General features: G+C 34.6%; 4 protein-coding genes across 11 annotated transcripts; 1 reads left to right on the top strand and 3 right to left on the bottom strand.

Annotated features, from left to right (window-relative positions):
• Nucleotides 1-203: 203 nt before the first annotated feature.
• Nucleotides 204-5376, bottom strand: LOC129260776 (neurogenic locus notch homolog protein 2-like). 2 transcript variants are annotated; one of them, XM_054898743.2, is made up of 5 exons: nucleotides 5066-5376; nucleotides 4099-4265; nucleotides 3501-3626; nucleotides 2608-2703; nucleotides 204-2333 (listed from the first exon to the last, which is right to left on the bottom strand). In XM_054898743.2, exons 2-5 carry the CDS (start codon nucleotides 4250-4252, stop codon nucleotides 2317-2319), a joined length of 393 nt encoding a protein of 130 aa, XP_054754718.1. In that variant the 5' UTR covers nucleotides 4253-4265; nucleotides 5066-5376; the 3' UTR covers nucleotides 204-2316. The 2 variants fall into 2 exon arrangements, with proteins under 2 accessions (XP_054754718.1, XP_063970395.1); XM_064114325.1 differs by having other exon boundaries at nucleotides 4099-4266; nucleotides 5072-5159.
• A 26088-nt stretch (nucleotides 5377-31464) lies between these two features.
• Nucleotides 31465-60224, top strand: LOC129260312 (tyrosine-protein kinase TXK-like). Its single transcript, XM_054898315.2, has 17 exons — nucleotides 31465-32342; nucleotides 32979-33077; nucleotides 34839-34932; nucleotides 35788-35960; nucleotides 36467-36571; nucleotides 37013-37140; nucleotides 46164-46235; nucleotides 46859-46993; nucleotides 47836-47966; nucleotides 49029-49094; nucleotides 49601-49775; nucleotides 51339-51427; nucleotides 51885-52018; nucleotides 53135-53315; nucleotides 54313-54473; nucleotides 55252-55368; nucleotides 55756-60224. Exons 1-16 carry the CDS (start codon nucleotides 31605-31607, stop codon nucleotides 55333-55335), a joined length of 2565 nt encoding a protein of 854 aa, XP_054754290.2. The 5' UTR covers nucleotides 31465-31604; the 3' UTR covers nucleotides 55336-55368; nucleotides 55756-60224.
• Nucleotides 60225-61210: 986 nt separating this feature from the next.
• Nucleotides 61211-88810, bottom strand: LOC129260777 (sodium/glucose cotransporter 4-like). Its single transcript, XM_054898745.2, has 14 exons — nucleotides 88459-88810; nucleotides 84126-84197; nucleotides 82833-82937; nucleotides 80351-80410; nucleotides 76524-76628; nucleotides 75594-75780; nucleotides 73654-73865; nucleotides 71506-71641; nucleotides 70474-70581; nucleotides 69754-69904; nucleotides 66888-67056; nucleotides 66151-66366; nucleotides 65345-65471; nucleotides 61211-64834 (listed from the first exon to the last, which is right to left on the bottom strand). Exons 1-14 carry the CDS (start codon nucleotides 88543-88545, stop codon nucleotides 64617-64619), a joined length of 1953 nt encoding a protein of 650 aa, XP_054754720.2. The 5' UTR covers nucleotides 88546-88810; the 3' UTR covers nucleotides 61211-64616.
• An 8729-nt stretch (nucleotides 88811-97539) lies between these two features.
• Nucleotides 97540-122423, bottom strand: LOC129260778 (ubinuclein-2-like). 7 transcript variants are annotated; one of them, XM_054898746.2, is made up of 14 exons: nucleotides 122134-122423; nucleotides 119100-119207; nucleotides 116191-116295; nucleotides 114650-114778; nucleotides 114014-114147; nucleotides 112972-113485; nucleotides 112445-112512; nucleotides 111401-111570; nucleotides 110487-110556; nucleotides 109973-110059; nucleotides 108295-108438; nucleotides 106088-107715; nucleotides 103991-104089; nucleotides 97540-102369 (listed from the first exon to the last, which is right to left on the bottom strand). In XM_054898746.2, exons 1-14 carry the CDS (start codon nucleotides 122296-122298, stop codon nucleotides 102320-102322), a joined length of 3471 nt encoding a protein of 1156 aa, XP_054754721.2. In that variant the 5' UTR covers nucleotides 122299-122423; the 3' UTR covers nucleotides 97540-102319. The 7 variants fall into 7 exon arrangements, with proteins under 7 accessions (XP_054754721.2, XP_054754723.2, XP_063970601.1 ...); XM_054898748.2 differs by lacking the exon at nucleotides 122134-122423 and adding an exon at nucleotides 121024-121181; XM_064114531.1 differs by lacking the exon at nucleotides 122134-122423 and adding an exon at nucleotides 120894-120989.
• Between the last annotated feature and the right edge of the window lie 21756 nt (nucleotides 122424-144179).

Here is a 144179-nt window from a genome sequence, read left to right as displayed (position 1 = left end):
AAATACAAAAGAACAAGTGGGGATATGACATCATCAAGTTGCTCGTTGAATATTCATGAAGACATGCCTAGATGTTTCACCGGAATAATGCAAATCTTTAAAATGTTATTCCTAGTCCGATTTTGATCAAATTTTATGGGGATGAGTTTGTCCACGAGCCATGGTTTTACCACAATAAAATCATCATATTAAAGACAATACAATGAACAAAGTACACATGTTTTTATTAAATAATGATATAGACCAACAAACCACTTTTTGAAACAGTTATGTTCATAGGCGGCGGAAGCGGGGGGGGGGGGGGACGTGTCCCCCCCCCCATAAATTTGAGGTGGGGGGACGACCCCCCTTCAATTTTTTGGTTGATAACCTCTTTTTTTTTTGCTTGTCAAAAAGTGTGGTGGTCCCCCCTAAAACTTTTGGCTTCCGCCGCCAATGGTTATGTTGCATTCCGTTAAATGAATAACGTCCAAAAATAAAATCCCCAAAGCAATGATAGATTTTTTTAAAATCATTTATATCTCAGTCGCAATTATTCTCTCGATACGCGATACAATTTTCTTTACCAGCTTTCCGATTCATTTTTAAGCCGATATGTCCATCTAAAGTGCTCGAATCATCAATTTAAAGCAAGATACACAGGCATGAATCGAAAATCCCATTAAAAAAAATGAACCAAAATAAATCAAGTAACAATCAAATATCAAACTATTTATACTGATTGTTTTTAGTAGCTTTACTTTTATACTGTTTATTGTGACCTTATAATTGAGGCATACTCGGTACGTGCTGCAAAAAGAATCGAAGCTTCACAATCAGCTTATAACGTAATGGAATGGTCTGCTGGCAAGAACACTTGGTCGGGTTCTGAAAAATAAAAAATCGACCCCCCCCCCTCACTCTAAAATGTGCAACAATCCACATACGCATAAGGTTCAAGGGTGAAAGGAAATATAATTCTTTAAAACATGCATCGCGTCTTCTTTTTTGTAAAATACTGTTTTCAATATCATGGATTCTATTGTCTATGGTATTTCTTCAACTTCCGGATCCCTCATCATGGGGTCTATCCGCTTGCCAAATGAATCACTAGTCATAATAGGAAAATGCTCATAAGGGTCGCTATTCATAATGTCTGAATTGGGTTGCTAGTCAAAACACGGAAAGGGATCTTGAACAATAAAGGTCTCTCTATTCTTGGGGGAAAGGATATACCTCCTATATTGTTTACTGTTCGTTAGGTTGCTAGTCATAAGAGGGTCATGATATGGTCGCTTCTCGCTAGTAATTATCGAATGAATTAATGTTTACCATTAGTAATACATAAATCAACTCATAGACAAATGGGCGACTTCTCACATTGAGACTAATGGTCATATTCTCCGATCAACTATATAATGAAAATCTTTGTCCATTAAGACGTAAAGTGACCCTCTTTCAGTATTGGTACCTATAATTTATGTTTTCTATCATTTACTGACATATATTTTCTGGGTGACCCAACCTTACAAGCATACTGCTTCCATGGGCATCCAATTTTCCTAATGTGTATATATAAAACGAAGTATTTTGCATTTATTTTAAAGTATGATTCGTCATTTGCATAATGTCTCATTTCTATACTTTGTAATGTTTGTATATTCTTGATTTTGCATCTTTTTTAATTGGAAATAAATGAATTCAATTCAATTCAAATTTGATGCAGTGACCCTTCTACAGTTTTATGAATAACGATCCCGATTTCAGATTATGAATAGCGAAACTTATATGAGTATAATGACCCTCGTTGTGAATTTATGAATAGTGATTAATCCCTTTTCGTTCCGACCATCAGCTCTTGCACGTTAAACTTGTGGGCCTTTTGAATAAATCTGAGAACATTAAGGGAAACGGTTTCCTTTTATTGTGGTAATTCGAGACCGGCAGCCAGGGTCGATGATCATGGTACCGTTGGAACGAAGCAAGATCCGGGATCTCTTCATGGTTTCTTCTGTTAATGAATTCAATTCGCAGAGTTGTCTGAGAGTCGTTCATAATCCGGATATAATCAGTGCCATATGGTTATACACAATAAAAAAAATTATACAACGCTGTTTACTATATGAACCTTACAGTAATTGTTTAAACAGTTTAAACAATTGTTTAAATCTTAAGCTACAAAGTTTATTTTTCAATTTCTAATCTTCAATAAATTAAACATGATTGTTTAAACGGTTAAACAAATACTGTAAGATATAGTAAACAGCGTTGTATAAAATCTTAAACAGCGTTTTTACTGTTTATGTATACTGAAGGCATTAACGTTACTTTTCACGGTTAAAAGTCGTATAGATCTGAAACAAAAAATAAGAGAAAGAAAGGGAAATCAGAAATCGGTACTCTCAAGTCAAAATAAAGTATCTATAGGCCTATTAACGAACTGGCTGGTATTCGAGGAAAATAATGTATACTCTTGTTTAGCATGATCGACGACAATTATCAATAAACCTCGAGAAAAATGAGCATATAATATTTAAGTATCTCAAATGATTTTTAACCCATTGGCCATATAAAACTGGAATGATAGAAAAAGAGGGGAAAAAAACACGATATAATTTCAATTTTTACCGTCGTAACATATTCCGTCCTTGTTGAATTTTTTTGCGAAACACGGAATATAACGTCCTGGAAATTGCTGTCTTTCTGGCTTGGGTTTCGTCGAAACTGTATGGAAAGATGAATAAAAAGGAGGTTGTTAAAAGATTGAGACAATGATTTTCAATGCTCAGTCAAGGGTGGGTCGTGTACACTTTCAATCGTCTCGTTTAATAGGCAGTGTTGTTTTTGCCATGTTGTAGGGAAAAGTTTCTCTGGTGAAAATAAAAAAAATCCTGATCTATATTATTATTGCTACACAGCTACATTCACTTACATAATTTCTATATGAAAGCGGGTTTTCACAAAATTCACGTAAAGTGTGGACTAAATAAAAACAATTAACTCTAAAAGATTTTAAATGAAATTTACTGTCGAATATATGCCTCCATAATAGTTAAAACGAAACTGCTAATGGCCATTCCCAATTTCTAGATAATAAGAGTGGTGTGAGGGAATCATATCTTCTAAATTCGCTCCATCAGTAACACAACATTTATCAAATATTCCTTTTCTCAGATGTAAAAATCTAAAGGGAATGATTCCGGTCCTGTATTTTAAAAAGACTTGTGATTGATCCGATCAACTTCAACTATATTGAAATTCATCAATGTTATAATTTTTCATACATTAATTTTGTGCAATATCTATTTGTGATCATTAAGGCAGCGCATGCACTGAACTGTCAAGACAATGATGAGTGTATGAATATATTGATATCTATATAGAAAACATTTCGAACAAAGATGCATTTTAGATGTTGGCGTTGCTGGCTTTCCATGTTCTTGATCGGATCAATTATTGCAACTATGTTAAGACGGGACCCTGATAAGATATAGCTCTTGTAAGTCACCGTTGATACTAACCATTCTCACAATGTCTTCCGATCCAACTTTGAGTACAGTAACATCTGTAATAGGTTAACGCACCGAACTTTTCATAGCAAGTACCACCATTTTGACAAGGGTTCGAATCACATGGATGACCCGGAGCTGCGTGTGGAGAAAGGTCAAAAGTAATTTCATCACACATAATTATTTACTAATAATGCGTATTTATTTAAATGCAGGATAAAAGAGTAGGCCTATTGTCGATTGAATGCCTAGCTCACGGGTATAAGTGCCGCGGCCAGAGGGATCGAACCCCAGACTTTCTATGTATAGTCTCGGCCACGGCACGGCACCTGTTTAGTGGAAAACAGAATCGATCTAATAAGATATTGCTCCTTAAAAAAACTTGGAAGTTCAATTCTTAGGACTGATAATAAAGTCATTGTGACTTATTATGATATGCCCGCTTTATGACCGCAGTAATTTTAACCATGTTAAAGGTTCATAAAAAAAACTGCGTGTACTTCTTTTGGTTTAAATATTCAAATCAAACAATGAAGCCACGAGTTCTCATTTTTCGATTTTATTGAAATCGTTGGACTCAACATAAACTATTATATCATTTCATTCTTACCTTTACACGTTTTCTCTTCTACCTCCTCCTCCTCCTCGAATTCTTCGACGGGACACATACCAGCCATGTCGATGTCGTCTTCGTTGTCATTATCTGCTAGTACTAAAGTTACGAAAGCGAGGGCGATTAGGACGAGTATCCATGTCTTCTGCATGATGAATTGATTCCTACAAAAAAAGGACATGATCAAAATTAAGATCCATTAAATTTTTTTTTTTCATTTTTAATGGGGATTGATAATTCATTAATCATATCAGTTCGAATCACCCCCCCCCCACAATTATCGAACAATCCTACTGAAACCAAACTCTCATGATTTAAGTCAGCTCTTTATTCAACACATGGCGTCTATCAACACAGTGGCGTAATGCAACCATTTTTAGGGGGTCAGATAGTTAGATAAACTATGGCGGATGGAGCAAAAGTTTTAAAAACTGATGAGATGCGAGCGAGCGAGGAAAACTTTTGACTTTTTGATACAAAAATCGAATTTTGGGATAGATTTTGACGTGATATTCAGGAAAAGGGTAACCTTTCACTCTTTATTTTTTCTTTGCTGTGAATGTTTTTTTTTTTGGATGGCCCTCAAGACCCCCACATTTGGTTGTATCTATCCTTGTAGACGTATACCCCCCCCCCTTCTCAACACGACCGTCACATGCAATGACTTATCATTAAATCATCTGTGTAAAGTATTTGATGTTATTGTTGTCTGATCACTAGTCTAGTTCTAGACGATTTTAAACGAATCTATTTGCACCACGATATAATATACGTTCTATTCCGTGCGTACGCCCAGCCGAGTGTGCGCGCAAAACCGAGAACCTGTACTCCGAGTATATCGTGGTGCAAATAGATTCGTTTAAAATCGTCTAGAACTAGACTATCTGATCACCTGCCCTCTCGATGGTCACCCAAAACAACACACTACTTCCGACATAACCAAATAAATTGAACGAGTACATACCACAGCACAGCAAGGACGAAAGTCAGATCAAAACTGTTGAAATCCCGGTGAACCTCTCCTCAAGTCTGTCATCCCCTTTATGGTAGCTAGACTATCTTTATCCGATATTTTGTGAATACAATCTTGTGTCGAAAGAGTATCCTGATACCAGCTGGGCCGAAGCGGCCTATTGATGTTCACTTTGTATATGCAAGCAGTAAAATGCCAGTAAAATTGTGAAATTTATCAGTATATACATGTATAGGTCTATACAGAGAACACATACCCTCATAAGTAAAGGCCGACGACCCTGGATTTACAATACAATGTATACGTGTACGTGTCCTTTTACCAACCGTCTGATATGCTTGGTTGCAGAAAAGACACCCAAAAAGCATGGAAGAATGAATTCTTTAAATGGGTTAACAATCTTAATGGGACAGTTGAATGAATACCCTCGAATCCAAGGGCTTCGATCTCAAACCACGTTGAGCTTGATCAGACACTGCCAGTTTCACTGAATTGAAGTCGACATAAATATGTTCTTTCTGTCCTTAGGCCTAAATTTTGTAAGTATGAGACATGGTTAATAAGAAAAAAATAAGCCAAACTGATGTATTATATTCTGATATTGATATCCACATTTTGACTTTACATTGAAGTTCAAAGAAATCAGAATGCATTTTCTTTTTTCTCGGAGCACGCGCCCCTCTTCCCGAAAACTTGATCATATATCATAAAGAAATCTTTTCGTTTTGATATAGAAACTGACAATAAGGACAATCATTAACCTACACAGAATATGGTCAATGGAAAGTATGCATCTTCATTTCCCCCCTTTTTCAGATATACATGTATAGCCGATGCGTAGGCGGATCCTGGGGACCAAAGCGACCGTCCCTATTGGCGGCACAAAAAGGAACTTGAGAAACAGACAAAAAAGAAAGACGAAGAGGAGAATAATAAGAAAAAAAAAGAAACATGATTGGATCGAGGAAGAAAATTAATGAAATAAAGGGGAGGGCATATTTGGAAAACATTGGAACTTTTAGATCATAAAAATAAAAATTTCGTTCACTTTAATGATAATCTGCTTAAGGTGATTATATGGGGCTGAAAGTATCGCGTTTCCAAGTCAATGTACACAAACTATTCTGCATTTTTGTTATAGTTTATTTTAGCGAGACAAACTTCTTGATCATATAATTGAAAAACAATCATGAACATCATGAAACAAAAATCCACGTTATATGCGAGCGGCGCGGTGAAAAAGTTTCTCGCAACGGCGTAGAGGGTGGGGTCAAATTGAACCCCCTTTAATAAGGGGGGGGGGTCAAATTGAACCCCCTTTAATAAGGGGGGGGGGGTCAAATTGAACCCCCTTTAATATGGGTTAAAGAATAAGAAGAGGAAGAGGAATAAAAAAAAGAAATGGAAAGGAAAAGGGGTAAAATGTTATATTTATTTTAATATCATGGCAAAGTGTATTACAAAATTTTGGTTCGAATGCAAATTTTCAGAAATGTTGTCCCCTACATCCTCATCCCGACCCCCGACCCCCCCCCCCCCTCACAAATTGGGCCTGATCACATTGACTGAAAGGCCTTTGGAAGAAGTATGAATTAGCATATTGACTTTTGGCTGTACTCCTTAAATTTATCATTTTCAAGTTTTTCTTATTTAGAAATTACTTTCTATCGAAATACTAAGCAGCTTTGGTTTCAAGTAAGAGGCCTCACAGGAAAAAAATCAATACGAGTTTAGTCATAACAATAACATTGCCATCTTACGATGTGTGCTTGACTTGTTTTATAGTACTGGGACAGTTTTATCATGGAGCTATTTATAAATCGCTCCATGATGGGCCGATTGCACGAAAGGGTCTTTCCAAGGACCGTTTTTCGTGTCGCCCATCTTTTATGATGCGCTATAAGCGGGGTGTTCCTGAAATTTATGATAAACAAATAAAATCCGTAAGCTTGCTTTTAAATCAAATTTTATACAATTTCATGAGCTATACATCATTTTATAAACAAATATTTTGTTTATTTTAACGGACGAAGGAAATGTGTTTGCAGATAATTTATTTGAAATGCGTTTCACATGGCGCATCATAAAAAATGGGCGACACGAAAGACGGTCCTTGCAAAGACCCTTTCGTGCAATCGGCCCCTGTTTTTTTTTTTACAGCAGTACAGTCTGCACACTGCACACGCAACTAGCATCCCATACACAATCATACTTTTGCGAAGTCAACTCAATCCAAACGCGGAAATGGGTGACACTTTTTGTGATTTTTCTTCAAATATGTCATAGATTTAGGTGAGGAACGTATTTTTCGTTGCGTAAAATTTGCTTTGATATTATGAATGATAAATATCCGTTCTAGCAATCTGTATAAGTAATGATTTTCGTATAAGTTTACAGCTTTCATGTGTTGATTTGACGTTTGTTGATCGAACGGTAGTCGGACTTTTTCCCCGGGGGAGCCCCTCGCGGTCAGGGTGGTGTGTGTGCGGTTGAGATTCGCTGGAGTTGCATTGAGACCGAGTCTAAGGTCGACAGGTACATGCCTACACTACTACACTCTACAGCAGTACAGGTCTGACTCTGAGCACTGTACGACTATTGCACGTTATCCTCAAAGTACGACTAAGTAAGAGTGTTATTATGCTGAACCATGGAGTAGGTCCATGGCTGAACCACTCACACAACATGCGAGGTTAGTATACTAACCTCGCACAACAGTCAACACATGTGATTTCATAGTGCATTTTGACGTTTTCATTCATCACACGAATGTGAGGGACTAAACTACGCCAAACCTTTCAATATTTGTCCACTATATTAATCTTGATCGTATGATCAAGTTTATTTGAAAAAGCAATTATAAATTATTTATTAAAGTGTTTTTATCGCTTACCTCCAAATCTCAACCAGGATACTTCGCTCGGTCCGTCCTTAGTCATCCTTCGTACTGCGGTGGAAATTACGCAAACAACAATCGAAATGCGAAATTTTCCTATCGAACATTCTCGATTCAAGTCGTCGGCGCATAATAGGAAATTGTACCAAAAATCAACATAGTTCTCTATTTATTCAAACAATTTTTTCTGGGGTGCACTTGACCTTTAGTTTAAGAGATTTTCCAATGAAAATATTACATGGAACTTGGAAATACAAATCATAATTTGGTTGAACAAAATGTTTTCTGTTAAAGTATAAAACAGAAGAGGAACATATCCTTCACGTATTTTTATATCCAAAATATGTTGCCTTAGTATGGAATAATCACAATGACTGTGGAATCATTGTTTGATAATTTTCAAAGCTTTAAATAGATGAAAATGTTCATTGAGAAAATATACATATATATGTATGAACAAAATGATAATGTCCCGATTGTTTCGCATTACGTGTGTTAGATTGCGGGCGTTTGTGTGTGTGTGTAGGAAGCAAGATGTTCGTGTTAATGTTTGCACAAAAAAGGAGAGGGAAAGGGAAAGGAAAAGGGAGGGGGAAAGGTAGAGGAGAGAGAGGGAAAAGGAGACCATAAAATAGAAAGAAAACAAAGGAAAGGAAGAGGGGAAGGGAGAGGGAAAGAAAAATGGAAAGAGCGAGAAAAGAGTAGGGGAGGGAGAAAGGAAAGAAAAGAAGGGAAAGGAAAAGCGAAAAAGGGAAGGGAAAGGGAGAGAAGAAAAGAAGGAAGAACGAAAATGGGGAAAGGGAGAAGGAGAGGGGATAATGAAGGGGATAGGAAAATGTCAAGTTTGAAGATCTGAATATTAACACTAAAACAAAATTAGACTCCCATGTTTTATTTATAAAAATACAATCTTTTTCATGATTATAAAGGTTCAACGTCCCTGTTCTAGGTCTAAACTTCAACATAAATCTACTGGCGCTTCGCGCTTGAATTCTGGAGGTCATTCCTCTTTTAAAAGTATAGGTAATCTGTCGGACTTTTCAAATCCCAAATTTAAATCTTAAGCGCAAATGCCCTCGCAGTATTTTTCATTTAGATACAGTCCTGTCATCAATATCAAAAACTCTAAGCGCGAGCTTCGCGCTGGCATCATTTTTGTAAGTGACATTTATGATGTTGTTCACATTTTAAAAATGTCCATTTGTTGAGGTTTAAATGTCCAAAAGTTCAGCGCTCGCATAATTTGTAAGGTAAATAGACCTACCCTTTTAATTGTTATACAAAGGCGCTTATACAACGTCCAGAATGCAGTTCGGAATATTGAAAATAACTATTGGTCCCGCTATTTCTGCCCGTGCGACAAGCATTTATCATTTTGAATCATGAGATTCACCTTTAAAATATGATGAAAAAGTATCGTTAAGACTGAATTAAGAAAAAAAGAAGCTCACGTTTCACGCTCGCATTTTAATTGATCCGTTAGCTTGTGATAATAATGGTGACTTCGTTAATATATCTTAGCGGACATGTCCACCTTTTGGTGCTTCAAGAAAAATAAACACAACACACAAATAATAATAGAAAACGAACAAGAATAGAATAGATAGTTACCTATCCCACTCATGAATTCTTATTTAACAGTCCCCAAAACGTATTTTTTTCGTGTTAGCTTATTTCATATACATATATATATATATAAATATATATATATATATATATATATATATATATAGGCGTAAATAAATCAAGCATTTTATATATATATATATATATATATATATATATATATATATATATATATATATATATAGGTCTCCTCATCATGGTTATAAAAAGTGCTCAGAATGTTTTATTTTCAAGTCCTTGTATCAGAATTTTCAGCTCGGGCAGCTCTATCGCATTTTGATTACTATCCTGTTGATTTATTTACTTGAACAAAATATTTAAAATGTCCAGCTTTTAGAACAGATATCAAAAAAAGGTATTCACCTTTGATCATAGATGAGGAAGAAGAAAAAAGTGAAAAAAAAATAGGAAACAAACTAACGAATTAATGTGACATAATTTTTCTTCATTTCAAGGCGACTCTTTACATTTCATCATCGCTGATGGCGCTACAATAGAAAATACCGCTTGACAGCAAAAAAAAAAACAGAAAGAGGAAAATAATGCTGAGCGTCTAAAATGCAGCTAGCAGTACAAGCTGCAGAACCGTAAACAAACATCTTGTGAATAATATCGCGCGCCCTCTTTAAGCAAAAGTTTACAACCACAATTACCCTGCGGTATCTACGTGAAGATCACGAGAAAATGCATTTTTTTTCTTAAAAACACACCAAAGAGAAGACAAGAAACGATCCATATGGTTCGGTAAGTGTCATAGCACAATTAGAAACATTATTTTAAAAGGAATGGCTTAGTTATTTTAGTAAAAAGGGTGTGAAAAATTCGCGTGCACCATGTGCATATGAATCCTTCGCACGCGAGATGCATTGATCCCATGAGTGTGGCTGAACTAATGTTAGCAATAACTTTTGCTTGTGATCTAACGTTAGAGTCTCTAAGACTTAAGTAACATTTACTTTTTAGTGGATTAAATTAATGCTAGATTTTTTTTTTAATTTGTTTACTTAGTAATTTAGATAAAATGCCTTGACTTTCTTACACTGTCAGTTTCCAATACAGCTATTATTAGAGCATTGGTGGTAGCATTTGTCTCATCCACCAGTGCTAACATCTAGCCAAACTAGCCAACAAAACAATTACCTAGCAGTTTTTCTACCTTTGAGTTCTCAACACCAAGTGTCTACCGAGGAGTAGTGCTGTAGCCGAACTGCCGAACCGAACGGAAGTTCGCCGAACTTGGCACTTCCGAACCGGACCGAACAGAACACAAAGGCCTGCTTCGGTGGTTCGGAAAAAAAAAAATTCGGCACATTTATTCACCACGTAATTTGAATAAAAGCGGGGACTACATATACTTAAATATAAAATGGAAAAAAAATATTGGTTAGTGATTGTGCACAATAAGAATTCCACACAAAATACTTTTTAAATCCACCATTTAAGCTCACATCTTGTCTTTGATTGAATTGTTATCAACTTAAGAATATTTTATTAACATGAATATATTTTTTCTTCATTAAATGAGGGGACATTTGAAGCTAAACTCGGTATAAAAGTGTGGTTGAATTACGTCTTGCCGTAATCGATCGTGATCGTAATCGGACCTAATTGTTTTCTATTTAATTAAGAAAAAGGACAAGACATAAATTCATTCCTCGTAAATGACAAAGTATGACAGCTTCGGTCTCGTCTTTGATTGACTTTTTATCAGTCTCAATTTTTTTATTACCATGAATTTATTTATTTTTAAATAAAATGTGGGGACATTTTAAGCTAAACTCAGTTCAAAAGTGTAGTTGAATAACGTATAACTGTAATCGATCATGATTGTGATCGGGCGTACATGTAATTGTTTTGTATTTTATAATAGAAAAAAAAGACATTAATTCATTCCTTGTGACTGACAAAGTAATGGTAAAGTATGTATATTTCACCTTCTGAGATATACATATCAATATCAAAGATAAATAAATAAGAGATGAAGGAATGAGGTTAGAAAAAACAGAAAAAATAAAAATTCAAAGCAAGTCAACGCATGTTCCCTGATCGTGTACCGGAAATGGTTGATAAGGAAAGTTGAAACGGGAAATCCAAACAACCTGCTCTCAGTTGCTATTATGCTGGTAAAATTCATATTCCGAATTTGAAATGTTTTTCCATTGTCAATATTTTCTAAAAAGTGGTTTAATCTGGTCATTTACTGAAAATGAAATGATAAATTTTCAGTTCCGTCTTGGTTCTGACGATCAACGCCGAGTGATTTCATAACACCAAAATACACAGTACAGTCCCATGTACTCATTTTCGTGTTGGAAATATGTTTGAAGTCACTCGAGTGTCGATCTTTCGGGACCAAGAATGGACTGATATTTTATCTTTTTAAAGTAATTGATTGACCAGATTTAACCACTTTTCAGAAAATAGGGACTTTCCAAAAGATTTCATATTCTTTGGAATGTGAATTTTACCAGTATAATAACAGTTGAGTGGAGGTTGTTTGTCTACTGTTCCGACATTCCCGATCAACACTTTCCAATCGGAGAAGCTGCGTTTGCAATGGCATTATAATCGATCATGATCATATCTACATGGAATAATCAATGAACAAAAAATATTCTGTTCTTTGTAATTCTGTTTCTGTTCTCATTCTCTCGTTATCAATATTATTTTCTTGGTTTTTTTTTTTATTCAATTTAAAAATGAAAGTAGAAATGACTCTTATTTTTGGTTTCAAGATTGAAATAAATAAAAAAAAGTTATGCAGCAATTTTTATAACCATTCTTTTTAGAAAAAAAATTTATTATAAATATACGACAGATACTTTATTTGATAATTTGTTCGAGGGTTGGCAATCCTTAGTTTTATATGTTGATAATTTAATTGCGCATTTATTGCCGAACCCCGAACAGAACCCGAACATGCCGCCTGACTTGCAGCACTACCGAGGAGACTACTAGGGTGTGAAACAGGCCCAAAACGAACAACATTAATACAGCTATTCATCATATAACTTGGCTCTTATGTAAATTTGATTCTTTAAATTATTTTTTCTTAATTAAAAATGGAGATTGAAAAATGAAAATTTTCTTGCCATATTACTTTCCACCAATAGAGAGCGTACACAAAAATATGACAAAAATTCAAGTTTTTGAGTGCTCTGGTGAATACAAAAATTATTCCCAAGTTACTAGTGAAAAATATATTGCAACTGTATGGAAATTAGTAATTTTGGTCACAAAAGTGATATTTTAATGATTATTTAAAGTGTGTGCTATGTACAGCATTGGCATACCATGGCATAGTATAGATTCCCCACAGGCAGGATGGTTGCAGTGAACAAGTGGTTTCTCCTTCTGGGGCCCGTTTCTCAACACCGTCATAAGTCTAACTACTTGACTAAATTGGAGATAGTGAGCTACTTGTCCGCTAACTGTTTCACGAAGCCCTCTTTACCAAGATTGGGTACAACAACGTCACTAAATAGTGACTAAACTATGACATGCAAAAGTGCCTAGAAATCTTTAAATTATAATCTTACGTAATCAATCATAGAGGTTGAAATTACGTCACAAAACAAGTGGATTAATGCATTAAATGATAATTTTAATACAAAGAAACTTTAAAAACTGTTGGTAAAACGCCACAAAACCATTCATTTTGAAATAGTAAAATGATTTAATCGATAAAGATTCTACCACGTCAGGCCATCCATAACTGAACTCGTATTTGTTGTTTTCAGACCCCTATTAACATTTGGATAAATTCTATCTCTAATTTATGCATATAATTTGTCAAATATTGTATGTTTCGGTATCAATGATTCAAAATGATTAGTTGAACTATATTTTGATGACGTTTGGAATCGTAAAAGACCGTATAATTATCATTTTACAAAGAAAACCGTTATGGTTTACTTTCCTAAACTATTAAAATTGGATATCCCGGGGGTACCGATCTCAACGTCCACAAGTGATTTTTAGTCATGAAATGAATTATTCATAATTTAATTTTCTCTGCAATTGAATGCTCCAGTCTTCATGTTCTAAGTATGTATGATGCATAATTCACCTGTGCTATTATTTTGAAAAAAATTATTTCCCAATTTATCACGATATTTGCAATTTTGTCATAATTTTTCTTTTTGAATATTTTATAACTAAGGCTACGTCTCGTCTGCTCTTTTTACCGATAGTATCGATATCAAGGTATTCTAGTTAGGAAGACTTTCGAGAAACAGGTTTAGTAAGATTGGAACTAACTCCGTGGTTGGTGGATAAAGATATGACTAACTTGTCCATGTGTTGAGAAACGGGCCCCTGATTCTTATATTCCGTACACTACAATATTACATACACACATACACAGCCATGGAGGAGGTGTGTAATAAGTGAAGCAAGAGCCAAGACGTATTCCAACTTGCCATGATCATGAGAAATTGCCATATTTCTCCCATTTTAAATCTAGATCTTGATCTTTTCATTTTTTTAAAGTTTATTAAAGTGGCTGTCGCAAAATAATCTTTTCCCGGGATAACAGGTTTTGCAACAAAAAAAATGTTGATTTTTTTTTTCCAGATACCAGCTATCCTAATGAATATTAATATAGATATTCCTGGCCATCTTGAGCCTCCCTGTGTACAAGAAAAATGTGAATTCAAATTATAACAATCTTGATATCAGCTGCAATTGAAGGCAAATGCGACATTACACCGACCACAAGGCTTACATTTACAATGAAGCAGAATTTTTATTTTAGGATTCCTAGTAATGTCGGGAGCTGGGCCAGGCTGGAACTCTGAGCCCGATGAGTTGCGGGATTTCCCCCTGGTCAAGCCAGTCCTGTATTAAAGGTAAAACAGCAAAGATTTGAAGATGTTGTGTCATGAATAAAATGCAAGTAAACAAGGAGTTAATGTGAACCATTTACCTCAATATCAGCTTTATTCCCAAATATCTAATTTACTTGATCCTTAACCTGGATTTCAGCAAAATTGAGCATTAGAAACAGGCAATAGCTTTCCTGAAAGGACCACCAAACCCCATGTTTCATGCCATATCAAAACTAGTAAATGGCGAAGCTGAGTGAAAGGTTCTGACTAAGAATACAAATGATGGCATCTAGATTGAAGCGAAAATAAAGTCATTCCTTATTAATGCTGGATGTGGTTGAAAATCAGTGTAAGGATTAATACTAGGGGAAAAGAATCGAAAAATTGAGGTGAGATTAGTTTGCCAACATTGCCAGGTGCAAAAGAGCTCTTCCGCTAGCATACATCAAGCGAGGCTGGGCTTTTAGGCTCAGCAACAGCAGGAGTGTTTTGCAGTAGCTCTGAGTTCCGGGCAGATCCAGGAGCTGGAAATGAATTATGCTAAACCTTCTGGTCCGGGTTCAAGCCTGGGTTTTCCTTTCTCCCTCCAAAGTTGATTGCTTCCATTATTCTTCATTTCAAGCATGATAATTTCACTTTTTGAACTTTCAGTACAAAATGTTATTTATTTACAAATCAGATCCTAGTCTGATTGCATACATGTACATGAAGTGTGCGTCAGGCTTTGAGTCTCTCTTGTGGACTGGGATGAAGGAAGATTTGATTGGGCTGGGAAAGTATCTTTTGGGAAACAGAATTGAAAACTGACACAATAGACAGGGCTGCAATAGACAGGCAAGTTCTTAACAGTACTCTTTCCAAACTTTACTTAACTTGGTCGGTACCAGGGGCCTGTTTCATGACGATAAATAAAATGAAAATTAACAATTTAGCGTGGTTACTAACATCTTAATTTTTTATCTTTTTTTTTTGCTGAACTTATCAACACATGCTGTCTTTACCATACATACATTTTCTTTTCTTCAAATGCGTTTTCATAAACTTTAACTTATGGTAAAGCATGCCGGTCAGAGAGGTTAAAACCCATTTCCATATTTCAAGTTTGGTTAAAAAACTGGAAAAAGGATGGGAGAAAAATGGAAGAAAATTAAAGGAAAAAAAAAAAAATTGTTTGGACCTACATGTAAATTGCCCCAGAGTTTTGGGTCCTCTTGCAGGGAAATTAGATGACTTGAAAGTGATGCCAGCCCCCAAACAAAAAATAACTTTGGCGCCATTCAAGATAAACTGCATCAGCGTGCAATTGAATGGCAATAAAAAATTGTAAAAGGGTGATACGTCAGGGTGGCTTGCAGTAAATGCATTTTCTCTATATGCCAACGGTGGTGGGCAGTGTGCAAAGAAGATCATGCCTACGTACATGTAGCACATGCCTGGGGGTGTCATTCCAAGGACCATTCTTCATATCGCCCAAATCGGCTTTGTGAAACAGTTGAGCAATAACTCGTTTTTACGTAGAGCGGTTCTACCAAGGACCCTTTCATGCAACAGACTCAGATGGTTTGTCATGCTTGAGTCAGAGCAGATCATTCTCAAGAAAATGCCCCAATTCATGACAATCATGACTCCACTGTCTTCGGCCTACACAAGAATGAATACAAATTTTGAAAATTGCACACTGCATCCACTTTCAGTGAGCAGTAACACCCAGATCCAAATATAAATGCTGATTACTATGATCTTTTGTTCAAAATAATAATAATTGCTGGATTTATATAGCGCTTTTTGCCTGAGGATACAAAGCGCTTGCTATTATTACCCCGGCTTTAGCTCGAGCTACCATCTTCGGCGCTTAGTGCATGCAAGGAATTAATCCTGCTGGGTACCCATTCACCTCACCTGGGTCAAGTGCAGCACAGTGTGGATAAATTTCTTGCTGAAGGAAAACATGCCATGGCTAGGATTTGAACCCACGACCCTCTGTTTGAAGGCGAGAGTCAGAACCACCAGAACATGATGCACCCACATACATGTACCAGATTTCAAATTAATTAAATAAAAAAAAAAATCTTTAAAAATAAATTCAGCTTAATACATTTCCAAATAATTTGAAAATGGATAAGCTAGTTCTAAATTTTATATTGGTATTTGGTCTAAAATGTAAAGACACTTCTGGCTTCTTCAATAAGGGACAAATGATTGTAGATCCAGATCGATCTGAACCTGTCATCTATTTTATTTGATTGCTTCTAAGATTGTTTTGAGTGTAATACATATATTTTTCAGATTGACCTGCGATTTTACTGGATGCCAGCCAGATGTATAATATTATATTATTCAAACTGCCACACAAGCCTTTTAGCATACATTCCATGGTTCCTGGTCATTTTAAATTAATCTGTTCCTTGGTCCACCTGTTACCTTGATATTGTTTGTTTGTTTGTTTGATTGATATTGTTTTTTTTTTCTGATACAGATTTACTGAAGGATTACAGTCTCATGAGCAGAATCGGACTATTTTTTGTCACAGCTGGCCATTAGACCTTGTAAATCTGGATAAGTGAGTTTTCAAAGAACATACTCCAGTCACTGAAGGGTTGAACCGAGGATCATCATTGATGCAAGTTTACTGTGGAAAATACATACATGTACATGTATACATTGGACCAGATAGAAATGAAATGTAAGTTTCATCATTGGTGCCGACGTACAGCATGATGTAGGTACACACAAGTTATGAATGACTGACAGCCGAAAATAAAAGAAGGTTGGATATTTTGATGAAACTCTGAATTTGGACTTGAAGGATTTTACTCGAGAAGTCCGTCATCATGTCAACAGGATCAGGGAATGATGGCGAGATTCGCACTGGGTTCATGCACAAACGATCGCAAAATAAACGAGCGACAACAAAGACAAACTTCAAGACAAGGTGGTTTGCCCTCACTTCAGATCTGCTTATATATTACGATGGTAGCAATGAGGTGAGTTCTCTGTTTTGATGTCATCATTTTATTAACCTTTGCCAAGTTAACAAACATATTTTCTTCAAGGTACATGTTGGAGTATTTGCACATTATTCATCTTGACTTAATGGATCTTTTTGTTTGATTATGAAAAGTTTGTCAACGTAAGCCATGCCTGCTCTCCTGTTTCCTCTTATTGAGGGCAGTATGTATTCAGTGGTGACACAATATAATCTGTAAAATTTTCAAAGCATATTTTTACCTTTGAAAAGAGACAAAAAACTTATATGAAAAGGAGTAGAAAAGTCAGTTGAAAGGAGCAGTTTTCTCTGTATTTGAGTTGTGTCACAGAGAGATCAAATATTCTCATTTGAAATGTGCAGTGGTGCAGAGAATATACCCCAAGTTCTTCCTGAAAGCATTATGATGTATGGAGAGTGTACTAGTCATGGTTTGGTACAGAATAAATTCAATTTTATACAGAGCACCAATAAAACCATTCATCCAGATTTTCCAGACAATCATTCATAATAAAACTGAATGAAGCATCATTATTCCAAAATCATCGCTTTCTAGAGTGGAAAAATTGTGATGTATGTTGTTTTACCTGGAAATTATAAGTTGTATAGAGAGTTTTAAGAGACTTCTATACACTAAAAGACAAAGTAAAGAATGAGTGAGTTATTTTTGTAGGAGGTTATCTGTTTTCATTGAATTTGGATAAGTGACACTGCTTTATTCAAAGCAACATATGACGCTACTGATACCTATTCTTTTGGTTCATTCTGGGAAGTGGAATCAACTACAATTATTGAAGTGACGTCACAATTCTTTCTTTTTTACATTTTATCGTCTTTTTTTCGTACCACGGAGGAGCATATTGAAAAACATCTGAACAAAATTCTGAAGTTCAAATTTTGAAGTTAGTTCAGTGGTGCTCATGATACACTTTGGCCACATGAATGCCAAATTAGCCATATTAAAGTGAATTTGGCCTGGTTCTAAATATTTATCTTTGATTAATCTACACATAACAGGATACAAAAATAGAATTCAACATCTACATGTATGATGGGCATGTCTTGAATATGAGAAGTGAGACCGTAAAAAAATAATAATGTACATGTACATGTATATATGTCCACTACCAATAAAACGTGTTAATACACAATAATATAACCTACAGTACTAGAAAACGCAATCCGAGAAACTTTTTTCCATAATATTGGATGGGATTAATAAATTAATCCTAAAATGGGGTGTTTTGGTAAATACATGTAACTAAATGTTAATAATATGATTGTTAGTAAATGAGTAATAGTGATTGTATCAAACCAACTGAACTACTTTTACTTTGAATACAGCAACATAAAATAGGTTTAAATCAGGCGGCCTCATTTGCCCAATTTCCATGGGGCAAATAAGGCCACCCGACAAAAAGTATTTATGACTCATTAATTAATACGCAAATTAGGCTGATTAGTTCTTACATCTCTAATGGATAATGTTGGTCTACTCTAGACCTAGTAATAGACTTCTAATCATGTTTCTACTGCTGTACATTAAAAAGATATAAAAAGGTAGTCTTTACCCCACTCTCCCCTACATGTACATGTAGATACAAACACAATATACAATGTACAGCTTTTTGTAGACAGGAATAGTCATCAGGAAGCAGTATATGTATACACTGAAGATACATGTACTATGCATTTCCATTATAGAGATTCTGATAAAAGAATACTTCCTCTTCCTTTGGGAGCAGTGAGGGTAGGTAACTCTGGTTCCTATCAACAATCACAATCAAGCAAAAGATTGAAACCATGTCTTTATGAGACGTGTGTCCTACCACAATGGAAATTGGTTTGAATAAAAGAAAAAATAAAATCAGCAGGCCTGGGTCGGAACGGACGGAATACTGGAATCCGTCCGATGTGTGGATTGGATGCATCGTTGATGTCATGTAAAGTAGGGACAACCCCTTCATTTGCTATAGAATGAGTAGAACTTAAGGTCACATTTTTTTCAAAAATTTTACTCAAAAGAAGTAAATTTTTTGTCTTTCCTAAGGACATCCATGTACATGTGTAACTTTCAGGGTTGAAAATAGATGGGAGCGATTCGCTCTCTTGTGCTTTCGAATCACCCTCCCAACTGCCTAACCATGAATACCGATCAACACCCATGGCTTGCCAGAGTATATGCTATAACGGTGGTTTACTTTGAATTCTACAAGATAATTATAAAATATGGCGCTTTCAACATTTTGTTGACGTAGATGGCACTTTTTAATTTTGATGAACGAAAAGCAAATCAAAGAGTCGACGTCAATTTTGATGTTTACTGTGCGATTTTGCGAAAACAAAATCACAGAGTGGAAAGCGTGTTGCGATTTGCTTTTCGTGTTTTTAAGTGCTGAATTCTGTTTTTACTTTTTCTTGACTGAAACAGAAAAACGACTTTTAACTTATCCATTCGTACCTTGATTACACTTACTGTTCTATGCAAAATGTGTTTTTGTCTCGCCTACGAAGCAGAGTGAGACTATAGGCGCCGCTTTTCCGACGGCGGCGAAGGTTAATTTTTTTAATTGACAGCATAACTTAGAAAGTATATGGACCTAGTTCATGAAACTTGGCCATAAGGTTAATCAAGTATTATTGAACATCCTGCCTTAGTTTCAGGTCACATGACCAAGGTCAAAGGTCATTTAGGGTCAATGAACTTAGACCACGTTGGGGAATCAACATCAAAATCTTAACCTAAGGTTAAGTTTTTGAAATGTCATTATAACTTAGAAAATATATGGACCTACATGTAGTTAATGAAACTTGGACATAAGGTTAATCAAGTATTACTGAACATCCTGCTTGAGTTTCACGTCACATGACCAAGGTCAAAGGTCATTTAGGGTCAATGAACTTAGACCATGTTGGGGGAATCAACATCAAAATCTTAACCTAAGGTTAAGTTTTTGAAATGTCATCATAACTTAGAAAATATATGGACCTACATGTAGTTAATGAAACTTGGACATACATGTAAGGTTAATCAAGTATTACTGAACATCCTGCTTGAGTTTCACGTCACATGACCAAGGTCAAAGGTCATTTAGGGTCAATGAACTTTGGCCAAATTGGGGGTATCTGTTGAATTACAATCATAACTTTGAAAGTTTATGGATCTGATTCATGAAAATTGGACATAATAGTAATCAAGTATCACTAAACATCCTGTGCAAGCTTCAGGTCACATGATTAAAAGTCAAAGGTCATTTAGGGTCAATGAACTTTGGCCAAGTTGGGGGTATTTGTTGAATTACCGTCATAACCGTGTAAGTGTATTAGTCTAGTTCATAAAACGTGGACATAATAGTAACCAAGTATCACTGAACATCTTGTGCGAGTTTCAGGTCACATGACCAATGTCAAAGGTCAATGAACTTTGGCCATAATGGGGGTACTGTATTTGTTTAATTACCTTCATAACTCTGTAAGTATATGTATAGTTCATAAAACTTGGACATAAGAGTCATCAAGTATCACTAAACATCTCATGCGAGTTTCAGGTCACATGACGAAAGTCAAAGGTCATTTAAGGTCATTGAACTTTGGCCATTTTAGAGGTAATTATTAGATTGCTGTCATAACTTTCAAAGTCTATAGATATAGTGTATAAAATGTGGATATACATGTAGGGGTAATCAAGTATCACTGACAAGTTTTAGGTCACATGATCAAGGTCAAATATCAATGAACGTAGTATTGAATCATTATATGAACAGATGAATGGTGTTTTTTGTGAATAATTATTTTATAGTAGATTTCAAAGTCAGCACTGCTGCTATATTGAATCGCGTGATGCAGGTGAGACCGCCAGAGGCATTCCACTTGTTTATCAATTTTTTGTCCAAAATCATACTTACTTTTCAGTAACAAGGATTTGGAGGTCTGGGGGCGTCGTGGTTTAGTGGTTAAGATAGTGGCAAATGTGAGAGCCCAATGATTTCCTGGCATTGCACCAAGTGTGAATTATTATTCCATGACATGTACTCCAGTGACAATTGCTGTGATACACACACATTTTCAGTATCAAATGACTGATTTAAACCATTGATTTATTCCATGATTATGATTCATGTTATACAAACCCTACCCTAAATCTAACATAAAACCATATTTCAACCCAACATCTCAGTTGACCCAGAGCAATTATATAATTGTATTGTGTCATTGAATCAGGGTAGGAATTAATTTTTTTTTTTTAGGGGCTACTTTTTTTTTTACATTGGGGCTACCACTGAATATCTTGGGGCTATTTTCTAATTCATGGGGCTACTTTTTTTTAATCGCATATCAGCAATTACCTTTTGACATTCCGAGACGCAATAAACAACAGTGATCCCACCAGAGCAGTGGCGTACCTAGGATTTTTCACAGGGGGGGGGCAAATTCGTTCGCCCAAAAATGTGACAAGCAAAAAAAAAAAAAAAAATGTGACAAGTAAAAAAAATAAAAATAAGTCTAAGACTTATTTATTTATTTTTTGCTTGTCACATTTTTGGGCGGACGAATTTGCCCCCCCCCCCCCCCTGTGAAAAATCCTAGGTACGCCACTGCTCTGGTGGGATCACTGTTGTTTATTGTAAGGCCTGTAGGCAGTGTAGCCTACACTGCTACAGTAATTACAGTTAAAAATGTTCTGAGCTTCTAGAAGCTAATATAAAAAGCGGCGCCACAAATGTAAGATTTCGTACCAGAAAAAAATTGACAAGCAAAAAAAAAAAAAAAAAAAAGTGCATGGGTTGTGACTCGTCAGGGACTGCCCCCCCCCCCCCCCCCGTAGGCGTAGGTACGCTAGTGCAACAGAGCTTCAGCTTCACACACTTTAGATTCGAGCCAATCGAAGCCCCAAGACTTTATTGTTGATTGTCTCTGTACAGTACTGTTTCTTTTTTGGCTTATCCTTCTCAACAGTATCTCGATTTGGAGAGGTTTCTGGCGCTGGCTCTGGCCGTTTGGCAGAGCCAGGTTGAACTAGAATTAGAAACTTATCCATCTCGCACTCCGACTCGACGATGTCGATAATCAGCGCTGTCACAATCACCAGCTGATCGCATACAATTAATTCTGTGCATGCATGCCTAATACACATAATACCGTACGATGCACGTGGTCTCGTTACCAGCTGTGCAGTCTAATCGTGCACGTGTATATGTACATAAGCCATGCGGCAAGTGCGTCAATAATTCTAAAAAACCCGTGCTAAAGACTATGCGTACTCCGCATCCCATATTGCATTGCGCATTTATTTTACAATCGCGAAGCTTCCGGTGTTACGGAAGGTTCGGATATTGCATCGACCGTTCAACTTAAAGCTAGCAAGGGCGATATTAAAGATGCGCTTGCTCCGCCGCTGGAGAACGTAATTATGTGAAGTATTTTTTACATTGTCGATGGTATTTTATTGGGGCGATTCTGAAATAAAAAGTCGCCCCAAAGCATTGGGTTTTGAGAATTATTAGGGGCGATTTGGGCTGTCATGGGGGCGAAATCGCCCGTCGCCCCCGTGTAATTCCGACCCTGCATTGAATTATTTACTATGAATGGGGAATTTCATTTTTTTATTTTTTATCAACTTATTCAAGTTGTCAGATTCAAATTACCGGTAATTCTATCATGAATAAATACTAGTTACTGTACACTCAGAGTTTACTTGAATGGAGATCTTTGCCCACTGCCTAATTTGTTTATCTAGGGAAGAAATTGTACTCCCCAAAATATGATTTCACAAATCATACATTGGAAAATACAGAGCTCTGTACATTTCATTTCCACCCAAAATTACCCCTTTTATTTCTGTCCACAGAACTACATGTACTACAATACTGTTTGCAGTCTACTTGTACAGTAGGCCTGTATTTTGTACTTTGTACATCCTGTTTACATTAAAAGTATTTGTATTTGGAGGGATTATGTAGAACTTGGCGTACATGGTTTTTCATGTTCATTCCAGCATGGATAGCCTTATGGTTCCGCAACAGAGATATAAATCACCTTTATTGTTGGTATACATGTATGCAATGTTGGCATTCACATGATGATTACAGCTTGCCTTTGTGCAAATTAATGTACATTAAAAGTTGATACAAGTGTATTAAAATGAAGCACTTGGAGATAGTGAGCATGCATAATTCACCCAACTCCCCCAAACAGTTGAAATATTAGGGCACAGCCCACAAGACAAATTTTATATCATACATGTCTGAATTCTTCATCCATGCGTAATTCCATGAACATTATTTATTGTTAGCATGGCACTAAAGTTCTGCATTATGTCTTGTTCATGAGGACTTGTATGAGGTGTCACCAACAGTTAATTTCACACCTCGTGTAATTACTTTGATGCCTTCTATAGATGTACATTTTTGTAATCAATTGAATATCAAGATCTGCAGTAAGGAGGAGTTTATTGAGTAGCACTGCTTCCACCCTCTCCCTTCTCTCTGTTTGTTCCTTTCTTTCTCTCTTACCCCCTCCTCCCCCCGGGGGTGCCACTTCCATTGACGAGTGGTCTTGAAAAGCACCCTAAACACGTATTTTCCATATTCTGAAAATGCACCCCTTAACAAGTATTGGCGTGTGAAACCCTACCCTTAACAAGTATTGGAAGCAAATACTATTGGCAAGTATTCCCAGAATTGAGCCCCGAAACAAGTACAGCGATTTATTTTCCATATTCTGAAAATGCACCCCTTAACAAGTATTGGAAACAAAACGATACTCTTGGCAAGTATTCCCTGAAATGAACCCCTAAACAAGTACAGCAATATTTTATTGTTATGTCACGGGTCCGTCTGTCGTCGGTTTTCCCTTTACACATTTGGTTTAGTATGACCCCACCTTCCACACCTCGCGCAAATCGGACTCTAAACACGTAGTGTTGGGGCGAAAAGGACATCCTTTATAAAACATTTTGATTTTGTTTTATCATCCCCGCATATTTGACCCTAAACACGTATATTTTTCCGAGCGAGATAGATCCCTTTTTTCAATATTTTTGTGTTGTACTTTTTGACACCCTTATCACGTTACGTACGTAACGTGCCCTATCTTGAAAAAGACATCCTTTTTACGTGTTTTTTTGGTCCTGCATGGTATCCACTCGTCAATGTAAGTGCCCCCCCCCCCCCGGGCTCCTCCTCCCCCCCTCTCTCTCAGTAATGAATTCAACATATTTATTCCATGTTTCACAAGCCCAATTTTTTTTTTCATTCCACACATTTAAGTTACATCAAATATTGTTGAAGTTTAATAAAAATTACACATTCCTGTGGGTTACGTTTGTGTGAATAAGTACAGGTGTTTACTTTATTAGTTTACAGCATGTCATTTTTCAGCTGAATGTTTTTCCCTTGAAAAAGGGTATTCTGCACAAATCTGTAGTCTAATCTACTTCCTGTAAAAATGATTCTGTTTGCTTCTTTCTGTGGTGAATTAATGATAACGCCCCCATCGATAATTCGTGGGGGGGGAGTAAGGAATGCATGAATGAGTTATACCAAGGAGATATCACTCTCATATGCTTTTCACACTGTACTTTTTTCCCTTAACCCCGGGAAATTGGTGGGGCTAAGGGGGGGGGCCTTAGCCCCACCAATTTCCCGGGGTTAAGCTTAGCCCACTTCGTTTTCACACTACGTTTTAGCAAAGTGGGCTAGCACGGTAAATAGTACGGTACTATCTGGCCCTGCAAAAAAGCAGGGTTAGCCGGCATATTGCGGTGCTAGCACCACAATTGCGATGCTAAGAGATGCATTGTGAAAAGAAACTGGGCTAAGGAAAAGTGGGGCTAAGCAATAGCCAATCACAGAAGTCGAAATTGCATGTTAATCACGCTCTGTATGGTAAAGTCATCAATATTCATGAGCTGTGGGATAGTCCGGGGTTAAGGCGTTAACCCCGGCTAAGCAGATAGTATGGGGTTAAGAAAGACAGTGTGAATCCAAAAAAAGATAGTATGGGGTTAAGGATAGTCCGGGGTTAAGGATAGTCCGGGGTTAAGGATAGTATGGGGTTAAGGAAATGCAATGTGAAAAGCATATCAATGTTCAAAGTAGGGTAGATCGGGGTTAGTTGGAACATTTTGACAAAAATGGCTGTAAAATCCATATAGATTTCATTCGAGAAAAAATCAATACATCAGCTTGAAGCATATATCTAAGGGCTTCAAATGTACCCCATAAAATTTTTAATTCTATTATGGTTACTGAAAAAATCCACCTTGAACAAGACCATCGCAAACGTTCCAACTTACCCCAATACGGGGTAAGTTGGAACATGGTATGGGGTAAGTTGGAACACTGCATGGTCAATTAAGAATTACTGTAATATTACATGGTTTTAGCCTATTTGCTTTATTTTTTCAAGTTCAAAATATTTAAAGTGTGGATTTGTTGAACTTTATGTTTTCTATTGTACAGCCACTCACGCAAGCAGACTGTGTAGAAGAATTCCCCATATTTGGGTGCGTTTGATTTGACATGCAATTAAGTGTACTATCAGCAATTTCATGTACTTCTGCATCAAATTTACAAGACAAAAATTAATTGTTTATATTTTTTTCAATAATTAATTATGCAAAGAAGCATATGAAATAATTTACCCTAAATTTGTTTTTTTTTAATGTTTTTGCCTTTAACTCTAGCTAGTAGAATGCTAATTTTTGGTGAGAGTATCAATTTTCAAATTTATAACAAATATCCACCAAAAATTGCAAAAAATATAATTTCTTATTTATTTTTTGTTTTTTTTCTTTGTTTTTCTTTGTTTTTTCCGATGAAATTTGTCGGGACTCTTTTACGATCATAATTAGCATAAAATAAATCTATTTGAACCAACAAAAGTAAAAAATAATCATACATTTATAACTTTTGGTTGAAAAACACAATTTGCATTGACCTTGTACATGGAATCACGTTTTTTAGCAATTTTGGGTCCAACATGCACGTACAAAATGTTGCGTAATTTCGAAATCGCGCACACAGACATCGCAAATTTGGTCTCAAATGATGCGCAAGACTTGATAGTAAAAAGTCAGCGAGCAGTGTAGTCAAAAAAATTTGCGCGACAGCGTAGTGACGAAATTGATCGAGAGGGCTCAAATTGACCCCCCCGTTTGAAAAGGGTTAATATTGCATAAGGGGCCTACAATACAATGTAGGTCTTAAATGCACACTCAGACCTAACTGATAAACAAAACAAGCATGGTATACAATACATGTTCAGAAGAGTGTGAAATACTTTATATATTTTTTTCTCATATCCAATGTTTTTTTTCATAATTATGTTTGGGGTAAGTTGGAACATGTTCCAACTAGCCCCTCCAATTTTGTTCCAACTAACCCCGGAGGCCCATTTGACGTTTATAAGCTAAAAAAGCACAAAAACAGCACAAAAAGGAGACTTCATAATGGCATATTAATAACCTCATTTTGTAGCTTGGTACAAGTGTCTATTATACCCCCAAACTGGCCAACTTGATCTATAAACTTCTCTGAGATAATAAAACATTTCTGAAGGAGAAAAAAATTACTCAGAAGGTCAAAAAACAAAAATTCCTTTCTAGCTTCACCAGGCTTGTTGCACATGTGTTGTCTGTAATATGGTGGATGGCTGTTGATAACAATAAATTGAGGGCAGTATTGCAGAAATTTATTTAAAGGACAAGTCCACCCCAACAAAAAGTTGATTTGAATAAAAAGAGAAAAATCCAACAAGCATAACACTGAAAATTTCATCAAAATCGGATGTAAAATAAGAAAGTTATGATATTTTAAAGTTTCGCTTAATTTCACAAAACAGTTATATGCGCATCCTGGTCGGTATGCAAATGAGGAGACTGATGACGTCATCCACTCACTATTTCTTTTGTATTTTATTATATGAAATATTCTCATTTTCCCCTCATTGTCAAGTGAAACAACGATTAATTCCTCCCTGAATATGTGGAATTAGCACAATTTGATATCATATGGTTCAGTCAAGTTGTCCTTATTTTCAAATCTGTAAAAAATGAAATATTGTATAATTCAAACAATAAAAAAACCAAAAGAAATAGTGAGTGATGGACATCATCGACCGACTCATCTGCATACGTCACTGACTTGTGTATATCACTGTTTTGTGAAAAATAAGGGAAACTTTAAAATGACATAACTTTCTTATTCTACATCCGATTTTGATGAAATTTTCAGCGTTCTGCAAGTTTGATTTTTCACTATTTATTCAAATCAACATTTATCTGGGGTGGACTTGACCTTTAAAGAAAATTACAATGTTCCAACTAACCCCGGTCTCCCCTATGGATGCAAATTTATCAATGGTCACTGTGCCTCATATCTTATGAGAAGATTTATCAAAGACCCCCTCCCTTCCCCCTAAAATAAAGTCATAGATACGTGTAATTATAATGTAGGCCTCAGGCAAAAAATAGAGAATAAAAAAAGAAAAATGAAATGAAATGTTTTTGATTATTGCATGTATCACATTCCAGAGGTGCAAATTAACTTTTCTTTTGCTTTAAGTTTATGGGGGAATCGATGTATGAAAAGTTAAACTCATATACATGTAGGTACATGTGTATTGTACATTCACAAGAATAAGCTGTGGAAATCTGTTTTTCCTTTTTTCTGAGACACTCCTGTTTACTGCTTTGAAAGGACAGACCCTTTTTATTATTTTATTATTACAAAACAATGATCAAAATATGTTTGAAATACAAAGGCAAAAGTATATTGTGCACTTCAGTAAATTTTAAAACACAAACAGGTACACATACTATGGAATTGCAATGGATAATTGAGATAATGCTCTGAAATCGGTGAAAGTGATTGAGAAAATTATTTTTGTTGGAAAGAGCTAGTAATATATAGAGTTTCTATTAATTGTTTCTATTAAAAGTAAAAGGATTTCAATCCAAAACAAGATTCTTTACAGCAAGTATATCCACAGGACATACGTGTATGATTGCCTTTGCTCCAGTCCTTTTCTACAACAATAATGTACATTTGTATTTAAAGTGATGGTCCAGGCTGGAGATATTTATATCTCAGTAAATAGCGTAAAATTCACAGAGCAAAATGCTGAAAATTTGATCAAAATCAATTAAAATCGGTCAAAATCAGATGACTAATAACGAAGTTATTGAATTTTAAAGATTTGCGTTTTTCAGTTAAAATATTTCTAGGCATGTCTTTATGAATATTCATTAGGTGGGCTGATGATGTCATATCCCCACTTGTTCTTTTGTATTTTATTATATGAAATTAGGATTATTCACGATTTTTCTACCAAGATCTAAAACAATTTGATTGACAACTGATTAAGTACATTAATTAGTTATTTATTGCCGCAACTTATTTCATCAAAATGGAGACACATCATTTACACATGTATGAAAAAAAGGAAGCAATTATGATTTCATGTACATGCAATAACATAAGAAAAAGGAAAGTGGGGATCTGACATCATTAGCCCACCTAATGAATATTCATGATGATGTGCATATAACTGTTTTCACAAAATGTTGATAAACTTAAAATTCAATAACTTCGTTATTTGTTATCCGATTTTGATGAAATTTTCAGCATTTTGCTCTGTGAATTTTACTCTTTTTATTTGGATATAAATATTTTCAGCCTGGACCATCCCTTTATAAAGTGAACTCAAATGCTGGTCAGCTTTTTTAGAATCCAGTTTTCTTTTTATTGGACACACTGTATATGTCTGGAACCACACAAAGACAATTCACTCCATTTAACTCCATTTAATTTCCTTTAATAATAAGTTGTTGATTTGGCCTCATATAAACTCTATGCTGGTCAGCTGTATAGAGAACAAATGGGTTTTATCATGTCATAATAATTCTCCAGGCCATTTCCAAGGACATAGATATGGTAATGGATTTGTAATGATTAATACCACACCCAATTTGTAGCCACAATGCTAATTAGTGCCTCAGATACATTGGCTATGAAAATAGGATAATATATTAGCTTCTTTTGCCTTACAAAAAAGTTTTAAAGGTACAGAATACTTTGTTTGTATAATAAACTATGTTTTGTAATGCACTGTACATGTACGTAGGCCTAAATGTTACATTAATGAATTTGTGTGGATTGCTTGATTAAATTCACCTGTCAAATATTTCATTAGATATGTTGTCCAAATTGTATTGGCCCCAGCCACCCTCATTGTACTGCACTCAAATTCAATTAATTGTTATTGTACATACACGTAGTGCATGAAAGCAAGTATTGGAATATTGTTGGTTGACTTGTTTAATCCAGTAATAAAATAGTACTGAAATCAAACATTTGCATGTCACAGATTTAAGATTTCAAACTTGTATTGTATAGAACATTGTTTACTGTCTGAAAAGCTGCATGATGAAACTTGTGCTTTCTGAAGTTATTATTTACTTCACAAATACAATATGTGAAAGCACAAAGCATTGCTTGCATGGATGATCAGTTCAGAATGTTTTGAGGAAGTACATGTAAGAGAGGAAGTCTACATGAGTTAAATGATAAAGAAGTTGATCTGAAAATCAAGTAAACAGATCAGGTTACTCTCATTTCTTAATGTGATATGATTTTATTTAATTTCACCACAAATTTGAGATTGGTTGATAAATCGTGCATGGCATATAGTTGTAAAATAATGAATTTTGACCAAAAAGCTGAAAATGTCTCCTCCCATTGAGAATTATATCATTTTAATTCTTGGACTTCCCCTTTGGTAGATTGACCTCTGCGACAAACCACAAATTTTGTATTTCATTTTTTTAGTTTCCTGACTGCAAAAAGTAGATGGCAATCACATTATTTATAAAAAGAGACATCAAAATACATGTATAACTAAGTTTTTTATTAACTTTCCAAATTTTCGGTAGTCATGGTCTACTTTCTTCAGGGAAGATTCGTGAATAAGAGGCATAAACAATGAGTCTATGTTGAAAGTAGATTTCCTCTGGTTTTTTATTCGGAATCCTTTGGGGACCACATCATGTTTCTTGGCTGCCGAAATAAAGAATATGCCTAATGTTAGGTGTGCATCAATTTAATGTATAGATTCATGTCTATTGATACATGGTTTTTGGTGATATGCTGTCTGTTTATTACTTTTTCCAATTAAAATGTTTGAAACATGTAAGAGACATAACAGTTCTTATTTCTGATGGAGTTGCCATTCTAAAATACAGGCTCTGAATCAATCATACATGATGCATATAACACTTTCAATATCATTCAGAAAGATTGTCATGGTTGACACAATATTGATTGACAGTTTTAATTGATTATTAATAAAACTTTATTTCATTAATGAACTGTGAAGAGATCAAAGTACTTATAAAATTACTCTATACTCTATAAAATTTAGGTTTTAAGCCATATCAGCTGTGGTTAGTTTATACATGTAGCTGAACATTGAGGAATTAAATATTTGAATTTATATCATTTGAGATTTGAAAAGTAAATCTTTATGATTCAAATTAAATCCAGATTTGACAGATCATTAACTATAGCCAGTTTTTATTTATTTTAAATTTCCTTTCATTTTAAGAGTCATCTTGCTCCAAAGGATGATGTGCTTGAATCAGGAAGCTGCCACCCTGTTGACCATAAATAATGATAAATTCAAATTATTTTGGCTCATTTATCTTTGTGAGTTCAGTATACTTCCCCAAGGTTTTCTTTCCAAACAAGAGCAGCAGCAAAAGAATAAAGAATACTATTCATCAAAAATTGTTTTCAAATAGAAAATAATGATGGGATGATTTACACTCTTGGAAGCAAAGAAAATTATTTATTTATTGTCAAATCAAAGTTCAGTCCAATATTGTCATATTGATTGCCGACCATGCGTGAAGTCTTCTTTTGATGTCGGTCCTCTTTCCAATGAATTCACTCATGATATAATAGATTTCTTTTGTCCAATTTCTAAGTTCAAGCTCTGTAAATATGAATAATAGCATTGAATTCTAGTGTTGGGCGTTTCCTCATAACAGGGCATTGGGTTTGTATGGCATTCCTGGCGTAGTTATGGGATTGGTGTACACTAGATATCATTCAACCCTTAAACGTAGGCATTTCTCGTAAAGGGTAAAGGACTATCACTTGAGAACTGTCTTTTCCTACTGATGCAACCAACATGAGCTCTAGTGGCTACTCTACCGGCTCATTCTCCACTGGATCTTATTCCTTGGATTCTGATCGAGGATTCACCTTGTCTCTTCATAGGAGTAAGAATCCTAGTGGGAAGAAGAGAGAGAAACTCAAAGTCATGTTTGACTTGGATACAGAGAGTTCTGAAGATGAAACATTGGAACCTGAGGAGCTTGGAGAGAGGTTTCTAAAAGTTGAGCTACCTAATCTTGATACCACTTCTGTTCCTGAAAGCTATACTTCAGGTACTTCAGTTTCTGATGGTTTTGTTACTACTACAGATGAACCAAATGAGATCTATGATGAAGCTAACCATGGAACAGTTAAAAGGAACTTCTATGACCTGTATGGCGATGTCAGACAGTTTTCGTATGACTCTGGCATTTCTGATTCTGGGAATTCATCGGAACAACGTCGGGAATCGTACCCACATATCTTTGTCTCGCATAGACATATACCAGAACCAGACTATGATGATTTGCCACAAGGTAAACCGAAAGAATGCTTTGATAAACTGCCGCATAATTTACCAGAACGAGACTATGGTGATCTTCCACAGGCCATAAGGGTTACCCGAGATCGTTTTCACCATGTTACTATCAGTCGAGCAATGTCTAAATCTAAGAACTCAGCCAACACGTCTGAGCGTCGATCATTGCCTATCCAGGCCTTCTTGAATGGACACTTGTTCCTAGATTCATCTAGACTACCTCATGTCAGAACTGTAAGTTCATCATGTCCCTTGTTCCTGGACAGTAACATCTGGAATCCTCTGCATGTATTAATGTTATGATAATGATATCGATAAAAAATTAAGATATCCTGGGCTGCCGGAATCAAGATGGTACAGTAAAAAGGAGGGACATTTAAAGAAACATGATATTGTATTTTTTGTCAGCATTTACAATGTTTAAGTACAGTTGAATTAGTTATTATAAATTGTGATTTTATTTGTTTATTGTTTGTATAGAAAAGCTGTCTCTTTCATAAATTTCTTTTGTAAATATGGAGTATATTAAGTTTCTATTCTAATCCGAATCTGGGAAACCAATGAGTTTGAAAAAATTGTGAACCTGTAATTAATTTGATTAGGAAGCCAACAAGTGTTCTTTAATCATTTGTTTGCAATTTTCACATTTCTAATATACATGAATGATGAATCCATCTCAACTGGGGTTTGTTACATAAATAGATGCAATTGATACAAGTGATTTGATCTTTTATGTTGCAGAATCCTCGTAAATTATCCTGTTTTTACATGGACATTGCCGACGAAATGTATTCAAAATGGTTGCACAGTATGCATTGAGGGCTTTTCATCTTTAATATTTTACATGTTTTTTTTCTCTTGTTTTCATAGAAACGTGGAAAAGAGAAGAATCGTATTGGTCTGAATCAGATTAAAGTGGTAGAACCTGTTTCTGATGGTGCTTTCCAAGACAGACAGAATGGCATTCAGGTTTGTTGCTTTAACTCCTTGTCATAATGTATTTTCCTTTTTCAATATATATTATCTGATTAAAAAAGGGCATTAGATGTGCCAAAATATAAAAATCAATATTTTCGTAATGGATTGATGGTTGAATAAGAGAGATTTGATGGCCACTTCACTTGTATAATCAGAATGTCAGATGATATTTAACTATAATCCACATACCGGTAATTTACCCCTACCAAAGGTCTCAGCTACTTTAATCACATACTGTGTTTTCAGTCATTGCAAAATTGAATTAATATTTTCTTTTCATGGCCTATCTTTTCGTCAAGTTCCAAAATAGTACTGCTGGTAGAAAAAATATTCCTGTTCAAAACAAAAGTTAAATCACCTGTGATCATGCCTAATAATTTTTCCATTGAAAGTGAAGAAATGAAAATTTAAAAAAAGTTGACGACCTGAGTAAACTTTTGAAAGATTTATTAAAATATTGGATGATCCTTTATATTGTGGGATTTATCATCATGGTCAACAATGTACTGTTTGCCTGTTGAGTCAGAGATTGAACTTTCACTCTCAAGCTCTTAAAAAAAAAAAGAAGTTAATTTCTATCCTGAAAGAATATTGAATCTTGAATGAAAGCTAAATAATTTCTCATACTCATGTTACTCTGTGTACACGTGCACATTGTATGCTGAACTTATATTGCATGTACTCTGCTTTCAGTCCAAATAGCTCAAGCATTTCAAAAGTAAACATTTGTACATTTGTAGTTTTCATCTATAAATTTGAATGACAGGCGCCATTAAACAATTGGATCATCTTTCACTGATAGTATATACATAATCAATCTGTTGAACTTACATTGCATTTAGTTAATGAGTCAAAATCTTCTTTAGTTAATGAGTCAAAATCTTCTTTATTGTCTAAAAAAATAATCTAGTATTGCACAAGTACTGTATTTAGGCCTACAGTACATGTAGACAATCATGAATGTGTATACAGATATATTCTAATAATGTACATACATGTTTAACTGTCATAGAAGAAGTAGTATCCAGATTACTTTCATTGAGCTTCCTGTTAGATATTGATTTCTGTGCCAAGGGTATAATAATCGTTCCAAGTTTGTTTTTCCTCAATATCTCTGCTTTGTGTACATTCCAAGTGCATATGATCAGTAAATCGGGTAGAATGCATTACATTAGTCATATCACACTTTACTGTCTATTCACCCTCTCCTATGTAGCCTGGTTTCTCAATATGAAAGTCCGTAAGTTATATATGCTCTATTATAACACCAATAATGGCTACTTGTACTACATTGTACATGCTCATAGTCGTCATACTGGAGTGGTTATTACATTAGAGTTATACATTCTTATCATAGCAAGTTTGCTATGCAAAAGTTTTTTCTAGTGAAAAGTGGTCTGAATATGTAATCTAAAGGGCCTGAGTGGACCTTGTGTATTAGAGGTGTCCCTGTGCTAGTCGTGTCTCAAAACCCTACATATACTTGTTGATTAGAGTTTCTATCAGGGTCTTTTCCTGCAGACCAGTCGTAGCCTTATCCTCAAAGTAGATAGCATTCAACCAGGTCCTAATTTTAACACCGGAGTGGAGAGCGGCATATGTAGACATAGTCCTGCCAATGACATTATAGTTACATGTATGTGGTGGGATTGGAACCCAGACCCCTTGTTCAAAGTCTCAAGACTTTTCCAGTGATCCACAACACCTCTATATACATGTATTTATTGTCTTTGTCTTTATTTGTTTCTCCAGGTTATTTACAGTGAGCAGAATAACGATGTTACTCTCTATTTCTTCCCAGCGTCTAAAAAAGAGCAACAAGAATGGCTTCATGATCTCAGAGATTGTAAGTCACCTAGTACCGTCTCATATCTACTACTTCTATCTAATTACTATATTTTCTTTCATAGAAATATGAGGAATACTCGATTGCATTGCCAAATATAAAAGGAAAATTATGTTTTACTTGCTGGGGGAATGATATTTCCTACTTTAATAGTTCATTCTAATGTATGTTTTGTATCTAACCCAGTGCTAACATACAGGGTATATTTTGCATCAATATAGGGGCTATTTTTTACATTATAGTGATTATTTTACCCTCAGAAGCTTCCCTTTTTTTTCCCTCATCATTATATACACTTAAGCAACCAAACCAAAGCACACAGAAAGGTTCCGAAAAATACCTCAAAAAAGAAGATTTAATGCATGTACATGTATTATACTATGGATACTATCTTTCTGAATTTGTGTACGCGCCCGTTCCATATGGAATATATGGCTGGTACATGTGTCTTTTAAGTGGATGTAATTTGAAAATTGTCTTGCTCAGATGGCTTGTATGGGTAATAATGATTATCATTATTAATTATGATACCTGGCCCCCGTCTAACAAACAGTTACGATCGATCCAATCAATCCTAATTTTATGGAATTCCATCCATATTATTTTTTTTTTACAGGAAATTTGCCCAATCTCCTTATTATGCAAAGAGAATCACAATGAATCTTCAGAAGAACGATGAAAGTATGAATATACATGTACATCATATCTAGAAAATATTTTGAAGGAATTTGCATTTTAGATGTAGACATTGCTGGCCATTTATAGTTGTGGAATTCCAAAAGATAAATCCAAAGATTCTTTTGAGATAACAAATGAAAAAAATTTATTGTCAATTTTTGTTTATTGTTTATTAAGTGATTAAGAACAATCCCAATCTGAGTGACCGATATCACTATGGTATCTGGACGATGTCAAAATACACCTGTTGCCAGAAGGATTATAAGGGAGCTCCAGGATGTCAGAACACTTACAGAACACAACCTCAACCGTCTTATCCAACTACACCATCAAACGGTAAACGCACTCATGTAAGTACCTGCACGACACCCTACCTACAGTATTACCCCGTAGAAATACTTTTCAGATAGTCTTATACCACATGGGCTAAACCCATTTGTTCTTATATTATTTTGATCTAAATTGTTGTTTGGTCTAAACTTCATTTGGTTAAATGACAATGGAAAGTAGACAAGTTTGGTGTAGACCAATCAGCTATATACTAAAATCATCTTTATAGAAGCTTTTCATAATGCTCAACTGGAATATCTTTGCAACATTATTGGCAGAGTGACAGTGCTTGTTGGCTAGTGCTGCAATTATTTTGTTCAGATTATGTTCTAACCTCCAAATGCAATCTCCACTTTCATTTTTAGTTTTGTTAATTGAAATATTTTGATATTCTATATACCTGAATCCTGACATTCTATATTGGTACAGGTATCTCCTTATACTATGCTATGGGTCACAGACTCATTACCAAACTTATTTTATCCTCATATATATTTTTCTATATTCTTTGTTTCATCATAACTAGGGGCCTCAACAAATCAACTTACCTGGAGTGCCTATAAACAACCAGAAACGACCTCCTAAACCACCAATACCCATTCCAAATCCACCTGTTACAGATAGACCAAAGGTGAATGATCAAGACTTTAATATGGGTTAGGGAATCATATAGAAGAAAATGGGAAGGCAAAATCAGAGATTTTCTTCATTTCTTCTAAGAATTTATGAAAAATCATTTATCCAAGATATTTAAAACATTTATTTGTTATTTAATAAAAAAAAACATGTTCAAAATATCATGCTCAATATACATTTTCAAAATAAATTATTATGAAAGAATAAAATTGAAAGGCAATTCAGATATTTTCTTCAGAAATTTTATAGAAAAATTGTTTGTTCAGGGAATTTTTTCAACATTGACTTATTAATGAAAAATTATGTGATTACGATGTCATGTTCAATATGCATTCTTAATATAAAAGCATTTTACATTCTGTCTCACCTTATGATAAAAAGCATTTTGTATTTACAATACAAACATGTTAATGATGGTGCTCATTGGTTTCCCCAGATGATAGTAATAGCCAAGTATGACTACGAACCATTAGAGAAGATTGATATACCATTGCAGAGAGGCCAGGAATACTCAGTACTCAATAACTCAAGAGAATACTGGTGGAAAGTCAGAGATAAACACGGGTAAGACAACAATTATTATTCAATATGAGTTCTTTATCATAAAGCTTGATGATTGATCATGTGGCTTATTTTTACCATTGATCATACAGAATACTCAATGCAGTCATCTTTAAAAATCGGCTTTATGTTTAATGGCCAATTCTTACAGTATCACCAAATTGGCCTCCTGGCTGGGTGTTTAATAAAGCTGTTTGTAAGTTAAGAGCGACTTTAAGAACGACTGGTGATCCTTTCTTGTGGTAAATGGTATATTCATTGGCAATGGTTAAGCGTGTAAGAAAAGTTCACCAGTTGTTCTTAAAGTCGCTTTTAACTTACGAACAGCTTTATGAAACGACCCCCAGGTATTAATTATATTAATCTGTCAGATGATCCTGGTAGAAAATGAATAAATGCTCAGTGACTTGCAAAATAAAGCATGGCATTATGATACTAGACTTATACATGTGCCCACATGTGCTTATCTGTGTTGCTAATTTTCAGCATACTTGTTTTCAGCTAATGAGTGTTTTTGTGCCTACTTGAGTTTGGCTTGTGACCTTGACTATGATGATGCATGAAATTTGCATAGTGCATTTTCTATAGGTGGTTTTAAACCGCCTCGATCATAAGAATCCCTGTTAAATTACGAGAACTTTTTTAGGCTAAAAAATTCCCATTAATTATTCCTGCATTCACACTGCCCCGAAACATATGCTTCGGGGTAAATTCCTGAAGTTAGGAGCATGCGCAGTATGGTCTGATAAGCAGGCAAGGCGTGAGATTCAAAACCACTAGCTCAGCAGCCACCCATGGCGCCCGCGCCCAACTACACGCTGGGCTAAAAGTTCCCGTAAATTGCTTTCACATAGCCAAAATACCTGCGACCTTGGAAAAATCCCCGCGAAAGTTCTCGTAATTTTGCCAAGTACCTACTATTTTAGTGGGTATTTTCTTTCGGGGATATTATGCGTAATTTGCTTTCACATTGCCAATATTACCTGGTATTTTCTGATCGGGTAAATTTCCCGATCAGAAAATATCTGGAACTGACGAACTTAGAGGCGGTCTGAAACCACCTAATTTGATTGAATGCTCAAGGTACTTCAACAAAAGGTATGGAATTAGGATAATAACTTTTTTATAAAAGAGCAGATTTCTATAATTGAAGCAAACATTGACTCATGTAGACAGTGATTAGTTACCCCAAAAAGGAAGTATGGGAGTTTGTATTCCTGAAATCTTGGGGAAGTGGGTTGTACAGGGTTGATAGAGCATGAGCATTTCTCTACAATTTCATGTATTGTAAAACATGTGAAAGGCCAGTGGTCTCTTGCATAAACTGGCCATCAGTGTTACCTTTGCAGTCATTTGTAACTTCCCTGGTTACAAGGCCCAGTAGCCAATCATAATCAGTGTTTCCATGGTGATTACATCAAAGGCGCAAGTTTCATCAAAAGTTTTCTGCATCAGGCAGAGGCCAGATTTGGGCAACATTTCAAGAAGAGTTTTCTTCGTGATTTTCACTGTCTTATTTACCCTCAGCCAATCAGATGCTCACATTTCAAGTAGCTTTTAGTGAAAATCTTTGACTATTTGCGCCATGAAAGACTCCCCTGGAAGATCTGTTTAATGATACATGGAGTTCATTCTGTTGGTTTACTTGTGTACACATATAAATTTCTGTTTGAATTGTGTGTAGTTTGTATGTCTATGTTGCTTAATCTGTGGTGTAGATCATTGCTCTTCAAGACATGTAGTTATGAAATTGACATCTTGATGAAATTCCCCAGACAATATTGATTGGAAATTAATAGATTGGGTATCATTTTGGAGTTAGTTAGTGTAGAACAACTTCCTTTAATGCACCCATCTCAGTCAATTATTCCTGTAGTGTGTCTGTTAAGAGCTTTATGTGTTAATTGTGATCAATTTGTTGATTCAGCCAGTGTTTACTCTTTAATCATCACATCAGGGTGATGGCGGTTAACACATCAAAGCTCTTATTTGTAACTAGCTTGGCATTTATAAAGAGACTAAAAATATACTTGAGCATTATAATAGTCTACTCTCCCCAGCAATATCCCTGACCGCAAAAAGGGGGATAGTTTTGATTCTGCTTGCTAGTATAATAAGGCTGTGTTTATGCTTCCACTTTTCAGGCCAAAATCAGCGTTTCCATACGTGATTAGTCCAAAACACGGTTGCGTCCATGCTTACTTTCATTTAAACGATGTTTCAAAACACCGATCATAATCTCACAAAAAGGTGCGTTTGTAAACGTCGTTTGACCAGAATCAGGCTTTCTGGGGAAGTATAAACAGAACCACGATCGTAGACGTGATTAAATGACGTCATTTGGTACATGCTTCCGGTGAGATGAAAATCCGCGGGCAAATACAGTCTCACTGCTCCATGGTCGCATGTTACCTCCACGGAATTATCTCTCATCTCCCTTGTTACATTTGCATGTGTGATAATTGATTAAAGTGCTATCACTACTCTTCCAATTTGTAATCATGATGAATGTTGAGGGATTTACAAAAAAAACCTGGAACATGAGTTATAATGAGGAGATATCGCCAGATGCCCCAGTACCATAAACAAATAGATGTTTTATTGTTTTATTATGTATACTTTAATATTCTTTATTTTACCTCACTATTATCCTCACCATGGTGGAAATTATATGGCTATGTCAAGTAGCTCCATGCAATGACTAAAATATTGGAAATTGTTCGATGTTTAAGTAACAGTCGACGTACCTTCCCAATAACAACACTCGGAAAAAACCACGTTTACGATCGGCGATTTGAAACGACGTTTGAAAACGCTGATTCTGTCCTCGCAATGGAAGCATAAACACACCCTAATACCCCCCAGAAAAACCCCAAATATTTAGATGTTCATACCCCCTTTCTTGCCGTCAATGTTCCTCCCCCACCCCCCTCTGTCTTTCCTTTACCCCTTCTATCTCTCTCCCTTTCTCGCTATCACTCCCCCTCCCTCTACTCCGTATCTATCTCCCCCTTCCCACTCTCCACTCCCCTCTCTTCAACCCCCCCCCTCCCCCTTCTCTCCCTCCACCCCTCACTCCCACCCCCTCTCTCTCTCCCACTGTCTAATACACTCAATCTCTTCTTGTTCACCTGAATAGGTTTATTGTCTATTCTGTAAAACAGGCTGTTCATAGTCATTAACTGACATGACATAGCACACATATTAATTGTTGGATCATCATAGTCTAAACACTTGTACATAACTTTGCAGGTAATGTACAGGGGCCGCGGAACGGTTTTCAAAGTGGGGGGGGGCTGACCATGCTAAAAATCACAATCATATGGTCAATTTTACGTTTTTGTACACGGTTTTGGAAAAAAGTGGGGGGGCTGAAGCCCCCCCAGCCCCCCCCCCCCCCCCCCCCCCGGTTCCGTGGCCCCTGATGTACATGTACTTTGATGTAACAGGTGTGATGATAACACATAAAGATTGATGCTGTCATTATAAGTGTGGTCATTATATAAGTGTGTAGGATTTAGTTGGTGTATTAATCCTTTAAGATGTGGTAATCAATATGATTTCCTGAAGAATAGAGGCCTACCCGTAGAATAAAAAAGAATTTGCATTCTAACTTCTGCTAATACTTGAACAGTACTGACCCTATAACATTTTTTTTACCATATCATATTTAAATTTTTGTTCCTTGAAACAGAGCTAGATTATTGTTTTTTTTTGCAGAAACCAAGGCACAAACATAGTACGTTTTCAGAGCACTGTAACTTGTAGGAGGCTTCCAAAGAAGAATACAAACACTTTTATTTTAAATGAGACAAGTGTGTTGCTATGTTAGCGTATAAATTATTATTTTTTTGGTATTTTTGAAACCCTCAGAATTTACCATAAAAAGGCAGCACCCAATTCATATCAGTCTTATAAGAATGATATTGTTTGTGATACAGCTCTCACTTTGAACCTACATGTAGTACGCTGTCCTATCATATCAGCACCTGTATACTCTTGGTTATAAATAGATCCGTCCTTGAGAAGAGACTAAAGACATTTGCTCTCATCATTTCAGATGTAGTCTAATGAATACAGACCCGCATTGATGCTTGAATATACATGTTATGGTACATATGAGAGTGGAAGGCCTGTCGTAGAACTTTTCTAGAGGCCTCTCATTATTTTATGACTGGGCTTTTATACAACTATGATTAATGTGGATTGAGAAGGAAAGGAGATGATCTTGTTGGATAGAATGTACTTAAGTGGCATGTGCTAAACACAGACCATGGGCTTTTCACATCATGACTCATAATGACTGGTTTAAAGGGACAGGTCAAATAGCTGTCAGATCTCAGAGTTCATGCCTCAAGCAGAGACATTGCATGGTTGTCATATTGAGGTGCCTTACAGTGATAAATAACCTGCCCTAGATTTAAATACATGTCAAGGTTCTTAAAATTAAATTATCTCATTTATAGGTCAGTGCCAGGGCAGAATGTAGGCCTATATTTTCAAATTGTTACAGTAAGAGTCACCTATATAGGAAATATTTAAGTTTGAACCTACAATTTTCAGTCTTGTGTAGAATGGTATCTCAAAGAACTATTTGGTTTCTCGCATGTCCATTACATGTATATATGAAGGAAATATGCGAGGAAAAATCAAGTGTGTACAGTGATGCAATTACCGGTAGGCAGCCCCAGACAGACTTAATCAAAACTACATTTTGGTGTTTGCTAATTTTTCATATGATCACTTGAATATCCATTCCATTTTTTGGACATGAAAGAACATGGTCAATAACTTGTTGATATTGTATGCACGAAAATTCTTCAAAATATTTATTCTGGAAAATTTCAGCATAATACTAATTGACACCTTCCTGTTTTGTTAACCTAAATTATATTCTACAAGTCTTGATTTCTTCAGGAACATATCCCATTTCACTTTTAAGTTTAGATTTCTTCTCTAGAACCTCACTGATTTGCTCTGCAAACATGGCTCAGTTCTAATTGACACGTTTAATTACCAGCATATTTACAGCATTTTGAAGAAAGCTTTATTTTCTAATTTTGTAATTGATATTCCAAACATTGTTCAGTTTCATTTTCAGTTTCAAGGTGCTTTTATTTCCCAGGTCATTTTTACAAAAGTCACAAACAGATTATATAGCTTCTTTTGAAAAAAAATATATAAACCATGATTTTCTCAAGAAAGGTTGATATGAACTCTTTATATTGTACAATATACATGTAATTGACAGGAGCAAGGCAGTAAATGATACTAAAGCAAACATGATTACTTAAAAAACATTGATCTCTCATGTATTAAATTCAAGATTGTCAGAGGTACATATACATGTACACTTTTATATCACTGCTTTACATTTTTATTTGTTTTTGTTTTTATTTTGTTAGTGGTAGTATATTGTGTAGGAAACCTTGAGATGAGTCCAGGATATTTAGGGGATTCCCCTTTTCAAATTGTATAATTACACATCCTATTTAATCATGTTTGCATTATTTGTAATAGAGTTGTTGAAAAAGGTGATAACATGGGGGTGTTGTTTGATCAGGGAACAAAATGAGATATTAGGAAAATGACATGTAAATGCAGAAGTCACCCTGATAATGATAAGTGAGAACTTGACATACATGTAGAGGATGTCAAAGTGAATTTGAAAAATAAAAAAATGTTATTTATTGTAAACCACCCCCCAAAAAAAAATGATTTGTAGTTTTTTTTAACTCACATTAATCTATTATTTAAATTTTCTACTATTTCTATAATTGATCACAATTTAAAAAATGTACATGTATAATAATAATCCGCTTTTATACAGCGCTTAATACATTGGAACGATGTGTCTAAGTGCTTTTCAGATATGTTATTACGGCGGTCATCGGATTCAATCAGTCATTCCCACACACAGTGTGTGCACATCCTCTACTCCCTAGGGAGTATTCCAGTCAGTCGCCGGTGAGGCGCACACAGTACTGGACAAGCTACAATGACTTTCACATCCTACCGTGTACCCATTTAGCACCTGGGTCGAGATGGCAAATTGTGGATTAATGCCTTGCCGTGGTGGGATTCGAACACACGACCCTCTGTTTAAAGGCGAGAGTCAGAACCACTACACCACGGCTCCTCCACATGTATTTTAGCTCAAATTTTGCTGATTTTTTCTCCCTAGATTATATGATAGATGGTGAACTCTCTCTTTAAATGTGAATAACAGAGGGAATAAACCACAGTTTCACAAACAACCTGTACTGACAGCACAGAAATGGTGTTAGCACTAACGATGTGCTAACAGAGGCCCTGTCATAACCGGTAATGTGGCAGCGATGCCTAATGTTACAACAATGCATTACTTACACATTGAAATAAATGTTTTGACTTCACAATCCGAAAGATGTGACTGGGCTTACTGTTAGCGCTCTATTAGGATAACAATGTTTCTGTGCGGCTGGCACTGATTAATTGACATTCACTTCAATACTGAAATTATTAATTGCATGTATTATCTAAAAGATTATTAGAATTTCATTTTTTTATTGAATACAGGAAGAATTACATGAATGTGAACATGGATTTAGTAAATCATGCCAAATTTTATTATTAACAAACATGTTTGGAAATCAAGTAATACAACTGTTGTAATCATGATTGAATGTCATAATACACACAGTATTTAGCATACATGTAATATAGGAATTTACATTCATTAAAAGAGAGAGGGGAGGAGAGCGTACTGAATTGTGCACCAAGGTTGCAACAAATGTAATTTACAATTTATTGATATCATACATGTATATAAATTCAACCATTGGATTCTTAAATCCATTTTCCTTTCTACAAACCATGTTTTATAATATGTCACTTAATTTAAAGTGTTTAATGTGGTTTAATTCACATTGATTGTTGTCTATATAGCATGAATGAAATAAAATTACTGGATCAAGTTTACTTTGATTGCGCTTGGTAGACGAGTTTGGTTTTGATAAGAAGTGCTATTAATGGTCACTCATGGTGACGTCAAACTAGTTTATAAATGTAGTTTCAATTGGAGATCTCTCTTAGTGGGTCGTCTTCATTCTAAAGTGATAATCACTGTGGTATCTGTACATGTTGATTGAACTAATACTAATACTAATACTTGTGTACTCTACTGATAATCATTGCCTGGGTTTGTTTATAATGAATTAAAAGCATGTTGAGCCATGGAGGTAGAATTACTCTGTGTATGGTCAAATCATTGTTGATAACATTTACATGATTATACCCATAGAAAGTAGAAAAGAATATTTTCACCTTGTTGGCAAAAGGGCTGTACATGTAGGTTGCGAATACCTATAAATCAATTTTCCACACAGCTTTATCAAGGGTGATAACAACTAAAACTCATGCAACACAAAATATGCATTACATGCAAGACTTAACGTCGTCCTGCCTGACCAACAGACATGGGAATTAAAGTATCCTAACGCCCTTCTGCCAGGCAGATGACAATATGTACTCTTGAGGTTCTACTGTATATTTATTTCCTGTTACTTACTTGAACCTATTAAAGAATAAAATAGTTTGTCATTGTACACTTATTGAGTAACATACTATGTGAGGGTTAACGAGCATAATAAGATGGATTTCCTGTAATAGGGGATCGATGGTTGGATTCAAGCGCTAAACATTGCTTCTTGTTAGTATTACATCAGAATGACCCATATTCTAATTGAACCCCTTCACTAATCTAGGCCAGCAGAGCTTACTCGAGCTGTCGTTTCCAATAACCGATATGTTAGTGTATATTGGCAAGGTTTGGTCTGATTGTTGTAAGATTAATGGAATCTCTCCAGCTGAACGAGACCCGTGAATCATCTTGAAATATTTCATACTGTTACATATAAGTCATAAATACCTAAGTACATAATAAATTGTTGAATTTCTTGAGAAACTTCTAGATTTTTCTATTAATATCTCAGAATTGGATTGCACTCATTTTAATCCATAAAATACTGATTGCTTTGTTGGGCAAGACCTGGGAATAATATTTTGTTTTTTGAAGAACACTCTTTGAAGTACTTGCCTATTAAATAATCAGTTACGTTATCAAACTTGTCTATTATTGCAACAATCGTATAATACAAGCTATTTGTTCTAGTCATGTGATAATGAATTCTACCTGTATGCTGAAAATGCATTGAAAATTGCTTACACAGACAAACATATGTGGGCATATTATTGCTTGAAAAAAAAACATATTTCAGAAGAGAAGTTTGCTGATTACTGAGCTATCATTCTTTTTCCAAGAGAAATATTGGTGCATAATTTTTATTTATGTACAACTCTTGGGTTTTCATTTGTTTGATTTTGTTGGAATCCATTTTGTAAACACAACCGCAAGTATCTTTTTTAACATTAAGGTTGTTAAACAGGAAGACTTTTGCTCTGTTTACTTCCTGACTGTTATCCCAAGGTGTGATTATATTACAATAATTCTTGATAATGATATATATCAACTTATTTCTTTTATCAGAATAAAAATAAACTTTTCATAGATGATGTGGTGTGCCTTACTCCAGGAAATAAAATGGCAAATCTTGGCCGTAATATTGTATCATCAGTGTTTCTACTATATACTGTATGTAGAAGGCCTATACGGAAGACAATAAAATAACCAAATATGACAAATTCCCTCTATCATGTCTATATATAAAAAACACTCAAAATAACAGAGGTATTCAATGTAATTGATTGCAAAATATTGCTGCTCTTTCAATCCCTATAAATACTAAAAACATCTGGAAATATTTTAAAACTGACAAGGAGTGTGTACCACTCACTTTATAGAAAAATCAACTAATTGGATGCATTTTGGTATGAATATTTTGATCTTACATTATGCTCTACTCTTTTCTGTAACATTCCCTTGCTCTCTCTCCCTCCCTTACCTTCATTGTCTCTTTACCACTCACCCTCGCTCTCCTGTCATTATTTAATTTTAATTGTCTTGGTTTTTTTTCTTATATATTCAGGCGTGAAGGTTTCATACCCAGCAACTATGTAGAAGAAAAGAGTAAATATTCAACAGGCCTAGAAAGATATGAGTGAGTATCAACTATTAAAATTAATGATAGACATATAATGTACTTTTCAAGCATATTAGTGAAGGTTGAGGAATAACAGATGATGTTTTTCATTGTACTTGAAATATTCATAAAAATATACTTGTGGTGTCACTTTTGATATAGGAATCATGTTTTTTATTCTTTATATTCAGGAAATGTGACTTTTCCAAAATATATGTGTGATAGCTTTTTTTTTCTTGAAGTATTTTTTCTATATGTACAGGTTTTACAGACAAGGCAAAAAAAATAAATTGAGGAAATTTGTTTGGATAAATAGCAACCATATTATTTATTCAACAATCAGACATGTTTATCTAAGGCTTTGACAAACAAGTGCCAATGTAATGAAATATTCTTTATTTAAAGTGGTAATTCAGGATGAAAGTAATATGATTTGAGAGTAAAATTAAATTAGTTTAATACTGAAAATTTCATGAAAATCAATGCAGTTTGGCATATTTATGTTTTAGCATTATTTTGTTTGATTCATATTTTCTATGTTAAAGCTTACTTATATAATTATTTAGTTAAATACTCTTGTAATGAATTATGTGATAGAAAAACACAAGTTTTGAAACTATTTCCTCCATTTCTTTTCAAAGCTGGTTTAATGGAACCTGGTCAAGACAAAGAACAGAACTTGAACTCAAACAAGAAGGCAAAGAAGGCTGTTTTACTGTCAGGAATTCAAGACAACCAGGATTGTGTACACTCTCAGTATTAGCCAAAGAAAAAGGGTAAGTACAGCATGATTAACCCATTGAACATGTTTTGATCTCACTATTGTACATAATTTCCATAGACCCTACAGATATCTCAGGCATAACTCTCACTTGGTTGATAAAACATGGTTGTTTCTTTAAAAATCTGTTTGTAAAGTTATACACAGCTACATGAACACCAGGAAAGCTTTTCATTAAGGAATTTTGACAGTGATTTTCACTTACTAATCAGATGCATGGATTTGCAGTAGCTTATAACATCTCTCAATTAAAATCACTACTCCCCTGGAGTATGGCAAGCTAAGCAAGCATGTTTGAACTCTTGTAATTATATCAGCTTAGTTGAACTATGCTGATGTGTATTCACTCCAATTTTCTTAACTTTCCTTGTTAGTGCCTAGTATATTATCTGCCTGAATTTAAAACAAATTATATAGAAGAGAATTTCACAGTTATCGAAATTATCAGCAAAAACTCCTGAGCTAAACATATTGGCACTTCATAAACAGTTTGTGTACTTACACAGGACTTTAGAAATGACTGGGGGTCCATTCTATATGCTGGTAGCTGTTAGTAGGTTACGTACAACTATTGACCCTTTCTGGTGCTAAATGAGACAACTCAAACTTTCAATATTTAAAAAAAAGAATGGAAGTCAATTTTTTATAATTTTCATCAAATGTTGACATATATTAGACTTTGCATTCAAATGTTTTTTTATCAACAGTGTTAATTTTAAAATGTCAGATGTCAATTTAGCTGATGAATATACAAATAAATTATTTTAAAATACCATAATATGAATTTGAGTGGTTATCAGTTTTGACTCACCATATCTTATTTCTTTGTGTATACAGACCAGGAGGAGAGGACGTAGTTAGACACTACCACATCAAACAGAACTCACACAAAGAGTTTTTTGTATCTGAGAAACATTGTTTTAGAGATATGGCTAAACTCGTTGAATACCATCAACACAATGCTGGAGGTAAGAAGTTATTGAATTATAATGATATTATGAAATATTTAAAGATATCCTTTCTGCTATCCTTCTCTTGAATGGTCTCTCAGTGATAAACCATAGCTGATGATTAAAGATACAAATTTTCAGAAGCCAAATAACTTTCAAACAGATTGTATGAGAATGAAATAGTTTTTCACTTACATTTTAAAGCAAGTAACATCCATCCACATCTTTCTAGGTATTGAAATTATGTTAACGTTCTTCTCTTTATTACTGTACTCTACATTACAAACCAAATTAAACATAGTGCCATCTCTTTATCCCTCTCCCTGGAAAATATATTGAACAAATAAGGGATAAAATGATTGAGTGATAAAGAATCATAATTACATTACCAAGAATAAATGACATGGCCTGGATTATGCATTTACGTAAATACGTAAGAAAACATACCTAAAGATCATTACTATTTCATATTGCCTATGCAAAATGTGTTTCTGTTTAAGTGACATATTACACGACTGGGATATAATATGTATGTTTCCTTTATAATCTTTAAATGTCCTCAAATCTCATAATGTATTTTACACGAGGTGAATATCAGGTCAAAGCATTTGCAATATAAACAGGATTTCCTCGTCCATGCCATTCTTTTAGTCTATATGAATAATTTGATAAATATTACAATTTGTTGGAAGCAAGCCTATTCAGGTTATGATTGCATGTCCTGACTTATTGTATGGTTTGCAAGTATATTACTGATGTGCTTTGGCAAGAAATTTACATTTGCAACCATAAAAGGTTTGCAATGGGTTGCAAATATGAAAGACTAATTTTGTTTGGTTCCTAGTCAGTGCTTTGATCAGAATGTATATTCAACACTGATAGTGATTGGCTGGCCATGTGAGGTAATTGGGTAGCTGGTAAGAAGAAATGCTTGGATTCTTAGATTTTCACATCATAAAGGCTCACACTGAGATGTTGATTATAGGCTCATTTAATGAACAGAAGTAGTACAAATGGTTTATTCTCATTTCATTGAATATATCCATATTTTTCGTCTTCTTTCATTTTGATATGATATAGGTCTAATAACAAGATTACGTAATCCACCAGGGTTCACGTTACCAACCACAGCAGGTCTTGGATCTAGTAAGTACACACAACAAGTTCTTACTCACAGTATGATGTGAAACTTTTATTGTTATTCAAATACTAGTTTCTTTTAGACTTACATGTGTTAGCTAAGACGAAACCTGCTGTCTTGATAAGACATCAGGTTATTTGGGGGGCTGAAGAGAAAAACTTAAAGGATTATTAAAGCTGAACATGTATGATTTACTAGAAAATGGGAAAAACTTTAACAGATCTAGCCTATACTTTGAGCAAAATATTCTGTCATCATGCATTGATTATTTGCTTGTATTTGAAAAAAAAAGTTTATCATTTTTTAAGGAATTTTGAAGAAAAGTCCCAATATTGGAAGTACTCAGTTCTAATCAGCTCTTCATGTACACATTGTTCAATTCCTACTGTTTTGGTGTTACTCTGTATTCATGTACACAAAATATTATCATTTTTAACTTTCACTTTATTAATTACTTTTCTGTGATTTTATATAAATTATGGATGTCAATATAATTGATTTCTTTTTACAGCCAAGTGGGAGATCAGTTGGTCAGAGTTGAAGATATTACAAGAGTTAGGAAGAGGTCAATTTGGTGTTGTCCATTTGGCTAAACTGACCCATAACAACCGGTTTGTAGCGGTCAAGAGAATGCAAGAAGGATCTATGTCAGAAGAGGACTTTATTGATGAAGCTAAAGTTATGAAGTAGGTATCATCTTTATTATGCCATCTTGCATTACTATGTTAAAATATGGTAAATTCCTGTTTATCTTTAGAAGTATGATTACTGCAGTGTTGAAGATGATGATTGTTATTGTAGCAGTGTTGATTGTGAAAACGTTAGTTATGATGATGCTATTGGTAATGATGTTGATGATGATGGTACTTGTGATGATGAAATTATTAGTGTCCTATTGATGATGCTGTTTAGGCTATGACTTTAATATAATTTTTTTTTGATAGATTAATTAATTTCAGCTAGTAATATGATAGTTAATAGGAACTGGCAAGATACATTCCTTAAATGCACTGAGCACTGGTTGCAGCCGCTCAAGTTAAATCTGGGGTGACAGCAGGGTGCGACATACCTGCTTGCCCGGGGCAAGTGAAATTGACGTGCGGGCAAGCATTTTTCAAAGTCAATTGCCCGATCGGGCAAGTTCTTGCCCTTTTTTGTTACATATCTATTTTTATTTCCTGATCCTTTCTCTCTCTCTCTGTTCATTTTCTTTCTTTCCTTCTTTCTCTTACTTGCCTTCTTTATTACATTTCCTTTTTTTATTTCCTTCTCCCTTCCACTCGTTTTTATTTTCGTTTTTTCTCTCCTTCTTTTATTTTCTTCTTTTTTTTCATTCTGGCCTCCCTTCATTCTTTCCTCCCTCTCTTTCCTCCTTTCTTTCTTTCATTATTTATTTAATTTTGTCCTTCTTATTCTTTTCCCTTATACTTTCTTTCCCTTTCTTCCTTCATTCCTTCCGTCCTTCCTTCCTGTCTTCTTCTTTCTTTGTTTCTTTCTTTCCAAGAATGAAGGAAACATTTTCTTTTCTTCATTCTTTCTTTCCTCCTCCTTTTTTCTTACTTTCTTTTTGTCTTTCTCTTCTTTATTTTGACTTTCACTCATTCATTCATCTTCCCTTTTTTTTTTTTCTTTCTTTATTCAATTCAAAGAATGACGGAAACCTTTTTATCTATTTTTATTCTCTCTCTCATCCTTCTTTTATTAGAACTTTCTTCTAACACTGTGTAGCCTTCTCTCTTTATCTTTTTTTTTTGTCGATTGTCCTGTATTTCATTTTGTGAAATCTGGTCACCCTGGCCAGGACTCGGCTTTAACTTCAAACCAAATAAACAATGAGTCGTCAGACTAAAATAGGCGACTTTTGTCGTCGTGATTGGCGACCAGAACAACTTGAACAAGATTCAAGAAAAAGACATTCCAAGGGCAGCGCCGGTAAATCAAGTTCAGCCAAGACAGAAAAGAATAATTAAGAGCAAAAGAATTTTTGAAAAAAAATTGGGCAAGCAGTTTTTTCTATCGGGCAAGCAAATTTTTTTATCATTTGTCCAACAGGGCAAGTGATAATTTTTTTTTTGTAGAGGCCTGAACAGTATGCCTGGAAATGGATTATGTAGATAGGTGACGCTTTATAAATGTCTTTAATCAGTATTATTATTTACTACTATCACATGATTTATTATTAATCAAATAAATAATGTTTTACCTGATAAAAATACTGAGTTGATGTCATGAATCTTCCTCCCTTGCAGAGAATTACAACATGAAAACCTTGTACAGCTATATGGTGTAACATCAGCACAAAGACCAATGTGTATAGTCACAGAATATATGTCAAAAGGTAAGACACCAAATTACAAACAAAATTGTGCTTACTTCATTTATTGGATGGAATCTATTGAAATGTTATTAAAATACTCTACTCATACATTGTTGTAGATTTAAGGGCCCCAAATGATTATGTTTCCTCCCTAAAAGACTTAAAGAATATGTTTGCATGATGAGGGCTGTACTGTGGTAGCACATGTATTTATCATACTCTCTCTATATACAATTATTATCTATAATCTGTAACTTGTATTAGATTAGAACCAATGTTGGGTAAGTTAAGAATTACATTCTGTCCAGCACATTTTGAAGTAGTTTTGTCAAGTTGAAAAATTATGAGGTTTTTCAAAGATTTGTTTCTTATCAGATTCAATTAAAAAAAAGTGTTGCATCATAAAATACTGTAAAACCATTAATATACCACTCTCACCCACCACACCCTTCTCTACCACCTGTTACACCTACCACAGGTTGCCTGTTGTCATACCTCAGAACACACAAGTATATGTTATTAGAGAGCACCTCAATACTCATCTACATGACCCAGCAGGTTTGTGCTGGGATGGCCTATCTAGAATCAAAGCACTTCATACACAGAGATTTGGTAAGTTGATACACAACCTGGGCCCTGTGGCATTAACAAATACAATAAATCAATATTTATAATTGATTGTAACTTTGGATTCATGGTGGACATAGGCTAGTAGTTATGCTTAATCATACATTTGATTCCATTTTTTATTATTATGAATAGCTCAATGTACTCTGCCTATAAGATTTTGAATTGATTTAAATCGTCATGCTCAAGACGAGTTTTATCTTTGAACTTGAAAGCACAAAGAGATGCTTGGGAAGTGATATGTTCTATAAAAGAATGGTAGTAGTATTATCTTTAGATATACAAGAGTTAAAATAAAAATCAAGTTGAATTTTATTTTATCTACATACCTTAAAGAGATAACAGTTATGATCATTATTGATGTTATCAATGTAACTAAAATATTATACTATTAATCAATTCTAAGTTAAGACTGATTTTATTTTTAATGTTTTGATCCAAAGTATAAGACTTGAAACCAAATAATTTGATATTGCATTTTATTTGAATTCGTGAGAAATAAGATCAAAATGAAACTTCAAATTGAGATTTCACTCATTTTTTTCTCAGTAAATACAGGGTCCAAAGTCTGATAATACTTTCTATGGACAAGGTTGTGCGTTTAAACCACTTTAATTAATTATGATAACTTGTTGATTTATTATAATGACTTCATTCATTAATTAAGTTGAGAGGACCAATTACCCTTACTACACATCTTATATTTCCTGAAAAGGAAAGATTAATGACAGTATGTGATCAGACAATGAATAATAAAGTTCAACAATATTTGACTGGAAATTTAAATTTTCAACTGCCTTTTGGATATCCTAAATTACCTGATTCATGTGCATCAAAGTCATGTGTGTGTACAAAGAACAAGAGAATCTCACCCTTTAAGTTAGAAATCAATAGAAATATAAACATTGATAATAATGATTATATAGAGAATTTTCATATTTCTTTATTTGTCTCTGACAGTACAAAAATATAGACAATTAATTGCCTAACATATGAACTTCAGGTGCATCTCACTCTAAAAAAAACTATGATGTATTTCAAGCAGGTTATTTTAGTTTACATGTGATTTAATTATGTCATGTACGATGATATCGTTTTCAGGCTGCGAGGAATTGTCTTGTAGGTGATAAGCATATTGTCAAAGTAGCAGACTTTGGTCTTACAAGGTATGTGATGGACGATGAATACACCAGCTCAGGGACTAAGTTTCCCATCAAGTGGGCTCCACCTGAAGTACTCCATTATACTAGATTTAGCAGCAAGTCAGATGTATGGGCATTTGGTAAGTCACACTCAGAGTTCTTCATGCAGTAGTAGTTAAAAAACAGAGATTACTAACTTTTCGTTTAATGTCTTTGAAGTGTGTGAGAAGGAATCAATACAAGAAAACATTCAACAAAATAGTAGACCTTAAAGCCATTCATGGGAAAATGTCATGTAAGCATTATAAGGATAAGAATAGTACTTCAATACTTGTGATGGTAGTTTTGTACTCTTGAATAATCAAAGTGCTGAAAATTATCTTATGAATCCAATGATGGTAGATAAGTTAGGACTTAAGTAATGAAAGTCATACAAGTTTTTGAGAAGGAAGAGTAAACCTTAAGAAACTTGTGATGGAGAGATGAAAAGGTGTCTGCTGATACAAAGGAAACAGCAATAAGATGACTTGGATCATCTTAGAGCAAGTTGTGGTCCATAGATTTGAGACTATTGGTTCAGAATAGACACTTTAGGAAGGATAGATCGTCATTTCTTAAAACCCTCTAAAGATTAAATGCTTGGATATCTTCAATTCACAAAAGAGGTTAAACCTGGAGGGTTACAAAACCATGGGCTTTACATATTTCATGTTTGATTCAACACATGCACTTAGAAAGGTCCAATAATGAATGCATGCATAATTGAAATTAGTATGACTTCTGCATAGTCCATGGTCTTGTACCCGTTCTGGTTCACACCTCTTGTGAATTTGGGCTTTAGGTTTACAGTAAGCACATACACCCTTGGGATGACTTGTATGAAGGGTTTAAGAAATATAATATAGGTGCTGAATTTATCCTTGGATCTGTCATTGCAGTATTTGATGTATTCTAAGCTATGAAACAATCTTGATTTGTTGTAATCTAACAGCTATCTTGATACATACTATTATAGAATTTGTGTTGATGTTTAGTAATCTTTGATGTGTTGGTTTAGTTGGTAGAGCGTCCGTCTCACAACCGGAAGATATTTTGAACAATAAAATATAGATTTGCATTTATTTTAAATCCATGCAGGGATCCTGATGTGGGAGGTGTTCTCTGGTGGCCTAGCTCCGTACCCTGCCATGAGTAATGTAGAGGTCGTTGATCATGTCACAAGACACGACTATCGTATGGATCGACCTGATCATTGTCCATATCAGATGTACAGAATTATGAATGAGTGTTGGAGAGAGGTATGTTATTCAACTATCTATCCCTTTTCACCAAGAATTACTAGTCCTATTCTATTATGCCATATTAAATATTTATTATCTATACAAGGCATTTAATGGTGCCTATGTAGAACATATTACATGAAATGTCAAAATCTGCCAAATTCTTGTAGGTTTATGTACAGAACTTGCTGTTTTGTTTGAAACGATATGTATTTTTCTCATATTGTGTTCATAGATGCGTTACTCAATTTTATCAGACTTACACACCTCCTATTTTCTCGTGTTTTTATGCAGTATTCTATGATACCCATAGTTGATTTTATTTCTGTGATGTGTCATCACATATAATATTGCTATCCCAAATTTCAATATTTATGTACATATTTGATCTTATATATTTACGGTAATTAAAACAAAATTAATGTTATTTTGTCCTTTTTGTATGTGCTTTCAGCATTTCTGTAGATGGATATGCCATGCTTTTTAGACCTGACACAACATCTGCTCCGGGCTTTATTTCATCTAAGATATAGGGTTAGGGTTGCAATAGGGTTTTATGTTTAATATGTTTAGGGTTAGGTTTAGGATAGGGTATAGTGTTAAATCCAGGGCTGAAGTTGGTCATTCGATCAGCATGTGGAATTTATAGTGGAGCAATCGTCACCAAAGCAAATGTCATGGAACCTTTTTAGATATTGTCATGTTTATCAATTTTGTCAGTGTTATTATTATCATTCCAAATGCTGTCATCAATATTATTATTACCATTATCAATATTGCTATTTCTTCTAACCAGAAACCAGAGCATAGACCATCATTCAACTCCTTGACTGGTAAATTAGATCAATTAACAGAAAGAACAGAGGTCCATCATTCATGACACCAATAACAAAGCTGATCAAACAACAAATGGGTGAGTTAAAGAACACCTCCCCCCCCCCAAAAAAAAAAAAAAAAAAGCTACATAAATCTCAGAATCTTTGAGAAGTAGAGAATGATTTGAAATATAAGTGAAGTCATAGGTTTGAATTTCTCGGCTTTCAGCTTTTAGTTTTTTAACTTATTTGATTTTCATCACCGTTCTTTATATGTTTGATATGTTATTGAGGAATAACTTTAAATGCATTATTCATAAATGAATCAGTTGAACAGATATCAAATTATTTATATATTATTTTATTTGGATCAAGAAGGAATACTCATGAGATTTATTATCAATTTGTATCAGATGACTCTTAGATTTAATAGTGTAATATGCAACATTTTAATTTCTCAATTTTCTCTCCCTGTGTTTTTGCAGTGTGCTAAGGTGTGCATCTCCGATAACCACAGTTCATTGCATCAAGAAGAGAGTGTCCTAGTCTTTGGTGTCCAGTCACTTTATTGAAATCAGAATCTGATTAGTGTACATGGTTCATCATTTGGTTGAGGTGATATTGCTGCTTCCAATGTATCATCAATTTACTAGGAACATTATATGTACTAGTCTCGGTGTCCAGCCACCTTTGATCAAGACATCAAGACTCTATCATTCTACTTGAGAATGTAGACATGTTCGACATTATTCAGAAATGCCTAGAATGAACCTGATGACGTGTAGAATAAAGCAGAACACCCATGTTGTTTTCTTAATCCGATGATAATGAATGGGCCATGAGAAACTAAGTGATGAGCTTGGATTTGGATTTCAACTGAGTTTGTTTCACTCTATGATCTGGATAGAAGGGGCACCTCCTTCAAACTGAATGTCAGCATTAAGTGTTTCCAAAGATTGCAGCTGTTATTTGACACCAATCTTAGTCTTGTAGGACAGACCCTGATTTGTAAGCCTTGATGTGACCTTGACCAAGCCTTGGGAGGTGATGTGTGTAATTATTGATGACTCTTGGATAGGACTGTATTGAGTGTTAGGCTTCGTAGGGTGACTCCAGAAACAATGTGATTGTTGAAGGCTCCAGCCTACATACCTCAATCTTGCTTCCATCAATGTGTAGCTTTAGTTTCATTCATTTGATAACCCTTTTGCCAGAGTCATAGAAATTGAACTTGCGAATAATGGAACCGGCCCATTCACGGCAATAGCCCTTGGGGCACCTACTACCAAGACCAACGTTCTCAACAGAACATATCATCATATGATGACAATGTTACCAGCAAAGTTGGTTTTCATGCAGGTAGCCAATCAATGACCCCTCCGCATATGACTGGGCCGATTCTCTGATCCATCCACATATGGCATCAATACTAACAAGTGGTACAGGGTCACTACATCATTCAGAATAAAATGCTGTAATAATAAGAGCTAAGGTATTGTAATATTTCATGGACTTATATGTAATGTTGATACTAGCCAATAATACCATCTCAGATACTAGTATACACTTAGGCTGCATTCTTTTTATACTGATATTGATGAGGTATTTCGTTATTTTACATGTTTGCTCAATAATATTTATTTTTCTACCACGACACAACTCTCATCACAATAAGGAACTATATGTTACTTGTAAAAACTTTTTGTACACTTTATCATTCACATTTTATTTGCACTTATGATACTCGTATTGTGTGTGTCATGCTATATCACTGTTGTGAGAAATCTGATTAAAAATCTAAATACATTCCTCCTAAATGACAAATTAGTGTAAAATCAACTCTAAAAAAGGATTAAAAAGATAAGAGAAAGCAGTAACAATTTATAAGTTGTATCTGCGGAATAGTGGACTCCATGCAAGAAAAGAACAAAGAACAAGTTTTCAGTTTCAGTAAATTACATTGTGCACTAGTGAATGTCTTTATGTATTCCTGTATTGTACTCCCATAGTCCCACCGATACTACCAGGCTAGATTTGACTGGTTTTACCTAAAGAGGACCATCCCCACTGATAATCATGTACTAATACTGTAAACACATGCCGAGGAAGCTAGACAGATGTGGTGCTTGTTAAAACATTCCTGGCTGAATAGCTAGCACACAACTAGCAGTGATAAGGTATAAGATCAATATGCATATTCTCCAGTTAGCTTTCTGTAATAAGTAGTTGGGACCTTGTAGGATTCCTGCAAGTTACCATTGCATGGCAAAGTTACCATAATGATAACTTTTATGCAACAGGGCCCTGACCCGCTGTGTTGGATCTCCCTGAAATTAATCATCTCTATTTTCTAGTACATATGAAAAGTTGTTTTGTTCTCAAATTATCAGAGCATTTATAGCAGATCATGAAATGAAGTGAATTGATTGGGGTGTCATGTAAGAAAGGATGGATTGCTTTGGGGGGAATATCATTTTTCTCATATTTTTATCATATTGATAATATCCAGACTCTGTTTCTTATATTGAAATTGTGCATCTTCTAGAATTACTTAAAAATAAGTTGGCTATCAGGGATAAGAGTGTTCACCAATTACCAAGAATGGTGTTCTAGTCACTTCAATGATGTAATGATGAAAACTTGTTTTTTTTTTTGTTGTCTTTGGCAAATTATACCACACCACATTCTGAAACAACACCTTTGGATCGAATAAGTGAAGAAAACTAGACTAGTATTAAAGTGCTTTGTAACTGCAAGGAAAATGGTCTCTACCAAAATTCTTGCTATGTATTAGGTTAGATTGGTTTTGTTCCCAATTTTCAACCTCAAGCAGAATAGTATGAAAGATCAAGCGTTTTATTCAATTCCAGGGTTTTTTCCCATCACTTTTTTTCAAAACTTACTGTCTTCTTAGTAAAGTTGTTTAACGGTCTGACATGCGCAGTCTTCCAATGATATTCATTGGTTTTATAAGTAAAAAGTAGTGTTCTGCATCTTAATTTTTTCTCTCTAATCAGCGAACCAACTTTCCTTCCTATCTTCATATTTTGACAGTCTGCAGTATGAAATACTTTGAAGGACTGCTTGTATGTACTTTCAACTCAATAGATTATTTTGCATACCTTTGTAACTATGCAAATATATATCATATGTACATTTCACAATAAGGATGGAGATTTTTTTTAGTTACTTCCACATTTCGATGTCTTTGTCTTTTCAATTTTGGGGCATCTTTTTATAGCTTTTATATATTTTGAATTTGAAACTCATTTGGTTTCTACACAAGCAATATATTATATTTTTATAGTGTGTCATACAGCTGCAGTTGAATATTTTTCATATTATGTTGCATAATCAGGTCTATGATTAATTTGTGAGCCTTTTTTATATACATCTTAAGATTGAATTGTTTCAAGAAACTATTTCATTCATCTTGTGCCAACATGCAAATACAAGAAAATCGTGTGAACTGAAAATTCTTTATGTTTTATATAAACAAATACATACGTTATTAAAATTTCACAGGTCGTAGGCAGCCATGTTTTTGTTAGTGTCAGAAGATGGAATTTCATGGCCCTATAGATGCTATCAATGTTTGTGGTGTAAAATAAAGCCTCGGACAAAGCACTGCAAGTGAGCACTGCAAGTGTCAAATGCCCTTAAAATAAGTGAAATTACAAGTGGTGTATTCAATCACTGGCATGTTTGTGAACGGTTATATTCTCACTGATTATTTATTAATCTCAAAATTATTCATGCATTAGTTCTGACATTAAATTTTTAATCACAATAATGCAAGAGCTATTAAAATTGTATCATCATTCCATGACATTTTTTTTTCATACTCTTTCTATTTTCATTAGTCCTTTTTTAAATTGAATGTCACTTACAGGCATATCAGACTTCATAGTGTCTGGGCTTCAAAAACCAAAAAAAAATATTTTGTTGGTACAAATTAAAAGTATGAAGGATGCACCATGAGTCATTCACCATAACACTTTTATTAAAATTGCTCTCTAGATGTTTGATGTTATTTGCTATTAATTGTGAGCAGGTTACTATCAAATTCAACTAATGATGATTACTCATAGATGCTATAATGCATTCATACGTATATAGTATGGTCTACCCAATGGATTATTGAGAGGTACATTGTATTACTCCTGATATAATGCTAGCTACTGTTTTCAGAATGTAGTACATTCAAAAAATTAATCTTTCTGAATATCCTCCAACCTCTACTGGATTGAACGCAGCACAATGTGGATTAAATACAAGGTCATATCAACTCCGCTTTTGACAGTCTTGTTCTTTGGAAAGGTACTTTAAAGTAGACTAATCCTTGTTCTGATTGTAAGAGGTAAGATTGCAAACACTTTCTAAGGAGCAACTCTAGCAATACCTTGTGATTTCATTCTTGTTATTGACATTTGTTATATTTTCATGTATTTATTACTGATTGGTCTGACTATTGGTGTTGCACTTGTCGTATAAGTATCATATAATCATTTCAAATCATGTCATTTTAATCCTGCCATTAATTATGTAGAAGTTGTAATACTCAGAAAGATGTAAATTACTTATCAGAGCAACTAATATTGCTTTTTAAATGTCTGTAATAGTAAGATGGGTGAATATTGCATGTCATATATGATTATCCCTGTTGTTTGGTGTATCATGATGTGTGATTTGTATAGCTTGTGATGTAAATTGATTAATTTGTATATGATGTCAATTCTCCTTGTACTCCTTGTAAAGTCTTATATAATGGCTACATACAATCACTTTATATCTGTAAATATGATCTCATATAAATATATCTATATATAATATGCATCAGCGTTTTGTAATTTTTAGCGGTGCATGTATGATAAAGGGCCTATATGATCAGATGAGATTGATATCAATGATGAATAAAATATCTCATGATGGGTGAGAGGTGAACAATTTCAAATGTGTTTAAGATCTTTGTCATGTTATGAAGAACATGTAATACATTTTATAGAGTGAGAGAAAAACATGTATAAGAAAGATGATGTTGATTCTGGTGCTGAATATGACGATTAAGATGATGAGGTTATGGTACTACTGCTGCTGCTGCTGCTGCTGCTGCTGCTGCTGCTACTACTACTACTACTACTGCTTCTACTACTACTACTACTACTACTACTACTACTACCACTACTGCTGCTACTACTACTACTACTACTACTACTACTACTACTACTACTACTACTACTACTACTACTACTACTACCACTACCACTACCACTACCACTACCACTACCACTACCACTACCACTACCACTACCACTACCACTACCACTACCACTACTACTACTACTACTACTACTACTACTACTACTACTACTACTACTACTACTACTACTACTTCTACTACTACTACTGCTGCTTATGATGGTGGTGATTGTGGTAGTGACAGTGATGATGAAGATGGTGGTGTTGGTGAAGACGATGATGATGATGATGACAGTGGTAAAATAAATAGATTCTAAAGTTAGTTGTTAAAAGAAATCAAAACCAAAGGAGAGAATCAATCTTAAAAAATAAAATGAGAGGATCAATAGAAAAGTAGTTTTATCAAACTTGGTTATGAAATAAGAGGGTAATATGAGTTTGAAAAGTCTTGTACTTTCTACGGGGATCCTCAAATTTGCAAACATGCTTCAAAATGGCTGGTTTTGTGGATAACTATCCATTTGTTACTTCACCCTCCCAATGATACCCTACTCCATCAATGGACTTTCATCTGAAATCTTGAAAGAAACATGTTTTTTTTTGTTACTATGTTTATAGCTTCACGATAAATAGATTGAGAACATTCCAAATAGTGAACTATTAATTGCGGTATTGCTGTATGCATGGCTTGTATCATTCTAAGTGCTGTATAAACATGACAACAACAAAATCTTTTTTTTTTAATTCTTGCATCTATTTTATTCAACAAACTATGAATATCATTTTCAATACCACAAACATGACATCGTTACACATCGTTATCTGGAGGTCATTTCATAAAAGGTGACTACTGACAAGTTGTCCGATAGCTACGCAGGGGTAGAGCCAAGGTATTTTGATACATGAGCAGGACGACCTGGTGGTGATGTCATATTTTTTATATTGAATTTAACGGCTATTATGTCGTTATACTTTTCACTTCTACCCTCTTCTTTCTTCGATTTTCTGTATCATCTATTCTCTCTCTCATTATTTTTTCACTACTTAAAAATCATAAGGGCGATCCCCCGTCCCCCCCCCCCCCCTTGTCAATTAAGGGAGCATTAATTCATGAAAGGACTTGGACGTTTTATCCGACTGTTACCGTATAGAAACACTGCTTCTCAGCCAATCAAATTCGAGGAAATTTTCCAGATCTGACAACTTGTCAGACCAGAATGTTGATGAAATGCTCCCCATACCATGTACGGTTGTCAGGTCTGGGACCCGTTTGCAGAAAGAGTTTAGATCAAACGTTACTCTAAAAATCAAACGCAAATTTATTTTCAACCAATGAAACTCGCGTATATATGAACTTGCGCTTGATTTTTTTAGTTGAGTTGAAACTCAACGGGCCTCAGGAAACATGTCAGACGACAGGTGTTTATAAAACACACACGGTATGAATATTGTGACAAATACATTCGACAATTGCAAGACTTCTTTCTAAAAGAAATTAAAATGAAATACAGACTCTTGCAACCTAATCTAATATACGTCTTAACAATTCTCAAATATGATACAACAGATAATTTTATCCAAAATATAATTGACAAATTTATTACATGGCTAGAGACTTTTTTCAACTCTAAAAACAAGGTAATTCAATCTTTAAACAGCTTTGAATATATACACAAATGACATAATTTTGATTTAAACCCTGTATTTTGAGACATAAAATCAGTAAACTTATCTCAAGAAATATAATCACAATCAATATGATTTGTGTTTGGGTGTGTACTCTAAATCTAACATAACTATACAAATAATATTAGATCAATATTCAAAAAATATGTTGAGAATTATTTTTTGTCCTGCAGAAAGAAATTACAGGATCAAACCTAGATTCTGAAATGGCCCCAAATTATATTTCAAATGAAATACAAATAGGGAAAATTCCAACGGGACACAATATTCATATGTTGCAAACTTTTTTACCACCACTGAAAAAAAACACAGATTCTTAATTTCAAGTGAGCAAGCGACAACCAAATTTGTAAATAGACGAATACTTTTTTTCATTCATGACGCATGTTTTTCTTACGGAATGTGCAAATCATGTAGTTAATCAATGGTTGATAGATGATTTAGTATACATGTATCTGGTAATCATTGTCGCCAAAAAAATTAAAATAGCATTGATAAAAGCAAACAAATCTTATACACAATCAACCAAAAGTCAACCAATTCGCAATTTTGTAACCATTTACCATGTTTACTGTGTGATATCCTAAGCAAAAAGCAGTTTTGTAATTCGTTGATGTTTTGTGAAAAGCAATAAACATTGATAAAAAGAGAAGAAAAGAGGATGACACTATGGTGTAAATTGTCTGTTCTTGCTACCAATTTATAAGCTCCATCTTTGAAATATATTGTCATGATTATTTCATATGGAAATATAAAAGACCACATCGGGTTTTGCTTCTTATTTTCACTATTTAATAATTTTCTCTCTTCACTTAGTATCTGCCCTTACATTTATCTAAAAAGAAAAAATAACATTTAAGGAACTACAACAAATTCACGCAAATGCACAAGTGCAAATGTTTAAACAATCGCTTCCTTTTTTCTCCGCGATACTTATATTTGAATTCATGGCTATAATACACTCCACATGAGCTCAGTCATGAAGCCAAATATTAACTCAGCCTTGACAAAAAAAGCGTTCGAGGAATTATGCCGAATGTAGAGAATATGAAACCATGACAACATTTGATTTATTATCAAACAGCTCCATTTTGACACATACACCTATATTATTTGTCATGAGGTCTTGAGTTGAATTCGCATAAAAAGTCAAAGATGTTGAATATGGTCTAATTTTTCGTGTCATTGGACAGAAAAGAAATTGAATTCTAATTTTAGAAATACGCAATCAATCACTAACTGCAAGCTTTATATTAAGGACGTTCAACAGTTAAAGTGAAATCCATGTCATTTTCACCAAACTTTGCACATAGATACTTTAGAACCTTAATATTCGAAATATGCAAAAATTAACATAGGTCCATGTGCTTGATTTTTTGCTATAGAGCTTCAAAGTTCACCCAAATTGATGTTCTTAAGAATTGCGCATTTAAAAGAATTTAGCATTTTTAGACCGCCCAAGATTACTACAATGAGTTTAAACCTCTATTACTCAGTCAAAATACATGAAAAAGTCATCAAATTTTGCAAGAGAGTTAATAATTGTATCGTTAGAATGGAGAATCTATTTATAGTGCTATTTGTTTGCAATTGTAAGTTTAACAGCACTGTCAGTTCTTAAGAATGGCGTAAAAGATAACAAAATCCCAATCTAAAAAATGTAAACTTTCAGTAACAAACTACAAACGTACAATAAATGCTGCACTTTATTCAAAATCCATGTCATTTTCACCAAAATTTGCAGAGTTGTAGAGGAAAGTATACCTAAGAGGTACAAACATTAAAACATGGGGGTTCATGTGCTTGTTTTTAAACTATCAGCACTTTTATTAGAGCAAATGTGCTTTTTAAAACACCAAAATTGCGTCGAATGCTTTGTATCTATGTGAAGAAAAAATCAAAACCACTCTACCATTTTATTTAAACTCGGGGTAATATTCGTGATTCTTGGTAGTACTGCAGAGTAAAGTATTTTGAAATTGTAGAGAATTTTTTTTTAATGGTCCATGAAATAATTCCCTTATTTAGCTTCATGAAATAACGCATCGGATCTGCAGTTAAAGTGCAAAAGATGAGAAAAATCAGCTCATACCCGCAGCTAATTAATCACCTGTTCATCCCTTGTGACGTCAGCGCGCAGAGTGTAAACTATGCGCAGATCATAATGCGCACAAACATAACTGTGGAACGTCCTTAAGCGCATGTTATGATATGATATCGGATATCGCGCTTGCATAAAGAAAACAACGTTGCAGAACTAGAACTACATAAAAACGATTTTTAATTTGTTGCATATTTGAACACGGTACTGGGTTGAAAGAGACAAGAAACAAAACAAAAAAGAAATTATTTTGAAAAGAGGGGAACAGAAGGACGAACAATGCAAGAGAATAAGAAATTACATTATGAAGAAAGTGTGGAAAATCGTGAGATTAAGAACATTAATGATTTCTTGAGTGAATTAGGCAAAGAATGCGGTAACGAAGACACCAAAAGCCATACAGACGATCATCGCAACCATAGCAACACGTGACCAGAACGGGTCTTCATCTAATGACGTCAGTTTTCTTTTCTCTTCTTGCTTCTCTTCTTCAGTAAGCTCTGGAGCTGGAGGAGCGTCTGTAATACCACACAGTAGATTCCATGTTCGACGACCAAATGAGGGATTTTCATCACGCCCTTAAAGTGGAAACAAAATGAAATGATATGAAAATTTAATCATTATGGATTTTTAGATGTGCCAAACAATCACCAATCATTCAATTATAGGAGACTTATTCACAGAGTTATTCAACAACCATAGCTGCAGACTATTGTCAAAAAATGTTTGTTATCAACTTTTGCTAAGTTGTTAGCTCTATAATGGAGCTAGCAGATTCCTCAACATGTAATTCTATGGTCACAAATACCTTTACGAATGATTTTTTAATACCTGGCAATAGATGGTATGAAATCGTTCGTACGGTGTTGGTAAAGTTATTTGAGACCATATCATAAGTTGAAGATAGAACATAAGGTAACATGCTAAAATCATTACATGTGGACAATTATATTACGAAAGAACGGCAGAAGTATATAAACTTATATTAGCTTTCCCTTCTATATTATATCCCTGATTCATTGTGAAAAAATGTCCAAAAAATCTGAAGAAAGAAAAGTTGATTTTATCATTCAATAAATAACACTTACCCTTATAATTTTCAATTTCTCTTTGTTTTTTAATCTTCTGTCGTTCTTCATTTTTCAGCTCCTCTTCCTCTGACATTGGCTCTCTCGGTGCTTTGCTGTTTCGCGTCCAGTAAGTCAGACCTATCAACTAAAAAAAATAAAAGAAAAGAATTTGTCAAAGTACAATGATACTTCCTGTAGCTCTAGAATTCCCATTTCCCTGATCAAACAAAATTATCAGTCAAAAAATGAAGCGTACAGAAATCCGGGTTCGATCCCCGGTCACGGTATTTATGCGCGCATCTGCAATTATATTTTATCATACAATGAAATAAATGAAAATGGGATCGGCATTACTGGTTACAATGTTCGTAAACAGTCTTTTTATTTGCATCTTAGAAATCAAACAAAAAAGGCAGGCGTTTTGGATAAGATAGATAATTGAATTTCAACAAATTAAGCGTTTAGCTGATTTCTGATATAATTTCCACTGTTACTTTATAATTCACCTTTCTGTTTCCCAGTAACTATCTATGCTGGGTTTTTTTATCATTAAAAAGAAAGAAAGAAATATATCTCCGAGTATTCGAGAATGTCTTATGCCATAAAATGTACTCACGAAGTGCTTAATCCGTCATGATTTAATATTTTAAGAACAAAATTCATTCAGAGAATTGCTTTACATTTATTTTGTTTTGAATATACGTAGGTTTTTGCATACTCTTTGATAATCTCTGGCTTTAACCGATATTTCTCGTCAAACTGACTACTGTTACACGCTTAGTTCACCGTTTGTATACATAAATTAAGATATGAAGAAACAATACCTTGGCTGGAGCGATAGCAGGAGTAAGTAGACTAACAACCACCACAGCTAGAACTGTGGCGCCATACAGAAAACAAGCAAAGTGTAGAAAATGAAAGTTTTTTATCATCGCTGGTCTAGTATCCTCGTTACCGCATCCTGGTGCTGAGTAGATGTAGTCCAGGACCATACGAGTTAGACCAGTAGCCTCACCAAATACAAGACCCCAGAATGCACCCTGCAAGAAACAATGGAACCGATCCACTCGTTCATTATGGGTATAAACAATTTTGTTAAAAAATTGAAACAAAGCATCATGAAAAACATCATGTTGCTCATGGGACCATAGCAGCTAAGTGTATAGTGTAAACTAAAGTGACGAAAACCCATTATTAAAGCAGCGAAGAAATCTATCTCAAAATAACTGAAAATAAATAGTTTTTCAAATTTCAATTTTATTTTCATTTTGACGATATTATCAAAGCATATTATCATACCGTAAACAAGAAGACTTGCGAGAAGTATACTAAATGTGATCTTTCAATCCTTTTTAATAGTAAAGAGGACGATGATCTGAGTGAAACAATTAATAAGAAGGAATAGGGGATTACTGAGTACTTGACCAAAATGGACAATGACAGTAAGATTGGAGATTGAATATTAAATATGAGGATTGATTCCATAAATATTTTTTGTTACCAAATATACAGTTATCATCCAAACATTATGTGACTTCTTCAAACGTTTAAAGCAACGGACCTGTTCATTGGTACGACTCCAGAACATTCCAACTGAATAGATGGCGAAGATTGGTGGAGATAGGTATGACGTCATTGATTGAATATAGACGAATAATTCACCAGAACCGAATGCTTCGATGAGAGGTAGCCATAATACACTCACAGCAGCAAGAACAAGAGTACATAACCTTACAATAAAGTGAAATGAAATAGATATGTGTGTAAAATATTATGAATTATGCACTGAAAATTAACGTAACAACAACATGGGTGTCTTCGAAAATATATATTTCATTCATCTATAGGGTGAATTAAGCTGCTGATGAAAATTATATTAACATTCTAAGATAGTATTGAGAGGTTCAACTTTTAATTAAACGAATTTACCTCGAAATTTATCTTCAACCAACATAGATAAACTTTCATTACATATTTGCAACAGGATATATTCTTCCGTTACTCCTTTTAACCGCGTTCTTTTCTTGTTTGTTTAAAGCGGTTATTGAAAAAAAAAAAACAATGCAGAGAAAATGGAGGTTAGAAACTTTCCTCCTCATTTTTTTTTTCTGTCACACTACTCATCAAATATTTTCTTCTTTCGTTTTTTTTTACAATTCATATTCTTTGTTTTTCCGTTATTTTGGTATCTTTCTTTATAGTTTGGTTCATAATTTTATAACGGTTTTAAAATTGACTCTTCCCTTCATGCAAATTCATTTAATTCATTTTTCACAAATATCGGACCCGAACTTTCAAGCAAAATTAATAGCCCTAATGCGCGTTTTACCGACTATCTCCCCGAACCTAATCCACACTCTATATTTTTAACCCTACGGACCCAACTGAAATTATCAATATTACACGGTCTCTTAACAGTTCAAAATCGCATGGACATAATAGAATTAGTATGTCTCTATTAAAAGAAATAATTCACCCACTTGCTAATCCTCTTAGTAACATTTTTAATAAATCATTATCAAAAGGAGTTTTTCCTGACTTATTCAAAATCGCCAAAGTCAATCCAATTTTCAAAAAAGACAATCCTCATGAAATTAATAATTATCGCCCCATTTCTCTTCTCCCAACTATATCAAAAATCTTAGAAAAAATAGTATATAACAGACTTTATAAATTCATCAGCAAACACAATCTGCTAAATTCTAATCAATATGGCTTTAGGAAAAATTACTCAACAAACTTGGCTTTAATCCAAATCTATGATAAAATTGCAAACGCCATTGCTAACAAAGAACATGTCATTGGCATATTTTGTGACCTTAGTAAGGCATTTGATACACTTAATCACGACATTCTACTCTCAAAACTGAATTATTATGGCGTACGAGGTCAATCCCTCCTTTGGTTTAAAGATTACTTAAGAAATCGAAAACCATACGTCGCATTTAATGGTTATGACTCTGACTCACTTTTAGTTCGTTGTGGTGTCCCTCAAGGCTCCATATTAGGCCCACTATTATTTTTACTATATATCAATGACATTAATAATACATCATCCATTTTATCTTTTGTACTATTCGCTGACGACACAAATATTTTTTTTTTCTCATACAAATCCCACTTCCTTATACAATATTTTAAATCATGAAATAAACAAAGTATCACAGTGGTTCAACGCTAACAAATTATCTTTGAACACACAAAAAACTTATTACATATATTTTAAACATCACTCTCATATTTCTAACACTCAATTTCACCTACAGATTGACGGCAAGTCATTAGAACGGAAAACTCACTCTAAATTTTTAGGGGTTATCATAGATGAAGCTTTATCTTGGAATGAGCATCTGCACCATATTACAATGTGTATTTCGAGAAGCATTGGAATTATTTTTAAGTTAACATTTATTTTGCCTCTTAAAACTTTATTCCTATTGTACAATTCCTTAGTACTCCCCTATATTACTTATTGTAACGTTGTTTGGGCTAATTGTGGCTCAACAAAGCTGACTTCTATTTTCAAATTACAAAAGAGAGTTATTCGCATTTGTACAGGATCTCATTACTTGGCTCACACTGATCCATTATTTTTCAAACAGAAAACACTGAAAGTTTCCGACTTGTATACTCTTCAAGTAGCTATCATTAGGTTTAAGTATATTAATAACCTACTCCCTTCGTCTTTTGATGATATGTTTAAGTTCAATAGTTCTGTCCATACCTACCCAACTCGTACATCTGGAAACTTTCATCTCACAAACCCCAGACTGTTAATTACCTCTAAATCAATTCGACATCATGGTCCAGACGTTTGGAATAATCTTGCAGAAAATATTAAATCTTGTTCCACTTTATACTCTTTAAAATCAACTGTTAAAAGAAATATTATTCGATCTTATTCATCCCTACCTTCAAATTAATCCTCATTTACCACTATAAATTAAAAAAAATATATAAATTCTACAGCTATCTTCTGCACCCACACCTGCACCTGCATTGCACCCACTTGTTCAGTAATTATACCAATCATAGTCACGAACCCTTTTTATGAGGCCGCCATCAATTACAAGCTTAACCGCTCACGATGGCGGTCTCCTGCGTTCATTAAATTTTGTTAATGTTCCTTTTTTATTACCAAAATGTGAAGTATATGCCCACACCATTTTTTCCCTTCAAATTATGTATTATGTTTATATTGTATGCATTATGAATTATTTTGTATATTACAAACAATGTAAATATTTGTGATAATGTATTGTGAACGCAGAAATAAAAATAAAACAAACAAACAAATAATTATGTAGGGCATAACCAACAATGTATTGTTTTGTTTTAAATGTCAAGTAAACCCTACTCAAATCTATTTGATTTTTTTTGGGTAAACAAATACCTTCTCAAATTAAACTCAAAGCAAATTGACTTACCTTCCGACGATGAGAAGCTCAAGCTCAGTAGAGTATGGTCGGATTTTATTCCAGATATCAATAGTAAAGAGTGTACTAAGACTGTTAAATACAGAGGTCAATGAACTCATCAGAGCGGCTAACATGGCAGCCAACATCAAACCCCTCAGACCTGTTGGTATTTAAACAAATAAATATATCTTGTTATACAAGGCAATAAAACATTCACATAAATGAAAAATGACGCGAGATGATTTTGCTTGGTTTAGATATGCATTATGTTTGTTTGTATGTTTCTTTTCTTTCGTAAAAAATCCATTATTTTACGAAATCGTAAATCTTTCGTGGTTTCCTCTCAAGGTCAAGTAAAGACAATTTGAAACAAATTGGTTAAAACAGTCGCAATCCAGACATACGATGATATGAATTGAATTTTACAGTATATTTATTTGTCTTTAAACTCATTACTCTTAGTAGATAATATATGTCTTGAAATGAGTCAAATTTATGGGGTGTAGGCCATAATCACACAGACTGGAAAGGATTTGAATGAGGCACACATACTATTGAGTGATGTTTCAAATTTTCAATATACGTTTTTTAATGCGTAAAAGTGGATGTACTTTCAAATTATTTGGTGATCTTTAAAGCGATGTCCTGTTGTTACCTCTGTGTTTATGAATTGGTGCAAAAGTCTTTGAAATGTACCTCCAAGCGTCGTTTGAAAGAGTGACTACTTACCTACAGGCATCCATCTCAGAACAAGAAGAGGATAAGCAATGTTTGAACATCCGTTTGGGTTGTCACATATCTCCATACATTTATCTGAATCCTGACATGCTACTTCATCTGTAAATATTACAAAATAAGTTGTTGGTGAAGTATTTTCAAATATAAACATGGATCATTCTATGAATGTTAAGACTTCAAATGTCATCGTGCATTCTTTAATTAGCGATAAAAAGGTTATTTCATATCCTGCATACTGTACAAATGTGATATCTATATAATTTTATTACAAATGTCATGCCCTTGGTATGCGGGGAAAAGGCTAGTCGTATTACAGTATTTTAGATACTATGGCGTAAGTGTGTTTATGAATATTAGAATTGATTACAAACTGAGATTAAATCTATAACATCAAGGTACATCTTTTATTCTTAATTTTGTCAGTTTGACCAAGTGGAAATAACCGTTTTAACAGACAACTATTTGTACCTGTACATAAAACTGACCATGGCCAATGAAGCCAGTGTTCATAAAGTTGTTTGTATGTTACGAACGACTTTACAAACGACTGGGGATCATTTCTTGTGGGCGTGTCGTAATCTAGTGGTTCTGACTATCGTCTTTCAGATAAGGGTCGTGGGTTCGAAACTTAGCCATGGCGTGTTTTCCGTCAGCAAGAAATTTATCCACACTGTGTTGCAATCGACCCAGGTGAGGTGAATGAGTACCCGGTAGGATTAATTCCTTGCGTGCACTGAGTGCTGATGATGATAGCTAGAGCTAAAACAGAGGTAATGATAGCAAGCGCTTTGCATCCTCGGGCAAAAAACGCCATATAAATCCAGCTATTTTTGTTATTATTATCAAATGATAAATACTAGATTTTTGTTGGTGTTGATGTAGTTCTGGAGAAAGGATCACCAGTTGTTTGTAAAGTCCCTCGTAACTTACGAACAACTTTATGAAACACCAACATATTCGTGAAACAATTATTTATGATAAAGTAAACGATGAAATAAACTGAATTCAAATTATTCTTCTCACCTGGCCACATAGCTCTACTGATCATCCCAGGGAAGATCATAAGAATCATTGGTAAAACCTTGAGAGAAGCTGCTAGAATGGATCCAGCTTTAGAGTGTGTTAAATTCCTAGCAGACAATGAACGTTGGACCAACACCTGGATAAAGAGAGAAAATAAAAATGATATATTACATAGGTTATGTAGATTCGAATCAGTGATAGGTCAATACGCCATCACGTGACCATAGCTGCGAGGATCGCATTTGTTTTATATAACTCAAACGAAGATTCTTGCCATCTGATTGGTTGAAAGGTGTTCAATATTTGGTCCATTTTTTACTGCGTGCATTTTGTAATTTTCCATTGCACGGTGACCGTGCATTTTTTATTTTCCCATTGCACGGTACGCGCGCTAGCGCCCCCTCAGTATAATCATGTGTATGTCTACTTATTGTGTATGTGTGTGTGTGTGTGTTCGCGCGCATGAAGATAGCGCAGATCAAACTGACTGTGCGCACTCGACTCAGATCCATGAAGCAATGCGCGTCACAAACATGAAAGCAAAGGGCTGATGAGCTGTCGATACATGGTGTTATCCACCGACTAGCAATTATCAGAGAAAAATTAGTTGCTGGAAATAGGCCAACCTAATCTTTATCTTTTTATTCCTTTTTTTACATTTTTAAAAACTTTGTAACTTATATGAGTTATATAAAACAAATAATGAATGTAAATATTTGTGCAATGGAAAGAATATTTACATTCGATGAAAGATTAAAAGTTCCATTCAACTCGGCTAACGCCTCGTTGAATGGAACTTTACATCTTTCATCTCATGAAAATATTCTTCCCATTGCACGCATACACATTCATTATTTGTATAATATTCTAGGTTTTGACGTCACCTCAGGGAATATACTGCGTTGTATTTTCAATTGCGGCGTTATATTCACTAAGGTGACGTCACTCGCTGCATACAAGTTGCGTAACAAGGTAGTTTATTTGATGTACGCGCTAATGTTAACGCGTCGATTGCATGAAGAACGCGTTTGATGTATTTAAAAAAAAAATCTATTATGACGTAGATGGATCAGAGCTGTAACAAGAATTTCGGGGTTTGAGCCAGATGATGAATGCAATTTCTGATGGCGAATCCACATATACTATATAATATAACAGATATTGCCTGGTCTATCGTTTTAATAAATAACATTTCAACTCCCCTCCGACGCTATATTTTCCCCTCGGGGTAATATTTTCCCTCAGCGCTGCGCGCTTCGGGCAAAATATAATCCCTTGGGAAAAATATAACTCCGTCGGGGAGAGGAAATGTTATATTCAAACTCTAGGTAGGCAATATCTGTATAATATTATTCACAAAGGCAACAATATATTCCCTACATTATAACGATGGTAACAATTGGACATGTGAGACAAAAATTTAAATTAAATCAAACAACGATCTAAGGGAGACATGACGAAAATGTACTAATTATCGATTACATAAGGGAAAAGGCTGTTGGATCTGTTTGACACTGCTTATACCATCGTAATATTTCTGAGGATGATATAGTTCTTTGTTTCATCATTAATAAGTGAGTGTTATTACTAGAGAAGCATTTTTGTGTACGGAGCGCATGGTCTACGTATTTACTTACGCGTGAAAATAATTCGGCATTTTCGTCACCCTTCGTTTGTGCTGTTTGACAACTTGAAGTGGTGGCCTTTTAAAAACTACATCTGAGAGATGGTCTTAGATTATTCTTTATTAATAAGAGAAATGCTTTGTCTAGGAAGATCATGACTTTCATACTCACATTTAGCCATGAAAATAATTCGGCAATTTCGTCACCCTTCCCCTTTGCTGTTTTTCAACAACAGATGGCGATATTCAGCAAGTCAGACATTTCCGAATTGAACATTTCTCGAATGAATATCACCCAAGTCCTTATTATGCACATAAAAGGAATTCAAAGGTCGACTCGTAGCCCTTTTTTATTTGTATATATATTTACAATTCATAAGTATGTCTTTTTCAAAAATGTAACTACGGGGTATAAATGTTAAAATGACTAAATAAATAATTCTGAGCATTTCTGACGTAATATGGACAAAGCACATACTCATCCGTATGCTGCTACTATTAGAGATATCAGATGATGATCATACCTGATTGGTACAAAAGTAATGTATGGATAGAAGAAAGATACCAAAGACAACTCCAGGCCATGGAAGATCACTATCATCAGCTGGACGAAAGATATGCCAGGCAGTCTCTTGGGGTATTCCACATGTTGTATTAGGATTTAACTGAGTATCGTTGGGTATGGCTGTCATATAGGCTAGCCGAAGAGCATCAAATCCGCCAATGCGAATGATAGCTAAGATTCAAGAATCATGATATATTTTATTCATCTTTAACAATCTGCAATGCTGAATGGCAACAGATTTACAATCAAATCACGGAAACTTCTAAAAATACACAATCATAGACAATACAATGTGTTGTTTAAACTAAACCTTTATAAAGTAGGGTGTGTATTTGCTGTTTCGCTATAAAGAAACAGCAAAGGGGAGAAGGGGCATGATTTTGTAATTTATCAAGAGTTCATAAGAAGTTACTCATGATATACCCATGTTTGAAAGTGGCTTCAACTAAATCAAACGATGAAAGTTCAATCTACTGGTATATTAAATCAGTAAGTGGTATATTCTAATACTTTGATACAAATAGTAATGAAACAATTACTATAAACAAAACATATACTGAAATTTTGACCGCGTGTTATCCATATCTGGGTGATTATAAATAATCATAAATAATGTGAAATATAATAACAATTATATTCTATTATTATCATACGCAATTACTTGTACAATGTTATAAAAAAAATATTATTCCAAGTTTCACTATCGGTAAAAGTAGTAATAAATTCAACAAACTCATGTAACACTCTGGATACGTTCTAATATTCTGAGCGATTTATATACTTCACTGAGATATTCAATAGGTTCATTCATTAAAAATGAGTGCATTTGTCTAATAGTTCATTTCGTATAAAAAACATGAAAATAAACATACACATATATCATCAAAACCAAAACTGATAAACACGCCCGGATGCCTTCACACTCGCGCACACCCGTGCCCTCCCCCTCCCCTCACCTCTCACCCAAACAGACCACAAACATAATGTTACGGTAAACAAATAAATTTCATGGTTGGTTTCTGGTTATCGTAGATTAATTATAGATTGAAAGGACGCACAATTCAAATCGATTTTCCTCAAAAGTATGTATATCTAAAAGTTAGTTAGACGTAAAGTAGATTCTAAACCCAGAAGTATCATTTTGATACGAGTGAGACAAGACTGAAAATAAATATTAGAGAATAGAAGGGTTTGAAAGATGGTATTTTTGCTAGATAAAAAGAAAGCGGTTGAAAATAAATCCATGTTGACTGTCAAAACGCCCCTAAAGCCTCCCACGGGGAACTTTGTACCTAATAAAACAAAGTATTGTCAGGATGTTAAGCAACAGAAAATCTAGTGCTTTGTGTTTTCTTCTCTCTCCCCCCCCCCCCCTCTCTCTCTCTCTCTCTCTCTCTCTCTCTCTCTCTTTCTATCATCCCTTTCCATTATTGTTTGGCTCCACTTCAAACAATCGGAATCGTTTCATAATATCATCAAATATGTATGCTTTCATCCTAGCAAGACCTCTCCATACTTGAACTTTCTTATTTGTTTTTCTTCGATAATGCACGACGCTTCTGCTTGAGGATGAGGAATTTTCAAATACTTATCTCATTCTTCTCCCAAACATTTCGAATAATTCATGAAAAATCGACTAATTACAGACCTAAAGATATTCCTCCAAATGAAATATATACATGCGTGTATTTAGGAAACCACGTGACCAATTCTGAATTCGTTTGGGGTTGAAATTGATGAATTTTTAACAGATTTGTTTTGTTCGCTTACTTAATCGTTTTAGAATAAAAGCCTCTTATATGGATACGAATCAAATTTATGTCAACCGGATGACGCAAAGAGAAAAATGAAACTATAATAATGATAACTAATAAAAAAGAGTTAAAGATAATAACCCACCTATGATAAATAGAATCATTCCACCTGTGACCATAATGACCGATTGTAAAGCATCAGTATAGATAACAGCGGTCAAACCTCCAGCTACAGTATATACACCAGTCATAGCAAGAATCAATACGACACATAGATAAAGATTCCATCCTAAAGATTGTTGAATGATCACTGTACCAGCGTACATTTCAGCCTTGATAAAAAAAGAGAAAATAATCAGCAACAAATATGATTTATTCATTTTCAGCCACGTTTCATTTCTTTCAATGGCGTGGTTGAAACTAAAATCTACACACTTCATTATTAGTGAACATTAGTAATGGAAACGCAATTTGATTCGTCTAACATTTAACAATATTGATGACAGTATTTCATTTTATTTTTTTGTACGTACAAATGGCACATAATTCACAATAATAATTATATGACATCTTTCTATCAAGCGGAATTTCTTTGGTTATTTAAATCCTCGTTCACCCCTTGATCTTATGAGATCTGACTGTAATGATAACACACGACCAAAATATCTTAACTTGGTACTTTTAGTATTAAATACACAATTTTCACTCATCGTTAGGATATTAATTACTACTTGTACTTTTTAATATAGATGATAAAAGACAGAGTGCCAAATTCATCAAAAATTTTAGTGCTAATTCGTAGACTTACTAAGTGATTATGACTTTATTTTCACGTTTTGTATATTTAATGACAAGGTAGCTTTTAATAAGAAACTTAACGGAAGAAAAAAAAAACGACAGAAGATAAAAATTAAACCTTATTTGCACGCGTGCTCATCCTTAGGAAATTTAGGACTGTGCATGAACAAACTTTTTTTTTTTTTTTTTTTTTGGGGGGGGTGCTTTTTGTATCCTTCCTTTGTGATCTTTGAACCGTCGTCTTTATTAAAGCTCCTTTTTATACAAGATTTCTTACCGAAAGGTTTGTGAGGACAATAAAAATGATAGAAACAACAGCAAGGAGAAGACGTAACCTTTGACCTCCAAATCGAATCTGAAGATACTCCGGAACTGTAGTTACCTGAAAGAGGCACAAAAATAAATATGTAAAAAAAATAATACAGAATGAAACCAACCGCGTAGCCAGGATTTCATTTTAGAGGGGGTGGTAAATGCACGCGAAGCGTGCCAACACTTACAGAGCGCGCGAAGCGCGCTCCCTAGGGGTGGGTGCAGGGAGGGGGAGTTTCATAAATCGGTGTTTCATAAATTAAAATGAAAAGGAGCCGTCTCTCTTGTCTCTAGTACCTATATCAGCTCCAATTCAGTTGAATATATTGTGATTTTGTACCTTGTTTTCAAAAGTGATTGTGAACGCACAAAAAAGGAATACAATGGCGGAAATTAAAATAATAGTAACCTTGCGCGAAGCGCGGAAGCTAAAGCGTTTTATCAATTTTTTTTTGCAAAGAAGAGGGTCCCGAGAAAAGGTTATTCTCTAAGATATATTGAATACTTCCCTTGGAAAAATCAGATTTGATTACAAACAATTTAGCGAGAGTGCATATCTTTAACTCCCCAAAACAGAGGAGAAGAAGTGTATATGCCGGGAGGAAGATATTCTTCCCCGCGCAGATAAAATGAAACTCTGAAATTCATATATAAATTTAGAGCAAACGTGAAGGAGTTCTCTTTTGAGAAAAAAAAAAGAATAAAAAGAAAAAAACCCACAAAGCTACCCTTCTTCCCTTTCCTCCCTTCGCTTTTCCTTTTCTCCTCTCTTTTTTTCTCCTCTTTTTTTTCTTTTTGGGGACGTTTTTTTTTGGGGGGCGACCGCCCCCATCCTGGCTACGCGCCTGAATGAAACATATACAGGAGGCAAAGACAAAGTAAACAATGCCAGAGAGAGCAGGGGGAGGAGTCTGAGATTTCGATAAAGGGTAAGTAATGTGAGACATGGTTCGCGGAACGTGGGGGCGCTGGATGGGGGCATCATTCAGCAAACGTGTACAAAAACGTGAAAAATACCATCCGATTGTAATTTCATACATGTTTAGCCTCTGAGCACTTTTGGCTCGAAGCCCCCCCCCCCCTCCCCTCTCACACACATTCTTTCAAAATGGTTCCGTGGCCCCTTGTAAGTACAAAGGAGGCGCGATAGCTGCAGTCAGCAGAGCGGGGGTTTCGGATTCCGGTGAGCCGGGTTCAATTCCCAGTTGGTGCGCTAGTGCCCTTTGGTAAGGCATTAATCCTCATTACCGGGTCCCTCAGAGAGGACCTTAAGCTGTCGATCCTCTCGTTGTGTGCTTACAAGCATTAATGCCTTCTTAGCAATCAGGTAAAAAATAACCAACATTTACTATTTAACCGCCAAATTGCTGATAATATATAATCAGAATTTCTCTTACTAACTACCTTGTAACGTCATGTAATAATATTCCACATGAAACTGAGATGTATACTAAGCAAAATCAAAATTTATTTTAGCATTTTTTAATAAAGAACTGTTTACTACCATATGAATCAATATACATGTTTCTATTTGTAATTTGTTTAACCTCCCTTTTCTATGAGGAGCAGTTGGAGGTTCGAAGAACGAGAGCAAGTAATGATGCAGGGTTTGTTCTCGTTCAAGAATCTACTCAATAAATTATCATACTGCAACTTTCGCACACCCTGTCTTGCGAAAATTCTATATAATGTCAACTAAACTTTTGATTACACAAGTGAAAGAGCTGAGTATGCATAACCGTTGTTATCCAAAGAAATGATTGAAAGGCATGCAAACAAAGCGAGAGAAACCTCTCTTAATATTTGATAAATATTGTTACCTGTCTCTGACAAGTATATTTTTCTAGTACAGGTACAAGTGCCTGTTCGTACCAACCCATACACATATCTCATGATCATCACCTTTCACCCATATAAACTCTTTCGTTGTTGTTTTCAAATAAATGATTATTTTACCCCATGACTCGAAATAGATTTAATGTTACAAAATTGAGATGAAGTTATAGCTGAGACGTATTTCGAAGCGGAGCATTATAACCATCCACGACAAAACTCCAAAGTTATGGTTTGTGTCAACTAATGAAGGGATTTGATAATTGCAATAACGTTGATTAAAAAAAAAATGGCTTTTACTATTTTAAATCGTGTTTAATTTAATCAAACCAAAACACACAAAAAAAACTCATCTGAAAACAAATGTTAGTTTTCACGGACTTTCATAGAAGTACGGAGACAGGAAAGCCGACATCAATTGTTTAATTCGCTTGTGCTCCTATCAATCATAAGACGTGCACTTACATGTTATTTCTATTCACTTCATTCCTCTTGTTCTAGTTGCCAAATCAGCATTCATAACATTTGCTCTATAATTAAATTCCTTCTTTAATCTCTTACATTTTGTTCAACTATCAAAGACTGTTAATATCAAATGTTATTTAATTAGTTGCCAGTTTGCTACTAAACAAAGGTATGAACCACTCCATCGCAAGATTTTGATTTAAAGAGAAAATCCGGACTGAAAATACGATGGCTTGAACGAGCAAAGAAAATCAGACAAACAAAACACTGACAATTGTTATCAGAATCGGAAAAGATATAACAAAATTATGACTTTTTAAAGGTATTGCTTTGTTCCTGTAAAACAATTCTCTGTATGTCTGCATGATGTTGTCACATCCCAGGTTATTCTTTTTTGTTTTACAGTAACTTTTATGAAGTTATACGTATTTCAAATTTTGCCCTCCAAAAAAAGAGTAATAATGGAGTGATTACTGATTACATGTGTACGATAATTTTTTCATAAGGGAGACTTACCATGCACATATGTTCAAAAGTATTGAATAATTATGATTTCATGTAATAACAAAATAAAAGGGAAAGTGGGAACATGACATCATCAGCCCAAATCTGATGAATATCCATCACGTAATAATTGTTTTCACAAAATGTTGCTTAACTTTAAAAATAACTTCGTTATTTCTGATCAGATATTGATGAAATTTTTAGGGTATTGCTCGTGCTCGTTCATATCGTTGAACATTATTCTATTTATGTAGATATGATTATTTCAAGCCTAGAGTACTCATTAAAGATAGGGATTTTAATCACGTAGTGTGATGTTTTACTGAGGTTGGATGTGGGTAAATAATTTACACACTATTCTAGGCCTTATAACCACCATAGATTGACATTGACCATATGCATGATATGACAAACGATGTCCCTTCATCTATGTTGACCTATACAACACCTTAAAGTGATCATTTCACTTTGTTCTGATTTAAAAAATTCTCCTTTTGGTTCCTGTTTCAGGGTTTTTGAGGACAAATACAGGCACTCATACGCACGTTTCAACTCAGTTTGAGAATTTTTTTAATCAGCTGCTCACAAAGTTAAACGATCCCTTTAAGATTGACCTGATTAATGAATGGATTAGAACAGGTGTATACTGTTCGACATACTGTTCATTCCTTGCACAACACACACGCACACACCCCACACCATCATGTAGGCCTATATTACTTGAACATAATTATGTTCATCGTAAATAACAAAGGGAGCAAATGCAACCAATTAACCAATCAATCTAAATACATTGAATAAAAATATATATTTTGTAATCATTAGTCATGTTCTTCGTTGTAAAAAACGAGCAACCTGGACTTATTTTAATTGGATGTTACTTTCCTTTGTTTGATATTGAATAAAGGTCTATTAATACTACATACTGCAAGAACACTCAGGTTTGATATATATATGTGAAATTATATGTTTCTGAAATTAGATACTTACCCCTGATGATATGTAGATCGGAGTGAAGATGAAACCCAATATAAGAAGAGAAAACAGACCCTATGAAGAAATAAATTAGTATTAAAAAAATCAGAATCGTGATTTTCGATTTTCTTATTATTCTTATCATTTGTAATAAAATCATTCACGTCATGTAGGACTAAGATGTAATACCCCTTGTCTGCGCAGTGCCTTTGTAATCTTCAAATCGATTTTTGTGATATGTACTGGTAAATTCAATTCAATTCAATTCAATTCAATTCAATGTTTTATTCAAAAACTAGAAAATAATGGGTCAAAATGCATCTTTTGTGCCTTGAAAATAGATGATTTAGAACGAGATCAATTATAAGAGAAATACAACGGGAAGATTTAACAATTTCAGGTCTTTTCGTAGTTTAGTGTTCTGGGATGAATCGCTCCCACTCTCCGACTTTGGCCCAGCGTTCACTGTGCAACCAATATTAATTATAAAACCCTATTTAAAATCCCTTGATTCATTCTCTAATGTGATCATAGAGTTATATAAACCTATTTAACTCCATGCAAAATTATATTTGGAACTTAAGAATCTTATCCATCATGGTGAAAATGCAAGCTAATCCGATTTAAAGTCCACCTCTATATTATACTCATAAGGGCATTCCATACCGTTTTAGACATCAAGTAAATGCTAAGAGGTGTCATTTCGCCCATTTCTAATCTTTTAAGAATTACATCCACCCCCAGAAAAGTGTAATAATACTATTATCCTCAGAAAGATGGGTAAAGGGGTAAAGTTGTTTACTAGTATCTTATTTCCTATATCCATTAGAGCTTTTGAAAATATTGAACTCTCTTTAAAGTAGGGTGTATTGTCCCAAGCGTATATTAACTTAAAGGATGTGAATAATTTCTGCTCGTGTGATTAGATTTTAAACAGGGTTTATATCTTAATATAATCTTATATCACTATATTAGAGGCAACATGTCAGGGATCCCAACGTAAACGGTATCCTGTATATCACGCAACAAACGAAATGTTGAATGAATATACCAATTTTATCAGAACCCGCTAACATTATATAAGGTACCAAGCGTATGATAAAATCATGTTCGAAAAGTTACAATCACATCTGAATTATGATTTCTTGATTTCATTCCCTCACTTTTGCAGCACTATACCTTATTAACAATTGGAGCGCCTCTGATAGTCTCACCTGCATTACACGATTCAATATAGCAGCAGTGCTGACTTTGAAAACTACTATAAAATATTTATTCACAAAAAACACCATTCATATCATGATACAATACTACATCCATAGACCCTAAATAACATTTGACCTTGATCATGTGACATAAGACTTGTCAGTGACACTTGATTACCCCTATGTCCACAATTCATAAATTATATCCATAAACTTTGACAGTTATAACAGCAATTTAATAATCACCTCCAACATGGCCAAAGTTAATTGACCTTAATGACCTTTGACCTTGATCATGTGACCTGAAACTCACACAGGATGTTTAGTGATACTTGATCACTCTTATGTCTAAGTTTCATGAACTAAACCCATACAATTTCAGAGTTATGATGGTAATTCAACAAATACCCCCAACATGGTTTAATGAACTAGGTACAGTTATTCAAAAACTTAACCTTAGGTTAAGATTTCGATATTGACTCCCCCAACATGGTCTAAGTTCATTGACCCTAAATGACATTTGAGCTTCATCATGTGACCTGAATCTCAGGCAGGATGTTTAGTAATACTTGATTAACCATATGTCCAAGTTTCATGAACTAGGTTCTTATACTTTCTAAGTTATGCTGTCATTTCAAAAACTTAACCCTTCGGTTAAGATTTGATGTTGACGCCACCGCTGCCATCGTCGGAAAAGCGGCGCCGATAGTCTCACTCTGCTATGCAGGTGAGACAAAAACCAGATACCATCTATACATCATGTCTTGCCATTTATCATTATCATTGTCATGACTATATCACCATAACTGTATAGACTCCGGACTACTCAGAATCCGGACCAAGTGCAGATAAAATGTGTTTGATTGCGACTCTTCCTGAAATTGGCCACACTGTAAAAAATATTTGGTAGAATTTTTACCACCACGAGGGCAATTACATGTATGTGTCCAACCAATTTGGGGCAGCATTTTACTCAATACGGGAAGCATAGTGTCCAGTAAGGTTAAAAAATAAGCAGCTGTTACTTTAGAATGGGCAAAACTTTTCATCACACTGGATAAATAAAAATGCCCAAAAGAAATACTCAATGTTGGTTGGACACATAATTACCCTCATGGAGCACTTATACCCAATATTTTTTAGAGTGCACTGATCACGAAAGACTTCTCTTTTTTCTGAAACTCTTCTGTAATTTGAGTCAATTTTAATGATTAAATTTGAATTATTTTGTAATCCTTTTTCATAAATATAGGTAGAAATAAAGTTTGTATACAATATTTCTATATACTTACGTGGAATTCGTAAGAAACTACGGCATAACCCGACACGGCAGCGGTTCCCCCAAGACCAATAAACGATCCACTACCGATGTTACTCACATACAGAGATAGGCCCACCTATAGGATGAGCAAATCATTTTTAAAGCCAGATTTAAATTGATGCATATTTTAAACACAAAAAGCATACAATAAGTTTGAATATGAGCATGCCATAAACATTATACATTAATACTTGGATTGTCGTGTAGTGGAGACAGCTTGCAGACAAACATGTTTGGGATTGAGTTTTCTAAATGAAGCAACATTTTGGAAAAATATAAAAGCGAGCAAAATATAAGGTCAAGCCACTTTGACTGATTAACCTAGACATAAAATGTTTCCTATATAGGTAAATGGTTATATACCAGCTTGGCGTTTACCAGCAAAACGCCGCGCTGTCCTGTCGAGTTCCTATATACATGATATACGGGAGTTACCATAAACAGAGCAGAAACAGACATCCGATATACAGTTATATATTTTTATACATAAGAATGAAGAGTTATGAAATATATTAACTTCAATTGTTTCATAAATATATTTTATGCAACCATTCACCGTTTTTCCAATCACAAGGTGTGATAAACTAATCATATCTCATTCAATCATCACAGATTCAAGAGCTAATTTCCTCAAGTAATTGGTTTTTCTGGATACTAAATCTGAGATAAAGCCTCAGGTTATGCTTTAGTGCATAACAATCACCTACTCGGTCCATCTTGTTTGATAAATGATCTGTATAAAGCAAATAAAACTGCATATTAGATTTCTAACAGAAAAGTTCAATAGAATCAGTGTCTTCGAGGAATATCTATATATAGGATAGTGGTTGTACAAACAAAAAATGATTACGGTGAGACGACAAAGACAATACATTTTTTACCACTGTTAATTGATATTACATAACAAATTAAGAAAATATTATATTGTTCAACAGTTTCAATCAATAAGGATTGGGCAAAAAAAGGATAATTTTTGGTCAAAATATTGACCATCTATTTTCATCAATATCCGATCAATCGTTTGGTAAACATTTTGACAAAAATATTGAATGGTGCTTTAATTAACAATTGGTCAAAGCTTAGACCAATAATTGATCACAGTTTTATCGAATATTATTTTTAAATTCCAATACATAATGATAATAATAATAAAAACATTCATTTTTTATAGGTATTGGTTTAATTGCGATTCTTTCATAGCTCGTTTAAAGGAATAAACTGATTTTAACTATACAATAAATGCAAAAATGACGTACTAACTTACCAGCCACCATGCCATATCTCGACCTGCTAAGAAGTAACCACTGGTTGTACTCCGGTTTGACTTCCATGCCGACTATAAATACAAGAAAACAATGACAGGATCATAATCAGGGATGATAAAAGATATTGATATACACAGATGTTTCACAAAACTGATCGTATTTTTATACCTGACTTTACGACCACTCATAATTATGAAGTGTCAAAAGCATATGTATGAAAGTTATGAATAACACACAGTAATCAATATTGAGATTAAAAGTATGTAATCTTACCTTAAAAGATTTTTTAGTTGTAAAGTGTCAATCAATATCTGCGTATTTTAACTGTAGCTAATGCGACTGAGACACGTATTTGGCTAATGACATATCGCAGTCGTAACTAACTATCGTTATATTGTGAATAATTTTTACAAACAATAGGCCCCTATTATGGAACAGCAGCTGGTTTCTACCCCTCCCCCTCATTCGTCATAAAATTAAGCCTGTTATACCAATATATCATTTCATGCTGACATCAAACCAAATAAAATTATGTGAAAATGTTCGAAATTAACTTTTACACTGATCGTTTAGAATGGTTTACTTGTGTTTCTAAATTGAAAGTTGAATCTGATTTGTGCTAGTTTATTTTAGCTGTTGTTTATGTCCTTGCTAAGTTGTTTTGAGTAATGAGATAGAGAGGACTGTGAAATTGATTATAGAACTTTTTCGCAATGCCAAGAGCTTTTTACACGATCCATTACTACATCTATACGCTCAAAGCAATTTAGATTTAGAATAGTTGAGATCATTATGGAGCCAAATCATCCATCATCCTAATACCCCCCCATCATTCCCAGCTCTATCCTCATCTATGAATTAAACGGAGTCTGTGGCATAAAATACATACTGATAAAATTGTATATAGCTATACATCTATATTATTAATTCCATAATTATTAATTTATTTTTGTTTTGGTCGTTATGAATGCTTATTTGAGCCATGTTTTAGTTAAACGAGTTACTATACGATATTATTTAAGGGACTCTGCATGCACTTCAAACAATTTTTGTTTTTGCTTATTCAAGTTCCTACTATGTATAATCATTGTCAATTTTTTTTGTTATGCATGGTGAAAATAAAACATACATCATCATCATCACCCTCACCACCACCACCACCACCACCACCATCATCATCATCATCAATGTTATTACTAGAGTATCATATTTAAAGGATTCCAAAATTAGGCCTATGAGAATTGATTAGTTGTTTGTACTGATGTTGATCGCAAACACTGAAATATTTACATTTCAATTTTGATATCAAACTCTGGAAACCCTTGCAAATATTAATAAACATCAATAATAGATTGTAATTGAACTTTTATTCCATATTTCTTGTCAATATGCTGCGAAGACTTTGGTGGTACATGTTTAATTGATTTTGTTTTAATTAGTTTCTTTTCATTTTATTTAATCTTCCGTATCAATTTGGTATTCAAGTTTTTTCCATTGAAAGGGGCCGGGAGAGAAGTATTCTACATTACGAGCATTGTAATCTTCCTTTGCTTGAAAATACTACAGAATGAATGTTTGTAATATGAGACACATTTAATTGTGTTTGTAGAGTCACGAAGAAAAGTGAACTTCGGACGAACTTAAACTTGAGTAAGCACTCGGGTTACCATCTATTTTGGTCGAGAATAAGAGAAATAAAAAGGGATTATTTAAAGTAAGGCGCCGTGGAGACAGCTTGATCCTCTTTGAATAAGAATGAAGAAAAAAAGAAGAATAACGTCAAGATGAATTCAAGGTAACTGTAATATCAGCGACATCAACGCCCATGCACTGCCATGCTATGATCTTAAAGGATTGGTCATCATTATAACAAGTGTGTGGCATTTTGGGAATAATTTTGTGTTCGACTTAACTGTGTTCTCAAGGGCAAAAAATCCTCAAAATCAACTGAATGATTAGTTACAATTTCCAAAATGTTTACTGATTTTTACCAGTTTCGTTAATCATGGGCTATTATTCACAAAAAGGATTGATTATTTGTTTACCACTATTAAGAAAAGAAAAGTACTCGATCACTCTATATAACTATCAAATAGTTAAGTAGTAAAACTTTGCTCCTCCCAATTCAATTTTCAATTGATAAAACTGAACATTGTTTGCACAAATCGGAAAAATAGAGCCCAATCAAGTTTTCAATGGTGTAATTCCAGAAATTATAAATCAATGAAATTTATGCTCATTGAAAGCATAATATGCTATAATGATAATTTTGAATAGCAATTATGGGTGTTTGTCTAGGTCGCATTTAGTACGGTTAAAAACTGTTTTAGGCTACAAAAGCTTGGTGCAAATTGATTACATTAAGGTATGCATATATCTTACGAAGTTTACACAACACATCATCGGGGCAGCGCCACAAGGGAGCAGGGGCTACCACCTTGTAAATTTTAACTATTCTTAAATGAAATAAAAACAAAAGAAAAACAATGAAGGAGAAAGAGAAATTGTGAAATCAGGGGTCTTGGTCGTAGAGCTTTCATAATACCCCAAAACCCTTCATTTGATACAGTGACGTCACTTTAAGGTCGTTTTCCTTTCCCCCAAATTGTAAAAACTTTCATTGATGTCCCGACGATTTCTCTGTCACAGAACATTCCTGGTCATTTTGAATTACGCTCTCGTAGACTACAGTTTGTGAGCAAATGCGATGCTTAAAAGGTTTCTTTCCCTGACTGACAAATTATTTGATTTATTTTGCTCATTTTATCTAAACTTTAAAAAAAAATGGAATCTCTACTTCTTGTCTTCCAAATCGATTCACTCAGTCGTGCGTTTATTCAGAAGTAAAAGTAAGGTGTCATGGAAAAGCCGAATAGTTTCTTTTTCATATTCAGGTAAATTTCAATTGTAATATTAAATGATGTATATAAATCATAATAATATTTTGATAGCACTGCATACAAGTTATTTGATTTTTTCAAACAATTATTTTTTTGTAATGTTTAAAATCTTCTAAATTATTTAACCTTTTCTTTTTAAATTGTTTAATCTTTTCTAAACATCTTGTTGAATCTTTTTAAACATCTTTTTAAACAATAGTTTAAACTTTAAACAATAGTTGTTAGCGGCGTAAACAACATGCTTAAAATTTCAATTGGCGTTTTTGTTGTTGTTTTTTGTACAGGGTTTATCTCGTCCGGTGCTAGTTAATTCGCCATTTAAAGCGCTTTACTTTGTCATTTTAGGCAGAAAACAAAGTAATAAAAACAGGCGAAAATGATAATAAAAAATACGAGGAGACGATGAAACGGAAAGAACATCTGATGGGGAAAGGGGCGTTACCTAAATACATTATAGCGCAACATCATGATCATGATCATATTCCGTTTCAATTTACCCCGAAAGTAATTATCCTGCTTGCATTGTTATTACTGTCATGAAAGAATTGAGATACTTGATTATCTAAAGTAATATTATTAGCGTTTCTGATTTGGTATATATACTTAGCTCTCTTAAGCATAACCATATATTCACAGGGTATTTATGTCTCAGTGTTTCGTTTATAGATCAATTGGTGGAATTTGACACCCGTAAAATGAATCTGATACGGAGCTTTGATTGGCGTTTTATTGTATTGAAGTCCCATAATGATATTACATCACATTCATGTTCGCGTATAAGAAAATGTGCATTATTCCAAAGGAAGGATAACAACTTGTGTTTCGCAAAATGAATATGATAGATTGTCACTTGGGAAAGTGAATTCTGTGGATTTTTTTCGGAATTATAGAATATTTAATTGATTCACTTACTAAATTTTCAATTAATTGAATTTTTTAAATATAAAATTTGTACCTCAGATTCTTATGATGTAAAATGTTCATTCAGACATCATGCCAACTATAAGGTCAAATGTAGACCCTACATTGCGATTTTTCTGTTTAAAAATGTATCTTTTACTTCTTAGGATACATATTCAGCCGCCAATCATTACGGTATATTAATATCATGTTTGCAATATGAATACAACACTTGCAGAATGAATTTCAGAATTTATTTCATTATAGGGCCTTTGTTACTAATTTTTTAATTTCCAAATTTTATACGGAAATAAACAGCTAGTATTGCATTATAAAGATTTTTCTCGAAACTGTCCGATTAATTTGAGAAAAGGCAGGACAAAGCTGAAATATTATTTCAATATAATACTTTTGACAGAGTCAGGTGCGTGAATGCATCTTCTTATTAATGAGCGCCTGTCTCTTTGTAGGATCCTTGCTCCCATCAAAATCCTCTATAAGAATTTAACTTGAAGAAATGCGCTCCACTTACCCAGATCCCGAGAGCGAGTACGATGAGGAAATGGACGACGATCACAGCGTAATCAACCGGGTGTAAAGCATTCTCTACAAGAACCATTTTCCAGCTGAAAAGTTTTTGACTTCCTGCGATGTTCAATCAATCAATCAATATTTCCCTTAAAATCGGTAAAAACTGGATTAATGAAAACGAAATCACACAAACGCACAATTGAATTTTGGATAAGAATCAAGATGAAAATGAAAGAATTTTCTCCCTCTTCATGATATCAAACACATTAAAAGATTTGACTGTGTATGGGCAATACAAGCCAGGCTAGTATGTGTCTAGATGGAGACTACTGTCACGAAAACTATTCTGCACTGACCACTGAGAGCATCATTAAAAACCAACAGACGTAATCATTGGAAACGCCTACTTCACTCCTCCTCTTCTCCCCTCTCTCTTTCTCTCGCTGTCTCTCTCTACCTCTCTTTCTGTCTGTCACTCTCTGAGGGTGTGTTTTCACAAACACGAGAGTTGAGATGTCGAGAAGGGTGACGAATGCCCCGGGACGAATGCATATCGAGATGTTCACCAAACTAAACCGACAGGCTTGCAGCTATTCAAGATTTTTTTTAATGTAGTATCTAAAGAAAAAAAATGTTTACGGGATGCAAAAATATTTGCAAGGATTTAAGAAAAACAACATGTAAAGCTGAAAACAGAAGTGACAACTTTGGCAACAACAAACTTGACGCAAGTTTGGTGAACCATCAGGCGCAAATATGGGATTTTGCCACTTCGACATTCGGTTCGTGCGTTCGTTTAACGAACCCTATCTTAAGCGTTGTTTACTCCGAATTTAGATTGAACACTCGATTACACCATGCACTACTTTTGCGTAACCCCTGACTAGCACGGTGTAAGCAAATTGAAATACATCTTCAGTTATTGATCTAGGTCACTATCTGCATTCTCTGACCAAAAGTGAGAACAGAGGAAAGAATTGAAAGGTATCGAGCTTGAATTGAAGATTTTGTGGCACAAAAATGATAATTTGGGAACAGAATCACGTCTCCTCCTCTTGTATCTATTTACCTTTTGACCGCATGAGATACAGATAGTTTGATATTTGTGCTTCAGATGTACATGTATGCGCAAACAAATGGAATCCACTGAAAGACTTCTCAAGTACGTTTATGATCTATGGGGTTATAAAGATAGTTTCACAGATTTAAGGTAAAGATCTGGGGTCCGTTGCAGAAAGAGTTGCAATCAATTGCAACTCAAAAAAATCATGCGTAACTTCATTTTCAACCAATCAACAGCGCGCATTTGGGACTTGCGATTGATTTTTTGGCTTGCGTTTAAACGCAACTCTTTCTGCAACGGGCCCATGGGCCCCGTCTTACAAAGAGTTATGATTGATCCAATCAATCGTAACTCTATGGAAATTCATCAGTGTCATATTTTTTTCGGCAGGAAATTTGGAAAAATGTCCTTTGTAAACAAAGGAGAACACACCAAATTGTCAAGAAATTAATTAATTTATGGATATACATGTACAATCATATCTAGAAAATTTGTTTGAACAATCATGCGTTTTACATGTTGACTTTGCTGGCTTTCCATAGTTGCGATTGATCGGATCAATCACAACTCTTTGTAAGACGGGCTTGTCACTCGCGTAGAATCGAATGGCGCAATCGGGTCATAGCCCTAATGCTATTCACTTCAGGGTCTATCTTATTAATAGTGAAAGGGGTTTTCGTGGTTTTAGCGAAGAAATGTATATTTCGGTTTTAACGATTCTGGTATCACAAGAAGATAATGGTTATCAATTGACAGCCATCTTACTGCGTTCTGCGACTAAAGCTAGCGCTTATTCGTAAAGTCGAACTCTTGCACCACGAGACACAGGTCGAAGGTTCGATTCCCTAGCCATCTCAAAGACTTATCGAAATTCTATAATAGAACCTTCCGCTTCTAGCTTGGTATCCTACATTCATCGGAGAAGAGGAATTTAACATGAAAACGCAGCGATCGGGGGGGGGGGGGTGTCCATCCTCGATTTCTAATTTGTGTACAAGAACCCAAGGGAGAGTTACCTCCCACCCCCAATCCGATAGAAAAACATCTCACAACATTGCCGTGCATGTATGCAGGGCCCCTGGTAGAGCATTTTTTTACAGCTCGATACACCTTAGAAAAAAGGTGAGAATTGGAACCCTTTTGTCTCGTATTTGGAACCCTCGAGAAAATGAAATATGCTCAAGAATGTAAAGAACAAAAAAAAGTTAAAAGTGGCTGTTTGAGGTGATTTAGAACCTTTTATAAGGGACATTTAAAAGTTCCAAATACGAGACAAACATACAGCCCTCTAACCCCCCCCCCTTTAAGAGTGTACCCTTAATTGGTAAATAAAACATTTTCATACATGATATATATGAATAGCTTAGCTTTAGACCCCTTTCCTTTGTATTAGAGCATACATTTTTGGATTGGATTATGATGTATGTACTTTGATAGGACTAACCCATGCCTGTCACTATTCAGGAAACAATATTTATTTTTTCCATCCATGTTGCTTACCGAGTTTTGTTGGCACTAAGAATTGTTATTTTGAAAACTTGATTGGCAAACAGGTTCAACACTTACTTTTTGAAAAATTAATATAGTGGTTGAAGGGTAACTGTTTCTCTGTGACTCACTATTTCACTATTTTTTTTTCTTTTGAGAACTGAAATAGGTATTTGATATCAATTCTAAGGATGTGTGAGAGAAAATTCTGTTTCAGGTGCAATTGTGAATGTAGAGGTTTCGATCAAGGCCTAGCACATCTATCTCTAATTTTTCGAAGATTCATTTGCGCCTTGCCAGGGAAATTCAATATATAGCCAGATACATATTCACACTTTCCTTATTTATGTTGTAAGATTACAAAGAATAGGCCTATAATTCATGCCCAATTCTTTTCAATAATTCATCCAAATCAAGAAAATCATTCGAAAGGAAAGAGCCCGAGTGGAATGGTTCCAAACTAATAAGTTTACCATTAGACAATTATGGTCGCTAATTGACAGATCGGTGTTCTTATTCTTCTTCTCTATAAGTACAGGCCACCGTCTGGCGTATTGTCGTACTGTTAAATGGTTACGTACCTTGTTTAATTACATTTTCAAATATTCTGTATATATTTTCAATGAAAGGTTTTCTATAACGATTGTCGTTCATCCATACAAAAGGCAAATTCATAGAAAATATTTACTTTCATTTGTTGATTTATATAATTGGTTTTGTTTTCTCGTCAATACAATATTATTGATAAAATTGCAGTCATTTAAAATGTAACAAGGGGTTGGAAGCATTTTTCCTTCCACCGGCCAACAAAAGTCAAACAAAACAAACTAGAATGTTTCCAATTAAATTGTGTTTTTTCTCATCTCATCGGAACGAAGGTATACGGAACAAGTCAACGCGAAAGTGACACAAAAAGGGACAACATTTTTAATGAAATTGATATAAAACAAAGAAGAAAGGTAATGGGCGTTTGACATGACGCGAAGTACATCAAGTGTTCTACAAGTCAAACATCACTTAAGTATACTCAATACAATACAAACATGAAATCTTATCATCACGATTGTTGGTATACTAAGAGAATGGGACACTCAACCACATTTTCCTGCAGTGTTTGTTTATGTCAATTTTCACCATAAAAATGATTTTATGAACTTTCTTTTCACATTTTCAAGTAAACACAGTGAAAGGAAATTGGGCATTGGCACTCATAACTCTAACTACCTGCAAAACTACATTTATAGCTATTACTCAAGACTGAAATACCCCCGAAATGGAATGTCTGTATACCAAAATAGAATAGTAATCTGTTATTATTATAACTTTAAAATATGAAATTATGTTTTCCACAAATGTATTCAACGTACGATGAAATAACAATCTATATAAAAACACACGGGAAACAATCATAATGACTTTCAAAAAATAAAACTCCTTCCGTCATGTCAGATATTTTGTTGTTGTCACAAATCAACCATTAGTTATGTCATAAATTCATAGTTGTGAACTTTGTAATGTGTCATGTGACAACTTACCCTATGTTTATATAGACTCTTTGATGTGTCTCTATAGCACAACAAAAATGATTGCATAAAAAGAGAGAAAAAACACATCGATGAAAGGTTGACTGAGAAGATATTGAATATAAATATGAATTTAGAGACATGTTCTCGTATCGTTGCTTAAATCAAGAAATAATGAGTCATGATAATAAGGGGCGGCACCCCGCGGGGTCCTTTGACAAGGGGCAGGACAACCTATAATACAAAGGTGACCTCAGTATTATATCATGGAGCTATTTGCTCAGACGACGCAGACTAATATTTGAAATTATCTTCTCGATTATTTTTTTCCTTACTCTTACCCTTATTATTTCATCACTTACAAAAAAATAGTCGAAAAATCACAGGAGTCGACCGCCCTTGTAGCATTGCCCCTGGGCTTAATGGATTTATGATAAGCTCATCCATGGTAGGTCTATCATGGAGTGGAGCGTTGTGGCCCAGTGGATTAGTCTTCGGACTTTGAAACAGAGGGTCGTGGGTTCGAATCCCAGCCATGGCGTAATTTCCTTCAGCAAGAAACTGATCCACAGTGTGCTGCACTCAACCCAGGTGAGGTAAATGGGTACCGGTAGGAAGTAATTCCTTAAAAAGCTGTGTGCGCTATGAACGCCTAGCTTAGCCGGGTAATATAGGAGCGCCTTGAGCACCTAACAAGGTGGATATGTGCGCAATATAAATACCCTATATTATTATTATTATTATTATCAGTGAAAAAAAACCACCAAAACATTGTTTTACTTCTAATAAATCTATTTTGTTAATAAACGGGGTTTAAAAGAAAATCACGATACATAAAATGTATGATAAAGATGCTCGCCGATATTATTCCTCTATAGCCTGGTTGTTAATATGGCAATGTAGATATGGCATTTTATTCAAATATCTTCTTTTGCCCCCAATATGGGTTTCCGGATCGCTATCATCACGTAGGTCTTGCTTTCTTGATTTTGACATTTACTTTTCTTCTTATCTAGTCTTCTGCCATTTTCCTTTCCCCGTTTATTTAGAATCTTTTGTTATTTCGTTTTCTAATGTTTGATTATGTCAATCATTTGTAAATTTGTAATTCCTATGATGTGTATTTACCAGTTGATGTATCTTTGTGAATATTGTATTACATTTCGGTTCCTTAATAAAACATAATTTAAAAATGTATGATAAGGAGCAATTATTTTATTAAACTGAGATCTGATTGAAATATTTTTAGTAAACCACCCTGTCATAATTATACAGCAGTAAAAAATTAGGAGCGAAAGAAGGAAATGTATATTTCCTTACAAAGATATACAAACCATGGACCTACTAGCAGTAGGTCCATGGACAAACTCAGTCGTTTCTAACGATTACCCCCATTGTCCATGAAAAATAGCATTTACGAGCTCACTTGACTATTTCGTAGTTAAAGGCAGCAATCAGTTCTGCAACTGTCTATGCGACTGATAAAGAGTCATAAACGTGTGATAGTGATTTAGTTTTGTTTGTCATCTTGACAAATATATCAGATACCCCTCTACTCCCCCATTTCATGTAGAGTTTGTAGGGTTTTATAGTTTATACATGGCCGTCCTCGAATCAATCAAAATGTGCCTAGAAGATTGGGTTTTATCCTAATCGTTTTTAATTTTGTTTATCACTTTACTGCCCCTAGCCTTATAGGTTTTCATAATCTTCATGGACAAAATCACATTTAATTTCATAATTATGTACTGATATTTCATTGTTACTTCCTATGATTTCATCTATTGTGCGAAATAAATTGAATTGAACGCAACATAAACATGGTTTTCTGGAATGTACATGAAATTGTTCTTATACCCCATGTTTTGGGAGGTATTCAATAAACAAGTGGAATGCCTCTGGCCGTCTCACCTGCATCACGCGATTCAATATAGCAGCAGTGCTGATTTTGAAAACTACTATAACTCGCACAAGATGTTCAGTGATACTTGGTTACTCTTATTTCCACGTTTTATGAACTAGACCAATACACTTTTAGAGATATGATGGCAATTCAACAAATACCCCCAACGTGGCCAAAGTTCTTTGACCTTACATGACCTTTGACCTTGATCATGTGACCTGAAACTCGCACAGGATGTTCAGTGATACTTGATTACTATTATGTCCAAGTTTTATGAACTAGACCAACACACTTTCAAATTTATGGCTGTAATTCAACAAATACCCCAATTTGGCCAAAGTTCATTGACCCTAAATGACCTTTGACCTTGATCATGTGACCTGAAACTTGCACAGGATGTTCAGTAATACTTGATTACTATTATGTCCAAGTTTCATGAATCAGATCCATAAACTTTCAAAGTTATGATGGTAATTCAACAGATACCCCCAATTCGGCCAAAGTTCATTGACCCTAAATGACCTTTGACCTTGGTCATGTGACGTGAAACTCATGCAGGATGTTCAGTGATACTTGATTAACCTTATGTATAAGTTTCATGAACTAGGTCCATATATTTTCTAAGTTATGATGACATTTCAAAAACTTAACCTTAGGTTAAGATTTTGATGTTGATTCCCCCAACATGGTCTAAGTTCATTGACCCTAAATGACCTTTGACCTTGGTCATGTGACATGAAACTCAGGCAGGATGTTCAGTAATACTTGATTAACCTTATGGCCAAGTTTCATGAACTAGGTCCATATACTTTCTAAGTTATGCTGTCATTTCAAAAACTTAACCTCAGGTTAAGATTTGGTGTTGACGCCGCCGCCGCCGTCGCCGTCGCCGCCGCCGCCGCCGTCGCCGCCGCCGCCGTCGGAAAAGCGGCGCCTATAGTCTCACTCTGCTATGCAGGTGAGACAAAAAGGAAATTAAATCATGTAATACCATCGCCTATCTTCGTGTGTGCATATCACAAGTCGGTGTAAACAAGAGATGATGGTCATATTGACACTCCGACACTCGCCCTAGTATAACACGAGATGGAGTCCAACATATTGATTAACGGAGGTGCATGGAATATCAACACTGACAGCGGAGGATCTAGTATCGATCAGACAGGGGGGGGGGGCTACAAGGAGCCATTTTTTTCTTTCAAAGTCTGTGATGGGCCAAAATAGGTACCCCCTTGTAACGAACGACACATTTTTTCTGCAAAATTTAAAATGGGATTTTCACATTTTCCCTCCCTAGTACAACACGAGATGGAGTGAAACATATTTAATTCATCAGCCGAGGTGCTTGGAATATATAGGCCTATAATGATCAATGCTCATATCTCACCACTTGACAGCGGTGGATCCTACATTGACCAAAACGGAGGCCCATTTTTTCTTCTCAAGTCTGTGACAGCAACACAGGGGCATATCAGCCCCTTAATTGTCAAGGAGGGGGAACGTTACATAATTTTCTATTGTTTTTCCCCAAATCTTCATATTTTTTCTCTTCCAAGGGGCAGGAGGGAGGGGGGGGGTAGTCCCCAGCCTCCTGGATCGGTCACTATCTCTCTCAATTATTCATGGAGGGGACGCAGATCGATAGCAGAGGAGTGAAGAAATCATTGCAATCGGGAAAGTTGAAAACAAGGAAAGTCACTTATTTCAATTTTTGAGTTGCATTTAAGGGACTGTTCACACTGATAATTTGTTTTTCAGAAAAGCCGAAAAATGGGGAAAATTTAGGGGAAGTTATGATGAAAATCCATGAAATAGTAAGAAAGTTAAGTAAGAAAGAGTATTAATTGTGACGTCATAATCGAGCAGCTCCTCTATATATCATGTAATACAAATTCCATAAATTGCAATTTTAAAGGCACATGATCAATTAAAATATTATTATAGAAGGTGATATGAAATAATGTGTCTGATAATATATCCCCAGCACAAATACTTTCATTTTTATTTTTTTCTTTCGTAAGGAAACAATATTTTTCAATTTTATGTGGAGAGGTATTGTTCATTTATGACATCACAAGAATCCAAAGTTCAGAAATTCATAACTCAGTTACTCTTTGACGGATTTTCATCAAACTTCAATATTTTCTCCCTTTTTTAAAAGGGGGAGTGAACTGTGTGTAGTCTCTCATTGACAGTTTGTTATAAATACATATTCTTTAAATATACGTTTTCAGATATCTACTTATACTACAGAGAATAAATTGACATATAATTGTATTTGTATAGAGAAACAAATGTTTTGAGAGGAAAAGTAATTGTTTTGCTACTTGGTAACATAATTATTGCGGTATAAGTGTATTGAGTATTTAATTTACATGTTATCATTCAAGTGGGTCTATATTACTAGACTACACTAGCACTATGGGTCAGGAAACTGGCCAGGTATGAGTAGTTGAAGACTTGAGATGGCGCTATCGGTTAAGGATATAGGTTGTAATCTGTTCATGGAATCCATGGTTCAACAATGGTTAATGGAAAGTATCACATCAATAATAATGCATTATGATAAAAACAATAATCTAATATTAGTGTGTTATTTCAAAAACACAATATTCTATTCAAGATATTAAATAGGAGGAACAAGGAGGGTGAACTAAATGCCAATTTGACTGTTGCAAATAATATTACCTTTTTAAGAATATGGACTGAAAGTCATAACTTTTGGCTCTACATCTATTTTAGGATAAAACTATATTTTTTACATTTTAAAATATTAGTTTTGGGTCTCCTCTGATGTTAATACATATTATTTCTAATTTGTGCATACATTGACTGCGATTGAGATCAGTGATCTGAATTAAGCACTGCCTATCAAATAGTTTTGTAAAATGCTTTTTGCATTAATTTATGATTATGTCGGAATTAAGTGTCAATTCATTATCATTGTTGTAAGGATTTTTTTTATCGTTTGATGGTTGAAGTCTTACTTTGACAGATCTCATCTCCCAAAATCAATGTTTCATATATGGATTGCATCAAAGGAAATTTTAAGTACAAACGGGAGTGAGAAACAAGTGACATAGTACAGATCGATCTGCTGTCATCTTCATTCAAATCTTTTTCAATTTATTTTCTTATTCAAAATTGACAACAAAATGTAACATCACACTCCAAATGGGTGATCTTTTTTTATAAACTTTTATCACACTTTTTTGCTATTACAAATGCTCGATAGCAATGGAAATAGAGCTCCTAGATATTTACAATTCGAGCTGATCCACCTAGAAAGGAAACAGAAATCAGTAGAATAGTCTATCTACGACCACAAACATCATGCCTTCTTGTCATTAATAAATAAATACAAACATCTCAATTAATTAGTAATTTGTCAAACTCATCTGAGTTCCCAATCAGAACGGCAACCAATATTTCAAGGTATAATGCTACATCAATCATATTTTTAAAAATAACGCCTCACATGCAAATCATTAATAGTCATCTTTTTATAAAATTTGAATTTCATTACTGTCATGGTTAAAGAAATGGAAGAGGCAGGACTCAATTCATAACATATCTGTCATACCCAATTTATAAAAACACATGCATAACTTACTTACGTGTTGTCTATTAAGAGCTTATAATTATGGTCATTTTATGCAATGAGTGATTTCAAGTTCTGTGTTGGTGCTGATATTTCTTTCCATAGCTCCACCCTCTAATTTGAGTTTACAAAAATGATTCATATCGCATTATTGGTAGCTCAATACCAATTGAGACTTGTCCCAGGACCATTCTTGATTTTATTTTGGTGATGAGCTGATGTAAAAAAAAAAAAAAAATTGGTTGAAGAAACACTGAACTTGAACTCAACGAATGTCCTGATACACTCTCTGACCATCCATTTTGACAAAAATCTCAACTGACCTCATAATGCATTAGCTAGAGTGCATGTTAGTGCACTGGAGACTCAGCACTAACAGAAAAACATAATGCAGAAAAATTAATGCAAGAAGGCAGGTCTTAAGGAGTGTCAACAAAATTAGATTTCAATGTGTAAGAGTATTCAATAGTAAATAAGTTACATCTATCAAGGTCTCAGTGCTCTTCTATCAATTCATAAAGATTGTGAACAAATTCCAGAAAGTCTACAAAATATTTGAAAATCAAATGAGGCTGTCATTATTTCATTGCTATATCAAACAACAATATCCCCGACAGATAAAAGTATATTAATACTTTTAATTTACCAATGCCATAATACACTCTTTAAGATTAGCTCATAATGCTAAAGAAAAAAAAAAGAGAGTAATCATAACGAATAGTGTATTCAGTTATTTTCTTCCTCTCAAGTTTTCCTGAATAATAAAATGTAGCACCCTGACATAGCAACAGTCTGTTCCATTGTTGAGTAAATGAGAGCAGTGCATGCTTACCTAATATCCAAAGTCTGCAATCTCTGCATAGTTTCTAATCTTTAAAAAATTCTTGAAAATACTAAAATAATTTTGAAAGGACATTACTAGGAAGTTTTTGAAAATATTTTTTTTACCAATCGGGAACATTCCTATAAGAGCTATCAGTTGGAGGAAATGGAATGTTAAATTCATAAATAAATAAGCTGATTCCTGCACCTATAACAATAACTTCAGGGGATAAGCATTTAATCTAATCAATAATCACAGAAAACCAAATGTCATGTGGAATCATTAATGCCCCAAAATTTTAAAAACTTTGTAGTTAGAACCTATATTTTGTAATTTTATAGAGGAACTTAAAATAATATATACCTGTAATATAAAATGGTTTTCTCTATAAATATAAACATTCATCAACTTTTTCTACTGAAATTGTTCTAATGGCTAGTTGACACTGAAAAGATTCTACTCTATCGTTTCTCACAAGGGAAACAATTTAAGTACAGGGTCCGAAAAAAACTTTGCAAAAATTCATCAGTACTCTATCCAACATTAAGCAAATTGTGATAGCTGAATAATATAAACAGCATGCATGGATAATTAATTTAATATAGCAAAGAACATTTCATAATTCAACGGGTCCAAGCATATCAGAAAAGAAAAGACAGAACTTCACAAAGATAATCAGAATAGATTGAGTGGATGTTCAGAGTTAAGGGGGGGGGGGGATACATCATGAAAATTAATTTCAAATTCATTACATTAACAAGACATAGATGTTGAAATGAAAATGTAAGTGCTTTTTAACTATTACATTAACTATTACAGACCACCCAAGTCGGACACTCAAGGGAGCTTCAAATTTAAGGAGATTTGATAGCTTATCTTTAATGTGTAGCAATAAAAAAAATTATTATTTTGAATCATAACCACAATTTGCACTTTTTTAGAGTAGACAGTATAACATAAGGATGGAAATTATCACTAGAACTGCATTAGCACATTTTCAGCCATTGCCAGTCTTTGCTAAACAACACACCAATGGACAATGAGAAGTCACCTACTTGTGGTAAATTGCTAAGATCTATCATAACAGCAATGATCATGACATTTTGATTTACAGCTTACATACATGTACAGGAGATTATAAATGACACAAATCACGTACGTTTTCAGGATCTGAAAGTCACACTCTCAATTCTCAGTCTATACTGTAAGAAAAATACAACCAATATATCAAAATAACTCCTTTGATTGGCAGGTCCATAGCTCTGTTTCTATACATGGAAGATAACTGATTGCTAAATGACAACAGAAGGGAATCAATACTATTCTACATACCAACTTCACATCCAAAAGTTAATCAGACAATTTATACTGGCTGCTTAGAAAAATTGTTAGCACTAACAGAGCATTAACAGTAGACCGAATCACATCTTTCAGCTTGTGATGCTTCCAAGCGTGCAATGTCGAAAGCCAATATGCATTGTTCTTACATTTGGCACCGGTAGTAGCGACATTACCAGTTGTAACAGGGCCTGTAGTGCATGGTAAGGGCTAACATTTCTGTGCAGCCTGTACTGATATTGAGGACTAGTCTTACACCAAGTTAAAACACTAAGGAATAGACTTACACCAAACTGGTACTCTGACAAACACCTCCACAGCACTAATACACCTTTACGCCAAATCTGATACATAAATGGAGACATCTCATACAAGTTGTAAACATTGACTAAATGACTCTTATTGATCACTCCATTTCACATTTTGGTTAAAATGCTTGGATTTGATTAGCTGAGATTAGTTACTATGGCAACAGTCAGAGAATAGCAATTTGTCACAGGCTAACATCTATCATGAGGCATCTGTAAACGAGTCAGTCTGTTGGTATAACTCCACAAGAACATATGTTATCCAAATGATGTTTAAATGAGCATTATCCAGTAAGTGCGACTCAAGGTATACATACCAAGGTATAAATACCTATATAAAATATCTAATCATGACAAAGATACAAAAGTCACACAGAGTATACTGATCAAGGTCAAAGGTCATACAACTTCTATGGAGAATGATCAGACAACTCTTACATTCTATCTACTACTATCCCATCAATATTAAAGCACAGTTGAGGACTACAGTCCCACATACTGACTTCCCTGCATGGTTATATGCAGCATTATGAGTATTCCCTGATTAAAGAGTGATTCCATCACTTTCACATGATTATCTAAATTTATAATCAAAGTCTGAGAATTGGTGAGTCCACATTCGAGGTAATGATTGAATTGCAGACTGGAAATAGAAGTTGAAGGCTGAAATATAGTTCACAGAAACAACATTATGTTATAGACACTTACATAACCAAAATATAAAATACACAGATTATAAGCTCAAATTACATGTACCAGATTTTATTTTCAAGAGTGATCTTATACTTGATAAAAATTATTTTATAAAATTACTATTCATAATATAAAACTGAAATGCTTGGGCAAAGTGGAGTAAATAAGGAAGAGAACATATGGAGTTACAAAGAAATGACCAGAATTGAAAATATGTGGTAGTATATGGAAGATTAAGGGAAAAGACATAGAATTTTATTAAATGATAAAAACTACTTCAATGACCAATTTCATAAATGAGCACTTAAAAAAGTTCATGCCCATGTACTATATCTGAATAAACTTTATTTATTTTTTATCAAAGAGGGGTATACTGAATGGAGTGTAAGATAATGATGAGGTGCATTCATATCATATTCTTATTTTTTAATAGAAATTGATTACAACACATTTTTATTCTATTTTGATTCAAACTTTATCACTTCACAGTATAAGAACCTTGAAAATCCCTCCAGAGACCGATGAAAGGAGGTTTATCTTAACTAATGCTGATAATGGAAAAAACAGTTTAAGTTTAAAAATACAAAATACTCTTCAATATATTACACAAATTGTCACATGGTTTGTTGCCAAATGATTTGTTTATCACATGACTTGATTGTCACATGACTCATCAACTGATCACATGATGTATCAAGAAATGGAAGTCTGAAGATTGTGCACTACTTTATCTCCCAGGCAGACTGACGGTGCTGAGTCTTCAACATCCGAAAACCGTTATGATGCCAAACAGAAGAAAAACATCCAAGATCAAAGAAGAATTATAGTTTCATGAAGATGGCAAGTAATAAGGAAAGTATTTCATGAAGATTTTTGTCAGTGATTTTCATTCACAGATGTTATAAGCTACTGGAAATCCTTGCATCTGATTGGCTAGAATAAATTAGACAGTTAAAATAATCAGTTTTCCATAGATTGATCTTAGCCAATATATTACAGAGATAACCTTCAAATGTTCTTCAGGTCATTGATGTTTGATGAAACAGAATGATTGGTGACCGTCAGATGTCTTCTATTGACTGATACTCATCGACCTTGTAATCAACCTTCAAGGTTTGTATATCAGATGATACGATGCTGATTGGAAGAAGTGTCACCTGTATACCTAGCATCTGTAACAAGAAGCAAAGCAAGAAATCAAATCAAATCAGTGAAGGAATGTTTATACAGAAGAGAGATACAATTATAATTTTTATGTTACTTTTTTTTGGGGTTGACTTGTAATGTGTTTCATTAACACAGTCTGAACAAGAGTACACCTCTCATCTTCTCTTAACAGCATGACGATGAAGAAGATTCTATACAATTTAATATGCAAGGGCAAATGATATTTTAATCTAACAGTAACAATATACTTTGCGAAAATATTAATTATACATCCATTTTGGCACCTAACAAATCTTTCATAATAATAGCATAAACTAGGAATATAGAGTGAATGAACAACATGCAATGATCTCTTTATATTCACAGTTAGGTGCACTACATATAAAACAAAAACAGGGCAAATTGATGAAGATCCAATAGATAGTTATTTGATTAAAATGAAATAACTTCATGGGAGTGTTTCATGAAGAATATTGTGTGGGATTTTCACTGACAAATTTGCTCTCAGCCAATCAGATGCAGATTTCAATAGCTTATAACAGTTGCCAGTGAAAACCAATGACTATTTGATTCATGAATTGCTCCCCAGGTAATGCTAAGACATGCTTCATGTACTAAAGAGAAAATAATTCAGTGACATACACAATAAAGTGTACTAGAATGGGTTTATCACTATGTGATGCAAGCAAGATAACTAAAAATATGAGGTGCACTGAAGATATTGATATAAATAATGAGTACAACTGGTTCACAAAAAATACTACAGAAAATGAATGGCTTTTGGTATTGAAAATAAAAATTATGACATAAATTAATATTAAAATACCTTTCAATGACCATACTATTCTGCTATCCTAGTCTAGAGATGAGATATATTTGGGAATAGGGAAATAATATTCGGGAAAAGAGATTGAATGCAAACAAGGGACAAAATGATATAAGAAATAAAATGAGTCCATGCAAATTCTACAATGTAACACAGATATTGTACAAATGTACAAAAAAATCTTTTTCTAAGCCTGGAATGGGTAAAGTAACTTATAACTATGTTAAGTACTCAATTTAGAACCTTGCATCCAGATCCAACCAAAACTGAATATATTTAGTCAAAGTTCTCCCCATTCTGTAGGAATTGGACCGACTTCTGGCCAAGATCTGATCAAATACGTGATTTAATGTAACATGGTCATGTAGTTTCAAGAGTCAAATCATAGAACAGGACCCTGTCGTACAAAGATTTGTGATTGATCCAATCAATCTTAACTATGGAAAGCCATCAATGTCATATATATACTTGTATATGTATATATACATAGAGAGAGAGAGAGAAAGAGAGAGATGTACACAATGTCCCGCTGGAAACAAGCTGACCAAACTTAATTGTAGAGACAATAATGTATCATGAACAATGTGTCAAGAAAACACTTAGAACAGACAAAATTAATTTTAAACGTAGATATTGAGGTTATTGGCTTTCCATAGTTGAGACTGATTGAATCAATCAGAATTCTTTTTAAGACAGGGCCAAGGTGTAAAGATGAATGGTGCCTGTGTTGTCATGCTCAACATACATGCATGCTAGGCTAATGATGAGACGACTATCATGCCTATAACATGCTAATTTACCTGCAAAGGCCTGATGAGCACACAGCAAATCTAACGCATCAGGAGGAAGAGGGTGGGAGGGGGAAGGAGTAGTCTGATGAGGGGGTAATAAACCACCACCTGATAGGAGATAGGTGGGGTAAAAAGCAGAGGTAATAAAGAGATACATGTAGGAGACAGGTGGGGTATTAGATGGAAGGGGGAGTAGAGGCAAAGGTTAAGAGACAGATGAAGTAGTGGGGTAAGGAGGGGCAGTATAGGCAAAGGTAATAGAGAGATACAAGAAAGGTGGAATATAGGTAAGGTAAGAGGGTGGGGTAAGGGGGAGGGGGAGTAGAAGCAAAGGTATTAGAGAGATAATACATTTTGCAGCATTGTTTTATAGCATAGCATTGTTCTTGCTTTCTTTATTGACCCAATACCCTAACTTCTTTGGCCCAAAGTTATAATAGAGTCCGACCTCTCTTATCCGGCCTCCCCTTATCCGGATCTCTCACTTGCCGAGATTTTTTTTTCTATTCAATCTAGTACGTGAGGAAATGAGATTTCAATCTAAACTCAATCCTATACGCAAACTCACTTTGGTTACATATATTTTCCATTATAGTCTACATACAACATTGTTTTTCATGAAAATATCTCACCCAAATCACCGAAAGAACTTAGGCAGGATAATTTTCCAGTAAATAAGGGCGCAGAAAAACAACACATGTCTCAGTAGCTAACACTAGGCCTTAATACGGACAGCGCCATCTATCATGTTTGAGCCTATAGTCAGTACAACATGGCTGACATTGCGAAGCTGCGATACCCGCCGCGATGATCTAATTGTAAAGCTTTGTTTCATCATCGTCATTCTCTTTCTTTCGAGGTATGTTAAATGTTTACGGTATACCTCAACCATTTTAGCAGGTAAATTATCCAACAGTTTTGGCCATCCAATCGATTTCATTTCCGTAAAAATACCACCTATAATTTGCACTGACACTGCAGTGAATACTGTCTGTACGTGCGCCCACTACAATAGATAACATGTAGCTACCGCCGTTGGGGAGCTGAGGTAGCAGCTGCGTGTATTTAATATTGAGTCTCCCAGATCCGGATAAATCCCTTATCTGGATTGGTGCTGGTCCCAACGTGTCCGGATAAGAGAGGTCGGACTGTAGATTTAAACTAAGCCTTTGAACCCTGATGTATATTCAAGAACACAAGAAATGTATTAAAAATGTCTATAAAATAACATTGAACCGCTGGGAGGTCTTAGGCAAAACATTGGTAAACCGGAACAGCAGTTTCGTCCCAAGTTTTGGAGCTGATTAAAAATTGCAAATGTGTTGTTTGTCCAGGACGAAACTGCTGCTTTGAGACAACAATTTTCAACAAAGACTTCTTGGTTGCTCTTTGTCATGGAGGCAAGACAATGCAATTTCTATTTTCTTGAATTGGTCGTGGGTTGTGGAACAGAAATCTCCCTATTGTCCATGCCCTGAACAGAATATAATATATAGACATATATTTTGTGTATGTGGGTCATTTAGTACTGTAATATGGCTATGAATCACAGGCCATCACTGAACCATATTTAATCCTTTGTTGCTCTCTCTCCCAATGCCCCCTATAAACCCCTCCCTAAGCAAGCATTCAGATTACGATATTGGAGGGAATTTCTTTGAAGCTCAGGAAAGTACACTCCTAACAGATACTAATGAGAACACAAAGTTTATTGGATCAGATTCTGCTTGCATTTCCTACACTTAAAATCCATGAGGGAACTTAAACCTCCTTTGTTAATTGTTTTTTTTTAATACCTTTACAGTTATGGAAACATACATGAGCTGCATGAAGAATAATAATTACAAATCATTGTGTAATTTTTTTTGAGAATCTGTCATTCCTGCATGTTACTTCAAAATAACTTGTTGCTAAATGTATGACGCTCTGTGCTCTTCCAATAATACATTGTCTTGCACTAGGTGCATTTTATGTGCCTGGGTTTATAACCAAACTAAATCACTTGGAATACTGGATTAATTTTGTCACCTTGAATAATTTGTACATAAAACTCTTGTATCTTTAAAATCTATTTCTATTAAGGAGAGTGTGATATATGTCGCTTACCTGTAGGAGATTGATGATAAAATGTCCCTGGGGCGGGGCCTGTGATAACAGCATCTCCTACCGGGCTCTGAGGTACCCCACCCTGGGTTGAGCTTTGCACCATAGGATAGTTGTTGGTATAGTTAGTCCCTCCTGTGGTCTGCTGTCTTGCCGTCATGTCACTGAGAGGCATCTGCTGATATCCTCCACCACTTGCCAAGGTTTGATAGGAAGATGGTGAGGTGGTAGAATAACCAGCAGCTATAGGTGAGGTGTGACCAGGGCTGTATTGCTGATGAGGTGATGTATACTGTCTTGGAGTAGTTGAAGAATAGGCAGATGGTGAGGTCTGCTGGGGGATTGATGGTGAAGCTTGAGCTTTCATAAGATGGCTGTGCTGAGAAGGGGTGGAGAATGCTGATCCCGGACTGTGGGCGGAACCAGCGGCTCGTTGCTGGGTGTTGGTTGGCGAGACATAGCTTGAACGACGAGAGGTAGACTGTGATGATGATGAAGATAGACGGATGTTGCCGTTGCCCGGGGCAACCTGAGAGGACATCTGAGGTAGTGGATCCATGCCCCCACCTATTCTTTGAGTCGTCACATTTGATGATCTACCCTGTAATGATGTATTGCTTGCAGATTGGCTGTAAGGCATCGTGTGTACCCCACCTACAAGGATAGTTTGTGATTTAGGTACCGGCGATGCTTGCCCTTTATGCTGTATCCCTTGGACTTTCAATCTACTGTTAGAATTCATCTTCTCAAGCTTAGAATCTCTTTTAAGTCTAATAACTGGCTGACCTAATTGCATTTCAGATCTGGGCACATTGCCAACAATAGCTACATTGCTGACACTGGGTCTCACTTTACTCATCATACTTGATGATGTTACATCCTTAGCCTGCAAACCAGGCTCTTGTTTATGCATTGTTCTCCTGCTATGCATATTACTAATGGCTGATAATGCAGCAGAGCAGGACTGCTGACTGGGCATTGAGTCTACACCAGCTTGTTTTGGAAGCATTTCTCCTGTGGACATTGCAGCTAGTTTAACAGTCTCTGGCATCAATGCAATGTTCTTTGTTCCTTGGACTTTGACATTCATATCGAGAGTTCTAATATTTGATGAAGAAGCACCACCTACCGCTGGTCTTGAAACTTGTGAGTTTGTCACTAATTGTTGGTTTAGCATCTGATCTACCAGGAAACCAGGGTCAAGATGAGGCAAGGGTGATGTACTTGAGACAGGAACAGTTTGTGCTGTGGCAACCACAGGAGATGCTTCCTGGTTGCTGTCTGACGAAGCTGTCGCATACTCTGTACCTTTGAGGTGAGAGCTTGATATCATGGCATCCATAGAATCTTCCCCACTCCCCATGCAATCAACCAGTGTTGGAACATCTTCTATATGTTTAGTAGTGACTGGACTACCAATCATCTCATTGGCCTGCGTACTAGATGGTTCAAATTCTTGAGTCTCTGAGGAGCCCTGAGGGATTGTACTCGAACCTTCAACATCCTCACTACCCAAAGTCTTCTTGATAGTGGTCAAGAGTAGTTTCCTAGGAGCTCCAGGCGTAGATTTACGCTGCTTGCCTATTGAGGTTACATGATCATGGACTGCTCGACTTTCCTTGAAAAGATTTCTGTAGGGATAATATATATTTTATTTGCAGTTTAGGAGAGAGAGAAGACCAAAATGCCCTTCATAATTCTTAGATATATCAGGGCGTTTCCATGAATAGTAAACCTTGAGTATCGAACCCAAATTTTTCTCTATGCTTAATTCACTCAATGAACCGCTCAAGTCATGATAATTTAAAAGCATTACAACTTTTCATCCGAACAAGAAACAAAGATAAAGCATTTCAGAAAGGTTCTATATATAGCAAGTCGGACATACATATTATATGGAAATACCTTTTGTAGACTTAACAGTTTTCCTACAATAAGGATAAATATTTGCATCCCACAAAAATCACATTTTGCAATATTCATTATACGATAAATATCTGAGACATTGAGCATATTATGCACAAAATACAAATATCTCTAATTTCTATGAAAATACATAAGCTCAACTGTATTCCTCTTGGCTAAGCATTATTTTTTAAAAAAAATATTCACTTCTATATGGTTAATGTATTTTTGAAAAGGAAAAAAAGACAAAATAAAGATTTTGATCATTATCAAATCCAGGAATGACCAAGTTATTTTTGTCTGACCTTGTTTGAATCCAATCTTTAGGCCATAGGTTCTTGACGTCCGATTCTAGGAAAGCTTTCAGGTATTCCTCTGCTGACTGGGTTCTGGTTTTACTGATCTCAAACGTCTTAACCTTGACCTTTACTACCTCACATAGTAGAGCTCTGTAACCAGAAAGGTATCAAATATTAAGTAAGGATAAGAAAACAGTGTCTTACAAAATAGAGAAATTTTTCAAGACTATTTTAATAAGAGGAAAGAAAGAACTATAGGTAATAAAGTCTTTTATAGTCTCAGAAGAGAGGAAATGGATTTTGAAGATACCATAGTTGTGTTAATATTTAAGTATGACTCTTAGGAGGTGTTGCAAGAAAATATTTGTGATCAATTGCAATATTTTGTTGCAATTTTACAACTGATAGATCAATGTTAGTTATAGCAAATCAGATAAAACTTCTCGTTTCAAGGAGCAGATTAGCAATCAATCACTAATTTGCAATTAACTGCCAGACATATGATTGATTTAGGGACCAAAAATAAACTTGCAATTGATTGCAATTTTCTTGCAACACTCAGTAAGTCACACTTACCTGTAACTCTTTGTGAAACACCCCTCTTATGTCACTTAGAAATAACAAGTGGAATGCCTCTGGCCGTCTCACCTGCATCACGCGATTCAATATAGCAGCAGTGCTGATTTTGAAAACTACTATAACTCGCACAAGATGTTCAGTGATACTTGGTTACTCTTATTTCCACGTTTTATGAACTAGACCAATACACTTATAGAGATATGATGGCAATTCAACAAATACCCCCAACGTGGCCAAAATTCTTTGACCTTACATGACCTTTGACCTTGATCATGTGACCTGAAACTCGCACAGGATGTTCAGTGATACTTGATTACTATTATGTCCAAGTTTTATGAACTAGACCAACACACTTTCAAATTTATGGCTGTAATTCAACAAATACCCCAATTTGGCCAAAGTTCATTGACCCTAAATGACCTTTGACCTTGATCATGTGACCTGAAACTTGCACAGGATGTTCAGTAATACTTGATAACTATTATGTCCAAGTTTCATGAATCAGATCCATAAACTTTCAAAGTTATGATGGTAATTCAACAGATACCCCCAATTCGGCCAAAGTTCATTGACCCTAAATGACCTTTGACCTTGGTCATGTGACGTGAAACTCATGCAGGATGTTCAGTGATACTTGATTAACTTTTTGTATAAGTTTCATGAACTAGGTCCATATATTTTCTAAGTTATGATGACATTTCAAAAACTTAACCTTAGGTTAAGATTTTGATGCTGATTCCCCCAACATGGTCTAAGTTCATTGACCCTAAATGACCTTTGACCTTGGTCATGTGACATGAAACTCAGACAGGATGTTCAGTAATACTTGATTAACCTTATGGCCAAGTTTCATGAACTAGGTCCATATACTTTCTAAGTTATGCTGTCATTTCAAAAACTTAACCTCAGGTTAAGATTTGGTGTTGACGCCGCCGTCGCCGCCGCCGTCGCCGCCGCCGCCGCCGTCGCCGTCGCCGTCGGAAAAGCGGCGCCTATAGTCTCACTCTGCTATGCAGGTGAGACAAAAATGGAGAAAAAAAAGAACAACCAAAGAAATTGCATCAGGAAAATTATACCAAGAGCTCTAGTGTGTAGAAATACATACCTCAACCTGTCATCCCAGATAAACTTCTTCTTGGGTGGTTTGAGTTCTATTACCTTCCCTTCTGAATCATGCGTAGGTCCAAGATCCCTTTCATAACAACAATATAAAGGAAAAGGTTTATATTTAAATTTGGTTATAAAGACAAGAGTCACAGCATTTGTACAGTGCTACTATTCATTCAAAAATATTACAAGGTGCATATTCACTTTTAAAATACATGTAGCTTTAACTAATTAATACTAACTTAATAACTAGATTTTGTTTATTTCTAAAACATCAGGATCACAAGAAAAATTGACAGTCCTAATAAATCTCACAAGAGGGTATTCAAAGTAACTTTAATCATTTTTAAAGACCTATAGGCTACTGATTTCCAAGTGTATACACATTTAAAACAAGACACAATAGCTTGTAAAGTTGCATTCTGATGCAATACCAGAATATTAAATCCATACATTAAAAACATTGTCCTGAAAATCATTAATTTCTCCTACAGGGATTTTTCTCTACTTACATCTTGAGAGAAACTTCTTCACATTCTGTTTTATATCTCATCTGTTGATCAGGCATCACTTCAGCGATAGCTTCAGAAAAAAAAAACCCAATAAGATATGTACCAGATCGGAATTAATTCCTTACAATTAAAGCTAAATGATAGTAGTTGCAGTAAACACTGATTTCGTGAGAAAGTCTGTAAAACCAAGATTAAATATTACTTTATCATCGTGGATCTAGATCTGGTACAGTTAAATAAACTGAACTCTGTGAAATCATAAAATCTAAGCTGAAAAACGATCACACTGAAGATCGCCAACACAGATAGGCACACGTGGGACAGTATATTATTATTGCTGGAATAAAGACCCAACGGAAGTGCCCGAATCCGCGCTTATTTTGCTTATTTCTCAGCAATTACACAATTTCTTCCAGAATCCTTTGGCACATATTTTTTATTCATATAAACAGACACTTGGGTGGTCATTACCGTATATTGGATTCTGTAAAAAGTCATTTTGAGATCGTTACCAAAACTGGCATTTACCTTTAAGCACTTTATAAATGTTATGATCATTATTATTATTGATGCTGAAGTGTCTTATATGCAGCTTCATTAGAGTTGGGGTAATAATTGTCTAGTGCCATATCTGACAGACATAAGCTAAATGTAAGAACACACTACTATTATGATTATCATTAATAAAATTTCATTGTAGAATTTGACATATATCTTCAGCAACAAATTGATCCACAATGAGCTGCACCCAACCCAGGTGAAGTAAATGGATACCCTGTAGGACCATAATAAACAGTTGGAGCTAAAGCTGGGGTAATATACAGTGTAATATTGAAAAGGCAACGAGATAATCAGCACCTTATAAATGCTATTATCATGATTAATAGCAAATTTGTGTGACTTTAGAGACTTACCTTCCCGAAGCCTTTGAAGAGGTTCTTTGAGATGATTGTCTTGAACACCTAGTTGAAGTTTCTTAGCTCTCTTCTGAAGAGTAAGTTTGGTGCAGGGTAAATGAAAAGCTAAATGTGAATACACTGCTGATCTCTTACTACAGTTCACCATACGGGTACCATGCTCTATCCTGAGAAATAAAAACACACAAGCTCTCGTTCTGAAGTCGGATTTAATTTAAACTCTGGTGGGTGTTTAAAAAAGTTCTTCATACATGTAAGTTACAAGTGACTTTACAAATAACTGGTGACCCTTTCTGGAGGTAAATTATGCGCACCAAATTTTCATAATTGTGGAATCAGCTCCTGAAAAACGATTACCAGTCGCTTGTAACTTACGAACAGCTTTATGAAACATCCCTCTGGTCTAAAGTTGTGGTTTAACTATGGATAGCCAATTGTGACATAAATCTTTTAACAGAACAGGTTCAACTCTTATGGCACTTCAAATCATTCTTAAATGGCTGGAATGGAAAGGATAATAGGATAGTTGTCTTCAGCATAAAAGAATCAGAAAATAACACATTGAACAGAAGAAATATACAATGTAAACAAAATTTTAAAATTTTTGGTTTTCCATAATTTCATCACAGAGTAGTTGAAATGGACTTCAGCATATGGGGCAGAAATACTAGGTGAAGCAGCTGGAAAGTTCATATCCTGGACATTGATTGGTCTGATTTTTTAATGATTAGTTTCATAAATCATGGCTTTCAAATTAAAAAATTTAAAGGGCTGCAACATCAACATGGAAATGATGATTGGTTTCTGTTTTAAACTTCAAGTATCAACTTCAAGTTTAATTGCAAACTAAAACATTTCCCATGCATAAAGTATGTCGTTTGTTTTGATGCAAAACTATTCAGGGTGTTCAAACTTTCTGACATAAGAGCATGTGTTAAAACATCAATAAAACAGCTTGCTTATTCAATCAATTAAGCCCACAAAGGTGTTGAGATTTTACACACAATTACTGCATTCAGGTACATTACCATCTGAACTTACTTGAGTAATAGACCATTGACATGCGAATTGAAGAATTTAGTCTTTCCTTCAACTGACTTCCTGGCAGCCTGAAAAGAGTAAGAAAAAGAAATGAAATATCAAACTTCATCATCATTTTCATCACATTGAAAAAGAGACACCTTTTGTGGCTAAAAGCATGCATTATCATAGTGTTCTCAGAGAGCTACGAGAGAGCAAAGAAACTGATGAATATGAGTATGAGAATAAAGAAATATTGCATGCAAATCTTGATTTCAGAATTCTATTTGATAGCAGTTGAGGTTTGAATTAACTTATTGCGAGATTTATGAAAAGAGGATTAGTCTTTCCTTCAACTGACTCCTAGCAGCCTGGAAAAAAGAGTAAGAGTGAGAAATTTCTGCCCAATGCTCTGATGAAATTTTGATATCTAAATGAAGCATTTCTAATTGAATTAAATTGAAATGAATTAAACATAATCATGTCTTACTGGATTCAATCCAGGGCAGATTTCTTCAAATTTTACAAAAAGTAATTTGGTATATTACCTCTTTTATCTTTTGAATGTTGTCTAAAAGTTGAAGTGGCAGTTCTTGAGGTAAGTTAACCTTCTCTTTAGCTCCACCATCCTCGCCCCCGATACCAGGAGCAGATGGCGATATGTTAAGATCACTATCCTGATCACCACCACTCCCTGCAGCCATACCACCGGTAGAAACAACCCCACCCATCATACCGTCCGTACCATTCATTAAATCAACCATCTCCATGGTTTCCTTATCAAGATCAGCCACTGAGATACCAAGATCCAAGGACATGTCAACCCCTGGAGCCGCCTGTGCCCCGCCAGATGATGATACCAACCCTGGAGTGGTGGTGGTATTAGAGGAAGATGCCTTGGATGTTGCAGCATTTGAAGTGGAAGGTGGTCCATTGAAGGTCGAGGTAGCTGGATGACTTTGTGGTGATCCTGGCAATGATCCAGTGTTGCGCTTCAGTAGTTCGGCTACAGTTGGGGTGCGAATCAGTCTCGGCCCCTTCTTCTTCTTTTTCTTCTCTTCCCTAAAATAAGAAATAAAAAATACCAATAGCAATGCCATGTCACAATATGCATCTGATACCTCATTAATCTGTTATAACCTCATTTACATTGAGATGTGTACACTTCTTTTATTGTTTTTATTGGTACTTTAGGGAAAGGAAAAAGCTACAAGAATGCAAAATAAAATACAACATATTTTGAAAAAGGAATAGTTCACTTCATTATTACAGCATACTTGTACATGTATGAGTTAAAGTTATAACCTAACAGAATTAAATATTTGAAAATAGAGACAGAGTATATCAACCATTCAAATAGGATTTAGTAGCAATTAACAGCTACATGAGCTATATATTTATCTGATGAAATACATTTGAATAGAGTAATGATACTCTGTAAAATGATTAGATTAAAAGTCATAACTATTAGCTCATCTTCAAGCAGGCCCTGCATAACGTAATATAATTTCATAATGTTTTAACAACTTTACAAAAAGGGTTTATTTGACATTTGGTCGAGGATTCAGGATTTATTATGAAGCATATTACCTGGCCTTTTTCTTCAGTTGTTTCTTAGTTTTCTTTGAGATGTGATCTCCACTACCACTTTCACTTGATAACTTTCTCTTCATCTTCTTTTCTCTTTTCCCATCTCCATTCTCCAGTTTAAGTCTCTTCTTTTTCTGTCAAAAAGACACACAGATAGCAAAGAATAATATCGTTATTTTACAAATAAAAAAAATAAAAACATGCTAATTCCACAAAGTCGATGAGTCGTTATACACACCTAAGAAATTTAGATTTTCCCTATGAAAATTAAGGCTTTTTAAAATGTTAATACTTGAAAATTCACAATTGATATCACAAGATTATGATTTGAAAGTTGTGACTATTTTGCACGTCACAATCTAACAAAGTGATCAGGACCCTGCATTTTAAAGTTTTAAATATATGACAAGGTCAAAGGTGTCACAATTATCAAGTCAGGTCCTTGTCCAAGTCCTTATCTCTTGGAAAATAGTGTTTCTTGAAATGGTTCTTATCCGGATAAGCAGATACAGAGTATCTCCCAAGAAGTCAGACTGGTGTTGGGATATAGATCTCATGGTATCAAGAACTAGGTTGATCTAGAAAGAATGCATGTAATGCTAATAAACAAATCTACTGGGTCAATGCACTCCTTACCTTTGGTGTTCTAGGTTTTTGGAAATCACCATCTTCAGAATCTGAGATTTCTTTGAATTTCAGCTGACCAGAATTGATGTAGAATCCTCCAAACTGTGTTGTCAGGCTGGCAGGGACTAATTCATCATACTGTTAATAAGATAGACAATACAAGTTAAATATCAAACATAATATCTTAATCTTGTGAATTTTATATCAAAGGTAAAAGAAAGTAATTGCAGCAAACAATTATTTTACGAGAAAACCTTTAAAATCAAGGTTAAGTACCTACCACCATATTATCAAAAATCTAGATCTCTTGCATTGAAATCAACTTATCTTTGTGAAATTATGAATTCTTAGCTGAAAACCATCAATTCTGATGATAACTAACACAAATAGGCATATGTGGGACAGGGTATTAATATTGCTCAGAAAAATACCAGACATTTTATGGAATTCCGTGCTTACTTTGCTCATTTCTCAGCAATTTCACATGGTTTTTTTTCCAGAGCCATTTGGCACATATCTTTCATTTATACATAAAAACAGTTGGGTGGTCATTTTATTAGATTCTGTTCGAACTCATTTTGAGACGGTTACTAGTATTTATCTTTAATTAGTTATGCATATTTATAATGCATAAATCATACCTTTAGCTCCAACTGAATAAAAAAAAACATCATAAATGATAATTTTGGTGGAAATATTCTAACACTCCCAGACTGCTGTATTTAAAGGAAAAAATTGGTTTGAAATTGATTTCTTCTGGACTTCATTATTTCATGAATTTCTTAGATATTTCTTTTTTTATTTTTACATTTTCACTTCTCTTTGTATTTTTCTAAAATCCATTGCAGAATCTTTATGAAATGTAAATAATTATGGTACAATTGATCATTTTCAGCAAATGAAAGTGAAAATAGTCATATCTACATGTATATGAATGATTAGGAAGAGAGAAGTCCATTAATATTGGTCTTACAAGATGCACAAGAAATTTACGTAAATAAGCAACACAGTAAAAAATATTTGGGCAGTGGAATGGTCGCAGAAAGTGTGGGGGTCATTCACCCCCCCACTTCCTCTGTGCGTCGTTTTAGGAATAAACATTAATCTTTGGCGCAACATCTGTCTTCAATTTCACCCATACATGTAATCTCCCACAAGAAGTTCAAGATCAATCATTTCTTAACCCGTGATTTGTTTTACATGTAGCCCTAATGAGAAAGTCCAATAAACATGTCTGTACATGTGTACATCATTAAGTTGAATGTTATCAACTTTGTATAATACTGTGGGATATGTGCAAGCACTATTAAAATGTAGCCACTAAACTAATAAAAAATAATTGGTTCAATAATACATGTAGCTCCAAGGTTGAGAAGAAAATAGTTATTAATTCCCACATTTACCATGCTTCTTGCTACATGACCCATGTATTAATTCTTTGTAAACAATGTACATACATTGTACACTAAGCCTATGGGATATAATCAATCAACAGCTTATTACCTGTACTGTACAGTATATACATGTACCAGTATACTTAATTAACTTACACATTCAGAATTATCCACGAAGGGATCTGTTTCATCATAACCCATTCCAGCATCTATCAAGTCCTCTAACAACATCTTCTTCTTCTTTCCCTTCTTTCCAGGTTTCTGCAGGATATATAAAAAAAAAAAGATTTTGAACATATGTATTTGCTCATAAATATATATTGAAAAATAGTGTTAACATCATGAGACACAAATACACTGACAAATACATGTACCAAATGGTCAAGTACTCTTACATGTATGTGTAATATGTACAATATACATGTACACTGTACACTGTACATGTACATTATTGAAGAACCTACCCACTTAATGTAAATGTATGTACTCTGTACATGTACAAGTATATAAATGTAGTGCAGAATGCAGACATCCATCAAGCTCACTTAATCTTTCAGGCAAATCAACTCATTATTTTGTTTATCATGCTCGTAAAAGAATTACATGTTCTTTGAAGCAAAAAAAAATGAACAAAGACTAATACATGTATGGTCTACATGGAAAGGCTGAATACCTTATTTCAGTTTTCTCGCTTGGCAATTAAATGTGTGATATAATAATCAACAAAAATGAAACCTGATACAAAAATAGTCTGCTTGTTGTTGCAGTAATTTGAGTATTTAAATCATTTGCCCTGATTTCTAGTAAACAAGACTATCAATAAGCAGCACTTGATATTAAGCATTGGAAGCAATTTGAACCACCAAGATGGAGAAAATTTGACTAAATTCTGCAGACAGAGAGACACACAAACTGCACATAGAAAAGCATAGATGGGACTAGATAATGTTTTAGACATACATGTACAGTACAATGAAGGGGCTTTTAGAAAGCAATCCTTTGCAGTGGATTATTTATGACACTCCAAAAACAATAGTAAAAAATTGATTAAAATTTTGTTCAATCATTGTATTAATCTTGAATTTGTTTTCAAAGTAACCGAACTGAGTATAAGCCTGGCAGTCAACCTGAATGAACATACATGTATCATTTCCTTGTCCGTAACTGAGAGATAACTTCACAACATGACATTGCATCACAGTTTCCTTATGAATGATACATTTTGACTAGCCGAGATGCACACCCAATATCTATCAATCTCAAGATCTAAATTTCTAGATCTGATTGTCTTTATTATGATCTCACCTTTCTTCTTGGATCAATATAACATTGTAATGTGTTTTGCCCTGTAAGATGCCATGTAATTGGGAAGGGTGCATATGTAAACAAGCAAGGAATGTAATGTATGCGTACTGGTTCTTTCTTTCAGTGAATGACAAATATTCACTATTTCTCACAATTTTTGAAAGAGCTACAAGATAAAAGGGAAATTTTGTGACTATAAAACAGCTAGTCTTTATTTTTTTTTTGTCTACACTTCTCCAAAAAGAAAGAGAAATGAGGAAAAATAGCTTGAAAGTGGTGGGATGCAGGGAAAGGCTTGCTCAAGTGCTGTTTTTATAATACATGTAGTTTACATTGTACATACATTGTAGGCTGTAGCAAAATAAATGTCAAGTCGAATAGGGAACTGGTAAACTCATAACACAATCTCTGAAATTTGATGAACTTTATCAGGGTTCCCAGCTTTTCAAGAAAACAAAATTCCCTGATAATTATTTAAACCCATTCCCAGTTTCCCATGTTTTCTAAGTTGTTGCAGTGAATTGAATGTATTTTCAGTATAAAAACAATAATGTAAAACTAATTAGTACCACCATAACCATTCATTCAATGGATGTTGTTTTGATATGCAACAAAATATAACAGAGTCTGACTGACTACCATGCTTTCGACTTTTAAGTTTTGGGCCGATCAAAATTCCCTGATTATTCCCTCATTTGAGGCATTTTCCCCTGATTTGAAGTATTTTCTATCAAATTCCCTGATTTTTCCCTAACTGGAAAAAAGTAAAATAATTTTCCCTGATTTCCCTGTTGGGCTGGGAACCCTGTTTGATGGGGGGGGGGGGGGGGTCGAGGACCAAAGAGCAGTTTTCTAAACTGTAAAGTTTCTAAGGAACTGTGTTATTAGAGATAATTTATTTAAAAATTTCAATCCAACAAAATAATTATACATGTATTTCCAGATCATGCAGATGCTCTGGCTGAGGGATAGGGATAATATTAACAGTAATATTAGTAGTAGTAGTAATAATACATGTAATTTAAATAATGATAAAAAATAATAATAACAATAATAAAGATAATATCAATAATGATAAATGACTAATAATAATAATAATAATAATGATAATAATAATAATGATAATAACAATAATAAATAATTCATTTCACTTTTGTTACTGTTAAAATTACATTAATATCAACATCAATATAGGGCTACAGTATTCTTTAGAATCAATACCAATATTACATGTATATATTATAAAATAGCTGTATTATTTCAAGCATCGCGATTGGTCAATACGCGTCACATGACATCCAACTTTTTTTGTGCACTGCACGGTAGTGCAAAAGGTGTGCAACGAAAATTGACATTGCACGCTCGAGCAAACCAGTGCGGTAGAAGTCCAACAAAACTGTACTGTAACTTTTTAAAAAATTGTTTCTGTGTTGCTATTTTATAAAACAAATAATGCACTTGCTCTGTCGTGCGTAAAAGTAAATGCAGAGAAAGCTCGGTTTCTTCAGATGGAGCACACTGGGCACTCGCCGCAAGCGGATCGTGCACAGTGCGACTCCTATCTAAAGAAACCTCGCGTGCTCTGCATTTCCACTAACGCACTCGGCTGCATGCATTATTTGTATAATATTACACTATTACCAATAAAAACAAATCGATGAATAAATGACAATTAAAAAAAAAATGCATAATAGGCCTGAAAACAACTACAACAATATTAGACTGACATCCATGGATTTAGGAAATCAAATGATACTCACGTTATACTTTTCTTCAAATTGTTTTGCTATGGCCTCCAATCCTTGCAGGTCTTCTTCATGTATATCATTGAAGGTTTGTGCCTCTCGAGCTTCTTCTGATTCTTCTCCCTGTAGAAATTAATTCATTAACAGATTCATTAATCTATAATGAAACTACAGTATAATGTAACAATAATTAGGAAATGATGATGATGATGAAGATTAATAATAATAATAATAAGTTATTATTATTATTATTAATAATAACAATAATAATAATAATTAATCATTATAATAATAAGAATAGTGATAGTGATAATCATTCATAATAATACACAATAATAGAAATATTTAAACAATGTTTTGTTTTTGTTGACAATATTATTAATAGTTCTGATACACCTGATGCATGTATATGGGAGAGGCATGATAGATAAGGCTCACATACATGTGTACATGTACTTCACAATACAACAGGCCACAAAATACTTTTCAAAATGAAATAACATAAGAACAATAATAATATTACAATATCATAATACAACAATTCATATTACCAGTACCATTTTTAATTGTAATTGTTTGTTCAATCCAAGAACTATTATCCTTCATAATGATAATCAATGACAGAACAAAAAATAGCCCAAGCCAATGTATGAGATGAGATTTAGTTGACAAGTTGACAGATCAGGGCCCCTACAATGGACCTCATTATTCACAATAAAAAAAAATATGAAAAACTAGATTGCTACTATTATTATATAGTAGTAATATATAATACTAATAGCAATAATAATAATAGTAATAATAATATATAATAAGAAATATGAGAATATAAAAATTATAATAATCAATAATAAAATAGTAGGCAAATAAAATGATACAATTAATTTCAATAAACTTGTAGGACTTGAACCTCTGATAACAAAAAAAAATCTATTTTTTTTCCAGCATTTTGGTATCAAATATGTCATTACATCCATATTGATTCAATTGTAATGTAATAAATCACACAAAAAACATTTAAAAAAATAATGATTTTTTCCTCATCTCGATCTCCTTGAAATATTTGATTTTATAACAGTTAGGCCTAGAATCGATATTGTCAAGTATCTTCCTGTCAGAGCAGATGTTTAATGTCTTGGGAATGAAAAAAAAACTCAATAATAACCCATGATAATAAAATAAAGTTGACATTTGTGAATTTGATGATTTTTTTATTACATAGTCATAGGATCTACATATGTAGTTCTGGTCCAATATTGATTTTGCAAATAACTACCTCAATTAATCCAGAACTGAACTCTAAAAATAGATCCTAATTCCTATTCCTAAAAATATTCTTTGACATTAAAAATTGGATAATGCATTTGCATAAAAAATATATCCATTTATTTTTTGTCAACTAATCTCATATTCAAAACATTATTTACCCCCAAAATGTTACTGTCTAGAATTACAGGCCTAGCGTTATAACTTCATGGGCTTTGAAATGACAAACAAACATGTATAAACTATAATGATCAAGATTAAACTTTTTTTTTCATTCTTGCGAATAAAAATGAAAACCAGAAATATATTTTGTTCTCCCGTTACTTCGATTGATGAAGAGAAAACAAGCAAAGATTTGAAATGAGAAACATGTATCATGGCCCATTTAATTTTCATAACTTTACTGTCTCAACTTCGTTAAGATTGTTCACTGCAAGAAAGAATAGAAAGAAGCAATATTTCTCAACAACAAAACGAATTTAAAACCCCCAAACGTAAAGTAAAACACTTGGTGGACCGAACACTATCCTCTATTCAACGCACCGGCATTGCCCCGCGACAGCTAGCCACACAGCATTGACCGAACCTGACCCTCAGCGCCCACACGCGCGAACGATACGAAACATTTCTCATTCAATCAATCCATCAATAATACACAACGCTAGCTCATTACCGCATCGAAAAATAAACCCGATCCGACGAAACCAGTTCCTCTTTATTATCCCCCAACGAACCTAACTCCACAAATACCATTTCCCGCTCGACGTCCTCAACGAAACACCCCAATGAGCAAAGCCCCGCTCAACTACCCCTCCGACGTCCCATTCATTCACCAATACATACCCATCAATACACACACGCGAACCACATACACACGACGCATACACACAGAAGACACACACGGATACGACTTTGACTTCATGCAAATCAGCTCGTAATGATATGCACGCTCAGCAAGGGAATCTCTTCATTCTATCAAAATGATTTTACACAGAAATTGCTTCTTTCAACACAATCTTCAACAGAAAAATACTACATTCGAACACACCACCAATTTAACACACGTCCCACAATCTACTTTCTAGCACAGGCAAGGCATGCACTCTATTTGACCCTGAACACTACTCCAAGCATCCACAACTCACTCACCAATCAAATTTCCAGCACATCTCAACGTGACATTTACTTGATTTATTCAAACATACAAAACCTTGTCCAAGTCAAAAAAATATAATTTTAACATCTACCCATTAATAGTAACAAAACGTAAGAAATATACAGTGCGCCGTGGTCAGAAGATATGAACGGTGCGCACCTCGTAATTCAGCAAAATAATATCATTTGTCAATCTTTATTTGTGTCGAGTTCTCAAGTTCATTCTATGTTTTTTTGCCCCGCCCTTCGTCTAGTTTTCGGGTTGGCAAAGCCAGAGGAAAAGATGGCGGCTAGTTCTTGGATAATTGTCTTTCATTCCCGTTTATTCTGAGCTACATAAAACCATGTAGTAAAGGTTCACGTTTTGGAATGAGGCGTAGCAAGAACGCAACAAAAGACATCAACCATTTACATCGTATCCCAAGCTGGTTTTCACATGTCTTGTCACATATGGAATAGTATAAATATATTGAATAGTATGAGCTTATTTAAAAGTGGTAAAAAAGTGGGGAAATATAGTACAATTGACAGAAAAGTAGCAGGAACGATAGAACAGAATTTGTTTTATGTAATTCACAGCATAGGAACAGTAAAAGGTGACAGGGGGTTGTGAGATTTGCGTACGTACCAAAGCATTTTTAACCAGGATTGGATAGGCAAATTCTGAACATTGCTCTTCTGTTGTTTCTCCCAGGTCGAGCACGAGTCGCAGCGCTGGGGGTGATTTGTTTTCCCTCTGATCCTTGAAAGTTGGTCCAACCGAAGCTGGTATAATCCTTCTACGTTCTGCCATATCAGAAATATCACCTTATTCCATTTCCCGATATTTAACAGCAAATTTATCCGTATAGGTTGCCGGTCTCATGCGGGTCGCCATCTTCACATTATTGACGCCACTGCGCATGCGTATGTTTATTCCGCGCTTGAAGTTCTAAAGAAAGTTTAGGTGGTGTGTCACAAGGCGGGATGTTTGAAGCGTGAGCTTCGCATAGCCTAATGTTATTGTTATGAATGATGAAGTTAATTCTGAATCAACTGTATGCCCTAAAGGGTTATATTTGAAGCTGAACTGATTCATCTACAAGACTGATATTATTTTTAAAGACAACGATAACCAGATCGCGAGGTCGAGATTGGAAATAGGGTGGGGGGGGGGGGGGGCGCATCCATTTTTATTATCCAGTGTTCAGGATTGCCTGGTTGTCAATATTGGTAGCGATCCTAGGGGAAGGAATGGGGGGGGGGCGTACTCCCCATCGATTAAAAAAAATATGTATAGGAGCCTATGGGAGAGGGTTACCCCCCATGGAACAAAAATCGCCGCTTATGGTTCTTGGTTGTTGAATAAACACTGTCGGATGGTATTGTTGTTAACTGGACCAGCTAGTGAGAGGTACATATATTATATGTCGAATTAGAACCCCCCCCCCTCCAAAAAAAATGAAAAATATGAAAAATGAAAAAAAAAATGAATTAATGTATAAAAAAAATAAATAACAAATAAAGATTAATTTTTAAAAGAAAATAAATAAATAAACAAACATCTGAATAAATAAATAAGTAAATGAAATAGAATAGATAAATAAAATAATGAAGCACACACACAAAATGAATAAAACAAAATAGAAATGCAATTGCAAATGAAATGTGACAAACAAAATGTCATTAAGAGGGGAGGTTATCATTGTCAACAAATCGAGAAATCGCGCTTTATTTTGGGGGGAAGAAAGGGGTGTGTCCTTGCTCCTCTCAATTCGTGCCTCGTGGAATTCGACTAACGGGAGAATAAAAAGGATATTTCGGAAATACCGAGTCTTTCATGTCCTACTTTCATACTTCTGACTTTTCAAATTATTTGGCACAGCGATATTTTGTTCCCTCCAGACCGACAGGCTGAAGGGAGGAGCGACACGACAATACTCTCTCCCAAGATGGTTGCTCTTTTCCGGGAAAGGGGGGGGGGGGGGTCGCCGCCCATGAGTTATGTAAGGGATAACTCGATCAATAAATACGACTCAATTCATTAACAAAATCTTTTTATTCAGAAATTACAAAAAAAAAAATCAGCCTGTCTCAATGTCAGCATAAAACAAAGTTGATCCCCATGTACATTGCCATTGCAAATTAGCAAGCGATGGGGTTCATTTTAAATTTGATACAATTTTGCATTATATATATTAAAAAAATGGTGATGCATGTAAAATCAAATTCATCTGAGTTATAAAAAATATAAAATATCAGAAATATATTTGGCAACCCCTTGAGCTTTCGTTTCAGTCCAGTAACTTTTTACATCTGTATTTCATTATCAATCGGACAGAGATAGACCGATGGAATTAAAATGATCTGGAAATAGATAGGCATTGGGAATGTGAAGTTTTTGCCTGAAGAGAAAGGAGAATGAACATAAACATACATTATACTTTCGAAGTAATATTAAAATACACAACATTCATAAATGTTTTTATCTTTGGGCCGATTTCGAAACCATCCTTTCTTTACCGTCAAGTTTATCCCAAATTCCCAATTATGCCCAAGGCCAATTGGCAAGCGAGCGTACCAAGCGACCACAAACAGCACTCTGTATTCTGGTAGAATTTACAATAATAAATATGAAAATACACTAAAATTTTTTGGGTCATTTACATTACTTGCATGGTCACCTTACCAGTTGATGCTTAAAAAAAACTGCGCGTAAATAATAAGCATTATACTCCAAGATTTGAAATTGCGCGGCCGTGATTGTAACAAGACTAGTTTCACTCTGGATTGAAATTTTAAATCTGAGACGATTTGAATTAGTTAAGATTTTAATCTAAATAGAAAAATCGACTGGTCACTATTCACATGCCGATATGACATTTTTTTTAAATCTAAGAAATTGTAGCGAAAAAAGATTAATATCAGAGGTAGAAATGTTATTTCACTATCACAATACACATAAGAAAGAATGATAAGCCTATAATAGTTTAGATCGTTGCATCGAATGGCCCACATATCTTATGTTCACTGGCGTACAGATGGGGAGGGAGCTTGGAGGATTCTTGCCTCCCCCCAAAAAAAAAATCACGACCAAGAAAATAAAAGAGAATAGGAAAGAAAAGGGATATGGTGAAATATAATATTATTTTTTATGTCGAAATCTATCACAAACTTGGATTTTTGTAATAAAATTGACGATTTTTTTTGCGATTTTGACGTTCGCAACTTTTTATCAATTTTACGCGATACGCCATATCAAGCCCCCTCAAAATTTTGGGCTCATTACGCCACTGCTTCTGTTAGCCACCAAAACACTTTTTTCCTGCCAGCTTGCGACATATACAACGATTTTTTTCCTAGTGAAGGCCTACACTTATTCAGATATGTTGAAACCATCCCATGTAGATTTTATGAGCGAGCGATGGAAACGAGCTGAAAAGGCGAGCAATCGAATCGAGCTGATATCATGAGAAACAATTTATCATATTGGAGCTCAAAAATCGTATATGACCCAATCAGATCCCTGTATGGGATCGATTTTTTTAAAAGGAAGTGCTGGTTTGGAAGAAAAAATTGACAAGCAAAAAAATAAAAATAAATAAAGGTTTTCACACACAAAAATTGTCGTGATGTTGGTTAAATTAATACTTTTTTACCATACGTATCTGATTCCAAGGGGTGCTGCCTATGGTGAATAACATACGAAGCACTCCAACACCCGACCTGCTTCCCAGGGCCATGGGCTCCCCCCCCCCCATAGTATTGATCTTTGTATTCCTTCTATTAATCATTTTATTTTGTAGATGGCATACGCCATCTTATCTAGAATAGACACTATGGGAACCACCCTTTATCGATGTATATATTTTAGACAGCTCGTTTTTGTGCTATAAAAGATTGTATTAAATTAGAATATCAGCGAAGTATGATTTTACAAGTTTTATGTGGACGAAGAATTTGAAAAGTAATTCGAAGAGATGGCGAGTCAATCACTAATCACTTGATTTTTGTCCAACAGATATTTGCCAGGCAGAAAATTATTCATTTATTTTTGTATTCATCTATTTAACAATTCATTTGATTATTTATCTATTCATTTTATTGATTGGATTGTTTAATTAATCAGTTCATTTATTAAGCTATTTCAAATATATACTCTTGATAAGGTTTGGTCAAAACGTTGGTGAATATTGACAAAAATTGTCAAAATTAACCAATTATTTATTGGTCAGACTACCAGACTTTTCGTTGGTACTGACAGCGAGTAACAATTTTTATCGGTCAGGCACGATTCACCAACGGGGTTACTTTGACCAATACTCTTTAAAGGTCAAGTCCATCCCAGTAAAATGTTGATTTGAATAAATAGAGAAAAAATCAAACATAACGCTGAAAATTTCATCAAAATCGGATGTAAAATAACTAAAAGTTATGGCATTTTGAAGTTTCGCTTATTTTTCACAAAACAGTGATTTGCACAACTCATTGACATGCAAATGGGTCAGTCGATGATGTCCATCACTCACTATTTCTTTTGTTTTTTATTGTTTGAATTATACAATATTTCATTTTTTACATATTTGACAATAAGGACCAACTTGACTAAACCATATAGTATCAAACAATGCTAATTCCACGGTTCAGAGAGGAATTAATTGTTGTTTCCCCTGACAATGAGGAGAAAATTAGAATATTTCATATAATAAAATACAAAAGAAATAGTGAGTGGATGGCGTCATCGATCTCCTCATTTGCATATCGATCAGGATGTGCAAATAACTGGTTTTGTGAAATTTAGCGAAACTTTAAAATGTCATAACTTTCTTATTTTACATCCGATTTTGATGAAATTTTCAGTGTTATGCATGCTTGTTGGATTTTTCTCTTTTTATTCAAATCAACTTTTTGTTGGGGTGGACTCAGTTGGATGACTCATGGATGAATCTGAGCTTTTATCCAAGTCTGTGGCCCTATTGCATACTAAAACAATGTTCGACCTGGCGAACATGAAGTCCATTTTGTGAAACGGAATCGTGATCATCAGTTTTGTATCATTTTACCAGAAACCAAATCGTTTTTTTTTTAAATAAAGTCTTATATTTCTTCATTTTTTTCTTGACAATAAGAGTTATTGTGGGTGATCATTTTGTACGTTGATACATACGAATGTATCGTAGGCCTATTTTCCATCTTTTCTCTTCTCTTCTGGGGGGGGGGGGGGCAGTATGATAAAGTCAAAATGAGATGTAAATTATTTCTATGCATATTAAATCATACAGATGAGAAAGAATCAATCTTATTCAAAACACTTTTAGGGATTTTGAAGCATAACCTTTCTTCCCTTCTACACATAATTTTATTTTCCCATTAGTCAACTCGGCCCTATCAAGTTTTGTTGTCTTTTCTGTATCTTTTTTTCCTTCTAATCATCACCCTCCTCACTTCCATCTTAATCTTCCTTCCTATCTTTTTATTCTATGACCCATCCCTGTTCTCTTCTAGTCCCTTTCTATCTCTGCCATCATTAGTTTCATGCTCATCTTCCTTCCCTTTTATCTGCCCCCCCTCTCTCTCTGTATCTGACACACTCATCTCCCTTATATTACTTAAAGGAAAATGAAAATTTTGAAACAAGATAGCCTGTGTTAAAACAGAAAAATCAAAGAAACAGATCAACAAAAGTTTGAGAAAAATTGAATAAATAATAAGAAAGTTATGAGCATTTGAAGTTTAGATCATTATTATAATGTAGATCCTCCAGTTGGCAATGCGACAAAGATGTGTGATGTCACTTGTGAACAACTTTCCCATTACTTTTCTATATATTTCACTTAAACTGCCTCTTTTATCACATCTGTCAGTAGATCATGTATTCTTTCCATAAGAGGGCATGTAATATGGATTATTAAAGAATAAATTATGGATAAAGAGTTTGTATCACTATAAGAAAGAGCAAAAAATGACATTTTTGGGGTATTTTATAGTCCCTCACAGGGAAAGTTGTTCACATGTGACATCACACATCTTTGTCGCATTGCCAATGGGAGGATCTCCATAGCATTACTGATCGCAATATTCAAATGCTCATAACTTTTTCATTATTTGTCTGATTTTTCTCAAATTTTCTTTGATCTTATTCTTTCATTTTTCTCTTTCCACACAAGCCCACTTGTTCCAAAGGTTTCATTCCCCTTTAACTGAAATGATTATCACATATAGCTTATTGCTGAATCTGTCTTTTAAAGATCTCATAAGAGGGGCCTCCAAAAATTCTTAAATGAAATGATTTCATTTTATTACCTTTCTTTTTTTATTTAAAAATTTGGTAGCTTAGTTTTAGTCTACACTTGATCATTTTCAAAAGTATCAACACACTGCGTGACTTACACAACAAATCACATTGCATCATTGTCATATTTTTTACATCTTTTATTGGTTGGTTATTTTATTTACAATGTGTAAAGTGAAAAAAAAAAGAAATTACATCAGTAACATGTATAGAATTCACTGATTGCCAAAAAGCTATTTAACTTCTCAAGTTCTCATAGTAATAATAGGACCATGGACCCGACATTTCAACTAGACTTACAAAGTGAAAGTACCCCCTCTGTAGATGAAATTTTGTTAGTTGGACAAAACTTGATGAATACGTGGCAATATAATACCATAAAAAGCAACCACTAAAATTAAAGGAATGAGAAAATAGTTAGATAAAAGTAGTCCTTGCTAACAATGGAATCTTTTCTGAAACATAAGTATTAATTTAATACATTTAAACATGTTTTATATTGGATAACATGGATCTTCAATGAACACAAATTCATAAAAAAGATGGGTGACTAACAGTATCACAATCCTTTGTGACAAGGTATTGAAGATTTAACATCTTTCCTAACATTACTATTTATAGAATTGTCTAGAAAATTAATGAGCTGCCAAACAAATAATCATCATGAAATCTGCAAACAAGTACCACACCCAATCCTTAGAGAACTTCAAAATTGTTCACCAATTTACTATTATCCAATAGTAAGAGTAAATCCAGAGCCTAAATCAGTTTTGATTCATAACTTGTGTTCCACAGTGAATTAAGAATTTCTATCTCACCTCATCGCATCTTGTCAGTCTCATAATTTTCAGGTCCAATATTTACTTGATATTGTTTTAATGTGTATTATGTTTTCTTTTTTTCATTGTTCATGACAAAGAAATTGGATTGAACTGATGAATAATATAAAACATAAAAGAATCTTCCAGTCATACATTTCTTGTTTCTAGTTCTCTAAAATCTACCAAAAGCAATTTTTTATTGCAATGATATTGTATGATGTATTAACATTATGTTACACCTCACAAGCATTATGATAGTAGTAGATGTATACAAGAATGCTTAATCTACAGTAAAGATTGTGAGCACATAAAAAAAAATCATCACGTAATATAGCGTAGCCATATGAATCTGATATCTGATTTATAGTATGAAACATTGCTAATTAATTATCTCTAAGCTTCTAGATTTGCCTATCTTCATTGATTTTGGAAATTATAAAGATAGGCAACTATTTTCTCATTAGTTTTACAGTCTACATGTTTTTTACATGTCATTTACAAATAAACATTAAATACAACACTGCCTGGCAGACAGGGCCTACTACCATTGCATCACAAGTGAGCCATCTTGTGTTGATACACTGTTCATCAAAGGATACCCATCTTTCGTTCATACATCGCATGAGGGTTACCCATCATCTCGCTGTTTTCAGGTACTGTATTGGGAATACATACACATATATTTGATTAGTCTTATTGTTGAGTGTTTATAATCTATTCAATAATATTCTATTACTACAAAATCACTTAATAATGTATCTCAAAAGAGCAAAATATGAAGTGTAACTTTATACAACCCATTTAAAATTCAATTCAGAAAAAAAACGTGTCACCCTTAAATCATCTTGGCCACCTATTACAAGTTATAAAGTTAAGATAAAATTATGAGCGCAAACTTTGAATGATAACACATTGAAATAGAAAATAAGCAAAGAATATAGAGTAAAAAGAAAGGAAATCAAAAGAGGTCAAAAGGACCATAAAAGGTGGAAATGAATATGGAGAAGATAAAAGGCATAGATGTAGAGAGAGAGAGAGAGTGATGCCATGTGTCAGATGGTGCAATGTAAATATGATACATTATGCATGCACCATGGGGTAGAGCAATGTCAATGTTATCAAAGTCAAGTGAATCATTACAGGAAACAGATGGGAGGGTAGGAGAAAAATGTAGATTAAACAAATATTCATACACTGTTATTCAACTGACTCATTTTCCTGAAAAGGTGTGTGCACTTTGATAGAGGGGGCTGAAGGGGAAACAGCGCCATCTTTAGGTCAATGCATTTCAGGGTAGAAATGGCAAAGAGTCTGCTCTGCCTGAATCATGGAGTAACACATGCTCCATTTTCAGTGTTTTTCATGAAATTCCCCTTTTCCCTTTCTGATATTCTCTTAAAGCAAATAAATTCATTAACTCTTCAACAGAATATGAAACTGCATGGAAGACAAACATTGTTTGATTTTTCTTTTACATTTCCACTTTCACACCAGTGACACCATCACTTTGCGCACCTCTTTGCATTCATATCCATTATCAATGGCTAATAAATATTTTCTTTATGTCCAGTACAAGTGATTGATTCTTACAAAAAACCTCAGAAATTATACTTCTGAAAAAGACAATGGCTTTGAGGGAAAGAAAATCAAATCTGAATCAAATGAATGCTCAATATACTAGATTAAATTTGAAACAGCAGGATACCTAAAAATAAAAATTTCACTCATCCAATCTAAGTGGCAGACATCTTGAACTGTTCACAGCAGATTTGCTGATGTTATTATGATATATAAATAACTTGTGGAAATCCCTTGACTGCATTATAACATATAAGACACATACTTGATTAATGAAAGACTTCCAATCTCCCTTATTAATGTGTCGCTTTCCTAAAATAGTTTACTTTAACATCATATTGTATCAATCAATGTCAAAACCTCTGTGGTCAAACAAACTGTTACCATTCTCTACAAAGATATTCAAATCACGTACTTTGACTGCATCAAATAATGTTTGTAAATGGTCAATGTGAACAAGCCATATGAAGGGACAGGCATACTTCCATTCATACAAAGAACAGGTGATAACACTTGAAAACAATTCAGCTTTGTCATGCTGAATCAATCCATCTTGTATCCTATTAGAGAAGTGTCTTGGGAAATGGTTGATTTCCAATGTCGATCAACTTCACAGGTTTCCTGCACCTCAATTTTCCTGAAGGATCTCTAGTAGGATCCATGCTCTATGTAAGGACTTCCTCAAGGCATGCTCAAAGAAACCATCTCTGCAAGCTTCAGGACTGAGATTGTCAGATAGGAGTTTCCCATTACTTGCAGAAATTCACATCTTATTTTGATTCACAGGTAACAAGATGGAAATGACTTATTCAAGAAAGAATGACAAGGCTCCATGACATAATAAACAAAACACAAAGAAAAAGAACAATCTATGAGTCCAGGTTCCCAAGAAAGTTTTACTCCCTCTATAATAATATAAGATATTATTATAATAAAGAAATAATTACTGTTGGTGAAAGGAAGAAACTAGCATTTTGAGGGCGATTAAGATAGATGTAGCCTACATGTAGCTATCTTTTCGAAGCAAAATTTTCAGGATGTTTTATCATTTAATCTTATTTCGTATAATCAAGAATATTGACAATTTAATTCTATATCAAGAATTTCTAAATATCAAGATATCATTTTGTGTTGTTAACAAATGGCAATTTTTGGAATGGAATTGAATTAATGACAAAACAGCGTGTGATTCGTATGTTAACATGTGCTTTCTAAAGTATTCAGGCGGGTGTTTCATAAAGCTGTTCGTAAGTCAAGAGCGACTTTAAGAATAACTCGTGATCCTCTCTTGTGGTAAATGGTATACACCAAAATGTTCATTGGCTATGATTGAGCACGTAAGAAAGGTTCACCAGTCGTTCTTAAAGTCGCTCTTAACTTACAAACAGCTTTATGAAACGGCCCCCAGTGTAACAGCTCTCCAATGAGATTAATGTGAATAAAGCACATTGTTAAATCAAAGAGGATTTATTATTTGAGGAAAGTAACAAAGTACAGCTAAATGTGAATTACCAATAATGCTGTAGTAACCTGATAAAGAAGTGATTACCCACAATTTTATCGCTCAAGATCAAGTTCTACTTTTCAAAGAAAATCCCTGATGAAACTAGAGTAAAATGCAATAAAAGATATCAATTCTATTAAAGACATCATGAATTATGGATGTAGCAGTAACTTCATGACCTGCTAGGTCTCGAGATCTAAACAGTCTTAAACTAGATCCATTTTAAGATCCTAGAACCTTTCTACGAAACACATATCACATAAAAGCCCAGGTGAAAGTGATAAATTTGTTAAGACTAATTTTTGCACCATGTTCATATTAATCATCACTATAATTGGAAGTAAATCCAAGATCAAATGAGGCAGGTCTTGCCAAAGACAGGTGAGTGTAGAGAGGAACAAGATATGAAGGATTAGAAAGGAAATACAAGTCACATGACACATACGGAATAGATCAATTCTCTGGTTTAAATGAGCAGTATGTGACAAGATTACAGGTTTGCCAGGATATGTGTTCCACACTGTGTGTGCAAACATGAAATGTAACATGAGACAAGCAAAATTGAAAGTTTGAATGTTCAGCAAAAATTGAAGTGTACAAATGCCAATAAAATCACACATTGAAAGAATGGTAAGAAGTAACAAGATTTATGACATTGACCGAGGTATAAATGAAAACAGTGAACAACTGCATACATACATACTGTCTGATTTTACTTGAAAATAGGATGGACAGAATTGAAGAGAAGTGAAGGCTTTCTCTCTTTCATGCAAAAATAAAAAATAAAAGAATAAAAATCACCCAATTGTATATGGTTTACAAATCAAAGCCTTGGTTAAAGGGCCAAAACTTATGTTGAGGTAAACTTCAAGCCCATGTTATCAACTGCATAATGTTTCTTCCTTAGAAAAACTATGTGAATTAAAGTGCAACAAATGAAAATAGGCAATGTTGAGTCTCATAGCATTATTACGCACTCTAGTCCCAATATGCCTTCTTGATAAGTCTGCCTATTTGCAGTGTCTTGTGTTCCAAAAGGCTTATCTAGTATCAAGATATTCCACCCTCAATTTCCTGGTATATCATGATACATGGGGAATATTTTGTCATATCTCCTTGCCCCCCCCCCCTTGAAGAAGTGGAAATATTTTATTGTATCTCATGTCTTCCTCAATCCAAAGAGAAGGGGAATATTCCATTATATATCTCCTTGTCTTTCCAGATCATAGAGGGGGAAGGGGGAAATATTTTATATCTCATCTCTTCCTTCATCCAAAAGACTAGCAGGGGGATATGTTTTATCATAGTGCCTTGTCTCCTCAAATCATAGAGAAGGGGGTAATGTGAAGGTCAAGGAGAGAGGGGGTGAATCAAGAGTGTTGGAGTTCAAGAGGGGATGAGCTCAAGCTTTGAGATGAACCCCCTCTTCAGTCTCTGCCCACTTCTATGCACCCCTGGATGCATTCCTAACACTAGTCTCATGATACAAGACTCCTAAGAAAGTTGATAGTGGCATAATCATCTGTGGGTGTAAAATCAACATCCAATACACTTTGCCTGTGGGATATCATGAAATCCAACTTTCAATGTTGATGTATATCATTAAACAGGTTGATGATTCATTGATACTTTGTACTATAATCAATACCTGATGATAAACACTTGGTTAATAGCAAAAAATAACAGGAGTTTGGAGTGAAGAGACTATCCACTCCCAGTCATGTCTAACCAACTTCCTCTCTTCCACTCACTCAGTGCATGGGAGTTGTAAATTTTAAGATGAATCCTGTTTTGATAAAGTCACTCTTTCCCCAAAATAAAAAGGAGAAAACTAAAAGATGAGATGTAAACATTTCATTCTTGTATACAATGCTCAATTCAGCCTGCCCCACAAGTTCAAGATTTCACCTTGTCTATTATAAATCTGATCTCAGGAAATTGTAAATCACCAGGTATCACTAAATAAGTAGTGGTCAAAAGAATGAATATTGGAAGAACTTGACCCCCTGATTGAAAGTGAGTTGTAACCACTGCACCACTGCACCATAAACCCTCAACATGAAATCATTATACTATTTTATTGCCCGTGAAGATTGGGTTGAGCCCAAGATCTACATGATATATAGCCCACTACAAAACAGAATGGTGGATAGGACTGTGATGAAAAAGAATTAACCAATATTTTTTTCTTGAAAACAAACAATTAACATCACACTCTTTAGTCAGTATCAAAATGAAGGAGAATAAAACTTAAGCTGAAAGTATGTTAAATTCTTACAATTCATAAGAATCCATAGTTTTAGAACAGAAGGCATCATTCAAGACTCTAACAGGTGTATTATTCTAGATTGCACCTATAGATGATTTTCAGTTATGAACACACCATGAACATTTGTTAAGAGATAAACCATGATATCAATTTGGGAGTGGAAAGTGCTTGCGAGGCGGGCTACTGCAAGATTTATGCTCCATGGGGTCCATGAAAAGTGAGCTAAAAATATCTATTTAAATGACATGTCTGCACTATAAAAACAGTGCAAGAAAGAGAAATGTTGCAAACAAATGCATGGCTACAAATAAAGAAATAACAACACAAGAGCAGACAGACTGCCCCTTTAGCACAAAATTCCCATGATAGATGGTAAAAGTAGGTCCAGCTTTATATAAATGTAAAACGACAAACTGATGCGGTGCTAAGATAAGAAAGAATAAAATAGAACAACTAAAGTAGTAGTAGTACTATCGTAATTTCACAGTGGTGCAGAAAAATCAAAAGCATAAACAAAATGTAAGTGAGCAGAACCAAGAATGAGAGGCTGCACCTAAACATGATGAATCGGTTGATCAGTGGCAAAAGGCCCCAACCTATATCATTCAACATGGCGATAATGCCTTTCTGGCTCTCATATTATAAATCCTTGGATTGTGTATTACATTATTAGAGCAAATGTAGCGACTCTCTCAGCGCTGGGGCATTGAATCAAGCCAATTTCTGTCCATTTCTATTGGGTTGAAACAACATGAAAAGGAAGGCTGCCAATAATGGCAACATCTGATCTTGATTTGGGGTAATTTAGGACTCGACATGATCTCTAGGAAGTCACTATCTCTGCCTGGAAACATGGAAGAAAGGATGATGCCGAGGAAGAAGATTCAAATGTTCCTACATCTTTGGGTGGTCTCCAATCTTCTCTCTCAAAGTCCATATCTACTTCTTTGATACCATTGTCATCTAGAAGAAATATTCCTCTTTACTGTACTGATACTCTCTGAGGATTGAAAACATAATCATTTGTTTATGGGATGCACAGCCATATATATACCTATCATAATGTTCTTGAGATCTAGCTAAACTATAATAGGGTCCATGATTATAAGAACAAAGCCTACAGACCATTCCATTTGGGTGCTGTCTTTATGATTATCTCAATTGCAGTATGCATGCCTAACAAAAGATAAAATACTTACTGACATAGCAACACACCTGTCTTGTTGCATAATCAATTGAAAGTTGCAGCCCCACCCCCTGTTAAGTTAGAGTACTCTGTACTCTGTACAAATTCATCTATAGTTGCCTACGTGGATAGCTGCACTCTGAACTTCTTCTTCTGTTCAAAGTATGACACTTTTCGTTTAATCTCTCGCAAGATCTCATCTAAAAGTTGTCACAAATCAATGAAAACTAAACGAACTGTCTAATGGCTGCAGACTCCAGTATGCTGTTGGGGCAAGGAATACCATCTTAAAGACTATTTTGAGCTTCATTCACATATGAAACATACTGTGGACTTCTAGTATTTAAAACCAATGCAACTGAAATTATTCAAGAGCATTAATAGCCTAGTCACATTTGCTCTACGTCGGCCGTACGACAAGTCGAAACAGCCATTTTATTCATTTTTATTCAAACCACCTATATGGAGCTATTAAAAAAATGTTAAAACGGCTGTTTTCGACTCGCCGTACGGCCCCCATAGAGCAAATGTGAATGAGGTATTAATAGACTAGGGAAGTACAATTTTGTAGTGGTTGCTTTTTTCCATACATGAGATGTAAGGCTCCCGCTTGACATCTTGCTTTCCATTTTGTAAGAATGAAGAAACATTTAATTAGCTCTTAGGAAGGTAGGCCCATGCTCAGTATTGTCATATGTGAAGTGATCTCCATGATACTGTCTATACCATCTTTGATACTGATGTGGTTTTTATCTCCTGTTTATATACAAACGTGAGTAATGGAACTATCTAACTTGGATACTAGGCACACACTGATATTCATTTCACAAGAGCAGTCAGATTAAACAAGCTTTGTCAATAGGTCAATAGCATTCTGAAGGCTTTCCTCGCATCAAAGGAGAGACAGGAATTTTTTAAGGTTCAGGTGTAATGTGCACATGATGCATTAAGGGTGCCAAAAACATAAAAATCTGAAAAAGGGGTATGTTTTTGGAAATCAAAGTGAAAATGTAAGTGAGAATGTAAATAAAAGCGGTATATAATTGTCACAGGATGTTTTTTCATCATTGCTTCCTGAAGAACAGTTGTGTTGAAATGATGATTGTGTTGAAATGATCTTGAAAACTACATTTCGAGGTAGTTTTCCAAAACAGACTAAGATTGCTTCGAGCGTTCATGTTGCATATTAAACTAGTTTCAAGACTGTAATGAGAATGGGGTCCAATTTGCAAGCAAACATCTAGAAACACATATACATTCATAGGGTGTATTTCACCAATGAAAAAATGCTTTTATGGGTGCTTTTGAAAACAAGTACTTGTACTGTAGTCGCTCATGTATACAACAGTAAAGTCTAGTGCTCCCCCCATCCAAACTTGACATAAACAATAGGATACAGATAGGTTTCTTCCAAAGTAAAAAGTGCACAAGATTTACTCTTGGAGAAGGCATTTCAACCTTGAAGATGATGTCCACTGGGAGACACACATCCAGGAATTTTCAAAGTTATCAACTTAGACGTTTAAGAGTTTCCTTCAAATTGGGCCCACATTCTGGAACAAATTGCCTTTATATTACAAGGGTGGGACCTGAATATGTTCTCTTATTCTGACATGGTGGAAATTGCTTTCAAGGTCCTCAATTAAGACAAATACCTCACTGACAAAAAGTCCTGCAGACTGTTAAGAACATGGTCCTGCCCTCTCCTTTATCGCCAATAAAATAAATTCAAATTAGAAGCTTTTAGGAATCAAATCATGATTTAGTGGTAGCAATAATACTCTCAATATCACTGGAACTTTGAAGTGAGAGGAATACTACTGGTGTGCTGTTAAAACCTGGTATAAAATTCAACACTTTTCAGGAGATCTCAGAAAAGGCTTATTTTAGATTTATGACAATGATGGGCACCTCATATTATCTGAAAACAGACTAATTCCCATAAAGAACTCTTTCTAATAAAAAGAAGGTTGCTATTTATGTAATAACTTTAAATTAGAGCTTTTTCTCAAATGCCATAAATATTTTTATATTTTGAGGTACAAATTGTTTTCATGTAGACCAACATCAACACACCTAATCTACAGCATGGACTACAGTACTTGATAATTCAAAGTACGGTTCAGGAAATCTGTAACAAGGGGTGCTGAATATTCATTACTGCATATCAATTTCTCTTTATGAACAACAATAACAACAAATAAAAAGACTCATTCCAAGAGGCAAAACAGAAATACATACAGCCCAGACCACTTTAATATAAAAGATAGTTATTGTAATGGCAATCCACGTCCAGAAAGTAACCCCCCAAAAATAATCAGTTTTCAAATATAAATTCTTTATGTTTAAACCCAAGAGTTGTATCACAGGGGGGTGGGGGTGTGTAACATCTGTGCCTCCACCCCTCCCACACCAAATTCCTCTCTGGACTAAATATTAACCCAAAATGGATGAAAATAAACTTTAAATAAGTTAATAAATATGTCCTTGTGCAGAATCCAAGACAAATTACAGGCCACATGCTTCACATTACAAAGTGAATAGAATATTAGCATAAAGAAATAAAAGTAACATTTGAATCTGTCTGGCTGGTTTCATTTGCTTCTACAGTAATTCCTTGCTTTTATAATAGGCCTAACTTTCACCTGTTGTACATTATTTTGGTCAAGTTATTATATGGGTCTTATTATTGCACTTTGTATCCTCTGGCAAAGACAGCTACATAAATCCAGCTAGTATTATTATCACTTAAACATAGCTCAGAAAGTCAAATTCAACTTCATTTTCAAAATCAAATTTTTTTATTTCTATACTTTATTTCATTTCAAAGTTGCATTGAAAACAAAAACATTTGTGCCATTGGCTAATCATTTCACTAGGTTAAGTGTAATTGTACTGCCCCCACCAAAAAAAGATAATAATAATAATAAAATAAAAATAAATAATTAAAAGAAATAATTAATCAAAAAGTAAAAACAACATGAAATAAAAAAATAATAAATGTAAACATATCAACAGTGATATTGATGATGAAAAAAATATAGAAATTTCAAAATAAAAAATGTTTAATATAGGCCTACATGTAAAATATTCAGTAAGCAAAATCCTAAAGTCATTGAAGACTGGTACCCTTTGATTGGTGAAGTCTTAGCAATCATCACATTGCTTCCTACATACAAACCTAACATTATCAATCTCAAACTGGGAGTTGGCTTATTAGCACCAGTCAATTACATCTCTTCCTCTATTACATGATTCTGCATTTACTTGGATGAAGATGATACAGCAAGAATAACGTTTATATTCTAACCTAAAACCAAGCTATATAATTGTTTTAAATGTTACTTCCTGCCTGAAATATAGGATAGGTCTAAATGTAGGAATGAAATGAAAGAAAGGAGTGAACAAATAGGAATATAAAGGAGCAGTGATTTGACTTTTAACCTTGGTATATCATGGGTAGCCCAATCCTCATCAGAAATATATATGTATAGGCCTAAAATATACAGAAAATATTTAATCTAATATCTAATCATGTTATTTTGGCTAACTTCTGGGCCATAACGGTGCTCAGAATTCAAATCATTTTAAGTTGAGTTGGAGATCTTAATAGAAGTTGACATTGACCTCAGTTGGACTCAGAGTCAGAGTGGATCTTTTATTTTCAAATCACATTTCTACATTGCCAAAGTCTCAGATTTTGTGGTGAAAAATCCAATCAACTTATTTATCTGAGACAGACTTTGATAGTTTGAACACCCCCCAAAAATGTGTAATCTAAGTGAATTTCCCATTTGACAGTCCATAGATATATGTAAGTAAATCTACAAAAGACCCAACATTATTTTCATGAAACTTATTTTCAAGCAAATTCAAACAAACTTTGTTTTTCTCCCTTAAATATCTAGGCTAGACCTGCTTACAAACTACCCCTTTATACTCTCACATTTGAATGGTATATTACCAGAATCTATTTTACCAATGAGTTTGTTTGATATTTTTATTCAAATCTTGTATCCTTATATTTTGCCCATTGCCCCACCCCAAGCCTAACTCAAACAGGTGTCCTATCATGATCAAGTCTCTTATTTTTATCAGGATTTACACCATTTTGTGTTAACCTTCACTCAACCGCTTTCCATAAATCTTTTAATGACAAAAGCATCTGCATATCATTATCGCTTGGGGATTAAGCAAAGTGCACAAGTTCAACCATTATAAAAAGATGGATGTTTTGAAAGAGAGGAAGAAAGTTGAATGATTTAACAGAGGGTCTGATAATATTGAACCAGCCAAGTTCAAAACTGATATGGGAGACCATGTTTCTCACTAAAACAAACCACATTTCCCCACACATCACCAAAGTCTATCAACACAATGTATATACAGACTGTTCTCAACTACCAAGGCCCAGTATAACAAAAAACTTAGCAATGAATTTAACATTAATTTCACAATTGATTGCATTGACTACAATATACAATCAATCATAAAAATCAAGCATATGATCAATTGCTAGGCTTTATTTTACGTGTCTCAAGGGAAATTATAATTTCATGTCAACGAGTTGATAAAAAAGAATAATAATGGAATAAATACAAAATTTGCAAATATAAAATTTGCAGATACAAATTAGTCATGTAAAATTTACTTGTTACAAATGAAATAATCTATTCACTGGTTTGGTAAATCCCAAATAAAACAGATTCATGTCTTCAGACAGTGATCTCATTAAAGGTTTGCTCTGAAATGTAAATGATATCTGATTCACAGGGATCTGTATCCTGCCACCCCCCCCCCCCTCCATCCCTCCACCAGTTACGCATCTTAACAGGAGTGGGTTCCTTTTATAATAAGTCATAAAATATCTGTAGAATTTTGAATAAATACTGTTTTCAAAGCATTGTCCATGTATGCACTCAAAATAAAATGGATAAATGGAAGGATACAGAATACTCTTTTCTGAATTTGGTGCTAAATGTTTGTAATAAAGGGACAAGACAAGGAAATAAGGCAATGCAAGTGCTTTTGTGTAAAACAGAATGAGGATCACATATCAAAGGTTGATGGAATCAAGCATGTAAAATGCAAAAAGGATAATGCTTTAGTTTAACTTTTTTGCATTTGAGTGTGACATGGCACTGAGAAAGAAAAAGTGAATTGAGAAATAAGAGAAAGAAAGCGAATGAAAGATGGGGAAGACCAAAAAAACACATATTGAATGGCACAGAAAAGGTAGAGATAGACACAGATGCATGGTGAAATGATAAAGCATACAGAAAAGCAATGAAGAACATGGTCAGGGACAAAATGAGCATGGATGGTAAGATAAGGGAAGATAATATTAATAAGCAGATAATTACATAAAAGTAGAAAATAACAGTAACTTGCAAAGGGGGGAAAGAGGGGGAATGACAGTAAACTACATGGGGGCAGCAGAAACAAAAATTAAAATGGGAGAAAAATAATGAAAGAAAATTGTCAAATCCCATTCATCCTTCCCATGTCCCCCTCCTTTCAATGTTCCACAAGAAGACATACCCAAAATAGATACGCTACCTAATCCTATTTCCTATGTACAATCATGGGTAGACTACATGGATCGGAAGGAGTGGGTCATCTTTCTACACATGCTCTTTACTGTCAATTTAAATCAGATCCTTATACATGTATTCCCTCCTGACTGCTAGGAGTCTATCAGCATTCATGTTTTAACAACCCAATTTAGGATTAAAAGTGGTGACATACAGGATTTGATCTATACTATCTAAATTCATTAAGTCATTTTTTCTTGGTTCAGGATTATAGTTGGTAAAAGTTGAATGAAGAATTGACTGAGGTAGACTTTCACAAAACTATCATTACAACAAGTAAGCCTATGCTAATAAGATGCAATAACCCATTTAAACGTTTGTATTACAATTACTCCTCTTTCATTAGGATATTTAATAATAATAATGACAATCTGCATTTATATAGCGCTTAAGACATCAGAACGACGTCTCAAAGTACTTTACAGATATACTATTACCCCGGTCATCGGATCCTGGCATGCCCGCATACACTTTCTCCACTCCCTGGGGAGCATTCCAACAAAAGTTCCAAGACTCAATTGCTAGGCACTACAAAGACTTTCGCATCCTATCTGGGTAGAGAGTAGCAAAGTGTGGATTAACGCCTTGCCAGAGGATGCCAGGCCATGGTGGGATTCAAACACACGACCCTCTGATTACAAGGCGAGAGTCAGAACCGCTACACATGGCGCTTATAATATTTGGATATTATAAAAATTATTTGAAGTTTTGTGAAACAATACTCACATATCGTCGGCAGTCATGCGAACCGTTGTATCACACATACAACAGTGCAAACCCATTTTAGAGAAAATCAACTTTAAAGGGTACTATAATTTCCACACTTTATTCCCCAGCCTTACAAAGTAATTAATGCTAGAAAAATACTTGGTTGGAAAGACCAAGATAATTGCTTGACGTTGGTATCTTTATTTGTACACAAAACCAAGAATCAGAGAAAATATCAGAAAAGAGCTACATACTTGTAATTTCGGTTTTAACGATTTAGATTTTCCCTGTACAAAAACGCCAAAGGGGATACGACCCTGACCGCGATTTCAATGAATGCGAACATTCAAAACGTTGCATCTCTGTTTCACATGCAAAGTCAATACAGTGCCAATACCACGATTTGGCTGACTGCGCATATTGTTTGCTTTGCTACAGTACACATGCATTTTATCAACAAGTTGTATGGTATCGCTGTGAAAATTCCCACATGTCTCACAAACTAAATAAATTTCTGCCTAGAAATTTAAGTATGTATAGAACAGTACTTTTACTATCAATTCTGCAAAAATCTCGAAATCGCTATTTTTACCAAAATTGACTGTTACGACGGTTCGGATGAACGGCAGTGATATATCGCCACTGGAAATATTTCCCGTTTCAGGAGGTATATAGAAAACTTACTATTATTCAATACAATATATATCAGCCTAATGAAGACTGTTCAAAATTTCAAAGACGAACCTTTTCTGGTCACCATTATTATAATTTTTTTATTCAACAATTTTTTTTTTAATCACCTTTATTCAAAACAAAGGGAAGTTACAAACAATGAAAATAAGTCCAGGGTCCCGTAACACTCAGGTTAGTGATTGATCGTACGCTTGATTTTTACAATTTATTGTACATTGTAGTCAATGGAATCGATTGTAGAAAAATGTTCCATGATCATTGCTAAGTTTTGTGTTACGGGACCCTGGTTGTGTTTTAGGATGAAGTACGAAGTACAGGACTAATAAAAGAATTACAGATACACTGCAAGAGAAAATGTCAGGTAGGCCTAGCTGTAAATAGAAACCCTCAAGCAATTTTAGACCAGGCAGTGAAAACAGGTCTAAATGACCAATATCCTTATAGAGACTGATACATATGACCCAGATCCAGTTCCTGCTACATAGAATCATCAATAAGATCCCTTTCTCTTCTTACCCCAATTACCCCCTTCCTCCTTACCCCCCTCATCACAGGTAACTTTCTGACATTTGGCAATAACAACAGTTTGTCCCAATTCTTTTTAAAATCTATGAAAATATTTAAAAAATGGCAAAACTTGAAACCAAGACCTGAGATGAGGTATATATTATTTTGTCCCGAGCATGTGTCAGATCACGATTGAGTAAACCATTGAATTATTAGCTTAATAACTGGATCTATATCACTGTGTGAGAGGCAATTACAAACCAAAGGAAGCGGTGTATTCTGAACATTATTTCATACCCTACCACTATACATATTGGTTTGTTTTAGCTTCCTTATCATCACTGCTTGATAGAATCACCAGGCTAAAAGAAACTTTATATGACAAAAAAAATGAAAACATATTTTGTATTGTAATAGCTAAAAAAAGTTGGCAAGTCATCCAAACAAGTTGCATTCATCCTTCAATGAAACTCATATAGGCCTATTCAGGAAGTCAATGAAAACCCTAGAAATGTTTTAAAAGAATCATGGAATACATTAATTATCATGGCTGTAAGGTACCAGAATGAGACAAGGAAGGAACGAGAATGTTGCCGTCAGACAGGAATTACGCCCTCTATAGTCAGACGATATGTATCAGGAAACAGTCTTTCTGCTTTCTGCTCTACATCTGCCTCAAGGTTGACGGGTGTGGGAGTCATATCATGGACACATAACACTCCTAGACCTTCTAGAACGGGTTACCAATAGCAACCAAGATTCATAATCAGATGTATTTCAAAAGAGTTGACAACTTATTTAGGGATGAAAGTTATATGACATCACACAGAAATATGATGCAAAGTACCCTCAAGTTGGGAAGGAAATGGGGTCTTATGGCCCTTGAAATTTACAGCTTCTTTGGAAGACATACTTAACAAAGTTTATCAGGCTCCTTAAAGAGAACAGCTTGTAGCCTCACAAGAGAAAGCTTGAGAGAGCTTCTTTGCAAGACATACTTTAAAGGTAAAGTCCACCCCAAAAAAATGCTGAATTGAATAAATAGAGAAAAATCAAACTAGCATAGTGCTGAAAATTTCATCAAAATCGGTTGTAAAATAAGAAAGTTATGACATTTTAAAGTTTCTCTTATTTTTCACAAAACAGTGATATGCACAACTAGATGAGTCAGTCGATGTCCATCACTCACTTTTCTTGTTTTTTATTGTTTGAATTATACAATATTTCATTTTTTATATATTTGACAATAAGGACCAACTTGACTGAACCATATAGTATTAAACAATACTAATTCCACATGTTCAGGGAGGAATTAATCGTTGTATCACTTGACAATGAGGAGAAAATTAGAATATTTCATATAATAAAATAAAAAGAAATAGTGAGTGGATGACGTCATAGTCTCCTCATTTGCATACCAGCCAGGATGTGCATATAACTGTTTCGTGAAATTAAGCAAAACTTTAGAATGTCATAACTTTCTTATTTTACATCCGATTTTGATGAAATTTTCGGTGTTATGCTTGTTGGATTTTTCTCTTTT

Source organism: Lytechinus pictus, unplaced genomic scaffold (genome assembly GCF_037042905.1).
Source record: "Lytechinus pictus isolate F3 Inbred unplaced genomic scaffold, Lp3.0 scaffold_19, whole genome shotgun sequence".
Classification (NCBI taxonomy): Eukaryota; Metazoa; Echinodermata; class Echinoidea; order Temnopleuroida; family Toxopneustidae; genus Lytechinus; species Lytechinus pictus.
This window is presented reverse-complemented; position numbering and strand designations above follow the sequence as displayed.

Coding starts and splice junctions, on each gene's coding strand:
- LOC129260776 (XM_054898743.2), bottom strand. CDS start 4,252: ATGCAGAAGACATGGATACTCGTCCTAATCGCCCTCGCTTTCGTAACT. Junction 3,627..4,098: donor AGAAGAGAAAACGTGTAAAG/GTAAGAATGAAA, acceptor CTCCACACGCAG/CTCCGGGTCATCCATGTGAT. Junction 2,704..3,500: donor CGGAAGACATTGTGAGAATG/GTTAGTATCAAC, acceptor CTTTCCATACAG/TTTCGACGAAACCCAAGCCA.
- LOC129260312 (XM_054898315.2), top strand. CDS start 31,605: ATGAGCTCTAGTGGCTACTCTACCGGCTCATTCTCCACTGGATCTTAT. Junction 46,994..47,835: donor GTATTAGCCAAAGAAAAAGG/GTAAGTACAGCA, acceptor TTGTGTATACAG/ACCAGGAGGAGAGGACGTAG. Junction 52,019..53,134: donor ACTTCATACACAGAGATTTG/GTAAGTTGATAC, acceptor TATCGTTTTCAG/GCTGCGAGGAATTGTCTTGT.
- LOC129260777 (XM_054898745.2), bottom strand. CDS start 88,545: ATGGTTCTTGTAGAGAATGCTTTACACCCGGTTGATTACGCTGTGATC. Junction 75,781..76,523: donor TTGTCCTCACAAACCTTTCG/GTAAGAAATCTT, acceptor TTTTTTATCAAG/GCTGAAATGTACGCTGGTAC. Junction 70,582..71,505: donor CAGTAGAGCTATGTGGCCAG/GTGAGAAGAATA, acceptor TAATATTTACAG/ATGAAGTAGCATGTCAGGAT.
- LOC129260778 (XM_054898746.2), bottom strand. CDS start 122,298: ATGGCAGAACGTAGAAGGATTATACCAGCTTCGGTTGGACCAACTTTC. Junction 110,060..110,486: donor GAAGAAGTTTCTCTCAAGAT/GTAAGTAGAGAA, acceptor TTGTTATGAAAG/GGATCTTGGACCTACGCATG. Junction 107,716..108,294: donor AAAGATTGGATTCAAACAAG/GTCAGACAAAAA, acceptor TTATCCCTACAG/AAATCTTTTCAAGGAAAGTC.